Below are 116,523 nucleotides of genomic sequence, written 5' to 3'. Positions count from 1 at the left end.
TTGCAGGCACCGCCTCATGCTACCACTAGTGACATGGACACTAAGAATCAGTGATAAGGAGAGAGCAACGTCTGTCTGTGGCCACCACATGCAAAACCATTCCATTTTAAGGGTTGTTGAGTTTGCCTCTCCATTGCACCAGAAGCAGGTGAAATTGTGCTTCCTGAATGGAGGGATTGATATCCCTAAAGTTTAACTAACTTCAGTGTTATACTCTGACGATTAAGTGTTCATTTTTTTGAGCAGTGTACATTCACATTATCAAAAGTGAAGCCAGTTATAAGTATTTTCATGGAGAATGTAGATCTCATAAGTCATTTAGGATAAATACTTTAACCTGGAGGGTCCAGCTACTAGTCATAAAAGACAAACAGACAAGATTATTAGAAAAATATATAAGCATATCAATTCCAAGGCTCTGAATGGCTCTTGGAGTAAAGTAGTTGTAGTTGACAAACCTTAAACACAGATTGTTTGTTTAACAAACATACTAACATATTGGTTTAAATTGATGCCAAAGGTGCATCTAAGAAATTATTTTACTTTGATTTGAGTGACAAGAGTCGAGAATAATACGTGGCTAAATACTTTTATACACACTATAACTGTATGAAACACTTTCCTTGTCACATTCCTTTTAAGTGTTTTGCTCCACAGCACACCAATATGGAAACATATCCTTTATTACCATATATATATTCATATGACATATATAGATATTTTGTGTAATGAAAACTGTTACAGGAGTTGTTTTTTTTTTAAATGTACTCAGTATACCCAGTACCTGACTTTTACCAAATTAATTATACTGTGACTGGTATAATACTGTGTTGGAACATGAAACAAACTTGAACTATGAATAAATGAGCTTGAAAGCGAAACACATTTATGCTTTTTTTGCAGTATTTTACTCAGTAAGTGTATCTTGTGTGCATGCAGAATAACTTGTTGAAAGGTTAATTCAAATTGATTTCAAACATTTTTATTAGAAAAAACACTACTGTGCAATGTTACAAAGAAATTCATCTTTTGGAAAGAGGCCTTGACGTGGGGAATGTTGTTTCCATGGTGGTGGGAGTCCCATCTCACCTGTGAGGGGGAAATGAAGACTTTAAGCATGTTCACAGGTATTAAACATTGGAAAGAAAAGACCTCTTTGTAGCTGAATGTGCTTTGACTTCATCAGCTGTGCAATTAAACCAATTCATGTAGCATGATGACTTTTATGTTTTACACCAAGAAAACACTCAACTCGCTACTTTCACACATGTATACCATTCCTTTCAAATAAAGAGAACTACTTAACAAATTAAATAATTCAGCACAGCGTTACAGTGATCCATGACTGACAGAAAAACAAAAATAAATAGCACTCACCTCTCCACTCATTTCAGCAGACTCTACTCCTGCTTCTTGGGGTTATTGACAGCAACATAGTGATACAGCACGACCAGCAGGAATAATGACACGCCGAGCATGTTGGCAAATATGGCCAGCTGCACGTCCGTCACCATTCTGCACAGGATAAACAGAGATATTAGTCAGAGAAAGCTGATAGAGACTCACAGAAGAGTCTGATATCCTCAACCTGAGGTGCTGTAGTAGAGAGCAGCTGAGGCTAAAGATATCAGTGATGTGTCTTTGCATATTTAAATCATCTCTGTCGATATCATACAGTAGTTTTGAATGAGACTGAGAGACAGTAATTTACAGTGCAGTTGTACACATGGCTGTCAATGACATGCACGTTTAAAATCTCTCTTACCTCATTTAGCAATTCTATTGTATTAAAAATAGGACAACGAAAGAAAGAGAGATGCCTTCATATCTTCTTTCCTCTGTTCAGTTTGTGCATATTCTGTACATATATCCGAACGCCATCTGATTAAATGTAACATTCGTTACATGTTGAATTATTTGGGTTAATCTGTTAAATCGTGACACATATCGATAATGGACCAGAAATCTGTGCTACGTTAACGTTAGCTAGCTAGCTAGCTCGTAGAACCAACACAGGCTAAATTAACGAATTAGGGCAAAGCTACGTAGCAAGTTTAATGAACATTACAAACTCGAAGCTAATGCATTGTAGTTATAGTTGTGTTATTACTTACATTATCCGTTAAAGTGGGCTTTTACAGTCGGTTCGAGAGATATTTCAGCCGCTCTACAGCGAACAAGCAGACCTGTCTCTCACTTCCGGTCGGAGGGGCAGAGCCACGTCACGTTAACGGCGCCATAGAAATACATTCAATAGATCGGACACCCGTGATCAATTAACACGAATAAAACCTCGTTGCGTCACCTCAGAAACCATTATCAAAGTTTATTTTCTCAAGTGGAAGCTTAATTTATTAAAATCACGTCAATTCGGTCCACTCGACCGAGCTACATGGTTGGTTTTCCTCATTCTTTTATGGCGGTCATCCAGGCCGGAGGGGGGCGCTAGTGAGCTTCACCCCCCCGGCTGGATGTACGCACTCCCCCCCCGTAGGAGTGGCCCGACCGTTTCGACATCGCCTCACCCGGCGTGAACGACAGCGGCGAAGCTAGATGGTACTTCGAATCGGCAGCTAACGTTTGGGGATTTGCATTTCCAAGAAGCGACACACATTTCTCTCACCGTGGAGCCGGACTTTTACCACCATGGCGCTCTACGAATATGTCACTCAGGAGCAGCTCGCGGGCTTCGACAAATACAAGGTATGATTTTAAAAGTGCAGGCTCCTGCTAGCAGCTAGCCATCGAGCCGACAGTGCGTGTGTGTGTGTATGTATGTATGTATGTGTGTGTGTGCTCAACATCGAGCTGTCACGATCCGCAGGGTGCTTCCCTGGCAGGATAGAGAAGTTTGTGAAGCTAGCTGAAACAACACCAGATAGTGGCCCTGTTTCCCGTAAGGAAATAAAAGCGTGGTATTTTATGTAGTTAGTTTAGTCCAGTAAAGACGGTTAAAGTTAATTTGGGCTCAGCAACGAAAACTCAGGATTATACTTGAAGTAAACACGAATTTCCAAGTAGGGAGTTGCTTAATAAGTACCTTAAAAGGTGTGTTTGTTTATTTAAAACTAAGAAAAGCGAATATTCTATATTTTACTTTGAAAGGGGTGGCCGGAAGTCTCCTTGTTGTCTTATGTTGTGATTGACACTGGCGCAAATGCTAACAGTTAGCTAGCAATTCTCCCTCCACACCAGTGTCTGCCTATGAAATAAGACCTTACAGAGGCTTTTAACACATTTCAGACATTGTCTCGCCCGCCTTCCCTTTATATGGACGGACTGTTCTCTAATGAGTGCTAATATTTGTACACCACAGAAGAGAAAGTCACCCAAGTAGCTAGCTGCTGTAATGAATAAGTGAAAGGAAAGCACTCAACTTGAACCAGTGTCTGATGGGGGAAACCTGGAACTCTCTTTTATATGAATTACAGTGAGCACAGAATTTTATTGTTCAGCTGTTTTAAAACAATAACACTCTTCATGCATGTCAAACAAAACCTTGCAGTGTCCAGCTTCTCCCCATAAAGATGAACAGTAGTGTGGCAGTACACACAACAAGGACTCTGTTGTGTTGTCAGTGCCTGTGGAGGGCTGCAGAAAACAGGAGTGGCAGCTGTTCATGGATCTAATGACACACGATAACCCACTTTTGATAAGGGGGATGTAATTTAACTTGGGCACTGTTCTTAATATATTACTTTACTATCAGTTTAGTAACACATTATATTCATGAAGGTTACAGGCAAGCATCATATAAAGCTTTGTGCTCTGTAACGAGAACTGGCATGTTAGTCGATTCATGCATCAAGTCGCAATTTGAAGACGTCTCTGGGAAATTGTGATGAGGATTTACAAACTTCTTTTGAGGTTTTACAGACTAGTTGTTAGGGGGTTACTCCTTTTAATGAAAGTAATCATCAGCTTGCAGCCCTACCTCATCCAATTAGACCTGTGTGTTTTGCAATAATGATTTCATTGTTTTGGATTTTCTGGCTCATGCTGTGCGTCCTTAAATTATAACAAGCCCAAGCAGAGGTTATTCAGGCTCTCTCTCTAATACCTCCTCCTTTGATTACCGCGTGAAACTGCTCCCCTGAGCTGTTTCGACACCAGAGACCTTTTTCCAATAATTGCTTTTTAAGTGGCTCGCTCCATGTGTTGACTGCGGAGCCTGGAGGAGAGCGAAGCATGACAGTTATGAACGAGCCGAAGGAGTGTGGCTCTCTCTGATGCTGAGTTTGTATTCTTGAAAGGTGCACGGACAAAAGCGTGCAGGTGGAAGGAATATTTCTCATCCGTGTTTAGACCTCTCACATCCTGTGTCACACTTAAACCACACTGTGAAAGTAGCTGGTGTCTCTATAAAGATGCCTGCATCTGCTTTCATTTGCACAGAGACTGTGCCCTTCACTGATTGTCGGTTTAAGGGCAACTCCACTAATTTTACACATTAAAGTTTGTTTTCAAGTTTTGGGAAATTCGTCTGCATGTGTGATTAAAGTAGTATAAAGCCTTCTGTGGCTCCAGAGGAAGCTGATGTCACTCAGCAGGCTAATTTGTTGTTCTTGTCAATTGCATTGTGTGTAATTGAGTCACTAGGTTTTGAAGACCCCCCCCATTAGTCACGCATTGACGTCCTATAGCACATATCATGGTTTAAAAACAAATACAGCATAGATATCCCTTTTTTATTACATGTATTCTTCTGCCTTGGTGCATACATCACCCACAATGCAAAAAAAAAATTTAAAAAAAAACATCCTGACTAATAAAACTGTGTCTCTTTTACAGTACAGCGCGGTGGACTCCAACCCCCTGTCCGTCTACGTCATGCACCCTTTCTGGAACTTTGTGGTTAAGGTGAGAAAAAACCTGGTTGACCGAAAGTGTGTGTCTCCATCTGTGTGTGTGTGTGTACATCATTAATGAGGTTTCCAAGCGTCTGCTGCGATAGAGTGACAGGACTGACTGCCTGAGTCAGAACACATCAGTCTCTGGTTCTAACCAGGTTCTGGTCTCTGCAGTCATGCAGCTGGTAATCAGACGGCTCAGTCCTTAGATTCATGAGTCTGGATTCTTTATAAACAGTATGTTCAGGCTGCTGACACATTCATCTACTTATCTACATCAAACCTTTGTTTTTCACGTCAGTCTCTGCTTGACTGCAGCCTGATCTTCATTTGACAAAATCCACATCCCTGTCTCTGGAACAGTTATGTAACCATCCATAAAGTGTGACAGCAGTAATCACTGTCGACTTATTTTAATCAATATCATGCTGAGAAGACAAGTGACATGTTCATTAACTGTGACTCACTGACTTCTCGTCTCTCTGTCTGTCAACAGTTTCTGCCCACATGGTTGGCTCCAAACCTCATTACATTTACAGGCTTTATGTTCCTTGTGTTGAATTTCGTCATGTTGGCCTTCTACGACTTTGACTTCACTGCCTCTGGTAGGTCCTCTGCACCACCTCTTTTCCCGGAGTTGTGTGTGTTTAGTGCATGGGGGATTCAGTTTACTTCCTCTTGCGACAGACTACAGCATGGTCGAATCCACGCCACCTTTTTAGAAGATGGGGAGTTGTTAGGTGGTGAGTTGGTTTACTAAAGGCAAAGTCCATCGCTCACTGTAACACGAGGGCCTGCGGTGGCTCGGGGAAATCGCTAACCCATGACATCACACACATAAACACACACCCAGCAACAACTGTTAACATTTGCAACTGAATGTTTGTATCATAAACAAAGGCAGAGTCTACTCTGTCAGGATACAGTGCTGTATCAGGTCTGTTTTCTTATATAACAGCTTTCTACACACACATCACTGTAAGACTGGTGAAAATGTTCTCACAAGAATAGCTAATCCAAATTATGCACACATGTTAATGGTTCACCTAGAAATATGCTTCTTAGCACCTCTTATTAACTTGTAGGGCTGCAACTAACGATCATTTTCACCATCGACTAATCTGCTCAGTGTTTTCACAAGTAATTGATTTCTTGGTTTCGCGTAAAAAATGTAAAAATGTGGAAAATGCTCAAAATTTCCAAAAATCTAAGCTTTACCAAACCAACTTTTCATGACCTAAAGACTCTTCATTTACTTTCATCAGTGAAAAAAGACATTTTGGAAGCTAGAAGCTGACAATGTTTGACATTATGCTTGAAAAAGTGATTCATTTCTTTTCAATCAACTAATCGTTGTATCTCTGGTTGCTTGTGCCTTCTCTTCATTTCAAGATGGTTTATCTTTAAACCAAACTCTGAGAAAAGTGAAGACTCATCCTGTAGATCCGTGGCTGTCTGTGTGGTATGCTGCATATTTACATTCTGTGTGTCTCAGCTGCAGGACACGAACACGTGCCTAGTTGGGTCTGGGTTGCTGCAGGGATCTTCAACTTCTTGGCCTATACACTCGGTGAGTCCGAAACCTCTGCGACCTCTGTGTGTTGTTGTTTCTCTGGCTTTTCAAGGGGCTCAGGGGAAGTTCTTCCTGATGGAATGTGACTCTGAGACTCTCTCCATAACTGCTTCTTTTTTTAAAGTTAAATACAATAAATAAAAAAGTGTTTGTTGCTTGTAGTAAGTAAAACAAAACAAAAAAAGTGGAACAAATCAAAATTGTGTGAAAGCAAGTTCCATTTATGTTAGTGAGATGCTACTTTCTAAATGATTTTGCCTTAAATCAGATGATCTATTTTTTACTAAAAATAAGACTTACATCCATCGTAAGATTTTGAGTTTTTGCGATGTATGCCTCCTAAAACTTACTGCGCCTGAGGTGGTGATATATTTACTTCTGTTTCATCATATTGTCACTGATATAAACAAGGTGCTGTGTTGTGTGTTGAAATGTGATTGCAGTGTCTGTGTAATCAATTAGTTCTTGCCTCTGGTAAATACAGATATAGATATCAACAGGATGTCTCCATTAGCAATCAAATAATCATTACAATATACTAGTTTGTTTGGAGATTTTACAGCAAGGGAACTGACACTGAAATGAAGAAGTGGATGGACAGTTTCCATGTGCACAGAAAACACACTGAGATGTAGAAATATACAATGTAGAGAATGTGATTTCACTTCAGAGTCTTCCAGTCTGTATCTAATGTTAAAGTAACAGGCTCTGATTTTGGCTGCATGCTATGTATGGACGACTTTAAGTGTGTGTCTGACAGGAACCAAGGTGGGAGGAGCAGGACATAAAATGTGGACGAGGAAGTTTACAGTGTCTTTCAGCAGCTGCTGTTTTAGTGCCCTCGAGAAAGATATTTCAAGCTGTTAACATGGAGGAAGATCACACGTTTAGCTGATTGTCAACATGGGTGACACACAAACAGTTGTGTAACCTGTGTGACTTTCGTTATTGAAAGTGGGAGTGATGAATGTGTATGACGTGGAAGTTGTTTGCTCGTATCTGATATTTTTTCTGGAGTTGTTAGAGAGCAAAACACAGCTATTAACCAGTACATGGAGGCAGAAGGCAACTCATCATGGAGGAAAACAGTCGGCTCAAATGTCTGTGAAAATGTAGAAAATGCAGTGTAGCAGCTGTGTACTCTCTCTTTGTTGCACTGTGTGATGAGTCAGAAACAATTAAGAATTTTTTGGCCCGAAATAGCCATTTATTGTGACCACAACGGATTCATCTGAAGTTGGCTGTGAGAGTAGAAATTGTACAGAGACAGAATACAGGACACTAGAAATGATACGCTCAAAATATAGGTAAAAAATATATAAGTATACATACACGAACAGGACTCATATTAGGTCATTCACAGCTGACGTTGTCGTGATAAGCTCCAGAAATAGCCACAACACAGAAAGGAATTATTCAGCGTGTTGAATTCAACAAATTACTCTAATGTAGTAGCATTTGATATTGAATTTGGACTCATATCGCCTCCCGGAAATTAGAGTTTTACCAGCAAAAACAAAGTATTTTAGCAGAGCATATTACAAATCTAAACAGTTTGCTGCACATGTACTCTCAGCACATTGAGGATCAGGTTCACACATATTTCACAATCTTCTGCTGATACCTTTTGCCAGAATCCAGCAGCTTCAAAAAGTTAGTTTTGTACAGTTTACCCTGCTGGTAGTTCGTCCTATTCACTGCACCTATTAGACATTTTTTCTGCTGTTTGCTATCAGATATAGATAACAAGGAAAGGGCACCTGTACTGTCTCTGTGCAGCACCTAGGTTTACTGCTAACACATGCATCATAACAGCTGCATAAGGTGTTAATGTGTCAGTATTGTGTTCTCAGCTTTTTGCACGGCCCCACGGTGTTCCTAACACTCAATTAATACAGTTGTAATTTAATGCTAGGTGAAGATGTTTTTTTTCTCTAAGAGTTAGGATCCACCCCGATTCCTTTAAGTGGGATTAGTCACTCCATCAGAGCACTAAATGCAAAGTGAGAAGTAACATGAATCATGATGCATGTTTGGACGTGTGTTCCAACTGTTTTTCAGACCAGGAGCACCTTAGTAATGCCTCCAATCTGAAAGCAGTTGTAGTTTATCGCATTGCTTCACAAATATTAGCTAAACCGTCTAAGCTCATTGGAATTCTGACAGAAGTGCCAGAGAGGGCAGGACAGTCTGATCTTTTATTCTTGTTTAAATCACTGAGAGTGCCAAAGTTACTGAGTAATGCAGATGCCCTTAATTTTTTTTCCCCAGGCAGTCAGTAAATCTGATTTATTTTATTGTCGAATTCCTTCTCTGTTTGTGTGTTTGTTCGTGTGTGGACGTGTACTCTGTGAACTGGACTGGAGTCAGTTTTAAAGGCTTGCTGACCATTTTCTCGTGATCCATTAAAATAAAGTCAGTTTCCATATGGTGTTTCATATGATGATGTGTTTGCAGAGCACTTCCATGTGTGGATGAAATGAGTGAAGTCCAGAAGTTCCGTCGCTGGGACAGTGAGTCCAGTGGTGGGAAGGAAGAATGTGGCTGTTTTTCAGAGACTGTGTCCAGTAATGTGTGTGTGTGTGTGTGGGCAGCAGCAGCTTTGGCTGAGTGTAAATTAAAGTCATGTTTATAAAAAAAAATTCTTTAGCACTTTGTATGTTATTGTGCTCCATTATAAATGTTCACATAAACATGTACTGGATGTAATGATCCGCGTCTTTTCTTTTCAGATGGTGTTGATGGTAAACAGGCTCGTCGCACCAACTCCTCCACGCCACTAGGGGAGCTGTTCGACCACGGCCTGGACAGTTGGGCCTGCATCTTTTTTGTGGCCACCGTCTACTCCATATTCGGCCGCTTGGAAAGCGGCGTAGGCGTGACCACGCTATATTACATCCTGTGGGTGGTGCTGTTCTCATTCATTCTGTCTCACTGGGAGAAATATAACACTGGCATCTTGTTCTTGCCCTGGGGGTACGACATCAGCCAAGTGGTGAGGACATGCACACAAGCACACACACATAGGAACAGAAGTAATAAAGATTAAATGCACAGCTAATTATTAAACGTCTGGTTCATATGCAGGTTACAATAAAAACTGTCATAATTACCATCAGGATTCCTAGAGATAAAAAAGGATCTTTATCAGCTATAACTAGCTTTCGTTAGCTTCATAGGTTGGTTAAAAAACGCAGTCTACAGCTCACTTTTTGATGTTTCCAACTGACTGGTTTCAAAATAATTAAACTGAGATCATAAATATACACTTGATAGCTACATACATGACATTATCGTAAAAGAATGAGGCTAAGGCTGCATGGCTCAGGCTAAAAGGTTAGCATCTTAAAAACAAAATAAAGATGGAGAACTGTGGTATGAAGTATAATACTTTAAATAATTGTACTTTTTATTAACTAACAAGCTAAAGCTACAGTTAGCAGCACTAAGCGGCCATGTTTGGAGTTGTTTGTACTTAGCAAAGTTAACTTTCAGCAGGCTTCTTGAATGAAACTTTAAAGTCTTTTTTTTTTTTTCGCATTTTTGCTCAGATGTTTTTTGGTTTCAGAGAGGCCAGAATAAAAACGCACCGCTAGCCCAACTCTTTTTATACAGGGTATCGCTTTTCTCATCTCCTTGCAGACCATCTCCCTTGTTTACTTAGTCACTGCCGTGGTCGGCGTGGAAACATGGTACCAGCCAATCCTGTGGCACTTCCTCTACAGAGACCTTTTCAGCTTTATGATCATCGGTGAGCTGTGATTGGTCACACTGTACACACTCATTCACTTCCTGAGGCGGCTGTAATAACTCGTGTCTCTTTTGATTCCCAGTCTGCTCCTTCACTGTCACCTTACCCATGAGCCTCTACAATGTCCTGAAGTAAGTCAACTTTTCATCAGAGCTTTACTGTAGTTTTATAATCTCACACGGTGCCCTGAACTCTTCACCCTCTGTGTTTTTGCAGAGCTCACCGCAGTAACACTCTGAAGCACAGCAGTCTGTACGAGGCCTTCCTGCCCTTCCTGTCTCCCATGCTCCTCTTTGTCCTGTCCACGATTTGGGTGGTCTGCTCTCCATCCAACATCATCGAGCTGCAGCCCAGGATCTACTACCTCATGGTGGGGACGGCCTTCGCTAACGTTACGGTGAGCGTCTGCTGATTTTCACGCGCAGTCTTCTTATAAAAAATATCTTTATTCAGGCGTTCATATGTGTTTATTTATATCTGCTTTTGTGTTTCAGTGTAAGCTCATTGTGTGTCAGATGAGTAACACGCGCTGCCAGCCGCTGAGCTGGCTGTTGCTGCCAATGGTGGCTGTGGTGTTGTTAGCGGTGACCGGAGTGTTCGCCAACGAGACCCTGCTGCTGTATCTGTGGACAGCTTTTGTCATACTAGCACACATACACTACGGCGTATCAGTGGTAAGCACACAAACACAGAGTAAATCCAATCTCTAACATCTAACTCCTCCAGAAAGCAAATAAGTGTATTTCCAAATTGTCAAACTTTTTTCCCTTTTGGCAAAATCTTTAGGCAAAATACAAAAACTGGGCGTAGCTTATTTTACAACAGCAGATAAAGATGTCTGAGTAAGAATCCGAGCAGTTTTCTTATGTCTTTTAGTTTTGATTTTAAGGCTCCATTCAGACAGAATCGAAAGCATCCAGACGCAGGGTTGTGTGTCGGTGTGGGAGTCATTTCACTATCCCTTTGTGTGGCATCATGTTCTGGAATTTAACCCCTGCCGGTCCAGAAGGTGGCAGTAATACACCTCTAACTGGTTTACCAACACTCTTTAAATAACAAAGGACAAGCTGCCATGTTGCTCTGCTACTAGCATACTGGTCCTACTAGTGCTTGTTTGTCCCGTATTTTTAAAACTGAATCCAAAGGTTATTTTTAATCAGGTGTTAACGAACGTTTTCTTGCGTTGCCAGGTACAACAGCTCAGCGGCCACTTCAACATCCTCGCCTTCTCTCTTAAAAAGCCCAACAGTGACTGACAGGAGGAGGAACGAATCGGCTTGAAAGAAGCGGAGGTTTAGGCTGCTCCCCTCCTCGGCTTATCGACACTTCACTCTCATCACCACGGAAACCGCATCCCCTCCTCCTCCATCCATGAGGACACTGCAAGTGGAATGGACCATGGCCCTTTTTTCCACTGCCCCCCCCCCAAAAAAAAACACACACTCACACACACAACACACTCACTCGCACACATATTCCCGACCAGTCAAACTCTGGTGTCTGCGATGGGAGGCGGGCCCAGGGGCTCTGGCTTCCGTCACTTGGTGATTGGCTGATTTGGTTGAGCCAATGAGGTGCAATTGTTTCCTACGGAAATGTGCTTCAGTCATGAGAACAGGAGCCTATGAAGACACACAGACACACACACACAAACATACATTATTCTGCTTTCATGCAGATCATTTATATCAGTGGCTGGTATCTCAAACTCACACACACACACACACACACACACACACACACACGGTCTCATAAAGTATTATGAATGTATGATATGCCTTGGGGAAACGCCATTTAAGTTTTATTATATTAACAGGAATGCCTCAAGTAGTGTCGTTTCAAACTGGACCCAAACTCTAGATTCTGGCCCGACGTGTCCGGAGTTTAAAGGTTCGGTCACTTTTTCTCACCATCGGGTGATTTTCAGTTGGAAATCCCTGTGATAAATGTTATATATATATATATATATATATATATATATATATATATATATATATATATATATATATATATATATATATATATATATATATATATAATTACTGTATGTGTGGAAGGTTTGGGGCATTTTATTTTCAAACTGAAAAAACTAAAAAAAACAAACAAACAAGAAAACCTGAAGTTTGCTCCTGTAAAACATTGTACAAACTTCCCTCTAATTAATTCCACACTCTGGTTTTGCGGTGACGGTTTTCACAAGTGAACAGAGTTGGATTTTTGGATTTGGACTAACCAGGGCATGAACTGACCAGGGCGACCTCCAACCTCCTGAACTCTACTAACCTCCCACTTCGACCTCTGTCTGAGCACTGGCCTCCTGGCTCTCCGTCTCCTCCGAGGTGTCGTGTCTTCATGCTGATTCGTTCACTTTTTTTATTTTTTACTTTTTTTTTTTTTCCTTCTCTTTTTTTTAATTTGTCTGTTGCCATGGCAGTGCTTTTGTGGTTAAGTTGCGCAGCGCTTGAATGAAGAGTGCGTTCAAAAACCGTCGCCGGAGCGGACTCACTCTGAGGGAACAAGCCGTCGCACAGGACACCACAAACGCCGCAACACCGCCCGCCGTCGCACACGCACAGACGTCGTCACACCTTTTATACTGTGTCTGTCAGATAACTTGTATGTTGTTGTTTTGTTTCTGTTTTTTTTTTTCTTTTTCAGTCTGTTAAACACTGTTCCTCTGTGTGATTCGAACAATGGCTGTGGACTGGACTTTGTTTCACATAAAACCTGGTTTTAGCGGCCAGGCCGTTAAGATTTGACAGGGCTAACTACTCGTGTCACCTCATTACATTAAAAAAAAAAAAATCCGTCATCGTCGTCATGTTACAACAAAGACAGTTTGTCGGTGTGGTTGTAGTTTGGAGTAAATTGATTCTTTTGGTGGTGGGCGATCTGGCCAAAAGAAAAATCACGATCCACAATCGACAGTTTGAATGTCTTGTAGACTTTAACCAGACATTTAATAACCTGCGACTTTCTCTGTTTCCACCATTATGGAACAAGATTACGTTTACAGCGTGTCACCGGAGGAACATTAAGCTACGAGGTTGTGTGAGTTTGAACACAGTAAAAACTGGGATTTCTTGGATTCACTGGGAAAATAGATTGCAGAAGCCTTCGAGATCAGTCACAGCCTACCAGGGTCAGATCGCCCACCTGTCTGGTGTCCAGTATCTGTTGACATATGGCAAAAAAAAAAAAAAATAGTTTCACAAAGTAGGACGATTGAAATGATCAACGTGGAGAGACGAGATTAAAGTCGTTATTTTAACTGCACCGGACTTTGTGGGCTAAACTTTTCATATCTTGCCTCACTTGTAGGTGGATCCAGTCAAGATTTAAACTAAACAAACATCTGGTTCTGAAGGAAAATAGTGAACATGAACCAAGATGAACTGCCTTGTCTTGAGAACAGCGAGCTCGAGTTGGCTGCGACCGAACCTTAAAGTCTGGATCATCTCACGTTCGGTAGAAGTGCGACGATAACGATGCGATTTAAAGCGACATAGGAAACATACTCTGATCTTTTGGATCGTTTTTACCACTTATTGACGAGTTTTGTACACAAACTGCTATCGAGCAACGCTGAACGTTTAGACCGCAGCCTTGTAGTAATGCCACGACCGGGACAAACAAACGGAAAATGTAAAATCTACTGCCATCATTAGTAAAGTAGCTCGGTTTGTTTTTTTTGTTTTTTGCGGTGCCGCTACACTGCACCTGGGGAACGCTTGTATGCAGTCATTAAGCACATTGTAATAGCTGACATTTTGATTGGACATATTGAAGCCCCGCATCTGTGACTTTGAGGACCGTAGATTGTAGAAACGTGAGAACAACTGTGACTGAGATTTTTTTTTTTTTTTTCCGCCACCAAAGCGGTTGATGTGGCGGGAACATGCACTGTCTGGGTATGTGCATATCCTTGTGTACAAGTCTGTTAACGTGTGGGTGTGTTCTCTGTATGTGGATATCTGTGTAAATACATACATTATTTCTTCATTTTTATTTTGTTTGTTTTTTTTGTTTTTTTTTTAAAACTACAAAACGGGATTGTTTTCTTAAAGCATTGTTGACTTTTCAGACGGGGGGAAAGACACCGTTTCTTCTTGTTAGCTTCAGCGCTACCAAAACCATCCCGTGGTAGCAGTTCGCACATCAGACTGGCTTTTTTCTTCTTTTTTTTTTCTTTTTTTAAAATTTTTTAACAATTCTCATCTCTTGCTGATGTGAGGATGAAGACCTCCACGCCTCCTCCCTCCCCCCTCCCCTCCGGGCTGCAGACACTACAAACAATGCTAAACATCCGCTGGCTGAGAAGAAATTGTGCCATTCAACGAAAAAATAAACGTGAGGCAGAAAAACATCAGAACGAAAACCACAAAGAAAACACACGAGATTCTCATCCGGCTGGAAATCGGTTTTATTTCGGATACTTTTTTTTTTTTTTAATCTCTCGAGCATTTTTTGTAGTGTGCTCCTCAGCGTTACTCACCACTTTCTAGGAAAACAGTCTGAATCCCCCCCTGGATCAATGAACCGAGCTGTCGAAGTTGTGACTAAGTTGTTGTATGATGCTGCCCTGGACAAACACGCCAGGACTTCATTGTGGCTACTTGTGATGTTGTATTTAACCAGTGAAAGGAAGGACTGTCCAGAAACAAAATAAAAAGCAAATTTTCTTTAACCACTCTGCTGTGTCGTAGCCAGACGACTTGAACCTTTACGAGCTGTTGTTCCTTGAACCTCCACCAGAGACCGGCAGCCTCGCGTCTCCAGAGACCGGCTTTTAATAAGGTACCAATGAGATTTCACTTTATCCAGGTTTTCACACACATTTATTGCAAAAGACTCACATTACCAAGTACAATAACATCAGAAGCAACCAGCTTTTCTTTTCACACAGAGCACATGTTGCAACGCGTGCTCTCAAAACGCCATCGAGTCAAAATTGGTATCTGGGAACATGTTTTTCTGTGAATACACAGTCAAAGTCGGCCGAATTTGTGTTTTTAATTAAAGAAAAAACCTACAACTCCTTATGATGAGGTGGAGTTCAGACAGCCAGAAACCAAAAATAAGTTCAACCTCAGCCCGGCAAAGAAATGACTGGATGTGAAAGTTTCAAGTAAAAATCATGCTTCAATAACATCAAACATAAAAACCCCCAAAATCAAAAAGATTGAGTGTTCTGTATGCTGCGATTCTGCAGCTAAACACATTTTTTTATATCTACTATAAATGTCTTTAAAAATATCTACTTATATCCATTTTGTTCAGTTCAGCTGTTTCCTGGCCAACAAGGAATCCAAACTGAAACTTAAAGCCACAATATTTGTAGATTATAAACATTTTTTTTTACTTTGGTGCCCCCCAGTGGTTACAATCATTAAAAAACAGATCCACACATAGAAGCTTTAAACCAAAGTATTAGCTCGGTTTTTGTTTTGTTTTTTTCTTTCTCTAAAGCGACATGCATGATAAAATGCAAAACACCACAAAGTTAAGATGTTTTTTTGTCCTGCGGGATGAAATCGACTGCTGAGCGTGACACCGCTGACATGCTGGGTGGATTCTAGCGTTTTTCAGGTGATGCCTAAGAGTTTTTTGCAAGTGAGAGCAGATGAAACAGCAGCACAGCCTGCAGTTCACAGATCCAGCAGCAGGTGGCGCTGCACAACAATACATGTCACACCATGTTCTGCTGCGTGTCGACGGTTGCAGCCGTTGGGAACTCGCAGTGTGGAGTCATGAAACCTCCTGCATTCATTTACCCCCCCGCCAAAAAAAAAATTTAGTTTCACGGGTCGAACAACAGTTGGCATTTCTTTTTTATAATCTTCTTCACAGGCGCTGAACTTTACACCTCTGGCTGATGTGGCTCTCTTCCAGACTTCATTAGTAATTGATTGTCTTCTTCGCCTGCGAGCTCTTTGTGTTGGTTTTAATCATCTCCGCACTTTCACAGCAACTCTCAACACCCTCCGGGGTCACGCGTTTCACTCTCAAAGCCCCGAGAGCAATCAGAGATCCTCCAGTTAATCCACCAGAGAACATCAAAAGGTGGAAACTCCATGGCGGGTTTTCCTTCAGTAACCGCTTGTATATCAGTGAGTCAGTCGTGTTTGAACGTGGAGGCCCAGCATGTCTGTCTCGAGTCGGCCCCCTTTTTATTTGTGAAAGCGTAGGTGCTGAGTTCTGCCTGTCAAAACAGCTGGCAGCCGCTCACGGCCGCCGCTTATCATGACGGGATCTTTTTCATCCAGAAATACGACTCTCATCGAGCTATGATTCATCCAAACAATGTGCTGCGAGCCGGCCAGAGGTTCGCTCGTCCAGTAAATATGCGATCCGGCCTCATTGTGTGCGAGCAGCCGAACGCACCAGAGTGTTTTCGTTGAGTCGAGATCACCGCGCAGTCCGCTGAAATAAACGTGGATGAGATTGTTTCAGCAGCTCTGACAAAAACATATTTCTGTCTGTTTAGTTTTCCTTTATTCCTCTTATTTCCAGATTCTTCTGTACTACGTGCAGAGCCGTATATAGAAACTGTCAAACAAAGTCTCAAGCTGAGCAAACGTCAGAGGAATTTGTTTTGTTTCAATCTTTAAAAAAGGAATACTCGACCAAAAAAACCTGCGATTTCTCTCAGTTTGATAGCTGTCGTCGACTCGGGCTCTCAGCAGCTACCAGTGAGTCTAACAGTGGTCTGAAAAAAGAGAAAAGACAAAAGGAAAGAAGTATAAAAACCACTCTGAGCTATCCTACAGCTAATCCACCATCCTGGTGCTGATCTGCAGATTCAGTCGAATTCTTCAAAGCTAGAACCACTATCTAATAAACCAGCTTTTATATAAGATTCATACGCTGTAACTGAAGACTTTAATGATGGTTATTGAATCAGTTACGGATCCTCTGACCGTATTTTAAGCTGCACGGCACACTGACAACAAGCCAGTTATCAATCATTTATTAATATTTAATTAACTGCAGACTTGTTGGATCATTTACTACAAAGATAAACTGAAATATCAGACGAGACGAGACAGGCTTCAAACTTAAAGATATATTATACAACATCTCTGCAATAGCAAAAAATCAACCAGAAATGAGTTATATACTGAGCTGAGTTGTGTTCTTACATCATCCCAAACGTTTCCAACAATGTTTAACCCCCAAATAAATCTCTCACAGTGGATCTACTGTCTGATGTGTGATGTGAAACGTGACGTCAGCTTCAGATAAAAACCACAGCCTTGATTACAGGAAGTGGAAATGAGGTCGATGCAAGATTTTTGACCCGTGTCTAAAAAAAAAAACCCATGACGGTCCCACTGACTTTGGTGGAAAAGCGACGCAAGTTTAACTGATGGATTATCAAAAAGAAGGAATCCTATTGTGTTAGATGTGTAACTGCAGATTGTATGAAATTACCATTAATAACTGACTAAATACCACAGGTGAGAAACTTAAAGTTGTTTTAATTCAATCATTAATTATTTAACTGATCTATAAGATATTAGAGAAGCATTTATGAACCCTTTATTTAATTTAATTTAAGTCTTTTTATCAGGTTTTTTAAAGGCAGACATTACAATGACGGCACCAGAGGAGGGAAGAGGAAGGTCCAAGTTAAAGTTCAAGAGGAGACACGAAGTCGTCCGATCAAAATGTTCTGCAAGACGTTACAATCACGTGTATTTTACACACAGCGGCTTTAAGTTTGTGTTTCTGACGACGTTTTCCTTAAATTTATCCTGAAACGACCCTTTATCCACGTTCACACTCAGAACACTTTGAGGCGCTCGACAGAAGAACAAGATTTCACTCCCCGATAATCGACCCCGTTTTCCCGACAATTTAGCGTCCGAGGTGGAGTTGAGCGTGCCGAGGTTAAAGTGACACGGTCGCTCTGCTCAGGGCGTCTTTTAGTGAATTAGCTGGTGTTGATCCCAAACTGACAGTTAATCAGAGGTGGCATCAATTAAACAGAGTCCGGGCTCGGGTTGCTGCTCTGCGGCGCTGGACGTTTTGTGCACCGGTGACCCCCGTGACTCGTGCACACACACACACACACACACACTGTCATGGCGTGGACTAGTTAACCACAGCGCCACCCTGGACCGCTCCACCCCGCCCCGCCCCCCCCCACCTGTGAGGTGAAACTCAATTATGGATGACCATCATTAGAAACCAGACACGCCGGAACACAGGCTTACCCAGACTGACACACACGCACGCACACACACACTGTGATGGGCACGGCGATTATTCTCAGGGACACCCAAGACTATTGAAGTGCTAATGGAGTAACACCATCCATTCCATTCCATAACCACTGCACCTGCTCACCTGTGTGGACTCCAGGTGACCACCAGCAGGCTCCTTCACATCAGAATCATTATTAACTAATTAAAATGATGACAAACTAATGATATTTTATGCCATTTTTGTTTGTATTTTTTCTCCGGTTCGTGTCGAGGTCAGCTGCGTATTGGTTCCCTCGTCTCGTCTCTTAATCCTCCATTTGTTCTATTAAACGGCGAACACAAGGGACTCGTCTGTCGTCGGTCATTAACAGGGATTAAGCTGCGATATATCAAATGATGGCAGCGGTGGTGACGCACCCGCAGTGTAAACACACACACACACACACACACACACACACACACATCCAGTGACCCTAACCCAAGTTTCAGCTCTCAGACTGGACCTCTGGTTCTGAACTTTCACAATCGTATCACATCAGAACTGTATCGTGCCAGAGAGTAACGTTAGCTAGAATGGGGTTGAATGCTAACGTTAGCTGTTGTCTAATAAAAGCTAATCAATCCTGTTGTTTTCCCCTGAAATAACGTCCGACGTCTGCCTGGATTAAATCTGTTGACTGCAGGAAAAAGGAAAGAAACTTGAGGGAAATAACTGCAAGAAGTGTAGTTCTCATCTGAGCTGAACACAAACACAAAGGTGGTGCCTTCAACCTAAAGTGGTAAACAGAACCTACACCTTCATTGAACTCAACTGGACTGAAGACCACGTGGATCCACGACCTCAGAGGCTCCTGTCAACGTAAAACAATCAGATGTTGGACTACAACAGGCTTCTCTAATCAGTAACTAGTTCAATAAGACACAAACCAAGCGGTACATGTCCAGGCATGTCTTCAATAATGCCAACAAACCTGATCAAACAGACATACGTACGCATGACTGGCCACCAACAGGTCGTCTCTATAGCGTCCGACCCACCAAACCATGACAGCGGCTGAAACTTTCATTCTGTTGTGTTGGTGAGTGAGAGGACGGGAAGTGTGTGACAGGGATGAGTAAAGATGCCTGGTTTCATATTTAAAGATAAATGTATGTTTGTCAGGGAAGTCACCTCATTACTTTCCTCACATTCCTTATCAGACAAGCCAGAGACAAGTTCAGGGTCTGGATCCTTCGGAGGACTCGGCCTTTGCGGTCTTTCAAAGGCGAGTCCTTCAGAAGACCATTGTTAAATGAGACGGTCTAACCTCTGGAGCATTTCCTGGTTGCACCACCACAAGTTTTTTGGGTATGCAAAGAATCTTGGGATATGTGAGGCCATGAAGGATCGTAGCGGTGCATCCTCCAAAAACAGGGGAAAGAAGGAGCATTTGTGGGGCTGCATTTGAAGGAGACACAGTAAAGGTGAACCCTACAGGAAGCTGGCGCTGATCTTCACGAGACAATACTGCGGGTTAGACTTTCTCTTTGCGTCGCGTTGTGATTTCGCGGTGGCTCTTCACCGGTCAGTGAGAGACCACAGAGGTGAACGTGTCAGCGATCACATGCAAACGTGTTCCAACTAACAGCTCGGTGTCACCGTCACAGCCACGTGGCTCTTCTGACGAAACAATGTTCACTGCAGCGTGCACGTAAACGCAACGTTCCCATCCAGTAGCCACGGATGCATACGTACGTGCGACATGCATTATTAATTGATTTTCCGTACCGTGTTTGTACAATTCTTACGCACATGCACCGTTCAGAGTCAGGCCCGACTGAGCTCAGTTCTCAGTGGACGGCCTGCTTTGACCCGTAAACATCTCCAGCATCTAAAACAAGCTTTCTTTCCGTTGCGTATGTAATTCAAAGACCTTATGTCACTGCAATACACAGAAAATTGCCTTAATTGGTTTCTGGAGCGAGATCCCTTAACATTTCTTTAGGCTGACTCAACCTGGCACGTCGACTGTAGCCGCTTCTTGTTTAGTGTAAAGGCATCGTGCAGCGTGAATGTGTGTGTGTGTGTGTGTGTGTGTGTGTGTGTGTGTGTGTTTGTCTGATACAGCATCAGAGCTTACTGGTTCATATCACTGTTAAGTAGCCAGAGAGGTAACTGGAGTGGGGGATGTATCCACCTCAGTGGGTTCAATCTGTCCTCATTGGGCACACGCAGAACAAGCGCTATACCCTTAACACACGCACACACATATTCACAAACACACGCACACACACACACACACACACACACACACACACACAGACTATCAGGTAACAGCCCCTCAATTATTCAGCAGCCACGAAGAGCGTTCCCGAAGCAGCAACCAGATTCCTCCACCTGTTTGTTTTTTGTTTTTTTTTTGCAGCACATCTGAATATTGATGATCCTCAGACTGACATGACGAAAGAAGAACGCAGCGTGCAGACAGACGGCGAACGGAGGGAGAAGAAGATACGTGTCAGAGATTTTGAGGGAGAGATTGTTTTGAACTGGGTGGGGGGGGGGCAGCGGTAGGAAAAAAATATATTTAGCAAGCAATTCTATCACAAAAAGTAAAATAAGCAACAACTAATAAGCAACAAATAAAAGATAAAAAGTCTAGAAAAGCTATCAAAAATATATGGTTATTGCCATGAACTGCCGGTCGCCATTTTGGCTCTTGAACATACATAAAAACAGTATAAATTATGATTTGACGAAGGAACAAACCAGAAGTATATTTCTAATTATTAATAAATAACTCTTAATATATTCTTAAATGATCAAAAAAGAAGTTGCCATTAAGACACAACAACAACAACAGAAGTGTTGGATGGAGACCTTGTTTTTACTTTGAGTTTCAACGTTGGTACAAAAATGTAATAAAGAACAGCGAATACAAATAGAACCATAAATAACGTGTGCGTTCTGCACTTCACATTGGATCAGGTGGAGATCAACGTGACCGTGGTCCAGCTACCAAACGCCGGTTTCAGTGTTTAGAGTGTAATGAGTTTTTTTGGCACTTCAGCATCCCGTATGTTGTTTGTTTGGTGATGAGCTGTCTGTGTATCAGTAGTCCATGGAGTGCAGCTGGTTCTTCCTGTCCGACTTCCCCTGCACTGCTGTGGGAAGCAGCGGCAGATTCAGGTCCGCCACTCGGCGCTGGAGAGACGAACGTAACTGAACTGAGTTTCTCTTTGCTGCGTTCATCCCTCCTCCTGCCGTCCCTCTATCTCCTCCTCCTCCTCCTCCTCCTCCACCTCCTCCTGTCGACAGATCTCGTCTCTTGCTCCTCTCCTGCCTGAGGCTCTTAATGACCAAAGTATGCTGTCTCTGCGAGGGGAAGGCGGGAGGTTTGGACCCGTTCACCAGGAGTCCTGGAGGTCCGGGCCGGGTCAACCCTACCCACGTCATCTTCCTGCCGCGTCCGTCTTTCAGCCCCACGTTGCGCAGCCGGGGCAGCGGGGCGGAGGGTGACGTCTGCGTCCTCTCGGCGGCGCCCAGGTGGTCTCTGTCTGAGGAGTGTGTGGTGTGCGTGTCGGCCTCCAGGAGCATCCTGGGAGAGATGCCGTTCTTCTCTGCCGAGTAAAACGTCTGCAGCTTCTCCAGGCGCTCGTTGATGCTCAGGTGATGAGCGTGGTCGTCCTGGTGGCGGCTGTCGCGGAAGCAGTCTGACCCCGGGTCTGCGGCGCCATCCGACTGAGTCGTCCTGAGCAGGTGTGTGTGTCGCATCGGCCTCGACGTGCTGCTGTCTCTGATTGGCTCCACGGGGACTTGGCAAGGTGCAGAGTCACAGAGTTGAGATGCAGAGGTTTTAGGTGGAGAGAGGTGGACGAGCTCCCGGTCTCCGAACACCGTCACTGGAACACACACACACACACAGATACGTGATAGTGTTGGGTTACGTTTGTTTCGGTCTATGCTATGAATCCTCACCTTCAGGGAACAGCGTCTCTCTGGTGTCCAAGGTGATGGCGATTTCCTCATCAGTGGCTGCATCCTCTGCAGACAGACGGACGGGGGAGGGGGAGGGGAGCAGGCGAGGCGGTATGGAGGGGGAGGCAGAGTGAGGAAGCTGCGGCAGAGACGGAGACGGGGGACGGTTCTCGGCGTCTTCCCTGTGGTCCTTTCTGTGCAGGTCCTCGGGCCGCTTCCTGTTGCTCTGACACTCGGTTGTCTGCTGGGCTCTCAGAGGCCGGCTGGACTGCTTGGAGCTTTTCTCACTGGTTGGTTCATTCTGACGACAAGTAGTGATTATTTGTCAGGAGCCACAACAACATTTACCTGCTGTCAGTCTCTGGGGTAGTAAAAACTGTTGTTCCTTCAGGTTTTAAATCTTTAACCTCTTTGCATAAGATCAGTGTAGTAAGTACCTCGACGGAGGGGTAACACAAAATCAGGACACTGAAAATTAGAGAGTTGTTTTTTGTATATTATTTTAACTACAAAATCCACACTGTTGCACTGGATGGCATCTTACTGCATTGCCAGGAACAAGGACACTGTAGGTTATTTTAAATCCTACATACATCTTCTGGCTCCTGTAAAAAAAAAAAAAAAAACTGACTCGTGTATTAATCCACGTCTGAAAATAGTGCCAAGAAACGCTCCATACTTCTGTCTGAAACCACAGAAAGAAAACTATATATTTTTGATAAACATTTGGTGGAAGAAATGTGAGAGACGAACTAAATCATTGTTGGTGTGAGTCTATTACGGGATTAGTTGACAATAAAAAGTAGAATACTGTTATTCGAACATCTCTAAATGACTCCTGTATTTGTGTTCATGATGTCACTGACGTAATCACCTGTTGTTGCTGCGTCTTTGATTCAGTGTTGTTCCGCTCTCTCCATGTATTCTTGCTGGGAAGACTCCAGTCGTTGCTCTCTATCTTCTGCCAAATCAACAAGGTTTAGCTGTTACAACTTTACAGCAGAAGATGAGAACGATGGTACAATGATCCAGAAGTTTGTTTCTGGCATCAGAAAACGCCAGTGTCTACGAGTGGGTGCTCGAAAATGAGGTGTGAACCTTGCTGGCCTTGGCTCCTTTCTGGCTCCTGCTGAGCTTGTTGAGCAGCAGGTGGTAGGAGGCCATGATGGCGGAGGGTCGGTTGGTGGTGAGTGTGTGTATGATCTCTGACAGCGAGTAGCCCAGCGTCTCCGTCATGTACGCCAGCACGGACGAGTTGAGATCCTCCGGACACAGCCTGGGAAACAACGTGAGGGAGAAAGAGAGAGAGAGAGGATGGAAAAAACTGGAATGAATTATTTGGGGGGTCACTGAGGAGTTGTTGGTGAGGAACGACGAGGAAACTGTACAGCTTTGGTTTGACGATTTCTTTAACCGGGAGAAGAACAGAGCTGGAACAGTTTGTGCTTCATTCATGTGGATTTCCAGCAAAGGCATTATTGCCAGGAGGAGCCATACATGATTGCATTTCCACGCTGCGTAAAGTGATAAAAGCCTTTTAGTCATGCTATATTATACAAAGCTGTTACCCTACTGGCCACAAAAATTTTCATTTTGTTAGAAAACTCGCAGTGATTTGCTTCTCGGTTCTGTTGCCCACATTATAATGTTTGCTGCAGAACTTTTCCCCGAGGAGAGCCTCACTGTGCTCTCATGGCACAAACAGACAAATGACAAACAGTGCAATACAATATATGTGGAGATATATCTAGAAATATGATTTTTTTTATTCTTTTTACAGTATAAAAATGGGTAAATTCAGCACCATAAATTAATAAAACTGTGTAAATTCATTGCATTTGAAGTTGCTCTCGGGTTTGTTTGTAGGCGATGTGTCAAACGTTAGTCAGACGGTATATATCAGTTTACCTGTTTTTATGAGAGAGTGCGTGCAGCGGTTTCTTGGCGTATCCCTCGTTGATCCATCTCTCCTCCATCGCAGCTCTGACGCTGGGTCTCTTGGCCGGGTCGGGCTCCAGGAGAGACAACACAAACGCTGCTGCGCCTGAATCAGGAGATGGAATGAAGCAATGTTTCTTAACTTTCAGAGTTTGAATTCAGTGATTTCTGCCCTTTGGTTTCAGTCTCTTTCAGCCCATTGTTTTGGTTTTATGGCTCGCAACTTTACCGTTTTGTTTCTCGCCGCTCTCAAAACTCAAAAACCCGACTGATTGCCTCACTGTTTGCCCAGAACCAAACAGTAGATGGATGTGTCGGTGAACACAGAGGAGTGTTTTGAAGCGAAGGAGCCAAATATTTCTCTCAAGAGCTAAAAGAAGATTTGCCAGGGTCAGAGAGGCCTGAAAATCAATTTTTGCAGGTTTAAAAAGCTTTAATCACAAATCAAACATTACCTGCGTGACACCGCACAGTCTATATTCTGAGCTCGAGCAACAACTGTTGTGTTTTATGAATTAAACTCAAGCACGCTTGGAAGAATTACGCCAAATGACGCGTCACAATACCTCATATTCACCCGAACACTGATGGCCATACGAGGCCTCGGCCTGATGGTCTGGGGCAGTTTTGTGTTAGTCTCGTGTGGTTTAAGGGCCCTTAGGCGAGCGGACTGGTTTTAAGATCAGACCACCAACCAGGCTGATTCTCTGCCTGGCCAGAATGGACCAAACTAAAAAAAGCCATTGTTACACAACTGCTGCAGGACTGCCAGGCTGATGTCACTCACTGTGACTCCACTGAAACTGTATCGGAGCCGACAGCACGGAGAGAGGCGGGGTTTCCCTGCAGGACAACCGATTCAGCCTGTGACATGTAGATGTCCCGTGACAGCCAAGAGAGGTTGATAGTTTGACTCCAGATGGGCATTCCTGATAAGCTCCACGGTCTGGAGGAGTCGATGGGTTCGAACAAGGCTGCTGAACAAGACTTTTCCATTCTGCTGGCTGCTATCAGTTGCCTTCACTTTTCGATGAAAGAGCCAAAGCAGCTCGTCTCGGTCAAGGTCGACTCAGTTTGTTTCCTACTGATAACAAACAACTGCACCATCTGTTGATTTCATCTATAATGTCAGGAACAATCGTCTCTTGACGCTCAGTTAGTTTGCAGTGATAAAAGTCGAAGATAACATCAAAAAATAATTTGTGGATTTGAAGACGACAAGCTCACAAAAACACCAAACAAACGAAGGAGCGAACTTAATTATGAGTGTGTTCGGTGTGACAAGAGTTACTGCGGCAGTAAAAGAAAGAAGGTTTGAAAAACAACCTCGTTTAGAGGCGGGATACAGCCCGGGAGTTAATGTCGATGTCTCAGATGCCGCCTGGGCAGCGATACAGCCACTAATCTGATCTTGTCACAGTTTCAGAGCATCAGAGCTGTGCTGGCTTCGGCCTCAGTAACAGGAGCTATGTTTGTTTGTGGTGACATGGCGCCATGACAGAGTGTAATAGGGTGACTATGTGTTTGAGAGAGAGAGACCGAAATAGAGAAAAAAAAACCCGAGACACTAAGGCAACTGTGTAAGTAAGAAATAAGTGAAACATTTCTTTCCTTCAGCTTTTCTTTCTCATGACTCAGACGGCTGGAGTTTGTGTTTACAAGGAGTCATTTACAAAAAGCTGGACGCTAATTTCTCACAATTAAACATGAACGCAAGTTTAGAATAGCACAAGCAATCTTTTCCAAATGGAAACCCAGTCACTGTTCACAGTCCATTTTATCCCTCAGGTTCTCAAAATGTTTTTCCTCATTCAACCAATTTCTGCAGCACGTCTGTGTTCACGAGGAGGGAGGAGTGGATGAAAAGTTGCAATCAAACTCCTGCACAACGTCTAACCTGCCAAAATGCCAAAATACATGTTTTTACAAGGTTTGACTGCTAAACCAAGTTTGTGTGATGAAGGTCGAGCACTGAAACTTCGCAAATAAAAGCATTTTTGCGTGTTAGACGGGGTGTTTTAATTGCCACTCCATCGTTTCTCTCGTGTGACTTCTTGCACACTGACTGCACTCGTGGATTTACCTTTGCTGACGTCACTCGGGATGCTGCTGATCTCTCCGTTCACCATCTTCTGGTGCAGCTGCTTGATGTTGAACGGCTCGACCGTGAAGGGCAGAGTCCCTGTGAGCATTGCAAACATACTCACACCTCTGCACAACACAAGCAGAACGTGAAGAAACACAAACAACATTTACAGGATGCACACGGAGAAAACACAATCTGTAATTTGCACAATCCCCTCTCTGCTGTGATGGAGGCGACAGGAACAGCAGGCCTCCTCCACACACACACACACACACACACACACACACACACACACACACACACACTGAGACTTCATCACTTACACGGACCAGACGTCAACTTTGGGTCCGTACTTCCTGTGAGCGAGCAGCTCGGGGGCAGCGTAGGCAGGACTTCCACACTGGGTGTTGAGGAGCTCCAGGGACAGAGATTCAGCCTTCAGAGTGTTGCTCAGGCCAAAGTCTGCGTGAAACATCATCGTTTTAACAGCCGAGCGCAGGCACAGATGGACTAGATGGCTAAGACAGGTTCTGCCACACTGATCTGTCCAATCTTGTTTTTTTTTTTACAGCGGTGCAGATGTCTAACAGGGTCAGATGTCATCGGAGGAAACAAGAACTTTAACATACCCACAATCTTTATGTTGTTGTGTTCGTCCAGCAGGAAGTTCTCGATCTTTAAATCTCTGCAAGAGACGAGCAGAGAGAGAGAGAGAGAGAGAGAGAGAGAGAGAGGGCTGTTAGGAAAGAAAAGCAGATTGTGGTATTTTCACGAGCTCTGTCCTTAATCCTACAAGAATTTCTAAAGTGATTTTTTCCTCTCAGACGAAGGTTTTGGAGCCGTTCGCTTGACAGACAATACGATGGTTGGTCAATTTAAGAAGTCCTCAATGTGTGTTGGCCTTACAAAGCTTTTTCTGTATATTTATGGACAACCAGATGAGATGGGACCAGACTGGACCCACAGAAGCAAAGCAAAACCAAAAAGCTAAATCTGGGTTTGGGTAGAGCTCAAGCTTTTAAAAACACTGGTAAAAAATAGTTTTATTTGCAAGTTTTCTGGATGAACATTTAATGGTAATTTGGGGGATTCGTTTCTTTTGGACTGATCGTGATTTTCAAATCAAGCCACACTGAAATTTTCATTGAGGCGAAGCTCCTCTTGACTTACTTACTCTCTCTACAGCGAAGTAATATCTCTGTTTTCACCTGGAAAAGTTGCTCGATTTCCCCCCCCCGAAAGTACCCCAGCCTCACCACCAACCACACGGGCTGCTCTGAAACTACTGAGCTAAATGAAAATCTGCGGTCGGGACAGAGAGAGAGAGAGAGATCCCCCTATAAACTACAGCCTGGGAATCAGCCATGTTCCTTTCATCTGCCTTCATCTAACCAACAGACACTCCGGGTCTCAAAAATCCAGAAAACACGGCTCACACAACCCCAAGAAAAGTTCAAAGACAGATGAGGGGGGGGTGAAGCAAAGAGAGGAAAAAGAGTAAGAAGAGAGAGCGAGAGCAGACATTGTCATAAAGGAGAAAATGTATGTGGTAAACCTACTGGATGTGGGTGGCATGAGGTGCATTTAAGTGCAAATTTTCCATTTATTTCCAGTTTAATCATCTCTGTGTGGGACTGTGGCGCGAAGTGTGTGTGTGAGCACGTGGGTGTGTGTCAGTGTGTGTGTGTGTGTGTGTGTGTGTGACAGAGCGAGGTGCTATTGAAGGGCTGGGAGCGATGTCGTTGAGGGACTTCATTAGAGAGGAAGTCCATGATGTTGTGATGATGTGTGAATCATGGCGCCGGCGCAGGATGATGAGGTCATTGCCTGGTAATCACATTCCCACCTTCAGAGGAGCCAAGGTCTTAAACCAAAGCCCAGCACTGTGCATATTGTGTGTGCATGTGTGTGTGTGTGTGTGTGTGTGTGTGGGTATTGGGTCTCTAACACCTACACATACTAAAATGCCACTAAAATAACACTCTCAACTCCCACGCTGCACTGCGCCATACATTGCCTTCTCCTGCAGCGTTTCCTCTCCTGTAGGCTGTTAATGCCCCGAAAACTACCTCGCGTATGTGAAACTACAATATCTGACCTTAACATCCAACGTGCAACAAACAGCTACTGTGTGCAGGTAAATCTGGCCTCCTCACTGTGGACGGGACACTGACATTTTGAGACAATAGCATCTGAGTGTGTTTAGTGTCTTTCTGCATCACATGCTTTTGATTGGATGAGTGTTACACTAACCCAGTCAGCATAGTTTTGCTACAAAATTTACAAATATCTGGGTGAAAACTGTGAGATTTATTAGAAAAGTCTTTTTTTTTTCTACCGTTGTTTCAACAGTTTAAAGATTTGATCCACAGCCATTTAATATTGGAACAATGGTTATGTGGACGTAAAACTTCTGTGACCTACAAATTATTAAAGTTAAATATTTATGAATACATATTTAGGGCCAGCAGAGAGTTATCTTAGCTTAGAATGAAGCCTGGAAACACTGAAACTAAATCCACTCAGTCCAAAGGAAACAAAAGTCAGACTAGCAGCACCTCTAAAGCTGATAAGCTGACAGGTTAGATCATGTTTGTGGTTTTATGAGGGGGGTTATGTGCCAGATTATTTCTTGGAGACAGATCTACTTTGCCTTCCGTTTTACCCCACAATGGATTATTACCATTATAAGCTAACCTGCTGTGTGTGTGTGTAGTCTCACCTGTGCACGATGCCGTGTTTGTGCAGGTGCTCCACTGCAGACAGGATCTGACGAGTGTAGCGCCGCACCTCCCTCTCCTCCAGCCGCTTCCTCTCACAGATCCGGTCCATCAGGTCTCCGCCGGCACACAGCTCCATGGCCATGTAGTAGCTGTTCTCTGTCTCCAGAGTCTGACACACACACACACACACACATTAGATGCAGATGTATGATAATCTGTGGATGGACCTAAATCTGAGCGGGTGCAGCATAACATTTATATTTTAGTTTTCTACCTCCAGCAGGACGACGATGTGAGGGTGTCGGATCATCTGGTGAATTCGAGGTTCTCGCTTCATGTTCTTCAACACGTACGAGTCCTGCCGCGCCTTCTTCTTGTCGATCACTTTGATGGCCACCTAAACACACAAGTGCACACATGCAAACGGATGTTTTATTGCCCCAAGGGAAAGATGAATTTCCACTAAGGATTCATTATTTTAACTCAACTGCGTTAAAGAAACCAAGTTCTGGGTACTTCAGGCGGAGTGATCTTACGACCAGTTATCCCACAAGATAACTCTGATGGCATAAAAGCACCAAAATGCAGAAGAATGATATTGCTGACATTGAAACGATCCAGCTCCTTCAGGCGACTACAGTTTGTCTCAGATAACCAATCAGGTGAAAACCTCCTCGGTGTGAATGACAGTAAACAGTTGGTGAGATCTAGTTTGGCGTTTTGTTATTTGGTTTGAAATTAATCCTAAAAGTCAACAACAGCCTGTGTTTAAATATTTGCAGACTTGACCTCCTCAGGTTCGGCACCTGCAGAGGGTAACAGGGGTCAAGAGGTGCAAACACCCCCGGAGATGAGTTTGGTCATTGCCATGGCGACCAGGTCAGGGACTCAGTGACCGGTGAAAGAAAGTCTCACACACATACACACCATCCCCCCCCCGCTTCACAATAAGAGCACATCCCTATTGTCCCAGTTTGGAGCCACATCAAAGATAGACGAAGTATGAAACAATAAAAACATTTAACATGTAATCAGAATACAAATCAGATCTGCACTCCATGTATTATTTATGTTTTCACTCGTATCATAAAAGGACTACAACGACATTTTGTTAAACTTGTGATGTAAAATGATGATAAATTAATCTTGTATGTTTAAAATCATGTTTACATGTCGTTTAAAATTACTGCCATTTTGTTTTTACAGAACTCCCCAAACGCTGAACATAAAACAGAAAGTTTTTCTTTTTTAAAATAACTTTAAGAATCTTGATTGAGTCCGTCTGAGTTTTCTTTCTACACGTCGCAAGAATAATAACAGGCCACTGCCTTCTTAAACGCGGTATAATGATCGGTTACAAGTTCACAAGTTGTAAACGTGTAATCATGATCTTGTATGTGTGTGATCTTTCTCACAGCCGATGTGCCGCCCTCACAGTCTGAGGCGTCTCTTCCTCATTTATGCCTCCCTCACACTGTGAATCAGAGAGAAAGCACCGACCTTTTCCCCCGTGCCGATGTGCAGCCCCTCCATCACTTTGGCAAACGAGCCCTTGTTGATCATCTTCCCCACCAGATAGGACCCCACCCGTTTGGAGTGGGGGAAGCTTCGCAGCAGCTCCCTGGGGACCTTCAGGGAGGGCAGAGGCGGCCGCTCTCGGCCCGGCCCCGTGGCTTCCCACTGGGACACGCCGCGCTCTCCTTCGCCCCTTCCCTCCGCCACCATGTCCTCCGGAGCGGGCTTCACTGCTGCAGCTGGCATCCCGGACAGGGCCCGGGCCCCATGTGGCCACACACGAAAGCCCGGAACAGGACGGTCTACGTACAGCTCACATACTTACACACACACATGCCCATAAACACACACACACACACACACACACACACACACACTGGTTGATTGGAGATTGGAAAAAAAAAAAGATCCGTCTTCAGGAGCAGGTGCGCGTCCTCGACTGCTGTCCTTCCTCCCTAAGGACAGTAAATCCTTTTCTCCAGTCCGCTGAAAGATTCCTCTTTTCTTCTTTGTTTTTTTTTTTTTTTCACCAAAGTCAAGTGCCTCAAAGTGTCTCAGTCCAACCGTGCAGCATGCAACACATTAGCTCCTCTCTTCCTTCTCTCGCTCCGTCTCTCTCTGCCGGTTAGTGGATGATTAACTGTTGTGCTCTCAGGTCAGCTCCAGTGATGAGGAGGACATTCTACACCGTAATTACCCCCCCGCTGCACACACAGACCGAAGGTACACGCAGACACTCGCAGCCACACAGTGACCGTTCAAACTCCTCTTTAAATTCAAATGCGTATATCTAATGTGCATTTTAGTTCCCTAGTAACAGAATCACGTCATTCTCTAATCAGGGTTGTTATGATGCACTCATGAGGACTGGGAAAGAATCAGACGGATAACTGAACATCAGCTAGAGATTTAGAAAAGCCTGAAATTTGGACCCAGGAGTCTTTTTTTTTTTTTTTAAGCAAATCAAGTGTCTCAATCTGTTTAACATGTTGATTTGTGAACTTTAGAGAACTCTACTAGCTGTTTCCCCTTACTTATCCTCTACATGCTAATCTCAAAAGGTGCAATTCACACTAAAAAAAGGGGGGCAGCATATCACCGGAACAACCGCTAACTGCTGCTCCAGGTGAGCGTTGAGGTTTACGCTGTTAGCACAGCGGCTTTGGACCAAGACAGGCTAAAGCTAGCTGGCTAGAATGCTAATTTCTATGGACGTCATGATGTCTAAACTTTTACTTCTCACATTCTTGTTGATCATTTTTTACATATTTCACCTTTGTGCCAACTGTCTGCTTGTTATAACGCCATATTTACCGTGCAGACATGATGGTGGTATCAATCTTCTCAACTGACCTTCAGTGAGATCAATAAATAAAAGTAAGATGTACTTACTAACTAAATCTACATAATATTTACCAGGTACATAACCATACGAATGGCTTTCATCGGTTAATAAAGGAGCAATTGATTTCATAATACAAACATCTTCCCACCTTAATTACTGACCACTGCAAGGTGATTATCTGTTGTTTGTCCCCGGAAAGGTCAAAGGTCAAAGATAGAGATTCAGTGTCCTTTCTTGACCACCACTCAGCGAGGCCGACATCACCGTGAAACCATCACCAACCTACGACGATGACCGGCACAATAACGCTCATCATTTCTGTCAAAAACAAAAAGTGGAGTTGTAAGATTTAGAGGTGATATTAATGATATAACATTTAAAAAAAAGGGGGAGATCAGGGCCCACCGAGTGTGTTATGACAGTGGTGATCAATGGAAAGCAGTGGTGAGGTTTTGTGCCGATGACTGACGGCCAGCGTTGAAGTATGGCGGCTTTTTGTTTTTTTTCTGCTACCGTTTGTATTAAAAAAGTGTGTGTGTGTCTGTGTGTGTGCACGTCGGGGGTCAGATTGCAGTGTGTTGCCGCTCGATTCTTCCTCACTCAGCTGATGAAAGGAGGGATAGAGCCTTATATCCGCCGTGTAACCCTATACGCTCACACACTCTCGAACTCACACACACACAAACACACACAAAACCTCACACAACCTTTAACTGAGCGACTGTAGTAGCCAAGTGAAGCTTCTAGAGTTACGTTGTTTTGTTTTAAACATGTTGATACTGTATAATTTGATTTGGCTTTCAGAGCGCACACACAGTTGCTGCAGCCGTGATGCTTTTCCTCCTTTCTGTGCGCGATCGAGCGCCGTTAAAGTCGACGAAATCACAGTCAAAACACTTTGTCGACGGCTTCTCTCTCTTTCGGTGGCCGTACACCAACGCTTAAGAACTCTTTATGAGAAGCAATCAGCAACATTGACCAATAAAATGGTCTAAACCATAATTAAAAAAGACACATAATATAAAAAAAAAAAAAAAAAAATTACCCACACTGTACTTTGGTGTCAACAGCTTTTTCCAGAATATTCTGCAATGAGCCGCAAAACACAGCGCGGTCCACCATTAATGCTGTGAAAACATTCAACCAAACTCCCGTCAAGATAATCGCTAATTTTCCAAAACACACTAAATCTCACATCTCTCTCCTCTTCTTCTTCTACTTCCTCATGAACGCCAGGAGCCCAGCACTTCATAAACGGGTCTTAAGGCCCTGGCGTGTGTTGTGGGAGGAGGTGTTAACACACCCTCCCCCCCATGATGGTGAGGAAGGGTGTCAAGCTGTATCTGGCTCTGCGCTGGACGGAAAAAAAGAAAAGAAAAGAAAAAGGAAAGAAAGTGCGACAGAGAGAAGAAGAAACGGCGTGCCGCGTCCATCTCCCCCCGACAAGAAAGTGATGGATGAGGGACGGGAAGCGAGTGAAAAACCAACAACTGCAGGGAGAGACGGGATGAGTGAGAAGGAGAGAAACCGAGCTTCACGACTGAAAAACAAATGTGAATTAATAAGACCTCAGGAGGCTTTTTATATAACCTCGGCACTGCCGTGCTTAAATGTTTTTTAGAGGCTTCTCTGTGTGTGTGTGTCTGTGTGTCTGCGTTAATGTGTGTTTCCATGGTTCAGAAAAGGTCATTCTCACTGCCAGAGACCACAGTCTATTTGTGTGTATGTGTGTGTGTGTTTGTACGCCGTTTCTAAAAAGCACAGCGTTGTGTGTGTTTTTCAGATTACGAGTCTTTGCATCTACACATGTGCATCCATAAGCTCCATTTACATGCCTTACAGTATAATTATGCGAGTATACAAAGTCGAGTGTGTGTGTGTGAGTGTGTAAGTGTGTGTGTGTGTGTGTGTGTGTGTGTGTGTGTTGCGTTGGCGCACAGGAATGCTGGCTTGCCTGTAGGACTTGGCGACCTTCTCGGCGGTCACATTAAATGAGAAGAGAAACCCCCTTCTGCTTCCTGCCTGTAATAAATGGATCCCCAGCAACCATTAAGGCATATTTTAACACCAAATAACTCCCCCAAACCACACTAGAACAGACGCCGTCGACCCCCACCCCTCCCACCATCTTTCTCACTCTCTCTGTCTTCTACTCTGTTTTCTTTCATTTCTCCATCGACCCTACTGCGTCGACACAAAAAGAGCAAAGAGGCCAAAACGTTGGGATGAGATGTTTGTGATGCCGCAGCAGGATGTGAGATATAACTCTCTTTACGTACCCTGTCTTTGAATGTTTGACATCGGAGATTTGTTGTTGCAAATACAGATAATAGGAAATCAAATGTCTTTCATCGACTTTATGGATAATACCACCAACATGAACACCGAGTCATGATCTGCCCCCATGTGGATTCAATTTCATAAAACGTTTCTGGAGTCGCAACAACAGAACGGCGACTTGCTGGATACCATGTCTCCATACAGCTCGTCCTGTGTCGTCCAAGTCTTTCAAACTGATTGAAGACTTTATTTTCTTCAGCCTTAGTCTTCGGCTGCTGAGATAAAAGTGTTAGTGCACACCCTGGACATTTGGATTTTGCTGTATGGAGCCACTTTATGTGTTTTTCTCCAGTGGTTTTCTTACATTTTAAAACAAATCTCCGTCTATTTAAGTTCTTTAGGAACGCTGTTTTTGCTGCGATGCTCCGGGAATGTTTGGTGGACTACAAAACCCGAAGAGGGTGAATACAGAATGACTGCAATACAGTAGGCGGCAGAAGAACGAGAGGGAGAGGAGGAAGAAGAGGAAAAGGAAGAAGAAGAAGACAAAGAAAAGGAAGAAGAAGAAAAGGAAAAAGAAGAAGACAAAGACAAGGAAGAAGAAAAAGGAAGATGAAGAAGACGACAGAAAAAGAAGAAGAAGATTTTGTGGTTTTCCTTGACTTATGTTTTATTTATTTAGTATATATTCATACTTTGTTGTCAAATTCCAGTTCCAATGTCTGAATATCTCTCGGATTTAAAAGTGAATCACTCTTTCAAAGGGACCTACTTACATTATTATCCTGTCATCATTATATCAGTGTCATTAAACTGAAAATGTCTGAAAATATCAATAATATCACTGATCGCAACTGTTTCTGGGACAATATACTGTGGCATGACTTGATATAATAACGTCGAGTCCTGGCAGATCATCAGTATCAGCTCTCTGTCCACCTCAGTGAGGGAACAGGAGCTGCTGTCCCTGTCTGCCCTCCAGTGGACACAGCAGACCGATGCAAGGACACATGAACGGCCAACAGAAAGAATAATCCAAAAGTCTCTCTTTCTGTGAGACATTTCTCCAGTTATACAGCAAAAACTAACATTAACTCAGAGATGAAAGGTCAGAGAAGGTGTGGTAATCAGTCCCACATCATGAGGACTTCTTTCTACAGAAATACACACACCACACACACGTTCGGCCTGTAGACCAGAGCAGCAGGTCTTTCTCTCTTTGCTTCACACGGCCTCGCTCTCACCACCTGCACACTTCGCCCACAGCAGAGCAGCAACAAGTGCGTAACGCGTTAACACTCATTGTGTAAAGGGGGGGGCCGCTGTTGTTCAGAAGGGATTTGGGGATAATGTAGGGAAATAATTAACTGAGGCCAGCGATTGCAGCTCGAGGGAAAGTGAGTCACCTCATCGCAACATAACTGCTGCAGCGGAGTAAACAGCACAGAGCGGATACTTGGATGGACCAGCAGGAGAATTTTGCAAATTGGGGGGAAAAAAAAAAACGGTTGACGAAGACGAAGAACACGGACAAATGTTGGAGTAGAGAGCGAGAGTGCTAGTGCTTCTAATTAGCTGACATTGAGGGGATGGGGACTAGTTTCTTTTCTGTATGGCTGCGCAGAAGAAAATATGCATGCAGTCATGGACGAGAGGCTAGCAAACTGAGCTAAATAAGTTAGCTAATGTTACAGCTGAGCTGTTAATGTTTACACCATCCACAAGCAGGTCAAACTCAACAACCCACACCAAACAATCACACCTGTTTTTGATTTTGGGGTGAACTGTCCCTTTAAAAAGACAACATTGGCCCTCCTACATGATCACTCATGTAGTCCTGTGGTTAAGGGGGGGGGGTGGGTAGACGGCTGTCAATCACTGACGACTGCATCTGTGACCGCAGCCCTCCTGATGTGTCATCGTCCGTCAGTGACAACCGCCGTCACTTCACCGCGTCATCGTCAGTCAGCGCAGCCTCGCGTGTCATCAGTCAGCGCCTGCATGTTGCCTGCGGTCGAGCCCCTCTCATGTTCTGTGGTCTCTGCGCCAGTGATGCTGATTGGAAACGTTCTCCATGGTTTCTAAACAGACAAACAACGCGCTGCACTCTTTAAGACTTTAAGCTCCGCGTCCTCCACATCATATACCGCGAGAGCAGCACACGGACCAAACCGCCGCTGCCCGCAGAAACGTTTTCAATGAGATCGAGTTGCTTCGGCACCAAAATGGTGCTGAATTACCTCTCCGAACAGTTAGGGGAAGTGTGTTTTATGAAAACACCATGTGCCAAAGAAAACTGAAATAAAGAGAAGGGGAAAAAAAAATAATTAAATAACACTAGTAGCATGTTTGATTTAAGGCTTTCTTGAATTCTTAACTCACGTCTAGACTCAGTGTGGAGATATTTAAGCGTTGATGTATCAGATGAACTGAGCAGCATCACTTTTTGAACATTTCAAATGTAAAATAGTTGTGGTCGAAACAGCTTCGCTCGTTAGAATACAGTAGACCTATTTTAAATGTTTTGAGCATTGAAATTTTTAATTAGCGCCGTAATACGTGAGATATTAATCACACCTGCTTGTAATGACCAGATGCTGAAAGATCATGAGATATTTTGTTTGTTTCAGTGACATTTGTTTCAGTGAATGGTTCAGTTATAGTGTCTGTACATTTTGTCTCCCAACACAATCATGTTAACACATTTATCCACACTGTGTGGACTGACTGAGGACATAATATGTCATATTTCTGTGTTAAATTGTCTAAATGTGACTGATTTTTGCTGCATATTTTGTTGAGTTGTGTACTGACATTTTACCAAATGTTTCCAATAATGTTCAAAACAAGAGAAATCTGTAATGTTCTTCTGTTTTTTTTTTCTTCACCTGTCACTATAACCTGCAGTAGAGATTCAGAGAATGAGGGAGGAAGCTGGTAAATGTGATTAAAAATGATGTGAATAAAACTTTAATTACGTCGTCCATCAATATTTCTGCAGAAGTCAAAACCACATAGATCAGTGATGGTTTTACAATGAAGGCAACAACTCCCACACGTTGGCTCTTGTCAGAAGTTACACACTTTGTGTTCAAGATATTGTCTGTAAAAAAAACAACATCAGAACAGGCCAAAAAGAAATGAGTGAAATGTATAATTTATCTCTTATCGGACAACTTAAACTTCTTTTCCATTTTATCTAATTCAGCCTGTCGGTGTTGAGTTCTTGACAACAAATTGATTCACTGTGTTACTTTTCACCGGCTCTAAAGTCAATTTGTGCTGTCTTAAAGTCCACTGTGTGCAGAGTGTTGTAGCTCACACACACACACACACACACACACACACACACACACACACACACACACCACAATACACATCCATAAAAAAATGTCTTTCCCAGAGCTTCAGTCCATCACACTCTGCTAATCCCACACAATCCTGACCAAGCCTGAAATGGGAGTTTGTGTCACGGGTGGTTTAGAGGTTTTCTACTGTCAACAAAACACTGACGAGAGAGAGAGAGAGAGAGAGAGAGAGAGAGAGAGAGAGGTGGAATAAAAATACAGAAAGAAAGGGATGAAAAAGAGCCCACCCCTTTGAGCTGACAGGCTGAAAACAGAGCGGTGCAACACCAAAAAAAGTGCAACTCCCACTGTCACTAATGCGGACCGTGTGTGTCTGTGCCTGAGCGCATGTGTGGCAGTGTGTTCTGGTGCACGTGCACGAGTGTGTGTACGTGCAGATGTGCATTTGTGTCTGTGTGTGTGTGTGTGTGTGCATGTGTGTGTGTGTGTGTGTGTGTGTGTGTGTGTGTGTGTGCTGGAGTGGCCCGCTGTGCCGTTCCCAAATTGAAATGTGAAAGAAACGTGTTGGAAGGTGATGACAAGAGTGAAGTGAACCAGTCGTTTCCTGAAGGCCCAGGCCAGATGTGTCGCACACAGAGCCTCAGAAATCTGCTGCACATTTCTCTTTAATAACCAGGATATTTAACCAGGGGAGGCGGTAGGAACTGCGGCTGTGTGTGTGTGTGTTTCATTTTTTTTTTTTTTTTTTGTACCTGAGTGCGCAAATGTGTGTGTTACGTGTTTGTGTTTGCTGGAGGAAGCCAGTGTGTGTGTGTGTTTTGGGGCTGGATGGGATGTGTGGTTTATTACTTTAATTGGACTTTTTTTTTTTTTTTTCAGACTGCAGCCCTGCAGAAAGTGAAGGGCGGAGAGGAGGAGGAGCGGGACGACAGGGAAAGAAGTCTGACAGACTGACGGCCACACCTCCGATCACCACTCAGGACACACACACACACACACACACACACACACACACACACACACACACACTGGGGCTATTCCATACTGTACTCAGCTACTGACCACAATGCCCGCCACTTCCTCCAGGAGCAAAGCCCTGGCGCCTAGAATAACAAAGAAAATATTCAGCTCCATACTGTCTGATGTCTTAATATTTCCAACCCTTCTGTTCTCATATACGCATGATTCATGGACTATAACTTAGAAATACAATCAGATCCTTTTCCACTGATCCTTCTGCTAGTTAAATAAAGCTTTCAGAGGAAATACTGCAGGGGTGTTGCAGATTCTGCGAAGGCCAGTTTCTGTGGGGGACGGTTTACGACACCAAATCTACTGACCGTAAAATAATTCACCGTATAGGCCCAGTTTAAGTGGGATTAAAGTGTGTTGAAAACAGATTTTCAAGTCTTAAAAGCACAATGAAACAATTACTCTCTAAGAAAGATGAAAAGCGCATACGCACCTAATTATTTGTTGCAGTTATTGTTTTATTTTCATTCCACCCTTTTTATAACGGCACATACAGCCAGACAACTGACAGCTGGTATTTTCTTTTTTCGGAAAGTTAACAACCTTCCGCAGAAAGCAGGGATTAATCAAACAACATATGTTGTTACAAGATCAGCTTCATCTTTTATGCAATATACATGTGAGCAAATATAATCTTAATGACTGTTTTCTCAAAGCAGCTTATAAATGAATGTTTAGTTTAAAGGAGCAGTTCAATCATTGCAGAAATACGCGATTCAGCCTGGAGCCAGGAAGTGATTAGCCTAGCTTAGCAACAGCTAGCTTTGCTTTGTCAGTATCTCAGTCAGAATTTGCTGCTTGACTAATTCAAATAGGGAGCAGCATCTTTACCAGAGTAACCCATAACTGCCATTAGCTCATTAGCTTAGTTAGCCATGCAGACTTTAGCTAGGCTGGGATCTTGCAGCACCAAGTAGCTGGTTAGCATGCTAACACTTGAAGATGTCTCTGCAACACAAAGACTTCTTGGGCGTACGGCAATAATTCAATGTTTCAAACTAGAATTTTTACATATTGCACCTTTAACAGACCATATCATCAACCCCAATCCATTTGGAGTGATAGATTCATGTATTTAAAAGCTTATCAGAAGCCAAAACACTGCAGAACTCTTTCAAATACTCACAGACGGGATTTTACAACATTGGAAAGTTGTCGTTTTTTCCTCACAACGATCATGAGATAATCGGGAGAAATGGATTACGAAGTAATCCGACAGGAATGTGCGCTTGCATCTTGTTTTAAATCATCTGAAATTTTAATCAATAACCAGATGAAATGTACTCTGCTGAAGCTGCTTAAATGTCTTGGCCAAAACGGCCTAAATCTGGATAAGGGATAAAGTCTCGCTGGTCCACTTCCAGGTGCTGATACCGACCCAAAGCTCGTTTTAGTGCTGCTAACTAAGGCTAAACTCTCAGCCCAAAACCTAGCTGATTCTAGCATGCATAAATGGGCCACAACCAGCTCGCATTTGTTCCCGTCGGTGCCAGAACACAGCCGAATGTGCTGACGCTCAGCCACAACAGGACCAACACGGCTTGGGTTGGTTTTCTTGTCGTTAGCTGCTGCATGCGAGCGTCATATTTTCAAAACCCAGACGCGGTCCCACAATCGGCTGCAGCGGGGACGGCCGTGAATGGCGGCATTGTGCGTGCCGCAGAAGAAGAGGTGCAGTTTGTTTGGGCAGGAGGAAGCTGCTGTTTACACAAAAGGTGTTGGACCAGCACACATTTAATCGCTTTGGCTTGTGCGTGTCTGTGTGAGTGTGTAATGAGAGAGTGTTTAGCTGTGTAAGCCCGCGTGTGTGAACATAATCGCCCATGATATACAACATTATGGCCGTTTCTTAATAGCAGTGTTTTAAGAACAGCCATTAATGCAGCTTGTAAAATATTCCCAACACCACGCCAAACACTCCCTTCAACTTCACCTCCCTCTCTCCTCCCTCGCTCTCTACCTCTCTCCACCTCGCTCTGCCCCCTCTCGCTTTCCCTCACCTCATTTGTGGGAGAATTTATTTAACTCGTTAAAAACAATTCTCTGAATATTCCCAGCTGAGTGACCAGGCTTCCGTTTTTTTTGTTTTTTTTTTCCACCATCGTTCTCTCTCTCTCTTTCTCTCTCTCAGCTTTGTTTTTTTTCCTCTCTTCTCTTAAACTAACCTGTATAATGTTGTCAGAACTGCTTGAGAATGAAGTGCTAAGTGTTGCTTTTTATGGGGAGGAAACAGACTGGAACAGCGGGTGTGTGTTTTCTGATGCCTACTAGACACACACACACACACATACACACACACACATATAGATATACATACATATACACACAACACGCACACACACACGCTCAGAAAACCTCAGAGTGAATATGTTATGAATTACAACCTGTTCATTGATGAGATAGCCCCGAAGCTTTAAGCTAGTAGATCATTAGCGTTTGTGAGTATGCAGTTGCGCTCCGGTTGTGTGTGTGTTTGTGTGTGTTTAGGGTTGACAATGTCATTAAGGCACCTGGTGAAAATCTGTTCTCAATTGTTGTGGTGATTTCTGCTGTTTTAATTTGGACAGTAAAGGCGCTGCCAGCTCTACCCGCCGTGATGCCGTGACCACTTAGCAATGTTAACTCCATTCCCATGCACACCAGCCCTGTAGGCTCCACACACACACACACACACACACACACACACACACACACACACACACACACACACACACGCTTTGTTTTATGTATTGTGTCCATAAAAGCTCAGCTCATAATTTGTTTTCCAAAATCGTGATGTGTCATGAGTGAGGAGTCTTTGTTTAAAAGGGTGTGAATAATGTGCAGAAAATTACTAAATAAAACTGTCATTCACAGGATTGTAAAGCAAAACCCGATGCCCTTCCCTTCTTTCTCTGTTCTGTGCAGTGAGGCTTCAGTAAAAAAAATAATAATAAAAAAATAAATATACAGATACCAGGAGTGGATGTACTGAAGAACGAAACAACAAAATGGAGGCACGGCCCACAAATTTTTTTAAAAAGTGCAGCCGTCTGAAGAAAACCTCTGAATACTTTCTCTTAAATACCACATAATAATACAGTTAAAACCTTTATTTGTATGGACAGTATCTGATCTGAATATGACCCAAATCACCCAGAAAGACATAAAAACATTGCTTAAGTTCATAAAGAACTGGTTTTAGTAGAGGTATAAAAGAAAAGGTCACTGAGGGAACAAAACAAGGTTTAAAGTTTCAATCGAGGAACTGCCAGTTTGTGCTGTGTGCTACTTTATTAACGTGAGACTGAGATTAAATTTATCAGCTCTAATATGAATTTCTGCTGAGTTTTCAAGCTGTAAATTAGTCGAAACTTTGGTGCTTTTACTAAACTTTGGTGTGTTTTATTTCTGCATCATCTGCACATATTTATTTTGGTCATTAGAGTCATAAGTTCATGTGACCTCTGTTCCGTGAGGGCTTGAATTTGATCAGTACTCTTTTTTTTTGCTTCCCTGGCTCATCTCCATCCCTCCCTCCATCCCTCCATCCCTCCCTCCCTCCCTCCAGGCCCTCTGCTGTCCCAGCTGACAGCTGGCTACGAGCACCTCTGACTCTGCCTGAGGATGAGATAAGCTCAAACACGATTGGATGGAACTAAAACAATTCCTGAAGGGTGAAACTGTGCAGTTGCATCAGAAAAAAAATAAAAGAAATGAATACCCGCTGAGCAAATATCACATTAAAAAACTGCACCAACAACACTATTGTTTGCCAGGCCCGGATTAAGGATGTTTTTCTTTTCCCTTTTGTTTTCACTTTTAAATGGATTTCCATGCTCTAAAAAAGAAAAAAAAAAGCTGCCTATACATCATGTTGAAACATCAGCGGGGGTTTTAATGGTGGTAATGGTGGTGCTGCTGGTGCTGCCGAACAGTGAGGGGTCCCGGGAATCAAACGGAAACCAGATGGATGCTTGGATGGCACCGAGTTCCTTCACCTCAACCAAACAGGAAATGGAATTATGGGCGATTATTCACGCTGCTCGCAGCTTCGAATCTCAGCTTACATGTGTATGATAGCCTTGTTTTTCGACTTGCTTAGAGAAATGTGCATGCGTTTCTGTTTGTGTGTGTTTGTGTGTGTGTGTGTGTGTGTGTGTGTGTGTACGTGATTAGGTATGTGGGGTGTTGGCCGTTAAAGACAGCTAATAAACTCTGTTCCCTTTCATTAGCGTGTGTTAGAAAAATGGCCCCGGCGAAATGAGTTTGCGTACATGTGTGTTTCGGCGTAGGTGAGTTTGACTGTGTCTGCGTTAACTAGGTAATATCACGCGTGTTGAGACGGCGTGCACTCGAGCGCCTGTGTGTGTGTGTGTGAGTGTGTGTGAGTGTGTATTCAATAAGCATGTGTTATGTTGTTAATAGCACACCTCGTTGGCCGGGCAAAAATGAGGTCGTTAAAACCGGTGCACAACTATGCTTGTGTACTCTGACTTAACAAAGACAGGTCTATATTTGTGAACGTAAGATTAGTGTGTGTGTGTGTGTGTGTGTGTGTGTTTCTCCAGTATTACTTCCCCTTCACACAGCTGTGTTGTAGCTAGCATGATACTCCCTGTTTTCCAAACCAGCAAATCGATTATACTCGGTTACGAATTCTGCTCATTAAGTCTCGGTTGGGCCACAAATAAGGTCGTGGGCCAGTTTTCCGAAGGTAAAGGTAGCAGTTCCAGGAGGGTTTTCATGAATAGTGATATCACATGATAGGATTGGATCAAGTATCTGGAACAAACACTGTACTTTTTAATGTACTAGTATTGTCAAAAATGACCTTAAGTCAAAAATGAAAACAACCCATATTTACTTTTCTTGTTTGGCGGCGACCTGAAGCAACTGTAGTTATTATTAAAGATGAACAGGAGGAAGTGAAGCGAGGAAGTCCGCATGAGGAGAAGGTCGGGGAAGGACGGTCAAGTTAAACAAGGACTTTCACTCGGGAGACGGCTGATCGTGTCCAGAGAGACACCAAAACTCAGCGGTAATTTGCTGAAACTTATCAACGTAAAGACGTAACGGTTACTCAGGTAATACTTTGTAACTTGTAAGATAAAGAAGTAATGGAGTGATTTAAACCCAAATCATGATGTTTTCCTAAACCTAACCCAGTAAGTTTTCTTGTCTAACTGTATTCATGGGTCATATTTTTAATAGTCACTCTTCTTTCAGCTCAGTTTTCATCTCAATCAACTCCTTTTTAATCTCTAAATGTTCCTTTATGTTCACTAGCTTGGTCTGTTTGTCGCTTGGTGCCGGGCAGGTTGTGTTCAGTGAGGAGACTGAAGGTTTCTCTGAAAACAGCTGCCTGCTGAGATTAAAGGAACAGGCCGTAAAATACATAACAAAGAGCTGAAAGAGGTTAAAATGCACTTGAGAGCTGAGAGGAGCTACAGAAACAGGTGATCATTTTCAGTGGATTCATCACTGCGAGCAGCCTCTTTCATACTACACCTACTCAAACTAAACATTTTGATGAAAGCAGGTTTAACTGTGTCTGACGTGAACCGAACGTGGACTCTGTGGTAGCAGGTATTCGGAGGGCGAGACGAGTTTCTTCCGATCCTGCCAGTCACCAGGAGCACAGATGATGATATGTTCACACAGCTGCGATCTCAGATGTGGCTGTTTTAGCAGCTCCTAACTCTACACCTCGCAACGGGATACACTTTATGACAACACACACACACGAATGTGCACACAGCACCCCTCCCAGTCATGCCTGGCAACTTAGTAGTTTCTCACAGCTCGGTTCCCTGGAATCATTAAAAGCGAGGCCAAAAAAGCCGAACCTTGATACCTGTGACATGCTTCAATCATTTTCCAGCCTTTAAACAGGGAGGGAGGTGGAAAAAGAGAAAGTTTTACATTAAGTTTAACCGACTCTAATCGGCGTGCTCTTTAGCAGCTCGTCGTGTGGGCTAATTACGGCAACAACAACAAAAAAAAAAGTTTGGGAAAAAGGGAAGAAAAAAAAACTGTGGATGGAGACGAAGCTGCAAGAAACAAACAACACGATGAGAACGAACACACACGACCAGGAGAGCGACTCAGTCCTCTGATCGTCATGTGTATCCATGTGAGCAGGTGGCATGGTTTTCAGTGTGCTTTCTACACCACTGTAAAATACAGGAAGTCGTAAACATAAAAGACCAAGTCTGAACCTGGACTGTGGATTTCTCTGTGCAGGACTCGGGTCGGATTTTCCCCGACAGCCGAGCGCCTCGTCTCTGTGCCGCTCCGTCCTGAACGGTAGCTAACGACCGGCTTCTCCAACACATCAACAACCACCAATAACCTCTTAGCCAACTTCAGATAAGAACTGAATTATCTCCTGATATGCATCCAAGCATGTGTGTGGAATTACACCAGTTAATTCACGTATCAGTCCGCACTGTTGCACGTAGCTCGGACTGCCTGCTCTCGGTGCTCTGCCGCTCTGAGAGTTGATGTTTATTCCAAAAGTATCTCTAATATAATTATGCATACATCAGACCAAATGCAGTACTGCAGAAGTCTCACGGGTGGATATCTCAAAACTTTGCTGGAACTATCTGCACGACCACGTTAACAAACGTTTCCTCCGGTTTTGTTTTGCCCGGCGCACGAAAAATATAGAAGCTCGTAAAATGATCCGAGCGGGCGAAGCTCTTCCTGCTTCATCAAAACGAGGTCAACCTGCCCCTTTATGATTGTGTGCAAAGTCTAAAAGCTGCAATCATGACTCAAACTTTTACCATCTGTTAATGAAGGCGGATGGAGTTTGCCTTTAATTTAGTGCAACTTTTATGTCTGCCTGTAATGAGTCGTACACCATGTGTGCCAATGTCATCTGTTAGCCGGGGCCTTTCCCGTGGTGCCTGCCTGCTCGTCCTCCAGTGCTAATGTGCTAATCTGCTGTTTAGTCCAACCAGATGGGCCTCTCTCTCTCTCTCTCTCTCTCTCTCCCTCCCTTCGCACTGGGGGAAAAGATGTGGGAGAGTTGGGAGGAGGGAGGAGAGGAAGTTACCTGCAGAGATCTACACTCATTAAAATCCCTCTGCCGAAATTACACACCCCTCCCTTCCCTGTCTCCCCTCCTTCCATCCCCCCATTTTTTTTTTTCCCCGGGATAACCGAGCAAACTTTTTACAAGGCAATGACAGGCTCCGACACCCAAAACTCTCCCTCGCTTTTCTTCCTCCATCTCTCTTTTCTCCCATGCAGATACTTCCCCTCCAATTATTCCTTTCGGATCCATCTCGAAAGCTAACGGTCTGACAGTTCGCCTGAAGAGATTCGTCATACTTTGGCATCCACATCACAGGCCTGTTGGCATATGCGCTGACTTCACATAAAACTAACACATTCCTCGCTGTAGATGAGAATAAAATGAGAGCGAGAGATGAAAGCGGGTGAGATCTGAGCGCTAGATTGATATATACGTGTAGAAACGCAATATGTTAAAGAAAGAGGGAGATGAAAAAACACGTATGAAATCCAATCAGGGAGACCACACGTGCTCTATCCGTCATTCACGCACATGCGTACGTGCACATGCTGACTGCCCTCTGCAGATGCCCTCTGAACATCTATCAAGTTCAGACCATCATGCATGAGTGCGTTCAACAAGCAAAGGGAGGTGCAGGGCCGAGGGCAGCAGGAAAGAGGGATGGAGGAGGGGGTAGAAAAACCTTCCTTGGAGGGCAAATAAGAGAACCGCGTTTAAAAGCCTGATCCAAATTCTTACGCTTTATTACTCTAAAAAAAAGACAAAAGGGAGCAAAGAAAAAGAGGAAGAAGGCGAGAGGAGCAGCGCTGCGAGGCAGGGCCGATTCTGAGAAAAGACCTTTTTTAACAACGGAAACTCCGCTCCGACAAATCCCCTCACATCACGGACGAAAAAAAAAAAAAAAGAGAGACGGAGGGAGAGAGGAGCCGCTGAAACCTTCATATCAAATCACGAACTCATGGATAAACATGTGACCGACGTTAACGGCGGCGTTTCGTGCATGCACACGCACTCACACAGGCTCCATCTATCATCACAAGACAATGATCTCTTTTCCTGGACTGTCTACACACTCGCACACTCAAAACCAAAACCGCCGGACTAAAAATGGGTCCATGTCATAGTCTATTAGGAGTAAATTTGCTGTGTCCACAGAGTTGTTTCTCTTCTTTCCCATTGCTGCTCCTTTCACCGTGTTTTGATTGCTCACTGGATTTGGTCCTCTCACCGCCTCGTAGTATTAAGGAAGATTCATCTGCTTCCTTCAGCCGCCCGGCAGCCTGATCAACGGACAACACGAGACCAGAGCTACGTCTCCGAAAATGAGGTTTCGAAGACGTAGCGGCAGCAAAGAAGCTTTGAGGCCGACGTAAAGCAGACAGAGCGATGTTTTCTATCAACGAACTGAGGAAATGTTTGTTAGATAATGTAACTGAGAATTCATACGTTGTTTTTCTGCCAAAAATAAGCCAGTCCTCATCAGGAAAAATGAAAATATTGCATGAAAATGGAGCTTGTAAAGTAGTTTTGGCGCATGATGAAGATCTGGTAGGTGTGTTGCTGTTGCGCTGCAGCGGTCGTGTTGTTTTGGGAGATGATGACAACCTATAATTAGTCAGTTTGGTATGCAGATGTATTGGCACTCAATCAATACGTTATCCATTAGTGACGACAGCATTATTCCACAGTTTCATGGTTATGTTTAGGCGCTGGCAGCACTTCTGAGGTTAAATATCGTCTATTTTAATAATTTTTGTAAAATGTACCTTAACCAGGTGTTTCTTTGGCCTAAACTGAACCACAGGCAGGAGTCTGGACCTGAACCCTGGTCACTGGTGACACGGTCCTGCGCTCTGAACGTCCGCCATCAACCATAAATACAGTGTTTCATTCACTGAAAGAAAAATGTCTCTGAACACAGTCCAGGCAGTGAACATGTCGGTCACCGCAACGTAATTATGAATTTAGTGATATACAAATGTCATTTTTATTGGAGACGTCGGACATGTTTTCCAAAAGGAGCCAGTGAGTGAACTCCAACAATCCATTTCCTCCACATCTGTCAAGAAATATGATGACAACTTTTTTAAAAACTTCTTTGTTTCTTGTTTCTTTCCACAACTGTAAAATGCTGCTAACAACATGGCACAGAAAGCAACTTACAAAATGAAATAACTCGGTCAGCGGCACTGTAAACAGTTTGTCTTTGTCTCCTTCAGATTAAAATTCAACTGTTATTATATTCTTTCAGTATTTTGAATTTTCAGTGTTTTCCCCATCATTAAGATTTTAAACAGGCAACCCCAGGCAATACAATTTAGTTTCCTTGTTATTTTGGTCTTAACAATAAACACAGTAATTATTAGATATATTGTTTAAAAGTGGTGGAAAGCAAGAGGTGAGAGAAAAACTGACAATAACAAAGACGTCATCAAAAAGGACATTGAAGAATCAAAGAGTTGTCTGTTTGCTACCGACAGTTCTGCACGTTAACGTCGGCATCACATCACACTTGCTAGGCAGTTACGGAAGTTACGCTGAAATCGCGTTAGCCATGTTCCTGCAGGCGGGAACAGCTGAGAAAGTCACATGTTTCAAGCCTTTGTGTGAAGCTAAGCTAACCAGCTGCTGGCTGTGGCTGCTTCATGCTGTATTTACAGATGTGAGAGGAATCAATCTTCTTATCTAACTGCAAAAACAAAAACAAAAACTGTCAGACTATTCTTTAAAAAGATATTTATTTCAGCACTGCAGTCACGCTTAAGTTTGCATCTGCTGCTCGACTGACGGGACTTTGATGCCTTTTAATAATCACAGAACAACACATTCCTTTCTGCTCCTCTTGCTCAATCATCCGATGTGAGTTATAGATAAAGCCAACAAAACAACAACACAACGACGTTTTCTCTCACTCATCATCAGCTCGTAGATCAACACAAGGACAAAAACACGCCCGACTGCTCTCTGCTGCTGAGTTTCTGCAGCTCAAGTGCTTCATAAAGTCAAGGTTTCCAAAATATTTTCAAATCAGGACCCAAATAAAAAAATTTTTTAAAAAAAGCTAAAAATCATGCTGCTGTGCCAAAACACATTAAAACCCAACAGAAAAAAAAAGAAGCATGACCCATTTAAGGTTGTTAACTACAGTTTTGACTCTAAGCTGTAACTCAGAGGTCCGACTGCAGCTTCAAACAGAAAAGGTCATTATGTGTTACATCAACTTAACGAGGCAACGTATTAACCCGTTAATCAGTCCGAATATCTGCCGGTTGCACGTCTACTCCTCCTCAACAGCCGACAGTATCTGTTTTCCCCTCTTTCCCTTCTGTCCACGCAGCATGAAACACAGACTTTACACTGGAAAAGAAAGAGAAGAGAAGAATAAAGTGAAGCCTGGAGAACGAGAGAGGACGAGATACTTCAGGATGTCCAGTAAGAAGCGTCGAGATGATGATGATGATGATGATGATGAGGGGTGTTTGGCTGCGTTGCTTGCTGTATCTGTCAGTAACAACCCTTCATACTTTGAGGGCTCCAACACTCACATTGTACTTCAGCCCAGGCAACAGTCATCCTCCTCCTCCTCCCCGTGCAGCCCGACAGACTGCCTGTTATAATTACCTGCTCCGCTCAGAGCCCATTATGAAAGGGAAACAAACTGTCACATACACCATTAACTGTTCCTACGACCCTCAGTAACACGGGGGTGTTTCTAATAAACCCATAATTGTTGTTTACACAGGCGCGGAGTCAAAGGACGCGGACACTGATGCTCCCTGACACTAATGCCTGCTGTTAATCTGCGTACGTCCAACCCAAAGACTTTTTCTTGGCTCGGGCAGCGTGAGGAACTTCTGAAACTGGGCTTTCGTTGCACCACGCAGTCAGGATGGATTTGGGTAAAGAGAACGTCTCATTTTCGAGCCGTGACGCTGCGGCTTCGAGTAAATGATTTATTTGTAAAAAAAAAAAAAGATGCAGTATGTGTGTAGATGTACGAAGCGGTGGCTGATGAATCAAAGAATACATGAGGACAGGAGGGAAAAAAAGTGAGTTTACATTTATTTCAGAATAAAGATTTGTTTGGTGTTGATTTATTTTAACCGCTCGGCCTCTCCTGATTTGATTCCTCCTCCATCACAAGCTTCATTTTTGATCCATGTGGACGGGAATGAACACAGCTGGGCTTCATCGCTCAGACGACAAGATTAATTAATTTGTGAATAACATACAGATGGAACAAAACACTAAAGAGATCAATCTTGAGTACAGTTTTTGGCCTCTCTACCCACTTCTGTTTTATTGTTTATCCGTTTGAATCCCCGTTAGCTTGTGTCAACTTCTCTTGGTCCACAAAACATCACTAACAAACATACAGACAAACAAACACGGACGACACCCGTCAGCCGAGCAAGAAAATACAGAATTAGAGGTTGAACCAGTTAGTTGATATCCTACACAAAACATCAGAACATGTGGCATTTCTCCTGCGTGTGGTGCATCTTATTAGTTTCTGTTTGAGTGATTTTTCATCTACTTTTGTATTTTTTGGCAATAGCTATCACACAGCTATCACTGTGTCATGCTGATGTTGTAACCATGTAGGTGCTTTCATGTGTACTGTGGATCAACTGCTGATGTAAAATGGGCTTTTGGGCACAAAAAATATCAGTAAACTAACTTATTTCAAACATTCTTCTTTTGAAATATGACTAACCTTTTTGTTGAGCTGTTTGGTGTAAATCAGCCTTTTGAGGTGAAGCAGATCTTAGAGCTGATTGATGATTAATCTTTTTTTAATCTTTTGGACACTTGGGGGCAGCAGAACAAGTTGTAAACACAACAGTGACCATGTAAAGCTGTTGTGAGAAACATGATAGCAAACAGTCTCTTGTTCACACAGCCGGCAGACACGTCTCAACTCTAACATTCAGGTAAAGTTGGATTTCTGGTCACCTGAGATCCAAAACGTCAGTCTCTTTGGCTCTTTAACGTGGCTTGGTGTTCAGCATGTGGCATGAAAAGGTGAGTGAAAAGTAAGATTTGTCTACTTTCCAGTCAAAATATCTCATTACACTGAATGAAAGACACAATCGCCTGCAAAGAAACATTTCTGTGAGATGAAGGGACTTTAAAAAAAAGGGTTTTGTGTTTTTCTTCGTCTTTATTTGAAGCTGCATTTTTCCAGTGTTCATCAGAGCATTTTAAAAATATTCTGATATCCTGATCCACTGTCCACTGATCATACTGTGCAGTATTTTTATTTTGATCACCCCTCGTCACAGGGAGGTCAAACATCAGCATCAGGTGCAGAACCTGAACTTAAAACTGCTCCAGGAACACAGACAGGTTTCCGGACTGAAGCTGATCTGCGTCCACATCTCTCAGAAATGTTGTCACGTCTTAACAACAGGCAAACAAAGCAGGCATCACCTTGGCCGGGGGGGGTGTTAGCGTGATGTCAGCAGGTGTGACCCGGTACCAGACCAGCTGCATCGTCACTGCCTCATAAACAAATCATAAAATCTTCACATGGGTATTTATGTTGTGTGTGTGTGTGTGTGTGTGTGTGAGACAATGTTCAGATGGTAAGTTCATGTGAAAAAGATGAAAGAGTGAAACACTCAGCCAGCTGATGATGAGTACAGTTACACACACACACACACACACACACACACACACACACACGCACACACACACACACACACACACACACACACACACACACATCGACGAGTGGACTGTGTCAAAATGTGAAGTTTTTTGGATTAATTAGAGGGTTTTGATTGAAGGACTGCCAGCGTCACAGCGGGTGTGTGGGATAAAATAAAGTCAACAACTCTTTAGTTTTTCTAAAGTGCGTGAATGATGAATGGGTGATGGATGCACAGATGGCTACGCTAAACACAGAACTGATGGGCGGTACCGAGCAGATAAAAAAAAAAAGAAAAAAAAGAAAAGAAAGGAGATGGGCCGGTTGGAGAAGCGAGGCTCAGCACAGCCTACACAAAGTCTTATTCTCTACACGGCTCGGCTGCAGAATAGGAATGTAATAATAATAATATTCCACTCTATAAACATCAGTCCAAACCAGAGTCCTAGTAAATTCTTCAGCTTTAATATCATTTTTCTGTCGGTACATGTGAACCATTTATTTGCCGCCTGCTCCGTCCACAATCTGTTCGAAGCAGTCAACATCTTTGGAGTTTATTTGGAGCCACAATGACACGTGGCAGTTTTGCAGGGATGAAAAAAAATATCCCTCGGCCTTGTTAATATACGGCGAAACCCTATAGTTGTGAATTTGCACAACTGTATAAAAACAAAAAACGGCAGATACACACACGCTTTTTTTTTTTTTTTTTTTTTCTCAACATGTGCGTGTGCGACTAGGCTATAATATGTTTTGGACGGAGCAGGATGCCAGGCAGTGCCCGTTAAAGGCTCTAATGTGGCGGTGGTTTCATGGTGGTTGGCACAGATCAGCAGGAAGAGGGCAAAGAGAGGGATATAAAAAAAAAAAAAGAAAAAGGAGGGAGTGATGGGGGGGAGAGGTGGTGGTGGTGGGGGTCTGGAGGGAGAGAGGGAAGGAAAGAGCGAGAGCAAGCTAAAGAAAGAGGGCTATAGTTACAGAGGCACACCACAGGCATCAAACAGTGGTGGATATATGAATTCTCTCTCTCCCTCTCTCTCTCTCTTTTTTGCTTTTCCTCTCTCTGTCCTCACTTCATCCCTCCCTCTCTCTCGGGGTGAACGGTCCATTCACAGTGTGGTCCTGGGGTGATCAGAGTGGACCCTGCCCTCTCTCCCTCCTTTCATCCCGTCTTCTCTTTTTCTTTTTGCCATACAGCGAAAAGAGTAAAAGGGAGGGGGAATCAAAACAGTCATACTCCACCACCACCACCACCATCACCTCCACCACCCACTCTTAAACTCATCTTTTATTAATCAGACCTCAGCAGTGTGTCAGGGGGAAGAGTGACGCACACACGGGTTTGTGAGTTTAAAGTGAACATGCACACACACACACACACGCACACGAGCTAAAGAGCAAGTACATGCAACTGACCGCTGACAAATGCCTCAGGGTGTTTCATATTTCCTCCGCTGCAAAACAGGCCATCGCGGAGGAAACAGCAGAGGGCTCGGTTTGTGTCTGAGTATGTGTCAAAGAGAGAGACAGAGAGCGAAGGAGAAAAAGAAATTAGCGAGACAGATGACTTGACTGCACCACACGACCTCCCTCTCCCTGTCATTCATAAAGCCTCTCGCGCTCTCTCGCTCTTCTTTTTCCTATCTGCCTCTAACACACACACACACACACACACACACACACACACACCGGCTCACAGGCGGAGCGGAGCGGATATTCTGGGTGGTGTTATTCCAGGTGTGGAGTCGTTGAGGTCTCCATGCTGTGACCCTGTTATCCTGGGAAGAGGGAGAGTATTAGAGGCATGCCGGGAGAGGAAGAGACTCTATATCAAAAACACATTTCGCCCCCGAGGCTGTGTCACCGCAGCTATATGGCTACAGATAAAGAGACGCTGCACATGTGTAGTACACGTAGGTATGCACGAATGTTTGTGTTTACATGCGGACGTACACATGTGCACAGATGTTGGTGCATTGAGTGCATGTGCAAAAAACCGTCTTGATGGGCTGCATCAATCATTCACAGGAAGATGGTTGACAAGGACACGAAACAGTCGGGCCAGACGTGAAAAAAGAGTCGTCTGTCACTACATCCTTTATTTCTACTCACAAACTCAAATATAAAACGATATTTATCATATTTTTTGGACTTGGGGATGCTCATGCATTTAAGAGAATACCAGAAGTCTCTGTAGCTGGGTAGACGTCGACATTACAGAAACAGAAAAAGCACACACACCTTCTGAGATAAAGCTGACGTAGATTGTCGTACATCGTTTGCATAAATAATCAGGATTTTTTTTTTTTTGGCAACTAGAACTCATTTAAAAAGTCATGCAGTGAGTAAATCAGCAGCGTTGTGTCTGATTGGCTATTTCTGCTCTGAGCTTCCACATCATAAACCATGTGATAATTTTAGAGTTCCCTTAAATTTACACATCACCTCATTTCATTGCTGGTACGGCCCAGATTCCCCCTCAGAACATTTTGTAAAACAAAAACAGGACGTGATAATTCGCTTTTGACGTACATTCAATTGAAAACAGCACAAGACAGAATATTTACCGTTTCACCTCATCAACTTCATTACTTGTAAACATCTGAATGCTGCAACACGTTTCAAAGAGCATTCTGTCAGGTAAACAGGTTCACTGGCAACAGGTGACGGTGTCGTGACGTGTGAGTATGAAAATCTCTTCACGAGCAAAAAATGGGGTGATGTTCAGCACTTCGTGAAACCGAGATTGGACCCCAGGAACCCTTCATAAAATCGTTTATCATATTTCTCTGTTTTATTCATGTTCTACACAGCCAAACTGCAGCCCAGCTATTTAAGAATCAGGGTTTTAGAAGTGAGCTGCTTGATGAATCTCTTGTTGCTCGCATACATGTTTTTTTCTCCTCAGTCGGCTCTTTACTGAGTAATTCTCAGATGTTTGATATTTACAGTCATCCAGACAACTCAGTCATTACTACTCTTTCCTAAATCATGTCAGGGTGTCTTTACACTTGAACATAAACGTACACACGACGTGCGTAACTGTGTGTATATTTGATGGAAACACGAATTCTCGGAAATAAACATTTGCTGACCGCTAAGAAATGGCCTGTGTTATTTCATACTGAGCATGCATAGATGTTGTGTGTGTGTGTGTGTGTGTGTGTGTGTGTGTGTGTGTGTGTGTGTGTTGTGTTATTCTGAACAGTGTGTGTATAAAGCTTTGATGTCCTCGGTCCCATTCAGAGTTTGTTCTTTCGCTCCATAATTAAAACTGTATCATTACGACCAATTAGATCCTCTGCGAAGTCGAAAAATAGTAACTGGCACCGACGAGAAAAAACACCCAAAAAAAAAAAAAAAAAAAGAAATGCCATTTTTGTAACAAGGTAGTAAAATTTGGCATATGCATATGCATGTTCTGTGCACGCTTTAACGCAGACATTCCTTAAATACAGTAATAAAATAAAACAGCAATCCGTAAATCTGCGCTAAATGCTAGTTAGCGCTGGGCTGGACGGCGAGCGCAGGCGGGAGAGGAGAGGCAGGCTTCACCGGACGCCTTCACCGCCAATCCTCGATTTTAACGACTTTGTTCTTTGATTAAAAAACGCCTAAACGGTTCCAGTTGAGCCAGAGAAAGAGAAAAGAAATAAAACTCCGACTTCTAAGAGATGAAAATAACCGTTGTTCTCCGGTTTTAAGAGGCACGTGTGTTGGGGTTGGCCTGAGACGTTAGTTACGAGCTGCAGATGTTTGTATGGTTTTTTATGATTGTTGTTATTTTCAAATTGCGGCGTTTCCGTGATGAGCTTTACACTCATTAGTGTGTGTGCTCGCAAAGGGCGTGTTCGCGTGTGTGCACGGGCGAATGAGAGAGCAACATCCGAGGGGGAAAAAAACTTAAAGTCTCAAGTACTTTGAGCTTAATTAACCATAGTCCTAATCTGTGTGCCTTTTTAGCAGCTCATTATGCAGCCTAATGACAGGAAACTATAGAGGTGATTACACACTGATACACTACCCACATGTGCACAGTCACACACACACACACCTCTGAATTCAAGCATTCCCTGGCAGTGAATAATAAGGGGTGATGAAAAAAAAAAAAACATCTTTGCATAAACAGTCTTTTTCGCTAATGACCTCGTGCACACAAACACACACACACACACACACACACACACACACACACACACACACACTCCGGTCGGATCGAATGTTCATGTGGTTTCACGGGTTATGAGAGGAGAAAATGTTTTCACCTCTTCTCCGCTCGATGGAGAAAAGCCGTAAAAACAGCACCTGCTCGCCCGTTCGCTCCCCTCTTCCTCCTCCTCCTCCTCCTCCTCCGTCCGTCTTTGAAGGCAGAAACAAAAGCAGTGAGGTAATGAGACGACTTGTTTTGTTGCCATGACACGGCATGAAACACATTTTACAACCGAGCCCGCTCTCGTCCAACGCATCTTAAAAAAAAGAAATAAATTCAAAATGATCGGGGCAGGTAAAGGTTTAGCACCTCGCTCACGGGGTCAAACCTGCCGAGCTCCAACCAGTAAGCCATCCTGCCTCTCATCTGCCCCTCAGGTATAAATCATCCAGGTGAAGGTTAGGACCTGATGAAAGCACTTCAGCGTCGAGAGCAGACCTGCCAGACACAATGGACCAGTTTTACGGTGCGTTCAGCGCCAGCAAATAGTTTACTTCCGCAAATTATAACCCAGCTTTGTAATTAATAGACCCAAGATCAGCCGGAGAAATGTGTCCGACTGGGTCTCCTGCTGACTCGGGTAAATACGACTGGAGCCGGTCCTGCAGAGCCGCTGACCTCTGCTGACCCGATTTAAGTTCAAAGTCTGTTACATAAAGCTACAAAAACCATCCCACAGATTATCAGGGGGAGCTGCTGGTATCATTCACATCCCTACTGTAACTACACTGCAACACTATCGGGGCTGTGATTATATTGTACACTGGCCGGGGACACATTGGAAAGTGATTATTTGTTAGCATTCAAATATGCTCAAAAGTCAGTCTGATGTGTTGGTGGAAGGTGCTATGGATTACGGCCCTGGACGCCTGAAGTTGTTTTCCATTTGTTTTCCCGACCTGGAAGTCGTTTTTGGCATCGCGTCCCACTTCCACGGCGAATGCTACAGAGATTAGCTTCCCCTTCCCTGGTATCCATAAAAATCTACTTAGTTTGGGCAAACTGCCCACAGAAGCATCTTTTATTGAGCCAATGTGTTTTTCAAAAAAACAGAATACCAAACTAATCTTCTAAATCTCTTTCAAAACTAATCTAAATTGATAACAGACTAACGACCTCTGGCTTCCTCTTAACAACTCTACAGACAATCTCCACGCTGCGGCTGAAAATGTAAAATGTAGAGACTTTAAACAAACTGCATGTGTGACGAGAAAACAAATAAGATCGTAGAGTTGGATCGTGTGATTAGTTCGTCCTGAGAAAATGCGGTCGACTTATCGCGGTCTTCCTCTTGTTTACTCGCGTCTCCTGCCTCCTCTGAAACTCTTTTTCTTTCTCAAACGCACAAAGAGTTTGTCTCCACGTACTGAACGCCATTAGAAAGATACCATCGATTAAAGTGTTTCAGTATCACACGGTGATCTACAACAGGAGGAGGAGAGAAGAAGAAGAAAAAGAAGAAGAAGAAGAAGAAGAAGAAGAAGAAGAAGGAGGAGGAGGAGGAGGAGGAGGAGATGAAGGAGAAGCAGAAAAAGAAGAAAAGAAGAAGAAAACGACAAAGAGGAACAAGAAGTAATAATATCCCTTTAAAAGGAAATAAAAATGTTTCCGTCTTTTTTATTTTTGTATTTTTTTATACACACAGAGAAAAGGGGAACCAGTCTGTAGTCAGGCAATCCAAGCAGCTGCCTTGCTCAAGGGCACCTCAGCAACTGGCACTTCCTCACCTAGTCCACACTCCACTGACAAACAGTATTGATAACAGTTAAAAACAAATCCAAGAGTTATTACCTAAAGTTGGTGGGCGGATCAGTAATGTTTCATACCCTGTAAAAGAGGTCACATTAACACTCACCTCTGAGTTTAAAAACGCCCCAACAAATGTCGATGTCAGTGACGTAAAAGCTGGCGGACTGATATCTGTCATTTCTCCCTCCCTTCACTTCCCACCACGGCTCCGTCTCTGACTCACGGCTTCCTTTCCAATCGACTGGTTCTGAACACTCTTCAGTTTTGGCAGCGATCGAACTTATTTATGGACAGCGAAGAGTCGTCCTAACTGTGTTTCGGTTTGATCTCATCAAAATAATGATGTGATAGGCTGCGTAGTGACAGACCTGGCTTAGCTCAGAGAAGCATTTTTGATCTATGAAGAGGAGAATCTGTGAATCTGACGCCCGTCCAGCTGTTGAGCTGGACAGAGCTTGAGTCATCTGTGTCTCCGTCTGTCTATCTGCATGTCTGTCTGTGTGTGTGTGTGTGTGTGTGTGTGTGTGTGTGTGTGTGTGTGTGTGTGCGTGCGTGCACGCGTTCAACAAGCCATCGCAGCCAGAGCAGGAGTTCAACTTGAATAACATCCGAGGTGCACGGAGGCCTGAATAAACGGCGTCGCGACCAGAACCGGCTCGTAAAAAGAATTCAATAAATGTCATACATCCATCAGTTTCTATCAAGCGCGTCAGTAAATACCACGTTTTCAATGGAAGGTTAACTTTATGAAAGAGAGCAGGGGTCGCTTCACTCGGATGACGAGTGACTCTGGGCCAGCATAAGCAGGATACGCTCGCAGGAGCCCCCCCACCATCCCCCTCCCCGGCCTCGGCCGCTTGCTTCAGCAGCGCTGGCACGACTGCGGATAGGCATGGAGGTTCCAGTTATGACTTTCCCAGTGGAGCCATACGGGGGGATCCGGCAGTTATTGTCTCTGCGAGTTGGCCCCCCCATGACGGGCTGCGAGGGTGGAGGTGGTGGGGACGACGCCTGCCTGGAAGCTGGAAGCTGCATCTCTCTCTGGATACATCACTGTCTCCGTCTAACTATACAGCTCTCTCTCTCTCTCTCTCTCTCTCTCCGGGTCAGCTGAAGCACTAAACCACACTGACCTCAGGAAAGATCAAACTGACACATAACAGCACTGTGGAAAGGTTTTCACTCCTGAAGCCTTTAAAAAGCCCAACATTACCCCTGTACTGTGTGTAGGTCTCTCTCACACACACACACACACACACACACACTGAAACCCACACACCTTCCCCACCGCTCATGCCACTTCCGCCATAAAAAGCCCTGGCAGTGATCCACGTGCCCATTAGCACGCGCTAAATAACTGTTAACAATGTATTACCCAGACTCCCCTGCTCCGACACCTCTGCCCTCCCACACCCCAGCGCCCCTTCAAAAGCTCGCAGGTAATTATGTCAAAAGGTTTTTTAATAAACAGCCTATTCAGCGCGCGGAGGGTTCACAGCGACAACACGCATATTTCTTTAAAAAATGACACTTTTGAAAATGTCAAAATGTCTGCGGTGATGAGAAGACGAGCAGGATGAAGCACAGGAGAAACACAATTCTTACGTAATTAATGGTTTAATTCCATTTAGTTGAGCTTGAGCTGGGACACACCTGTGCAGTTCCTGCATGGAGAGGCCCCTGGGCTCTGATTGGCTGTTAAACATCACCAGGTAAACACACACCTGGCACCTGAGAGCAGAATGTGGGCTCCATGTAAGAAGTGTCCTGTAGTGTATTATTACTATAAATAAATATTCAATATTTTTAAACTTACAGGAATAATACAGGAATAATAATAATAAATATATTTCCAATTCATGCAACTGAATATGTTTAATTGTATATAATTAATTGTTCAAACCACCAAATCGAATCTGAGACGCTTTGTGACGCAGCAGCACGTTCATATTTTTTTTTTATGAATGGAGCAGGAGGAGGCTGCGCGCGCATCCTGTGATTTACGCGTGTTTAACAAAAGCAGCATCTTAAATATCTCACACACAGGAAGGCTAATGCTTAGCTTAGCTTAGCTTACACCCTGCTTTCAAATTTGAATTAATTGAACCAATTAAGCTCAGGTGCTCAGTTTACCTCCCGCCTCAAATACACACATAAATAAATAAACAGGCCACACATAGAAATTAAGATGAATTATATTAAAAAAGAGTATTTTTACGCAGCTTTTACGCAGCTGCCAGATCCGTCACACAGCGGCCCGGCGACACGGAGACTCCAGTATTTTTAGAGCCCGATGCATCAGCAGAGTTACAGTGAGACTCATCGGCCGACCACAGAGAAATTAAATCAGCCTATAGCTTGTGTTTGTGTCTGCAGAGGCCCGGAGACGAGCGCAGCAGCTACAGTCCCGCCGCCTGAAAAAAGAAAAAGAAAACAAACAAAAAAAACAAACCAGAACAGGACAGAAAGCTTCACCATCTCGGTTTCTACATGACTTCATGTGGAGCCGAACAATACGCGTTTTATCTCGCTGTGTCCAAACATCTCTGCACGGTTTGACTGAATCTCTCAGTAAAAAAAAAAAAACCCAACAACAATATTTTACATTATTATTAAATCATGAAGGCGTTAAAGAGGCGGGTGGCTCAGTGATCTCTGGGGCGGAAGAGGCCTGCGCACCTGTTGACGCACGACAATAAATAATTAAAAAAAAATAAATAAATCACAAAATCACGTGTTTAGAAAGCTGCACCACACACCACTGCAACGAAAACCTTTTTTTATTTAAAACCAACAGATCACATCATCATCAAGCTGCGCCAAGTAACAATCATGTGATTACAGTCAGTGTCGGGCCTAATTATGGTCAGATACTCTGCTGAACGAACCATTTACCCACAAATATTAACCAACAAATCTGAATTAAACTAATATTAATATTATTTTATTGTTAATATTATTATTAACTCTCGTGGCCTTTTGTCTGTTTTCCAAGTTTTATGTGCTACAATAAAAGACGTGAACTTGTTTGTTTGTTTGTTTTACTTTGTTGGCTGTTTTTGAGCTCTTAACATTTAATGTGACGATATTAAATATTATCTTTTTGTCATGTCGATCACATTCTGAAGCTGTTCTGCTAAAAAAAAATACAATTAAAAATGGGAAGGTGAAGGTTTGTGTGTTTACGTGCAGAAACAAGAAACATTAATAATAATATAAAAAGAATAATTAAAATCTGTCTTTACGCGCAGGACGCGAGCAAACATCTCGGTTGTGTGTGTTTCCTCTGATGTTGAATCACGAAAAAGAAAAATTAAATAATCTAAACTCCACGTCAGACTGAGCCTCAACCTATTTAATTCTCACGGAGGTATTTAAGAAACAGCCCCGGGGAGCTGAAACACGAGGCGTTTGATCTGATAACCGACTGCGGACGCGGGCACGGAGCTTCTCCCTCCGACGTCCCATCATTTACACTGAATTTGTGCCAATAAACGATGAAGACGTGTTGTTTATTTAACCGACAGGAACCGCCAGAGGCCCCGAGAGCTCTGCAGAGAAACACCGCCGAACCGGAGAGCAGAACTTACAAAATAATAATCCAACCCTGATGCCAGCAGCTCCGGTGCTGTAACACAACGAGGCTCATCAAACTGTAAATGATCACGTTGTAACGCAGAAGAAGAAACGCGGCATTAATTTGCTCCATTTAATAAATTAAACGCTCGATGGTGCGTATTGAACTTCTCTGCGGTCACTTGGGTGTTACATGGAATTTGTGGGGTTTTTAAGTCTGAAAACACACACACACACACACACACACACACACACACACGCCTTGTTTATTTATAGCCAGGTCCTCCACCTCCATATGTTACAGCCTCCACACACACACACACACACACACACACACGCATTCCCCGCGTGACCACACGCTCATTTACGCGGGGCCTTGAACGTCTCAATCTGTGATCCTGTAAACTATCAACTCTTAATCATGCAGACGGATAAAAGTGCTTTTTACTTTATTTATTCCCTCAAGTAGACATTTAAATATTTTTATTTTGCAGCACTTGCAGGTTGTTGATTATAATACAGCCACAGTTTAAAATCTTTAAATATACATTTTTATTGTTTTTGTTTCTTCCATGTGCACCGAGCCAGGGTTCGTTTGGATATTTGACATTTGACAAATAAAACTGTACATCTTGTCAGGCGAGGGTACTTTTCTGTTTCCAGTGAAACATTTGTGCTACATAATTGGGGAATTGACTGCACGCTGAACTCAAAGATGCTGCTACTAATATTTCACGCTTACATCGAGCTGTTCTCTCTTTCTTTCTTTCTTTCATTTTTTTTTTTTTTTTGTGTTGGCTTGTTGAAATGTAAGAAGCTTTTGTCACTCCAGGCCAGTCCTCCACTGGAGATCCTACATTTTTTTTTTTTTATATATTTTTTTAAGAGTTCTTTTGTTGGGCAGAAAAATAAACAGTAAATCCTGAATATATATGCTTTTTTTTTCGATATGTGCCAGTGAAAGTTCAGCAGAAACACATTTATGTTTGCAGCTCATGGTTGTGATGATTTCCTGACACACACGCGCAGCACCGACGCTCATTTCCAGGTTTGGGGAGGAGGAGGGGGGGGGCGGGGGGGCACAACCGGCCACCGTGCACGAGGTACTAATGGGCAGATATGCAAAGCATGTCGGGCCGGTGTGTGAAAATGCGCGCAATGCCCCAGAGAGACGCGCCTCGGGGCTCCTTCTCCTGCAGACGAGATTCAATCACCAGCTTTACTTTGACCACATAAGGCGGCACGAGCGGCCCCCATAGCGGGCGGTACCAGGGAGAAGTTCCGGGGGGCTGTGATTACTCCTGATTGGTTGCGCTGCGTTGTGATTGACAGGTCGCCCTTCTCCGGCTCTGCTCTAAGCTCTCCGGTTGTTGACACTCTCCAAAAAAGTCCGCACGGCTCTCACGGATAACGGAGACGTTATTCCAGCTCGTCCCCGGATCCTCTCCCGCTGCTCCTCGAGGACGGACTCAACCAGCCGGGACCGTCAGCGTGGATTTGCTTTTCTGTCTGTGTTTTTGAACTTTTTCTTGCCTCCTTCTGCTAAAGAAAAAAAAGAAAAAAAAAAGAAAAGAAAGGTTCGTGACGCCGTCCCGTTTCCTCTCCTTCCTCCGAGAGAAGCGAGAGAAATGGCAGAGAAGCGGCGGTCCCCGTGCGCAATGAGCGTCAAGGCGCACGCATTCTCGGTGGAGGCGCTGATCGGCGCGGAGAAGAGACGCAGGACGTCCGGAGAGGATGCGGCGTCCCCCGGCTACGAGGACGGAACTGATGTGTCTGATCTCACCGGGAGCCCGGGGCCGCGGGCCGACAGAGCGTGCACCAGCGACCGGGGCAGCGAGGCGGAGTGTGCAAGCGACGGATCCCGTGAGTAAATATAACAATAACAAATATAAGAATTATAATAATGATGACTTAATTTAAATAACTGCATAAAATAAGCATGCTGCTTCAGTCCTCCAGGTGAACAAGACTTTATTACAGGCTGTCATTGTTATTTTTTTAATACAGCAAATTATACAATCTGTCAACAACAAGACCTTCAATATCACATCACCATTAATAAGAGCAGAAATATTAAAGCTGACATTTCTTTATTTTTTCAGTTAGAAGTATTTATTTTCATCTTCTGCTTTACTGCCGAGAGAAACTCAGCAACAAGACGCAAATGAATTTAAAAAAAAAAAAAAAAAAAGCAGAACAATCGTGAGCTCCGGTCAGAGAATCGCACAGTGCGGGGAAACGTGATATCATATCACGGCCCTGGTCTAGTAAATATGAGCGGCGTGAGTGTGACTAATGTGAGACGCTTTATGGGGTTGTGTTGCAATCATAAACACGCCAATTAGCAGCGCGTAAAGGCAAAAGGGGGAAACGGGAGGCTGCCACGGAGAGGATGCAGAGAAAAAGGCACAAAAACCCTCCTGACAAATTACGATTTAAATCTGGATGCGAGAAGGAGAAAAGAAAGAGAGAAAAAAAAACGCACTTGGCTGAGGATTTGTCTTTGTGTTAGTTTGCCTTGTTAGGCCCACGTCTAGTGTCCATAAATTTCCCCAGCACCTGGCGAGGCCCTGTGCTGAGCAGCGCAAATAACAACAGCGGTGAGACACATAAACACCGCTGTCAGGGGTGTCCTCCACGGTAAAACACGGATTTAAACTCAAAGTGCTCCATCGTGAAAATCATTACGCGCGTCCTGGTTGGAGTGCTGCGGTTGAACGTCCCATTTATGGACCTATACAGCAGAATAATGACTGCAAAGAGTTTGAGGAGATGTATGTCACTTATAATACTCTTATAAACCCGAGTTTTCACTGCAGCAGTATTAAAGAACGAGGAGGCGTTTTATGTCGTTGAAATAATCAGATAACAAACAGTTGTGAGCTTTTTCCTCGGCTGCTGGAGGTTTATTTCATTATTAGTCACTGCAGTGGTGTTATTCTTAATAATAACTCGTGTCCATACAGGATAATTAACGTGCAAACCCTGTTTTAGAACATTTACAACCTTCCTGATCTGATCTTATCCTCCAACAGGGAGTTCTTCCTGCTGTTCGTTTGCTTTTAAAATCTAATCTAGTCTGAATTTTAGTGAAAAACGCCTCCAAGTTTAACACCTTTCAGTGAGTAACGCTCGGCCTGGATTGGTTTGTGCCACTGTTAATAAAACGTTGTTTATCTCGCCTCTTTTCCCCCCCGGTGCAGCAGAGAGCGAGGACGCGCTGCTGGAGAGCCCGCAGCCCGCAGCTGTGTGCGCGGCGCCGGTGACCGGCACCGGGGAGGAGACCCGCGTGGACCTGCAGGGATCAGACCTGTGGAAACGGTTCCACGAGATTGGCACGGAGATGATTATTACAAAGGCTGGACGGTAAGACGGGAGATCAAATAAACAGAATAAATGATAACGAAGAAGAGTTAATAATGTGGTTCGCTTCTAATATCATGCGTAAAAATATCAAATAAGAATTCAGGCAGATAATCCGTGAAAAAGAAAGCTTGGAAAAACAGATTCATGCGTAATCAGATGACGCAGCCTTTTTCTAATGTCGGGCTTAATTTTATTAAGACATTATTAATGTTGTTATCATTATTATTATCCAGTAATAACGTCTGCGTCTTCATGTAGTTGTGCAGTTGAGCTGAAATCTCCAACGCAGGTGATTTATCTGGTTTTCCCGTCAGGCGGATGTTTCCCGCCATGCGCGTCAAGATTACGGGTTTGGACCCACATCAGCAGTATTACATCGCCATGGATATAATCCCCGTGGACAACAAACGATACAGGTGAGACGCATGCGCACACACACACACACACACTGATACACGAGGCTATTAAACCTTGTGATCCTTTCATGGATTTCAAAATGACTCCTGATAGAAATTAAAGCTTCGTGACGTGGCTGTAACCTCACAACACGCACGTCCTATAGAAATTGGAATATTACAGTGATTTTCCTCGGCACGGAGTCTGTATTTAGACTCCAAACACTGTTCCTGGGACAACATTGATTTTTCAATTGTGCAACCCCAGCCCTGTCTCCACAAATGGCGCTTGGCACCGGTGTTTTGTCACGGCGGTTTTGCCGTCCCTTTTGGATAAAGGCCTTTTGGACGCGTAACCTCTCCAACCCCTGGAAGGTCAAACCGACACATGTCGTTTTTTTAAATGCGGCACAAAACAGCGCGTTGCTGCACCGGCGGAGACGCAAAGAAAGAAGAAGAAGAAGGAAAAAAAGCCAAGTCTTTGCACGCCACACGCTGCAGGTCTGTCATTTCAAACTATCACGACCCCGTTTATATGCGAACACATTTTTAGCGGCGCGCAGGAGTGATGACTGACATGTTACTGACACACACACACACACACACACACACACACACACACGGTCCAGAGCTGCGGCAGGTTTTGGTGCAGCTTTTTTAAAAACCAAACGCTTCACAGCAGGTGATGAACGCACCTTCCACCAGATGAGGAACTAATTATCAGAGTGTGTAGCTGAAGAGCCATCACACCCAGCGCTCACTCACTTAATCTGTTTCACTGCAAACAGCCTCAAATATTAATATCAATATTAATACATCAAAATCTTTCGGCCTGCCTTAAAATGAAAGCTGACATTTGACTTCAGCTCGTTAATATGAACTGCAGCATCCAAAAAATACATATATTTTTTTTATATTTCTTTCCTTAAAGATAAATATGCGGAATGCAGCCTTAATAATTATTATTTTTTTTAATTTTCTTTAAATCCTCTTCTCGATTAAAAAAAAAGAAGAAGAAAATATTTCCCGTGCATGCGTAATGACGTGCACAGCAGGACGAATTAAACAATTAAATAAAATAAAAATAAATCTTGAGTCTTTGTCTCCGTCCGTGTGTGTGAAGGTACGTGTACCACAGCTCCAAGTGGATGGTCGCGGGGAACGCGGACTCTCCTGTGCCGCCCAGAGTGTACATCCACCCGGACTCCCCGGCCTCAGGTGAGACGTGGATGCGTCAGGTGGTCAGCTTCGACAAACTGAAGCTGACCAACAACGAGCTGGACGACCAGGGACATGTAAGTGCCGAGAACAACACACCGTGGAAAATATTTATATGATGTTATTATCTGTGATTTTCATACTTTAGCCTCGTTGTTCCCACTTAAATGGTATTTTATCACATAGTTAAATATTTTGGTTATTAGGAAATTTGTACATTTGTTGTTTTTTTTTAAGGTAATAAAATCCAAAAGTAACAAAACCTTCCAGTTTTCATCCAACTGCATATTAAAAACCATATTATGGGTGTTTGTGTGTGCAGGTGCATGTGCACTCATTACCCAACAATCATGTTTTATAGCTGTGAATAACATACAAATTGCTGTTATGCAATTTAAAGCCTTAAAGCAACATTTTTCTTTTCTTCCTCTTCCCTGCTCAGATCATTCTGCACTCCATGCACAAATACCAGCCGCGTGTCCATGTGATCCGTAAGGAGTGCGGAGAGGAGTTATCCCCGGTGAAAGCAGTCCCGGCTGGGGAAGGCACCCGCACCTTCTCCTTCCCGGAGACCGTGTTCACCACCGTCACCGCCTATCAGAACCAACAGGTAGACACGGCTGACCTCCTCACACACACACACACACACACACACACAAACCACAATCCCCTCCAAAAACCAAAACACCACTGGATGATCCAAACATAATGAAATAGCCACCCTGGCCAACAAACCCACATGTTTCCAGCATGGCGGACCCTGTTGTTAACAGACACTCTGGGTTGTTTTGCAGTTAGATAAAGATTTTAGCTGTGAGTGTCAGACAGAACAGGACTGTACGATGAAATAAGAAACTATTTGTATTTATGTATAACGTGAATTAACGTGAAACAGAGGCTTATTATAGCAATTATCAAGAATTATTCAAATAAGATGTTTTTTTTTAAGTACTTACTCATATTTTTTGTTTTTTTTCACCCACCAAATTTCAAAGCCACTGTTTTTTTTTTTGTTTTGTTTTGTTTTTTACCCACTGGTTTCTCTGGAGTTCTGCACTGGACCGGTCCATGTGGGCTGGCTGAAGTTAGAACATGGTGGCGGCTGCCTATAAAAGTTCCCTTTTGGATGCGGGTCACAGAGCCGGGCCTTAAACACCACCCACAGCCTGGGCAGCCCCACAGACATTAACGAACATGAAAACTACTCGAGTACTTAAGACGCGTTCCCACACACACATTCAACGAATACGAGCAACATAATTAGCAGCTAACGATGCACATGGATGTCTTTATTTGTAGATGCGATTGAAAGATTACAGAGAGAAGGGAATTATTTTTGAATGAAGAAATCTTCCATTATACACTGTACGGTATCGTGGACTTTGTAATCACAACATTTTGGGGAAATAATTAGAGTCTTATTTCAACTTTGCAGATTACAAGGCTGAAAATTGACAGAAATCCATTTGCCAAAGGCTTCAGAGACTCTGGCAGAAACCGGTGAGTTCATTTCAACCACAGAGATTTTCACATTATCTAGTGCATTAGGGGTAATGTGGGATGCATGACTGCTTTATATTCTGGCGTGGTTGTGGTTTTTGTCACGGCTATTTCTGTTCCGATTTTTATGGGGAGCAAAGCTATGTATTTATTTATTTTTTTTATTTTTTTCTAATGGAAAATGTGCAACAGGCTCCCCCATTAAATCTGCCCGCCGAACGGCAGGAAAAAGTTGGAGTTGACTAAACTGAAACCGACGTGGCACTTATTATCGTGATTTCACCGTATTAATCAGCGATGCATTTTCATTTAAATGTGCTAACTTTAAAAGGCACATTAATTCCCCCCGCAATTGCACAGTTACAGGCGCGAGCTTCGAGGGGGGAGGGGGAGGAAAAAAAAAAATCTAACCCTCGGATACAAACCTAAATGGAGCGTCAGATTCCAGCCGGCCTCGGGAACATAAACATCAACAGCAAAATAATAAAAGTCAAGAGACTCCTGGAGAAAATCTGTATAAACACTTTTTCTAAACATATATAAACACTGCATTAAAACAACACGGCAGTAAAACTCCCAACAGTCTCCAAACAGCCACTCCCCTGAGGCCTCACAGAAATCATTAGAGAGGAGGGGAGAGAAAGGGGGGAGAGCAGGAGAACGTGTGAGACAAAAAAAAAAAAAGGAAGGTAGAGAACGGCAAACTGGATAACCCTGACAGCTGACCCTATAAAAGTTAAACTCAGGAAGGCTGAAAAAAAAAACGAAAAAAAAAACCCCTCCCCTTAAATATTACAGGAAGAGTTAAGCAGTTTGCTAAATAAACTTCAGCTCTGATAGGCTGCTTCGGAGCACACAGACCCGCTCCGGGCAGCTTGTCTAAATTATCACCGTGGCTACAACCCCGCGGGGGGGAGGACTTTTATCCTCACGCTAACGAGGGGTAACAGAGCACTCGCATTACCCCGCCACAGCAACCCTCTGCCCCACCTAGAGGAGGAGGGAGACGCAGATTTTTGGGGGGGGGGGAAGGGGAGTCCCACCTCATAAATCCTTGCTGCGGCTTCCTGCTCCTTCGTCCTGATTCGCCCGTAAAAGCCGTGTGAAAGCAATTACCTCCGAGCACCCGGCTGGCAGCAGCCAATCGCGACGTGGCGTTTATGCCCCTCATTACCTGCAGTCTCCATGGAGACGGCGAGAGAGGCCCCACGGGTGACTAAGATGGCCGCCAGGTGGTTGGCGTAATGTACAAAAACCCGGAGGAGGAGGAGAGGCGCGCTGGGAGAGCGGCTGCAGCTGCGTCGATGACCGCCGCGGAAAGTGCGAGACGTGGAGTGATTCTGCGATGATTTATAAGTAACGCTGATGTACGTGTGCTAACGCCTGCATTCACGTGTGTGTTTTCACAGGATGGGCCTGGAGGCTTTGGTGGAGTCCTACGCATTCTGGCGTCCATCTCTGCGAACGCTCACATTTGAGGACATCCCCGGCATGGCCAAGCAAGGTAGAGATAACCAACAGGATCCTGAGAATGAGTCAGTTGTTTGTCATGGATATTGTTTAGGCACAAAGAGTTCCTGGGTTCTTGTGACCATGACCACGATCTTTTCAAAACATACTACCAAAAACAAGTGTTATGCAAAAGGTGATGCCCCTGTCAAAGTCTTTATACCTCCGCTCCAACCGTCCAAAGAGTTTTTTTTTTTTCCCCAAAACAATACTTCAGAGCGAGAGACAGTTATTATTTGCGCAGCCACAAGAGGAAGATAATCGTAGGGTCATTTTACTTAATTTTTTTCAGGAGGACCCGATCCAACATTTTTACCTCCGGACACCAATCATGATACCACAAGTATCTGTTGATACCAAGAGATTAACCAGAGATTGAATTAATGTAACTGATGAATTTCATGGCTTTGAAAAAGAACGAGTATAAAGATCGTTCCAGTCAGGGATGGTACTCAATCTGTGTAAGCCGATTCAAAACGAAGGATTTAAGTTTAAACTGTGAGTATTTAGAGGACAGACTAATATCTCACTCTCTACAGCTTCAGTCTGACCACTCTGTCCTTTAATGTCCTCTAATGTGACCCCCCTTTTAAGTGTATTTAAGTTTGACGTTTCTGTTTTTCTGGTTCTGTTTCTGTAGGGGTCCCAGGAGCACATGGAGGGGTCGGAGCCTCGCCTCATCTTCTCTCCACGTCTCCGTGCTCCTCACCTTTCCAGGTTTGCACTCTCAGCCCGCCTGATTACACCTGCAGCCGACCGACGCACCCTCTCCACCGTTACGGCAACCCGCCGGAGCCGTTCCCCCCTCCCAGAGGTCCGTCCATGTACGAGAGCGAAGGACTCTGTTCCCTGCCTCTCCCTGGTTCTCAGCTCGGCTATCTATCCAACCCCACTCCGCAGGGTTACGCCGGGCTTCGCCTCCACACGCCACCCTACAGCCTGTACGGTTACACATTCCCTCCCTCGCCACGCCTCGCTGCCAGCCCCGATAAAATGGCCGCCGCTGCCACTGCCAATCACCCGAGTCCCTTCCTTGGCTCCTCTCCCAGTGGGACTCTAACGGACAGTCTGGGTGTGCTCAGCGGAGGACAGCAGGGCTTCTTGTTTGACTCTCGGACTTTAGGACTGGCAGGTAGCCAGACGGGAGGCGGTGCCTCGCAGGTCACTGCCCACATGGGCTGAAATTCACTCCAGACATCTAGGGCTGTCACGAAGACAAAATGACACCCTGGAATGGGTGTAAGTTGCTTTTGGTTCAGAAGGCTCTGCAAGTTAATCCTCCATGTGCTGAACAAGCGACAGGCTGAACTGTGGACAAACAGAGAGGAGTGACTGATCCAGACATTGTCTCAGAGCTGTCGAAGCTTCTTTAACTGAAGGGAATATTTTACCAAGTTCTTATCTTTCAAGTATGTTCTCTCGGACATGCATGCGCAGCTGCAGCGGTCATATAAGGGGAAAAACGTCCCGCGGCTTTTGGATACGAAGTCCAAACGATGTTACCCAGTGACAGAACTGGAACTGAATACGGATTGGGCAGAAACTGGGCTGGCCCAGGCACTCAAAGCAAGCACTTCAATCCCTGGCAGGAGGCCCCGAAACAGAAACTAATTAGCGTTACACATCATCCTACATTGCCTACTTTGGATGGAGTTACTCAATACTACTTTTAAATTTGTTCTTATGGGATATATCGACTAAATTCTATCAATTAAATACTTTGTCTTTAGATGCCTGGCGGTGTTCTCCATCGAGTCTTTGGAGTAACAGACATGTAGCTGAAGTCCATGTAGTAAAATGCACTACAGACGGGGCCTTTTCACCACTAAGACTTTAAAAAAAAGAAACTCTCACACACGACACCAGGAGCCTGTCACGTATTCACACGATGACATCGCGGCCATGATGAGGGACGTGTCCCAGTGACAGTTATGGACTGGCGAGGTTGGAAGCTGCGGGAGGATGACGGATGACGGACTGATACTACGTCTGGTTTGACAGACGTCGGGCTGAAGAACATCTTGTGTGACACAGACATGACTGCACATGATGACTCTGTATATAGCAGAGGGGAAGGGATGCGGGATGTGTATATAAAGGGCTGAGTGACCCTTCGCACTTACAAAAAGAAAAAAAAAAAAAAAACCTAATGCACCTGCTTCTGCTCTTTAGACTGGGTCAGGTACGCAACGGCCGACCCTGAACTTGACCGAAAAAAGCTTTGCAACACGCGCTATATCAGCAGCAGCACGCCCTGTTTGGCCCGAGGACATTTAACATGTTCTGTGACCTTTTTTGTTGAGCCAAATAAAATATATATATATATATATATATATATATATATATATATATATAGATATATATATATATATATATAGATATTCATGTCACAATGTTAATATGTAATCGATACCTTACTAATTTAACTGATTTCATATTGTTTATTAAGGCAATTGTGAACATATGTGTGTGTGTCAGCGTTTTATTTACACATTTTTGCTAACTGAAGCAATCACGAATGCTTACAATATAATATTTCCTTGTGAAAACAAACAGACGACTGTATGCTTATGTATTCTTACTCATGTGTGTGAGAGCGTGTGTGTGTGTGTGTGTGTGTGTGTGTGTGATGAAAAAGTGAAAAAAAAACAAAAAAAACGGAGTTGTTCCACAGGCCTCGGATGCCAGAGAAATGAAAAATACCACAGGAGACAGGGAGAAAGAATAACCCTTCAGGCGCAAACACACACACACACACACACACACACACACACACACACACACACACACACACTTTCTGTATTGTGTAATGGCCGTGCAAACTAATACCAACAACACGAGGCAGGCTGCTGTTGCACTGAATGTGGGTGTGAGGGTGCGGATATGTGTGTGTGCACATTTGCGTGTGTGGTAACAGGTGGTTGAGTTGTCAGCGAGTGTGTGTGACCTCACAGTCTCAAAGTTCATGTAGATCCTTGAGAATTGACCCCCCTCTCCTCCCCTCTCCTCCCCTCTCCTCCCCCTCCTCCCTCCCGTCCTCCAAAGTCATACTACTCAGCTGAAAGCGTGAGCCAAGATTTTATATTTTTTTTTGCAGAAAGCCATTTGCCGTCACCGAAGCTTTGTCATTTTAACCCATTTTTTAACACCTGAACAAGCAGTACTCCGACTAAAAGCTCCGAGTAACCGAGACAAAACACAGAGACATATTTCCTCTGTACCTCGTTCCCAAAATAAATCTTGAAAGGAAAACAGGACAAGTGCTGCACACTTCATCTCTCGTAACAGCCAGTGCTGAGGAGACGACGTTGGTAAGGACACAAAGAGAATCATTTAAAATAAAAGACAACATGGCAGCTACTCATAACTATACCGTAATTTATCTTCATGATGTTTACTGTATGTGTGAGCCAAGAAATCATATTATCTTTATTACAAATGAGCTCAAAACAGCTGAACAAGGTGTCCACATGTCTTTAAATCACTGGACTGTGATTGTGACAGCTGGCTCTCGTGACTCAGGGATGATTTTTCCCCTCCAGGTGCTGAGAAGTTGACCTGATTTGCCAAATCTACATTTTTTTTTTCCTCCCCCTATTCCCGAGCATTCATCCCCGAAAAAAGTTGCTGACTCTCTCCTGCCGTCACCCGTTTCCTGCCCCCGTCAGTTGTCTCCTGTCACTCTGAAGGTGAGAGGTGCTGACGAGAGGAGCACATGTGAGGGGGTGAGGAGGAGGAGGAGGAGGAGGAGAGCTTATTTTAGAACCCAGGAATGATTGGCTTGTTGTTTCTGAGTGACAGGGGACGGGACCCCTGCCTGGTGCATCCGTACCACACACACACACACACACACACACACACACACACACACACACACACCAAATGTAAGCCAAACTTTTATATATGGCGCTGTCTCTAAGTCTCCTTCACCTCCCTCGTCAATTTATTTAGAAAACTTAGCATTCTGATTTTGGGAGGAGAGATAAAAAGATATTAGTTCAAAGCTTCAGATGGTCACAGGCACACACACACACACACACACTTACACACACACACTTCTGCATGGTGTCAGTGGTCCGGTGATTCTCGGCCGAGGTGGGGACATTAACACTTGTGTATGACCAGGTGCCGACGTGACAGATCTGTCACGCTATGTGCCTGGAGGAGGAGAACAAGGAGGGGAAGAGGAACAGAGTGTGTGTGTGTGTGTTTGTGTTCAAGGTCTGTATGAAATCTATCGAGTCCATTCATCAGCAGCTCAGGACTGTTTTTTTTTTGGGGGGGGGGGGGAATCCCGACAGTGAGACATCCCGACTTGATTCAGACATTCAAGGGAATCTGTCTCGTAGATTATTAGTTTATGTACAGGCGTAAAATGTCAGGAGGTCTTTGTGGTTCATCCTCTGGAAACACCAGACCACAAAAACATCTTGTGAGGAGAGTTGTACTGTCACAGAAATCCAAGAATTAAAGATAGGAGAGCTGCAAACACAATTAGCAGGAATTATCCACTGGTGATCATGAATATCTGTACTAAATATTATGGACTTGCTCCCCAATGAAGTGTTAAACAAACACACAAAACTAACATTTTCCCAAGAATTAGGTAATGTTTTATGCAAGAAAAATACATGTTGTCGAAGAAGTAATGCCACACAATTATACTACTCATTTAAATATACAAGACAAAATATCTATATTAACAAAATCTGCAAAATGTTCGCCCTCATGTCGATGGGTGTCTGAGTAAGAGTTTCACAGTAAAATAGAGTTGCAGCATATTCCTGCGTGACTGATCGCAACACAGCGTGTCTGTTAACTTTCATTTGTAGCTACACAAAATATACAGATACGCGGCACAACGACTAGATATCGCTGATCAGGGCAACAAAACAATCTTTTCAAATCTTTCAAATCTCACGGCTTCCAGATTTGCCGCCAGAATCAACACAAAAATCTAAGTTCCTTGTAGCTGCTCTAACGTGTCATCACAACAAATTTCACAGCGATACAAATGACGATGTTCAGTGTATCATCTTTGCTTGTTACATCTATTATTATCTGACCATCAGACCACTTTGATTTACTGTTAACATCAGCTGTACATAAATACACACACTTTGCAGCGCTGCCAAAGCTTCTCATCGTGACACCGAATATCCCCCAAAGCTCCGAGGCATCGAGTCAAAGCCGAGAGACATCACTCTTCGTTTTAGAGTGTGTTTGCATGCGTGGGTATGTATTAACGCCAGCTCAGGCATACTAATATAGACATACTCCATAAAAGTGAAGCATGAATGAGAGCGAGTGAGCGAATGAGAGTATTCTGGACACACACACACACACACACACACACACACGTGAATTGCCTTCTTGCATTGCTAAAATATGAAGTCTTGCATTTTCCACTTGTCGCTTTGTGCCGAACGCTACGAGGAACTACGAGCACTTCTGACCTTTTCCAGTCGCAGTTGTTTCCACAAACAGCCGGAGTTAAGCTCATGAACTCCAACGCCAACTTACTGCACTCGGGAGACTTTTTAAGACCACTTTTGGGGGTAGAAAATAGTGTTTTTATCTTTACACAAACTGGTATTATAACTGGTGAAGGTTACGTCAAATATAAGCATTAAGCGCAGAAAGCATAAGAAAGATGTGGCTACATTGGGGAAAACTGTTCATTAGCATTGCCTTAAAATGTTTTCCCATGTACAGCGCGATGGTCTCTGGCCTCCTCGAACAGTGAGTCTTGGCTTGAGTGGAATAAACCTATTTAGCATATCTTTCCTCTACACCCGCTGCCTTTCTTCCCCTCGGGGAATTGGCTACCCCGAGCACTCAACACAGAAGTTAGCATTTGCATAGAGGCCAGTTATGTGGTTTAAGCGTCTCGTGTGATTGAAGCGCGCATTAACATACGGGCCGACGACGTGACCACGTGGTCGACCGTGCTCAGAGGGGAGTTGCGGCCTGCCGTACGTGACCAGGCATATGTGCCGGGGAAGTCCACAGGTGAGGTCATGTTGGGCAGTGACAAGAAAGTTCCCTCGAGCACAGAATAAGGTTTGGCACAGAGACTCGGAGGCGAGAAAGAGGTCTGTTTGTATCTGATGAGAAGCATATTTGAATTACAAATGGCGGTTTCGGCGAACTTATCGTCAAATAAAAAGTTTCTTGAAGACAAAGGGACTCACAAAAGGTTTCCCCAAACAGGTAGTTATCTTAAAATTGTGTGTCTGTTGAGACCTCGAGATTCATTTCAGGGGTCACCTCGGTGTTTCTCGATTTAAAGAGCCAAAGATTTATGGAGGCGAGGGGACGGGACAGAATAGTGGAGGTTCTTCTGCCCCTGCTGCCGTTCCAGGAAGTGCACCTGTGTGTTCTGGGGGGCCTTCAGCTGGTGACAAGAGGAGGGTGGGTGTGCTGATGATGTTGCAGGCTCAGCTCAGTTACTCCTGCGTGACCTGTTAATGGCCAAGCGGGTATTTGATGACAGTTGCAAGAATCTGAGGCTCAGGGTGTCCTTTACAGCCGCTAAATCTTTGTCATCAAATCTCCAACCGCTAAGCTGATTTATGGTCAGCTCCGCCGGGCGCGTTTCTCAGTACCCCCCCTCCCCCTATTAGACACCCCATGAACTCTGATCTATGAGGAAGGTGTTGAGAAATAATTATGACACAATATTTTCCTGTAATCTTTCTGTGTCAACAAAAAGGACACGAGCACCTCCGACGACTCGCGACCTCCCGTTCCGCATTGATGCAGAGACAAACGCGTGAAAACACACGTACGCTTCATCGAAACGTTGCGTGCTTGTGAGCGACACCGAGACGGTCTGATAGACTGAGTGTCGAGCCAAAATGTAAGGACAAGCCCTGCGATGTCTTGTAAATGTCTATCAGTTCTTTAGCCATGTGATATGTGTCCGCGTCCTTCATGAGCTCTCCAGCCAACACATAACCAAACGCATCACAGTTATTCACAGCTGCCTTAGGCAGACAGTTTTAAAGGCTGAGGACTTTTTTGGAACTTGAATTAACACTTGACCTGAGCACCTGCTAACACCGACACCAAAGCCAAAACCAGAGGAAAGACACCCGAATTAGAATGCGCAAATAATTTGTGATCACTACGTGATGCTATGAGGTTTGAAAGTGTGTTAAAGGAACAAACCCAGAGCTGCTCAGGAGCACCTGAATTATGAAATGTCTGCCTCACAGGAGCCAAAGTGAAACCGAGACTTCCAGGTTCTGTTCTTGCTACTAAGGGATCTCGAAATGACAGTGACTGGGTAATAAAGCAGAGTAACAGTAAGTTCAGTCAATTACTAGAGACAAGGACAGTACATTTACTGTAAACGAACCTAGTGTGATACTTTTCTATATTCAATATGTCAGTTTTTTGTGGACCTCAGCCCAGAATCCTTTGGATTTACATCTATACTGGACGACGACGCCCGATACTAACATTCAGCGACAGTACAGGAAGCAGTGAGTGTACATGCTGAGTACAGCAGAGCAGAAAGTGACAAAGAGTTTGTCTCTTTACAGTTACTGCTCATCTTCTAACTTACACACAAATATACACACTCCAATCCACAATATACTCCAATCACCAAACCTTGTTGTGAGCAGTTTCATGTCGGAACTACTTTGTTTTTACTGACAAGCACTACACCATTAATGTTTGCATCCCACATCCAAGCGAGATGGGAAGTTGAGACTGTGACTTCGTCTTCCTGTGAGCGCAGTATTTCAAACAAACAACCTATGAACCCCGAGATCCTCCATCACTAACTTAAAGGACCATCTGCACGTGTGTTGAAGTGTTACATGATGGTCATCCAATCAAAGTTGTTTGGTTTTTTTTTTAATGGATTATCCTAATTGCACCATTAATTCACTCTTATGTAATCGCTGGAGTTCAAACTTTGTGTTTTTTTGCAACAATTTAGCAACATTCAGAGATTTTCCGGCTTTAAATTTACAGCATGACATTTAAAAAAAAAAAAAACGTTCCAGTTTGCGCTGAAATGCAAAGATATAAAGTCAAAAGAACTACGGGTCAGCGGCGTGCCGGTTGCTGATCCACAGTCGACGCTGCTGGAGGTGACTGACAGGGTCATGCCAGCGTGGGTGTGTTTGTATGTGTATATCTTCCGTCTGTGTTTATATGCTTCCATGTAACGAAAATAGTGCCCTTTCCGGGGGCCCCAGCTCTGACATTCTGCTACTAATAGGGACGGTCCGTGTGAGCGTCCACATGTATATATATATGTGTGTGTGTGTGTGTGTGTGTGTGTGTGTGTGTTTCTGTGGATGTAGCCCTTGCCTGACCGTGGCCCTGTCCACGTCTTAGCATGCTCATTTATAGCCAAGCAGCCCATCAATCTTAATAGAGGAGAGAAGTGCAAAGAGCCGATGAAATGCCAGACATGATCACTATTCACTCAATGGGGGCGAGGAGAGAGAGAGAGAGAGAGAGAGAGAGAGAGAGAGAGAGAGAGAGAGAGAGAGAGAGAGAGAGAGAGAGATAGGGGAGGGAGTCGCAGGGAAAGATGAGAGGAGGGGAGATGGAGGAGGAAGGGTGAGGAGGCACGGAGGGAGTGAAAGTGAGGAGGGAGGGGAGGGAGAGCGGGGAAGAAGGATGGGGTGAGAAAGAGAGAGGTCGCAAGCTGTTTATCCTTGCGGGTGATAATAATGATTTGATCCTCTCGCTGCTCCGGCACGCCCGGCTGAGTGACACTGAAGGTCACATGGAAACTGCTGAACGGGAAGGTGAGCGTGACGTATACACGCTCGAATCTCTGGCTTGTTTCTCATAATCAAGCTCCTAAAAGTTTTGTTTAGCACAAACACAGTCCGACAAGCACCTCCAGTGTCGTCTGCGGCGCTGGATGGGTCACATGCCGGGCATTAGATCACTCTGTGCTCTGTGCACGTGGTGTGACCATACTGAGACCCGGCCTGGAATGGGCTGGTGTGTGTGTGTGTGTGTGTGTGTGTGTGTGTGTGTGCGGAGAGGTGGGGAATTGCGAGAGGATATTTGGCGATGTGCTGCGAGACTGCGCTGACACAGGACACTGCGTCTTCACGCAACAACGGAGCTGTCACTCTCCCAGCAGACACGAGGCGCAACGAGGGATTCAAGTATCCGGAATCGAAATTTACAGATTGACGCCGGCCATGTTTATTTGCTAACATCATAATGCGATTAAGGAAATAATGCATGTGAGGCAGAGCTCACACATAAAAATCTTCCACCACTCAACCAAAACAGCAAAAACAAGGGCTGAGTGATATGACCTAAAAAATTAAATAACATAGTATTTTTAGACCATAACGTGATATTTTTCAATTATCCTCAAAAATACGAGACAGAATCAAACATTACGATTATATACACAATATTTTTGACCAAATAACCTCTCTGATGTGACAATATTGTCTTTCACAAAATACCAAAACAAAGATATTTTTTTTTATAAATAATCACCAGTAATGTGGATATAATGACTTAGTGAGTAAAGGCAAGTCTTAAAACAAGTAAAATAGTTAGAAAATGAACCCCATTGCTGTTATTAAGCATTTAAAACCAGGAAAAAGCATCTTGTGTGTCGTATCACAATTATCGATATCTCGATAATGATATAATATCTTTATATTCCAAGTTTCAATCTTAAAGACTTATATCTTAAATCATTTCCCTTGGTGTAAGAAATGTAAGAATGTAAGCGATGGGAGAAAAATAACATTGTTTTGTGGAATAATGTGCTCTGAACTTTAGCCAAAGTTAACATCAGAATAAAGAGGTCAGACTGCGAATTCTTCCAAAGTTTTAAGTCCACATTCAAGATGGATATTTGCACTAAAATTACAGTGGCTTTGGAAGAGACCAACTTTACTTCTCTAACTCTTTCCACTGTCAGAACGGAGAGGAGGAGCAAAGGACAGCAAACTAAAACGCATCACATGTTGAAACAGACTTCCAGCATCTTTTAAACGTAGGAATGATGACATCGCCCTCTGAGGAAGGCGACACAAGATGCACATTTATATGTGTTAAGACATTAACCCCATAATTTAATGTTGACATTAAGTACTTTACATATGCAGACAGTGGCATCACTAATAAAACAATACAGGCAGATAAATAGATCAACAGTGTGTATGCGTGTATCATTATTCTGACAAATCTAGCTTTACAGTGCAATGTAAGCAATAACACTGTGATCAAGACGGATGAAGATGTCATTACACGTTAAGTTCGGAATTAAAAAATGCTTTTTAAATCCGGCAAACTCAGATGAATGTGTGCTCTGATAGCCTTTAAAAAGGGGAGCCGATTTATCTTATTATTGCACGAGATGTGTTCACTTGTTGGTCTGTTGGGCGACATAAATCAAACACACATCAAAGCAGTTCAAATATTTAAAACCCCGATTCATGTTTTGTATATTTTGCCTGCAGGTCTGAGCGCCAGGACCACAGAGGGCAGTGCGGTGAGATGAACCTGGGAAGGCCTGCGACAGCTGTGAGAAACCATCAGATCTGCCATTCCTCACACTTCAACAGCCAACAAGAGAGCGATTTACGACGACGGCAGGAGAAGGAGAGAGAAAGAGACGGAGAGAAGGAAGGGCGGAGAGAGAGAGAGAGAGAGAGAGAGGAAAAAATAAAAGGACGGACGGCGCAGAAGGAGACATAAACAGAGAGGAAGACGGAGAAAGAAATGAAATAAACAGAGAGGGGAGTAAAGACAGAGGAGCTGAAGGGGAGATGTGATAAAGAAAGCAAAAATTAAAGAAGAAAGAAAGATAAATAGACTCAGAGGAAGGCGAGAGAGTGAAAGAAAACGAGACAGGGAGGGAACAAGATGGCTGACAGAGTGAAGGACAGAGTGGTTTGAGCTACAGAGCAGCACTATGAAAATACATTATATATATTTATTTGTGTCATTTTTTTGTAGTAGTATCATCAACTAGAAAGTAGAATTTCAGTGAGAAAATATTTTGACTTATTACAAGGAAAATGTACCTCGTATTAGTTGTTTTTGTGTTTTACTTATTCTTAAAAGCGCCATTTTACCCATCGAGGAAAACAAACTCACAGATAACAAACATTTAAATATCAGATAAACATATAAACATACTGTACAATGTGTATTACACATGTGTAAGATCATGTTTTCTGATTCTCACAGAGGAACAGACAACTTAATCATTCATTGTCCAACTCTACAAAGACATCAACACAAGGACGAGGTCAGGCCTTTTACTCATGTAGACAAGCTGTGAAATAGCGACACAGTTCATCGGCCGTAAGGCATCGCAGGCAGCCTGATGACAGCCGCACACACTCCGCACAACAGCAGCATCGATCTTAGGCTTTCACTACAGATATTACTCTGGTGAACTACAGTGCCTACAGCCAGGTCAAAAGGTCAGGTAAACTACACAGTGATGCTGCTGCTGCCTTCAGAGGTGCAGGTGTTGACCTCATGTCCTTCAGGTAAAGACACACACACACACACACACACACACACACACACACACACACACACACACACCGATCCGGCAAATGAAAGATATTTCCTCCGTCAGCTTCCTCTGAAACCCCTCCACCTCCACACACACACACATTTTCTTCCTGTCGCGTTTTTTGATTTCTGTCTGCTTGTCTTGTCTGCGGTGGGTTTGTGGTGTAGAAAGCTTCGTTTATTTGGTCTTTTAATACAAGCTGACCCCCTGCCCCCCCCCCCGGTGTGTGTGTGTGTGTGTGTGTGTGTGTGTGTGTGCACAGGTCCAGAGGAGAGCACTCTCCCATGACAACTACGTCAACGACCCGGAGACTGTGTCGACAGACGACCACACCGCACGGGGAGAACACACACGTGAACTCAACGCACACATGCATACGCACATGCGCACAAATAAACTTTAACACACATACACTCATATATTCAACCGAAAAGTAGAGCACATGAAGAGTATGTGTGTGTGTGTCTGTGTGTGTTTATGTGTGTTCTGGTGCTGAGGAAATCTTCAGCATGTGTTAGATGAATCCCCGGGGCTCTCCCTCGTCTCCGATTGGCCGGCCGGCTCGCCGTGTTTGTTTCCACAGCGACAGGCCTGTCGCTGCCTCCTACCACCCAGGTAGAGCTGTCAATCACACTGGCTCCCAGCCAACCACACGCAGGCCTCGCTTTCAGCCAATCACAACACAGATGCTTGTCTGCAGTGGCTCCTCTAGCTAATGGTCTGATAATCATCATCAGTGACATTAGGACTGACTTTTCAAAATAAAAGTTAGAGAACATTCGCAGAGCTTCTGTTTTATGTTGGAATCGACTCTGGTTCCTAAATAGATTTAGAATTGGTTTATTAAACGGATGAAATGTTTCAGTGCTAAAATACAAAACAGACATTGTTTAATCACAGCTCGGCCTTTGCCTGGAGAAAAATTGGGCATATCCAGTTTCCTTAATCGTAACCTTCCACTGGGCGCAGTTCATTCTGCGCTTCATCGTACCTTAAATCACAAAGTCAGCTCTTTATTCTGCCTCTTATTTATGAGATGAATACTGCAGAGAGTGTCTTTCCAAACATTCATGATCAATCTTCGAAAAAATCTGACATCACTTTTTGCTCGTCTTAAAATTATGAACCTCAAAACAGAGAGCAGTCAGTTTACTGTGGCAGTAAATAGAAGAGTTGTTGATGTGTCAATATCAACCAGCTGGATGTAAAAATAAACATTTTCAACGTGAAGTATAAGGGCTGGGATGTGTGTTACTGTGTCAATTATAACTTAACTTAATAAAGAGATGGAAGCTGGTTAATTCAATGATACATCATATCTTTCTTCACTCTAACTCTGTACATAATTTACCATTTTAAAGTGTTCAAACTGGTGTCAGCAACATGTGTTCTGTTCGAACTAGAGCCCGACCAACAACCGAGTGTTTGGGGTCCATGCCAGTACTGACGGTGCATGATTAAGAGATCAATGCATCGGTAAATGTAGACCCACATTTTTGCAGTGACCCCTCAAAATGTCATTGTCATCAAACACAGGATATTATAGATTGCACCACTGCACTGGAATAACAAACTTTACAAGGACTTTAATGATTAGAAATCAAGCCAGAAATCTTTATCTGCATGATGATCCATGAAAGACTGAAACAATACAGATTCAAACACCGAAGAAATATTGAATAATGACAAATATGTTCATATTCCATTGTGATAAAACAGTTCATGGGCTCCTGTTGACTTAATTGCACATGTTTGCTCATCGGCATAGTTTACTGGGACGTCACAAGTCACATTTTTGTTTTAAATGCAGGATATACGTACAGGTGTGTGAGCAGTGTGGCAACTGCAGCATTTACGACCTGAGGTTGAATGTACGTTCCTGTGTCACCACAGAACCTTCAACTCCTGATGGCTGCAAACTTTCTGTTTTACTGGTCACTGATGATGTGTGTGTGTGTCTGTGCTCTCCGTCACTGCATCATTGTAAACAGTTTCTTCTTGTGTGTGTTAACGTGTGTACATGTGTTTTTGTGTTAATCCCCGTCCTTGCTCAGTGGTCACACACACTGCTGCACACACACACAGCAGTTTGTCTCCCTGTGGGCTACAGTAGCTCCCTCGGTGAGTTTGTTTCCCTGCCCGGCTGAATACAGTAAAGCCTTTTTCCACTGTAATCACCGATCAATAATAATGATCACAGGACGATCATCAATAGTTCTCATCTGGTACCATTTGGCCTGAGCAAACAGACACACACACACACACACTTAGGTTGTGACACATACACACACACATATCATGAATGAACAGCCTCTGAAACAGCAAACACTCGAAGCTCGCTCAGAGGATTTAACACAATTCTCCGAGATTACAAGAATTATTCTAAACATAAACAAAAGTCATGAAAACACACACTCGCATATACAAACACGTGACAAGAATAATCCCCTCCTTCCAACACACACACACACGCAGGTCTACAGTATGAAGCCATCATTAATGCGTTGAGCCGGATGTTGCTGTGACCTTTCTCATTTTGGGCCCGACCCCTGCAGATGACCCTGGAGAGGGATTAGTCTCTGATACGCCTAATTAACCCCACAGCACACGGCTCAGGCCGGAGCAGCCCCTCGCTACGCCACCCTGTCCCGGCTACATCTGCACTTTCTTTATCTATTTCTTTCATTCGGTTAAGTATCGGCCTCTCTCAGTTTTCACGTGTCCTTGTTTTTTTCTTAAAAGTTTCTGTCCAGCACCTGCAAAATCCATCTTTGAGCCCGCACCACCTAAAACTGAAATCTAAAATCAGCTTTCCAAACACCAAAAGTTTTCCAGACACCTCATCCACCTTGACCCGTCCACTAATACTCCTCTCGGCCTCAGCTAACCCCAGCGTAATCCCCACGAAGCCTAAACAAGTGAATTTAGACTGTAGGGGTTTCCAGAGAGGAAGCAGATTGGATTTCAGCAGGAGTTTAAAAAAAAAAAAAAAAAACCCGACAAAAACATCCACATCGAAAACCTGCATGTTAACATAACACACACACAGACTCACATTTAGGATGAAAAAAGAGGGGCGACGGATCGAATTTAAACAAATCCATCAATATTTAAACCCAAATTGAATGAGTCACTGTTTTTGTTATTCTGCACCAGTTGTGATCATTTCATACAGACGCTGATCTAATATTAATATGTTTCTGTATATATATATATATATATATATATATATATATATATATATATACATATACATATACATATATATATATATATATATATATGTATATGTATATGTATAAAAAAAAAGCTCCATAGCCAGAGGTAGGCATATATCAAATTAGTAAAGCGAAGTCAGTTTATATAGGCTCCTGTTTCCTGGAGGCCCAATAGTGACTTAGTGTTTTTAAATATCTGTGTAGGTGTAAATCTGTCGTAACAGCATAGCTTAGGTAGCGCTAGGACAGCTGCTATTACAGGATGAATTATTGAGTTTATTGAGTTATTATGAAATTGAGAGAAATTGGCTTTAAAGACTTGGTACGCCTTCAGTATTCTGGGGGACGATGAGTCGATGGAAAAGTTTCCATTTTTGTTTAAAAGCGTAGATCCTAACAGTCATAAGACCAAGAGAAGAGAAGATATTATGCCTCTTTTAAAGTCTTTATACTTGTTTCCTGTTAGTTTTCTTGTGATTTTAAAATATAAGTATTGTACTGTATATTCTTAACTTATAGTTTACAACATAGATTATTGGGTTTCTGAGTATACCTGCAAATTAAACCCTAACATACCACAGAATCCAGGTTAATGAATCACACAGGTTTGGGCACACCTGTGAAAAACGCTCTCAAGCGATTTCCGACATTCTTGCGTCAGATGTCTCCGTATTTGAAATCGCTGTCTGTCTTATTGAGGCGACGCTTCCCTTCAAGACAAACACGCACACGTACGTGAAGACACACACAGCTGTGTTCACCATCACACTTGCGTGCACACGGATACGGTACAGAATGTAAAGTATCCTCGGGCTGGGTTCAGACGACGCAACCCGACACCCGACTGCGAGACAGATGCCCGGAACCGGACACTCTGTTTGGAAGGTCACTAAGCAACGTCAGCTCCCAGCTTTGATTTTTTTTTTAATTGGCTGTAGTTAACAGCGCAAATACTCTGACTTTTTCATTCAGTTGGCTCGAGTTACTACGTTTATCTATAGATTTACGTGACATATGTCGACGCCCATCCTGTTCACACCTCCTTTGCCGCTCTTGCGTCTCATGTGGAGATGAGTATGCGTGCTGGAGTTGCACAAGCATTTGTAACTGTGTTATATATCAGTTACCATCAACAAAATGTATACACACACACACACACACACACACACACACAGACACAAACTTAAACAGCAACGCACAGGAAACCAACCATGTCCCTCCAACACCAGCTTCATTTGTGTGTATGTTCTTTATCTCTTCACAGGGTACCTCCCTACAGCTGCAACTTCTCCTGGCTGAGTCATTTCGATAACTCAGCAGTTGTGAATACATGTCTTTGTCTCCGGTGCTGTATAGAAAACATATGTATGTGTTGGTGTGTGTGTGTGTGTGTTTTTGTGTAAACCATCTCCGAAGGCCGCCGTCTGCCGCGCAGGTGTGAAGGTGTGAAGGAAATGAAATGAAACCGCCTCCAAACGTTCGAGCGTGTGTGACCCTGTTGTGCCTGTGAAAGTGGGTGTGTGTGAGAAATTGTACGCGCACACCGTCTGATATTGAAAATCTCACACTATCACGTTACATTATGATTCTAGTTCTATTGTTTTGTGCGTGGATGTTCAGCTTTTAAAAAAAAATAATAAATTATTCTAGTGCCATCTGTGGTTCACTGCTGCAGCATTTCACACTCATCGATCAAACATCACGACAAGCTTAAGTTTCTGGATTTCAACATCTTTTCTTTTTTTTTTTTTTTTTCCTGCGTTGTCACCCGTGAGAGGACGGGGGAGAGGGTCCGACGCTGGAGGGAGAGGGAGGGGGGTAACTGGTTATTACAGGCATCCAGAGAGCAGGACAGATGGTTAGACACTGGCCAGAGTTACACAGCAAAAGGTTGTAAAAGAGCTATGGGAAAACCATGTGTGTGTCACGAAGGAACGCATACACTCTCACACACAGATCCACACATATGTACACCCTTACAACCCCTGACGCAGTCGTGCGCACATTTGCCCTGGGTGATGAGAGCAAAGGGTTCGAAGCAAAAGGAGAAACAGACATCGCGAAAAGAAAATAGAACAACCCCGGATAGTTCACGCACCTCCGTGAAGAGACGACTTTTACGACGGACTCAACCGACTATTTTAATCAAAACACATTTGAGGCTGCCGCAAATCAGAAACTCAACCTCAACGCAACTAAAATCTACAGCTTATTACAACTTGAGGCTTATTTTTCAAAGCTCCGACTATTCAGTTGTGATTAAAAAAAAAAAATCCACTCAACAACTTGACTGCTGAGATCTCAGACCTCAGTGAAACTGATGAAAACAGATCTAAGGACGTAAAAAAAAAAAAAAAAAAAGAGAGAGAGGTAACAGATAACAAAATAGGATTGTAACTAGTCCAGCAGGTTTTCCTTTTTGGCGATGAAAATGAAGGCGAGCAGTAAATTTATTATCCCGACTGTCAGCTGGAAACATCCACCAGAGTTTACAGACTGGTCTGAGCAATACTTGTACTCATGGTGGGGTTGTTACTGACGCTTCTTCTTCTTCTCTTGTTGTGCTTCTTCTTCTTCTCCTTCTTTTTCTTGGTGTTGTCTGGAATCATCATCTTTGGTGAATATTTTCTGAACAAAACTTTAAATGCAAAAATGTTTTGCACGTGAAAAATCCACGTGTGACAGTCCAACATCATCACAGCCATCAGTGCTGGGAAAAAAAAAAAAATGTTTAAATGTTTAGATCTAATCGTGACCTTAAAACTGAAAAAAAAACAAAAAAACATCCCTATCTAAATCTACTTACACCAGAAGTTTTAAACAAAGTTCCACACCAAAAACTACCGACTTAAAGAAGCATGGCTGCACTTTTTCTCCTTCCTCTATCTGTTCCTGTAAGGACATAACAAGAACAAAGATTCCCACATCATTAAAAAAAAAAAAAAAAGAAAAAGCAAAACAACTCCAAGTAGCATCAACAAGCTTTTTCCTCCTGCTCTGCTGTCAGCACCCTCAGGATCCGGGTGACACATCAGTTCACTGGAACCAGAGACAGGCGCCAAGGACGAGTCTAATCTGCTCACACATCTCTCTCTCTCTCTGTTTCGTTGCTTTTGTCTGCCTCAGTCTTTCCCCCCCCCAACTCACACCAGAGCCTACACTTACACCTGCAGCTAGGCGAGACTATCCGCGCCGGGATCTTCACGGAGGCAGGAGTGTAGATGAGACGGGCTGGACGGAAAAGCCCCATCTGATTCATCTGTAACCAGTTGCTGTGCGATGGTCACTGTTGGTTTCTGGTTCTGCTCTGTTTAGACACGTAGGCGATCTGCGTTCGCGTGATTTGATTTCAAGCGCTGTCGTCTGTGCGATGCCAGTTGTGTTACCATCGGGGCATGTTAAACTGCACCGCTGACAGCAACTTACCTCTCTGATATTATATGGGTCATATCTGTAATCTGGGTAGCAGAGGTGACTCTTAGGTCAGGTCATAGTACTTTAAAACCTATTGTTCAGCGAATATTAGATTGATGATGAAGGGAAGAGCAAAAGCAGATAAAGGAAATGAAGTGTCTCTTTTAAGTCTCCCATCACCTACATGACCTCCGTGTCAGCGGCTTCATGCGAGCGCGCTCCGTTCCCACGACCAACCCGCTGCAGGAGACGCCGCTGAGAATGACACGCCATTCTGACGCCAATGTAGCATGAGCTCCTATCCCACTAAGACCACGCTGCTGACGGTCACACATGCGCGTGTGTGTGTGTGTGTGTGTACGTTTCATGACATCATCTCCCAGCGCTGCCATTACCCTACACCTTTCCATCCGGTTCAGGCCCATGACCAAATAAACACCATTCGCACTCCATCTCAGTCCACGCACACACGCAGAGATGCGAGGCCTCGTTTCTGTAATTGAAATAAAACGCCGTGTGAGCAGAAGGTCATGACCTGGTGGTTCTGGTGATGCGTTATTAACCCCGCTCGATCCCAGAGAGTTACGGTCTCTCTCTCTCTCTCTCACATTCCCACCGACTATCATCCATCTTTTCACTTCATTTCACATGCGACTTGTCATCGATGCATATTTAGCATCTAATGAAAATATCTCTGTCTGTGTGTGGGTGGATTGTTGCTGGACTTGTCATGAACCCTAAAATTCGCCCTTTTTCACTTGCAGCAATTTGTGTGTTTAACTGCCCCACGGTGCGGTTTGATATCAGCATGAACGGTTCAAAATAACAGAAGTACTAACAGAAAGGCCTTCGTTTCTCTCTGCCGGCTCTACAGTGATGTGTTATTGTTGTGGTTTTATTTGACAACTGGGCAACACTTGTGCAAAAAAAAAGAAAGCCTTGATTTCAGTAGAGTGAGGAGCTAAAATCTTGATTCAAGATTTCCTTCAACTTTTCTCCTGCGCAAACAGGAAAAGACGACACTGAAATGTAACACATCAGTAAGTGCAAGGCCAACGTATGCAAAAAAAAGTCGTCATTACAACAAAACAGAACATGCACATCACTGTCATGACATGAACTGAAAGGCGAGCGAACATCAGCTACCTGGCTTGTCTGGTGGAGCCTGTAGTGCTAAAATCCAGAGACCAAGTCGAGTTCTGGTCTCAAAGTCAACTGAAATAATGTCTGTGGTTATCACAGGCTGAAGATCTTTACAGGTTTTGTTCTATGAAATAAAACACATCATTAAATGTCTCACAATGTAATAAGAAAGTGGTTATGTGTCTTAAAATTGGCGGTTGCTAACAAGTCTCTAAATTAAACAATGATCACAGACATTAAACGTCATCACGCTGAACACGAAGACTCATCTACCATCTTTACAGACAGACTTTAGTTACAGACACTGAACAAATAATGGAAAACATGGACAGTAGTTGTGTAGTGAGACGCTTAGTTGTACTGTTTGTGGAGTTCTGGAGATTTGATTTACGCTTTCAAAATCACATCTTCTTTCTTGCTGCAGAGCTTCTTGTCAGCTATAATCCAAAATCCAATCGAAGTATCCCTTAGGCTTTTTGTCGAGGGAACCTGGCCGACGCGAACATCCGGGTTAGCCTACAAAAATAAATGATCCCGACACGACTCTATTCACAGCCAGAGACAACATCACATCATCAAACACAATCCGCTGCTCCCTTCCAGAAACTGAGGCCGGAGCGGTGCTTTCTGTTCCCAGGTCACCTTTCACTCCCTCCTCCCGCCTTTCCTCACTCTTTCTCCCCTCTCATTTGTTTTCTCTCAGTGCTAATCTAAATTCCTCGTGAACACCTTCCATCACACGCCTGATGATCCGTGCTCAGCGCCCTCCCTGACGAGCCCGTTTCATCAGTCCTCCGATACACACAGATACTCGCACCCAATACACACTGTGGTGTGTTCCTGGCCTCGACCTTTGACTTCATCTCCCATAATTCCAGTGTGTTTGGATCCCACACACACTAGCTTCTGAGCGCTAACAGATAAATCCAGTACCAACTCAAACAGCAGAGGCACACACACATACACAAACACAAACTGTTTGTAGATGTGTTACATCCTGCTGATTATGTGTTATTTCCTAAAGGTTTTCACATTAGTCTGATGATGGCTAGCGATGTTAGCATGCTGTCACTGTGTGTGTGTGTGTGTGGCCGTGCGCTCTCTCCCCTCTGAGAGTTGTATTTAATCTTGGAGCATGGCTACGACTCTCCTGACTGCTGTAGGCGTCACGCTCTGTAACACCACAGGGGCCCACAGAGGGTCCGAGGACAGGAGAGCGAGGAGAGGCTGGTGTTGCAACAGGCAAACGTAATGAATATATATAAAAAAAAAACTTCTTTAAGCGACGTGACCAAAGCCAAACCAGAACTCTTGGATTCTGGCTGGTCATCGAAGCCACTATCTATCTGGTCGACGTGTGGGTTTTTTGTTTTTTTTTTTCTTTCTGTTCAGCACGACAAGCGATGTGCTGAGTCCACTGTGAAACAATCTGCTGATCACGTACATTCAGTTTTAGTAGTAGGTTAATTTAATAGCTCTGTCGGGGTTTCAACGACCACAGGAAACGTTCCAGAAGAAGAGGATCTGTTTGTAATATAGCTCATGGGGTATTTTGCTGTTTTTTTTGTACCATAAGCTCTTTCGGATTTGATGAAGGCTTTTTTTTTTAGCTGCTCTGAATATAACGTTGTTTTGTTGCTTCTAACGTTCTCTGTGATCACTTATTCCAAGTGATCAATGAACACGGAAACAGAGAAATATGTGAATGAGAACGGGAGATTACAGGTCGGAGGTTTAACAAGGTACATTCCCGCCTTCCTCATTTTATCACTGACCACAAACACAAAATGCCAGTGTTGCTGTGAACAGAATACTCTCCTGCAGCCGTGACGAAGCCAGAAATCAATCATCATTGCCAATAAGCACTCCGACGTCTGTGCGTAGAATAAAAGTATCTTAAGCGAAAACAACGTAATAGTTCCGAGTTGTGCAAAAGTAAGGAGGCTACATCTTCCAAGCTACAGATTTCAAAATGAATATTAAAGTTTTTACTAAGTTATTAATAAAATTAGCTTCTTACAAATCCTGAAAAGGTTCAATAATTGATTCTGATTTGATAAAATGCTATGAAACCTCAGCTTGCTCCTCGTCTGCTTGTTCAAACGTCCTCTTGTCATCATCTCCTTATGTGACCTTGAGGGCTACAGAGGCCAAACAGAACAAACTTATGATACAGCATCTTTTAAAGATCCAATTATGCTCTTTGTACTGCAGCCACACACATTATCCAGGCTTGTGGAGAATGACGGCCTTTAAGCTACATAGACAGAAATCTAAAATTACTCTCCAATTTATTCCAAACAGTAGGCGCCCAGCCACAGATGTCTGTGTTAACCTCAGTGTGCAGTCTGAGGACATGCACTGTCTTACCTCAAATCCAATTAGAACAACAGAGAGGAGCGGCTGGTGTTTGTTGTGTGCATGTGGGCGCAGGGATGGATACATACACATCAAAAAGTGTGTACGTCAGGGCGTGTGTGTGTGTGTGTGTTTGCATCTGCTGTCTGTCTCCCTATATGAGCCGAGCATGTCTAAATGGGGCCGTGTTAAGCCTTGTAAACACTAAACATAGTGGGCTGTGACCAGCATGCTGCCATGTGATTAGCAGGTTACAGCAGAGTGATCAGAGAGAGCCAGGCGAGCGGAAACCAGGGAATGTATTTTATGTGAACCTTGTTTTAGCATATATTTCCCAGAATTAGCTTCGACCGTGGCAAGGACTAATTTCAGACGCAGGGATGTAAACGCTAAATATAACATCGCAAAACATCAGACGGACGCAAAGACAGAAGCTAATGAAATGCAAAGGCTTCTTCTTCTGCCAAGTCAGCAAATAAACATGCATCGCCGCGGTACAGCACATATATCCACCCAAAAACGGCACACGGAGCAGATGCTGAGCTGGCAACGCAGCTGCGCTATATATGCGATGCCTGTAAACGTTTCCTTGAAAAGAACGCTTTTAAGAAGATTAACATCATAAACACAAACGAGATTCCCCAAAAATGCAAGTATCGGTGGAACAAAAATGTGGATATTTCTATTTGTGTATGGGCACAACTTCAAAATCCATTTTGACCAAAGGTCTAAGGTGTCTCATTATCAAGTTCAGAGAGCAGATGTCTTGGTGCGCGACACTTCCTCGCATACAGAGGTGCTAACTGAGGTGGCATGGAGGGATCAAAAGAGGTCTAGTCCGAGCAGCCCATTACCGCCATAAACAACCACACACACACACACACACACACACACACACACACACTCTAAAGCCCCCTCTTACCCCTGGGTCAGCTCTCCTTGTTGCCCTGTTGTCCATGTCTGTCAGCAGCCTCCCCTACACACACACACACACACACACACACACACACACACCAGCACCACTGGCACAGGGGCACATAAGCAGTCAAAATAAAGTTATCTTGAGGTAAACATCCACATAGCATTATCGCAAAGTCAGAGAGCGAGGGAGCGAAGGGGGGGCGGGGGGGTGAAAGACGATAAAGAACGGAACGAGACGGAGGGAGGTGTTATCTGTGGTCATCAGCTAGAGAGAGAAGGTGTTGAAAGGTGAAAGCCCCAAATCCTAGACATCTGTATCTGAAAGAGCAGGAAACGCACATTGACACAAGTGAAAACTAACACCCCGTAACCAACGCGCCGCCATCGAGCATATTAGGGCCCAAAAAAACAACTCTCAAGGTAGTCACAAGTCCGGGCAGATGTGATATGTGTGTGTGTGTGTGTGTGTGTGTGTGTGTGTGTGTGTGTGTGTGTGTGTGTGTGTGTGTGTGTGTTGCAGCAGCAGAAGCCACTGAGGCGTAGAGGTGACGCTGTACAATCTGGATCACTGATCTAAACACACAAACACATAAGCGCACTCTCACACACACACTCTCACACACTCTCCAGACAATCAGATATTACAGAAACTTGTTATTATGGATTGTGTGCGCGAGCATGAGTCAAACCGGGCTGCGACTGTCTCGTTCAAGGCCAACATGAGGTTGTGGCAGGAACGGCCAAATCACTTACAAACTTTAAAGACAACCAGGGAAAGAGAAAAAAAAAAAAAAAAGAGGAAATGAGTGGAAGCGTCTAACAAGAGCTGTGTGTCGGACCGTGAGTGTGTCAGAAGGGCGACAGCATGTCGGCAACACCTCCAGAATTAACACCTTATTGTTCACACATACATCACTGTGTGTGTGTGTGCACGTGCACAGGCCTGTGTCTACTTTAGAGGCAGGATTATGAGAAAGACAGAGGAGGAAGTGTGAATGTATGCGAGGCCTGTTGGGCAAAACATGGGCCATTAGTCATTAAAACCAAAAGATTTAAAGGTGTTATCTTCATGCATCTGAACCTGGAGGTCTCATAAATGTTGTTAGAATTTTACCTGAGCGTAGTCTAATGTTGACAGTGTGTTTGTGTTCCTCAAATTACCTTCAACTGACGGCACCTGACTTGTGATTTCCTCTGTTCCCATCACAAATTTAAAGTTTAGTCACGAGTAGTTATGGATCGCAGAGAATACAAAATGTTTGGGGAGAGATCGTGCCGATGGTAGAGGAGACTGAAGCCGATGAAATAAAATAGTGGGTTGACAAACAGATCCGAACACGCAGGTTGGGGTACTCTCACTGCTGCAAATTGTTCATAAAGCTCATGCAGAGTTCAACACAGGCTGCAGTATCCCTACATCACCAGCAGGAGAACCACTCACATCCAGTCTAGACTTTATTTAAAAATAAGGTCATTTCCACAACAAAGTGAGGTTTTATAAATTAAGGCTAGGGCAGTTTTCTGTAGAAGTCAAACTTAACCTTGCAACGGACAACTGTTTTGCTTCAATTTATCTGTGGTAAATACTGATTGTACAGTGTGATGACTGCAGTAGAAATGTGTAGAAATGTGAATATATCGGTTGCTATAAACATCGCTTTCACGATGCGATTCGGTCTGCAATTCCGAAAATCCCGAAAAAATGAAGGTCAAATTACGGCACAAAGGAAGCGTGTCTGCTAGTGACAAAAGCAAGAAGGCCAAAGGATTTATCTGTTAACGCCACAGTAGAAAATCATGAATTATCTTCAGACGCTGAGGTGGTGTAACAATCACAAGACCTCACCAGCAGAGGTCAGATTTATCACTGGAACACTCCTCTGCTATCTGCTATCGAGCTCATCCTGAGGTTTATAATATACACTACATCTCATGATTGATGGGTGTTTTTGTTCCTGAAGGAAAAAAAAAATGCAATTGTCTCAGTATTTCAACAGCTATACACACACACACACACACAAGACATGTGCAGGGTTCGCCTGTCTGCAATGCTTTGTTTGCTCCACGTCATCCGTCTCAAACATGCACGACGTCCCACGACGTTTCACCATTTGCAGTCAGCTTTATGGTGCGAGATAACAAAAACACAGGAATCATACATAATTAAATAAAAACCTTTTCCCCATGCCATGTGGGAGGGAGGTGAGAGGGGCTAACGCATTCTTTATGGGGCACAGCGACTCTGCACGGTTACTGACCGGACCAGGAAACAGGAGATGGACCGTGGGCTATCCCTCCACCCCCCGAAAAAAAAAAAAAAAAAAAAGGCGTCCTCTCCAAGTCGACCTCATCGTCACCCCGCGGCCATTCTTTAGCTTTTGCGTGTTGTGTTCACTGTTAGCCAGCTAGCAGACACAACAGGAGAGTTTTGGTCTGGAAAACGTTGATTGCAAGATTGCTCATTTCATCAGAAGAACAGTTTAAAGTTTGGGATTATGACACTGACCTCCTGACACTTCCTCTCACCCTGAGAAGCCATTCATAACAGCAACTCAACAGTTCCCTCACTGACTCCTTTCCTACCCCCCCGCCTCCTTCCCTCCTTCCCATCTATCTCTCCCTCCCCTCCACCTCCCTACACCCCTCTCTGCCCCGACAAGAGTTGTGTGTATCACTTCAACCTTCACACACACAGAGAAGATAAGTGTGTGTCTGTGTCTGTGTGTGTGTGTGTGTAATTGATGAACTTGCGGGGGTGAGGACATTCCATCAGACGGCTGTCTCCATGCGCAATCAGTCGTTGCCTTAGAAACACGCGGAAAACAACCAGATTTTCATTAAAACACACGCACACACTAACTTGGACAGAGGCAGACAAGCAGCCACCCTCCTCATTTCAACATTTATCCTATCTCTGACCTTTTAATTACGCGCAATTACGGAGACAAATACACCCATTTATCTTCTTCGTGGCTTTACACTGTCTGATATCACAAAGTGTATCCTGAATCCTTCCTATCACAAAGTTACTAGCCCAACTTCTGGGATTGCTCTCTCTCTTTGTAGTCAGTTGGCTCTGTCCGGTGGCTGTCCGGTCGGTGAGGCCGCGGTTATTTATCACCCGACGGTGAAATGGAGGGGACTTGCTGGGCGCCCCAGCCCTTATTAGTGAGATTTACAGTGTGCAGGAAAAGGCTCTTAAGGGGGGAAACTCTCCTATAAGCACCATCAGCTGTTCATCAGATAACACCCACATGACTGGACCAGTACATGAGAACTCAAACACACATGCACACAAAAGGTAGAGCGGAAACATGCCAATTTCCCTCTGGGTTTGAAACATGGACCGGGGTGACCTTACACCGTCTGTAGTGGTATCTGGTGAGAGTGTGACTTGGATATTTCAATCCTTTCCCTCCCATTAACCCTCCCATAACACTGGCATGGACGCAAATACACTGAAATAACCAGCAAATCTTAGCTGACGTGCAAACATCTCAATTCTAAGAAAAGATCGGATCTTATTTCCCGGTGTGTCGGGAAACTTTCAGCACATGAAGTGGTATCACAGTTATGATTGCTTCCTTATTTCAAATCAAGTCAGTCGCTGACTGAGGCTCTCATGTAGCCTGGAGAAAAAAAACAGCATTCATCCTCTGAATTAGAGTTCTGGCTGCAATAGCTGACATTAGTGCTACTTGGCCGGCCCCCGTCATCAAACACAACTGGCAGTGGAGAGCCAGTGAGGGATCAATTATACTCTTGATGCTGCATTAGTGACTCAAGAGCGCCTGTGCAGATGGCGACTGGATACGTGTGCATGACTTCATACCGACTGTGTTGGGATGTCCGGGGATTTTGGTGTCCTAAAAACTGGACATTTCTTAGACATTACCAGTGGCGTTATAATAAAAAAGGAGAAAGTTTGTAAAGCCAGAGCTGGAGATATCCTGATCCTTCCCCAAAAAAGCCAGTCGTCTGCTTTATCACAACAGAACTGGGAAACATATCAGACTATTGTGTTACTGCTCTGACGTGAGCACACAGTTGAGATTCACCACAGCTTCAACCAATTTGGTACAGCAGAATAAGAGAGCTCTGGCAGGATGAGCGGACAGCGTCACGTCGCAGCACTCTGGATTTAGCTGTAGAAGAAGTTTGTGCTGTCAAACCGTGCACAGGCTTAGTAAACGTGTCAAAAAAAAATGCTTTAAGTCACCAATCTGTTGACAGTTGGCCAGGCTCAGTCAAAGACAGATGAATATCAGCATGATTATTTAAGTGAGATACTTCATCTTGAAATCTTTTAATAAAAGAATAAGACATTTTGTGCAGGTGCTTCTTCTGGGAGCAAGCAGACGTCTGCCCCAACATACTGAGAGAAACACAGTTAAACAGCGCTCAACATCGCTTAGTGTCAAAGTTTAAATCCTACTTCGGACACTTCTTGTCACAAGCCTGCATCTAACCTCGTCTCCAGACTCACAAATAGCCTCTGCAGTCCATGACCAAAGTGCTGGCGTTAGCGATACTCACCACTGTCAGAGCTGAGGAAGCTCCTCTAATCAACATCACACAATGTGAGTGTTAAAGTTAAATGTGTGCTTGTCATATCTCCTGTCGCTGAGCGGTAGGCCTGCACGCTCTTATCGGGTCTGCAAGTGCTGGAGAGGGTGAGAAAAGACAAACAGGGCCTCTGTCAAGTGTCTCTATCGCAGCCTTTGGGTTCAGGATCTGGTCTCATATCAGCCAACAGCATCATTTGTCACTTACTGCATGTGTAAGTGTTGTTTGACACCGATACTACAGATAGAGTCGAATATAAGCGGGTGTTTACTCGCACCGATAACAAGTCAGAGCCAGTGTTATTTCCTCCTCCATCACAGCAGCTCCAAAATATCACCCATTAATGTGTCGTTCCACTCCAACTATGAGCAGATAACAGCTTCTTAACACTAAAGAATTAAAGTATTCTGACTGCCTTATAATGTTACCCAACGGCTTGCGATTGCTTTGGAAACATGTATTTTCTTGGCAAAACGAAGTTCATTGAAATACTGAAAAGCTCTGCAGCAGCCGTTGTGGTTTCACTGGCATCAGAACAACAGGGCAAAAAAAAAAAAAAAAAAAAAAAACCCCTTCCTGGACCTCAAGTTTTGACTTTCATTCAAGCCTTTAACAGTGATGTTATATGTATGAGCCCACTAAGCAGATCTTGCGGAGCACTTTCGCTATCATCCATATGCAGGAGCTTCTTCCTTCCTCCCGGGGGCAGCGGCGGTTGTGGGCTGGACGCTGCAGACGGCGACGAACGCCCTTCCTCAGAAGCCAAAAGAGATTGGAGTGATTTCTTGAGTTGTTTTCTCGGCCTCTGCTGCGGGTACAACAAAAGTGTTTTCTTTTTAATGCTCACGTGTCTTCGTATTTTTGCGCGCGCGCGTGTGTGTGTGTGTGTGAATATGATAACGACGAGGGTGATCGTTTTAGATTCAGTTCCTCTGCTCGCTCCGCTGAGGCTGTCGAAGAGACAGAGAGGCGGGATGAAAGACGGCCGGAGAGAAAACCACAGAGGAAGAGAGTGTGTGTGTGTGTGTGTGTGTGTGTGTGTGTGTGTGTGTGTGTGTGTGTGTGTGTGTGTGAATACAAGCAGCCCATATTTACATGGCAAAAGTTCATTTCTACTCTTTGAAGTGGGGAGTATCAGTGTCTTAAGAAAACAGAATGATGAAGGGGCAGTAGACTTTGTGTGTGTGTGTGTGTGTGTGTGTGTGTGTGTGTGTGTGTGTGTGTGTGTGTGTGTGTGTAGAGAGAGAGAGAAAAAGAAACAGAGCAGGAGAAAAAGATGAGACCATTAATAACTTCTTTATCACAGAGTCCCTCGTCTCCTCCTCATCCTCCCTTCATCCCTCCTCCTGCCTCTCAGTCGGACTTTCTTTCACTACTTGTCTCATCGCAGCAGAATGATGAGCTCTGGTGACTCCAGCCCTCATAAATTTGATAATGAGTCTCTTCATTACTGCGAATATTAACTCCTCCCATCTCCCCTGTGCATGTGTTTGTGTACATACGTCCTCACCCTTATCTCCTACAGAGACAGAAAAAGGGGCAAGTCCCTCCAGAACGGGAAAAGTTCACATATACAGAAAACTGCTGGAGGAGAAAAAAAAGGGCAGAGGGTTAAATCAGAAAATGATAAAAACACAAGTAGATGATAGCTGGGGTAAGAGCGGGAAAATGTCATTTTGTGCAGAACTTTGCACTTTGTGTTGACTGATAATGTTCGTGCACTGAGCTAAGATGGTGAACATGACAAAAACAGCATGTTAGCATTATCATTGTGAGTATGTTAGCATTAGCAATTACTTTAAAGCAAGGTTGTAGCTGCACAGAGCTGCTAGCATGGTCTATCTTAGCCTGATTGTAAATGAAAGATTTTACACTAAATTAGCAATAATTAAAGGATTAATACACTGAGATGATATTAGCAGTTCGTCCAAAAATGACTCTTGAAAAGCTAGCATGATATAAAGTAGGTTTTATTAGAAGGAAAAACAAAGGAACCTATTTAAGCTTGATCACTTACTGTAATCAAGCCACTGTACCAGATTTTAATTACTGTTTTAACATACATACCAAGTTCAGCAAAAGCCTGCGTTGGTTTGTGAGAGCTTAACATAAATAAAAAAACAGGCCTTTCAATTTAACACCTCCCTTTTGTACTGCTGTAATCTTCAAAAGCTGATTCCTGTCACAGTCTCGCTTCTAACAAAATAGTCAACTGTCTGTCACAGCCCAAACCTTTTCACCCTTCGCCCCGTGACCTCCACGTCATCCACAAAGATTGCCCATAAAAACGCTGACAGGCAGCATGTGAGTCCTCAGATGATGATACCATAAGATCACATGTTCTTACCTTTGTTCATTAAACACACGTAAACTCTCGTACGACTACACACAACATGTGCGCGCGAGCTTCACTGACTTTAAGATGTCTCGTAATAATTTTAATAAGAGATGGGGGAGGGAGGAGGGGGGGTGTAGAGTCAGAGTGAGATAGAGTCGAAGGGGGGAGAGACAGACAGATGGAGACAGAGAAGTGGGGAGCTCGCTCCATCGCCACCATGTCCAAAGGAGCTGGTATCTCCAGATAAAATAATCTGGTTATTCTCAGCAACACCGGGAGGAGACATGCCTTTTACATGGCGTGAACCCTGCAAGCGTGCGATTGCATGCGTGTGAGTTAATTACATCCACAGGGAAAAGATACGGCACACTATGACACATTAAGATTACTGCTCTTATTGGAAACCTGGATGAGAGACAGCATGAGATGGAGCGAGAGAAGCCTCGAGACCCAAACACTTGATTAAGTCACGTTTGTGCCGTGTAATCATTTCCATAAAGTCTCAGACGGCTCACACCCCTCGTGTCCCCGAACAACACGACTAACGCAGACATCACATCTTTAGAAACATGCATGTAGCATCATCCTCGCTCAGTCTGACAGCCAGAAATCAGAGTCACAGATGGAGAAATCCCTGAATCTCTGGTACTGATCACAACATGTACCAAACCACGCTGGCTTTGAACGGATATTTGGTGCTTTGGAGTGTAAAAATGTTCAGGATCAAAATGATCATATCAACACAAAGACTACCCAATAACAGCCTATATTAATTATTTCTGTCCAAGCAGAAAGGACGATTTAAAACCTGGATTACGACTAGACGACCTGCAGCGTGTCACGCCGCTGGCTGATGTTACCGACAGTGAAGGAAAGCGTGGTGTCGATCTGGCCCGCACGACGCTCATGATGTGACATTCTCTTCAGTTCTCCTTATATTTCCTACCACTCACACATTTGCAGGGCTCGCTAACTGTACGTAATGACATTCAGATGACATAAAGACTGTATTTCAAGGTTTCTCTCTGCTTTGGACCCAAATGAGACTTTGGCTGCAATTGTTGCGTGGAGACCAACCAGCACAAAAAAAAAAAAAAAAAGGAAAAGGGGGCTGTGACCTATTTTGGGTGCTGAGCCATAGCTTAAGTAACCACTGTCATTGACAGCATTCAATAGGTCTACTTCCAACTGTTTTAGTGGCTCAATTTTCACTGCCCCATTGCAAACAGATTGTGGGGTTACAGCCAGGAAAATACTCATAGGTTGATGTTGCATCCAACTGTTTTAAAGCGCAGAACTTTTGATGAAAAGGGTCAAACTCTTTAATATTCTACTTCTGTTGACATAAATTATAAAAGTTGAGGGGCTCTGTTACCGTTTCAGTAAAAAAAAAAAAAAAAAAAAAAAACTGGCTGCATGAGCGCAGTGAAAATGGATGAGTGTTAGGACTCATTATAAACTGCTCTATGCTGTTACACAGGCTACTTATCTTCGAGTATCTTTTACCTGACAGGTCATGTTAGAGAACAAGAAGAAAACTGAGATAACTGTAACTAATGGGACATTATAAATGTTGTCATGTAACCTTAAAGCGAAACTCTTGCCAAAATGCAACTTAAGCTTTTTTTTGTGAATGTTTATACCTTCGTATAAAAGCATAATTACAACGAAAGAGGCACTTTTAAGATTTGCCGTATTTTTGTTTTCAGGTCAAACTCATTTTCAATGGGAGTGCAAGGGGCATTTGTATGATAGCATCAAAATCTCTACTTTTAAAACACAAAGAAGACTCGACACAACATGAAACTTTGCTCGTAGTATCACCAGAGTCTCTACACATGAACACAAGCATTGAGAACATTGTTTGTGCACACAGAGTTTACTAAAAAATAAAGTTCTTGAACAACTCAAGTTAGCAGTAGCTTGTTCTGCTCGTCGCCGTCCTGCCAGTGGAGAAGTGTTGATTTCCGAATGCGACGCAACATGGAGGACAGTTAAGGTGGACAGCTACTGTCTTCCGACGCGATATCTCACGTGACTTTTCCGGCCATTTATTTTAGTATTGTTTCTTATACGAGGCTCCTTTTTCAACTTCAAACAACAAATTATCCGTGCATTCATATGGAACTAAGCTTTAGGAGCGTTCCACTTTAAAGGGATATTCTGGATATTCTAACACAGTGAGAGTGGGGAAGGCCTTCATTGTGGGGAAGTCCCTGCGAGTCGATTACCGAGTGTGGTTAGAAATGCTCAATTCCGTTCTTTTCCCTGTCCGCTCTCGATAATAACTGTCATAAACTGCTAGACAAGACACATATGAACTTTGATTGCATTTCCATGGAGTAATAATCATACATTTTCATCCTTGAGCTGCGGAACTCTGTAATCGACTGCACGCTGCTGCAGGAGAGCGGTGAGCTGTGTTCTCTTTCTAGCAGAAATCCGGCAAAGCTAGCGGATGTTTGATGCCTCAAACTATGTGCTGGGACTCTTTGTACTGTTGATGAAGTTTGGTGCTGTTCTGAGCATTATTTGTGGCTTTTTGATGGCGGTTTCTTGGCGTACACTGCAGTGTATCGTTATCGTGCGGTCTTTTCTGAAGTTGCTAAAACTACATAAGCTAGCGGTCGGAAAACTTGCTCTCTCGGGGGGGTCTTACTCATTGTGTTAGACCATGGATTAAACTTACACCGGAATATCCCTTTAACCCTCCTCCATGTTAAGTCGCATTCGGAAATCAGTTTTAGTCTCTAAAAGGCCAGGACCCTCAGAGACTGTGGGAGGTATGTGGATTTTTTTCTTCTCCTTCTTCTCTTTACTCTGCAAATGTGTGCGGGTATATGTATGACTGGTTTTATCATCAGATTTATCACATCATGCTCCGCTCTGAACGTGCTGATGTCATAGCCTAACCTTCACCAACACATCTACATCCAGCCAATCACAACTCACCACTAGCTATCACCATCATCATCACAATAATCATCAAGACGTTCAGTATCGTCTCGGAACCCACATTCACTGATGTGCTGCTGAAGCCAAGTTTGAGGTTACGGCAGGGGGAACGGTACGTAGCAAATGAGTGAACGGCTGCTTCTGGTGCTGAAATATGCTTTTTTTTTTTTCTCTCCTTTTTCTTTTTAAAACTCTGGTGTTGCCGAGGTCAGGAGGGCGGTCAGTCAGTTGAAACACAGCAGAAGCATATTTTCAAGAAGCACGGCTGTTTTAGCAGCTTTGATAACAACGAATATCAACAAATACCTTCGAAAGCCACGTCATGACTCGGACTTGTGTAAACTGGTCCTATCAAACTGATAATGATGAACTGACCATAACAGGCAAAACTGCTTTCAACCGAGACCGTAACTCCCTGTGAGTCACCACTGATGAAATCCTGTGCTAAATGCTTAAATTCTAAATTTGACAAACACCAATAATTAGGAATAAACTATCAGTGCTGCATTAAATGTCGGGATGACGGACGAGAGGAAGGAATCTGCAGACACGGCGTTATATCTGCCGAGATGTATCAGTATGTGATGGTATACGGAGATCTCTTTTACATTCTTTCCATTAGAGACTGTGAAGGTATCTCATGAACCTTTAAACTATGTAAAGGTTAAGTGCTCTTGCATGGCTATTAAATGGTAACAAGTGCATCTGCCAAGAGTGTGTGTGTGTGTGTGTGTGTCACAGTGTCTGTCTAAGTGAAACACACAGGTATCTTACCAGCACTTAAACCAGAATCATGGCACATTGAATGCACATAAAACTGAAGGTGAATATTCGTTTTTTCCGAACCTCCCGAGTCTGTCCTGCTTTTTCCATCATGAAGCTGATCAGAAGTGGCACATGCAAATATGACACACACTTTCTCTCGTTTCCTCACGCACACACACACACACACACACACACAAACCGCAAGCCCTTACAGACCTATAAGTGCCTGTCCTTAAGCATTAAAACACACAGAGGCCTGTGGGATGGGCAGGGAGCGAGGCCGGCACATCGGCGGCTCAGATCCACGGCGACACAAGGCCCAAACATCTCTAACTCTGCCCGACAGAACTTTTCTTGCCGTCAAATGAGCATAACAACAATCACCAACACAAGATCTACTACCCCTGCCCATCAGCAGCTTTATTTTCAACATTCAACACTTCCTCACACACGGTTAACCTTCAAGTCTGGAAGTCACCTTCATGACCGGGCGAGCAAGCGTGTAGGGAGGGTCAAGATTACGTCTTTTGTCTCAGCTCTGTGCTGACGGGATCGTAGGAGCAGAAAAGTTCCCCTCCTGAGAATGATTTTACACTCGCCGATTCTGCATGTCATGTGCACACAACTGGTCTTCAGGTGCACCGATTTTGAGAGAGATTGAACACCACAGGCAGGGACCATTTCTCTGCATGTCCAGCACTTTTAATTTTTGACACTTGAAGTCTGAAGTGTCAAAACACTTAGGCCCTCTTACTTTAACTTAAAGTTTTCCGTGGGGTATTTTTACAGTGTTGTATTAGTGCTTTTACTCATGATGAAGATCTTAATACTTCTTCCAACACCGGTCGTTGGCCAAGAAACTGCTCCGACACGAAACGCCAATCATTTAAAGCCGGCTCACCAACTCGGCAACACAAACAACAGACTTGATGGGCCCCAAAAGCCACCAGATGAATGAATGTGTAGGTTTCACTATTGTATGAGGAGAACAGAGAATTTAGCTCTCAAATAGAGCTGGTGTCCCGGTGGTATTCCAGAAAAGGAGCGTGGTTGGCTGCTGTGACATCAATCTTGTCATCAAAGCAAAAGACTTCTAATTTTCCATTTCTCCATTCCTTCAACTCCAACGCATGACAGAATGATTTGTCCGTCTTTGTTCAAGGTGGCGATGCATGCGGAGGAATGCACACAGAGATATTGTTTAATTCCTGGGAAACAAAGTCTCCCTCCCCGACCCCCCCACCCCCAAAATAAACAGATTTGACGTTGACACAACTACAAAGTGGAAATCATCACATTGGCTGAACCACATCAAACAAACACTATTAAGTCATTCTCCTGCCCTCTTAAAATCCATAATATGTCGAGTCTGTTAATCGTTTCCTCACTGCGTAGGGACACGCTGAAATGTGCTGACAATCGAAATAGCGTTTGGTTTATTTTCTCTCCTTTTGGTTACCCTGTATACATGAACATAAAACATGAAATGCAACTCATGGCACTGGCCTCAGTATCCTGCCAAGCAATGACTCCGTCTGTGTGTGTGTGTGTGTGTGTGTGTGTGTGTGTGTGTGTGCGCGCCCTGTTGGGTTTCATATTTATCTTGATTGTTTCCTTCCACGTCTTCCTCTTCAAAAAGTTTTCATGTTTCTCGAGGGTGAAACTTTATGTCGACTGTGGTCTCGGGTTTTGGTTATTTTTGAAAGCAAATGCGGAGGAAATATCCCAAACATTTTAACGGCCTCTCTTCAAAGGAAGCTGCCTCTCTGTTGAATTTAATTAACAGACAGAATAGAGATTGGCCTTAAATAGCTTGGCTTTTTTTTTTTTTTTACTGCGCTTTTCAGAACTACGACATAAAACCACATTTAGCAGTCATCAAGTCTGCAGATCACCACCCCAGTTTATTTAAGCACAAAATTAGGCTAAAATGGGAGAAATCTTTATAAACATAGCGGGACATTTCTGGGACAAGCTTGACTTGAGCGCAGGCATTCACACCCAACAGACTGCATGTAGTTTTTTAACAGCTTACATTACAAAGATAAATCTGGAAATAAGATAATTACATACTGCGTTGTGATCTAACTCAATGTTCTTGTGTGCACAATATAAGCAACTTTTTTTTAAGTATCTTTGTGGACATTTGTCTATAATTAGGTAGCAGACAGGGAAAAGAGATGACAAAGGACACCTACATGCACAGTTGATTTATTCTGATGACAGTTAAATTTCAGTATTTTTAAACCTTTAGACCTCGTTAGAGGTCAGCTGTTGCAAGAAGGCGTCAGTGGAAAGAGTTGGAGAGGCGAGTTTGAAGTAAGTTTAGCGAGAAATTGTCTAAATTATTACGTGCATGACGGAGAGAAAATAATAAACGGGACATGGAGACATAATGTTAGTGCACTGAGCAACAAGCATTTCCTCTCCACAACAACAGCTCTTGCCCTACGGCAACACTGAGGGGACACACCACTTAATTGTGCTCTCTGGTGGGGAGCCTTTTGAATCATGATGTTACGATGTTCAGGGATTAGTGTCAGCTGTCGGCAGTGTTTTAAAAAAATAAAATAAAATTATAATCATTTGGACCTATTTTTGTTTTATTCTTACAAGCTGGTCCATGATTATGTTTTGTCCTGTTGTTATAAACCAATTTGTTTATAAAAGTATGTCCAATCCTCTGCAGCTGATTCGCCCCCACCACCTAGAGGACAGTCTCAGTACTGCACAGCTTTTCCCTCCCCAAGAGAAAAACCTCTGCTTATGGGGAAGGAAGGAGGTAAGGAAAGATGGAAGGAGTGGTCCAGATGTAGAGGAGCTGGGTGCCTCAGAGAGGAAGAGGCGAAGGGCAGGTAAAGTGACAGCGCTCGTACATGTGTGTGATGTCTTCATTGGTCCACTGCACCGAGAGCTTTGTGAGTGTGTGATGTCTTCATGTGGGTCCCGACGGGCTGCAGACTTTTAACAGAGCATGGATCACCATTACTGTTCCTCCGAGGGAGCGCAGCGACATGCACGCACACACACGCACGCATACATACATCTGCTTTGTTCCTTTAGTCCAGCAGCTGAAATTCCCATCAGAACTTTACATCGTAAAGCCCCGTCATCATCATCATCATCATCATCATCATCATCATGATCGCTGCCTCTCTTTGGTTTCCTTCTTTGTTCTTGCTCTCGATCCTTTCATCCACAGGTCGCACACTATTCTCTTACAATATTTATAAAACAGAGAAGAAGTGTGTTTACTCTTATTTTTAAAGCAAAATCAATGAGCCAACTTCCAGCTGCAGATATTCATGACAGCAGCAGATCCGTGTGTGTGTGTGTGTGTGTGTGTGTGTGTGTGTGTGTGTGTGTGTGTGTCAGCAGGCCTCAGCAGTGAAAACAACGAGTTTGAAGTTTTTTTGTCCCCTCAGGGTGCTATCCAAGAACAAAAGATGGTAAAAGTTTTATTCTTCAGAACACAAAGCTCGGTAAAACAGACGAGTGTGTGTAATCATGATGTGGCGACACACGCTCTCCGACACACACACACACACACACACTGCCTTTTTTTCAGAGTGTGAAAGCCTCAGTACAAGTTTTTGCACATGCCTGCTCAACGGGGTGCAACGGAGGTGACAGCAGTGATGACTAAAGCAGAAGCCACATCAGTTGGCGACACCAGGACACACACAGACACACACACACACACATGAATTAAGTGAGCCACCTTGGAGGCAACATCTTGCCAGCTCATTACTCTCACTTGGACGGCGGCCTTTAACACGTAGTACCACCTAGACAGCAGCACGGCCCCCCCACAGCTGAACGCAGAGCAGCGCCGTGTCCAACTCCAACAAACCGAATGAAGTGAGAAAAACACATCAGCTAATCGTATAACTGTGTTTTATCAATTTTATAGGCTGTAATGTGCGACTGCAAGCACGTTAAAGTTTGCAATGTGTGTGTTATGTATGTGTGTGTTCATGTGTGTGTGCACATTCCAACTCCTGAAGTGGCGTGAGGGTCAGAGGTGAGCTGTACGCAGCCCCTCATCAGCTCTCCTGGGGGGGCTGCTCTCACGGACACACACGGGTCGACACACACTTGTTGACCACTTACTCTATTTAAGTGACACGAGCGGGACGACACACAGAAATCTGTTCTCCTGTAGCTCGAAACAGAGCGGCCCGTGTCAGCAGCCGTCAGCGGTGAGCCTTCAGGATGACTGTCTCCACCACATGAAGAGCAGACTTGATAAACAAAATTTTAAATGATGATTATATTTTTCATTTTTCTACTCTCTGCCGTAAACATAGTTGGTGGCAATTAAGTCACCGTCTCAGTTGCAAAACTTGCAACGTAAAAAGGAATTTCAAATCTTTTGGACATTTATACAACTAATCACTAACTAAACAAAGAAAAACTTCTAATTCACAGTTTAAATAGTATCTTGTAATGAAACATGTAAACAATTTTCTATTTTTTTTTTGTTGTTGGAGAAAATCATACACATTTTTTCCTACATCTCCATACTTACTCAGGACAGAAAACACTTTTGGATTATATACTTTTTTAAAAAGAATTAAGTAAATGAAAGCATGTAAAGAACCGTGTTAAGCATGTTTACATATTTACATTTAAGTTTGTTGTTTGTTGTTATCCTCACTATTGCTGTAACTTTGTAACACTCAAACAATGTAAAATATAACATGACACCCTTAGTAAATTGTTACCCGACACTATTACTTAATTGTTATTACTATATTATTAACTAATGCCTATTAATGTACCCTTTCTGTGTGACCAGGTTGGGTGTGAGGTAAACAAACAAACAGGCACAGGTAAGTAAATAAAACACACCTGGTCTGGTATAAAGAGTAGGAAAGTAACTCGACCTGGAGCCCACACACTGACTTCATCACCATTTCTTCTCTATTTATCTCCGAGTGTTCGACTGTGTGACAGTGTGTGCTTTCACTAAAAACAGCATTTCCATATAGAAGCTGTGAAGTGAATTCCCACCTTTGCTTTTTTTTCATTCTCTACTCATTCATTCACTTTTCCTGCTTTCATTACACACACACACACACACACACACACACACACACACACACACACACACACACACACACACACAAGACACACCCACATATAGCTGGCTCCCCTCCGCTCTGCTTTAAAGCGTTGCCTATCCAAACAGGAAAGTGGCCTCTGCCCCGGCAGCCGTGGAGGGCACAGCAGTGGAGATTTCATTAGTCACAGCTAACAGGCTAATTATCCGCTTCAGCGCACCTGTAAAACTTAACTGTGTGTCAATCTCACACAATCGCAGACACTGCATATAGGTGTGTGGGTGGGTTTGTGGACATGTGGGTCTGTGGGTGGGTGTGAACCGGTGGGTGTGTAACAAACCCGTCTGTTTCTGTGTTAATATGTGAACTGTGTGTCAATCAGGCCTCTGTGGGCATGTGAGCGTTTTATGTGCAATAGCACGACTGCAAATCAAAGCCACAGGATGCTTACTTATTAAAAAAAAGGTGGGGGACATCCTGTTAATTGCTGCTACTGCCGTTAATTTTATCACCTTTGTTTTTTGTGGCATGAAACTTGGTTTGTTTTTGCAAAAGTCTGACAAGGTCTGCGTAGAGAGGAGGTTTGGTGGGACGGATGGCTCAACAAAACAGACTTTAACACAACAATGAGCTCTCATTTCCCTGTTGCCAACAGTTAGCCGTGTTTTGCATGACCAAGAGAGTGCCAAAGTCTTTATTTTACTTTATTTAGATGGCGACAGAGCGAGAGAAACAGGAAAGGCAGAGGGGAGAGAGAGAAGAGGCGACATGCAGCAGTGGGCCGAGGCTTGAACTGAATCCGAGTCGCTGCAGTAATAATGCTCTTAATACATCGAGCCATCAGCGTCACTATGACAATAACGCTCCCCTGACGATAGCAAAGTTAAAAAAAATGTACCCAAACCACCACTTTTTCCTAACCCAAGTCATTTTTTGGGTCTAAAACTAACCAAACCTTAACCTTGGAAGGCACAAACAAATTAAAATTGCTGTGTCGTTTTGGAGGACGTGAACAGTCGATTTATTTTGTCCTTGGTGTATATTGACAGAGCGGTCTCAGTCCGCACCAACTTTCAAATGAAATCAGTTTTATTTACACAGCCCCCCAAAATCCCAATCACATTACCTCAGTGGGTCCTAACACTCGATTCGAGTGAGGAAAAACTTGCTATGTTGAGAAAAATTCCCTCTTCCCTCTTCCAGGATGGATGGACATGCAATAGATGTCACATGTACAACAAAATCCCAATTTACAAACTGCACTACCTATATGAATATGAATATGAGGGTTGAACCAAGTGAGGACAGTTTGTAATAGTTTCAGTTCAGGTTATTAAAAAGCTCCTCTGGCTTTAAGTCTGTATGAAGGTAGAGAATGATGTGACATTTCTTTCACTGGCTTTTTGCCCTGTGATACTTTTTTTTTGAATGAAGGAAAGGAGAAGAAAAAAAGAGGAAGAAGAAGAAGAAGTTGGCTACAATCAGATGCCCTGTTTGAGGGGTTTAGGGTTTCTGTGTTTAAATTAGCCTAAAATAGAAAGATGAAGGAGAAGGGAGGGGAGGGGGGGGGCTACTAATGTGTTCAAGAGTCTTTGAGGTTGAGGGAATTTCTCACCATTTTACTGCAAGTGCCAAAAACCCGCATCCTGCCCCATGAATAGAGCGGGTAGACACACACACACACACACACACACACACACACACACACACACACACACACACACACACACACACACACACTCACTCAGACACCGGTACCCCCTGCCTGGCCGCCTCTTTGTAGCCATGTTGTGATTGTATCAGATGTGGAGCGATGGAGGTTAGGAGTGTGGGGGTGTCAGTTGGGGGATGTGTGAATTTGTAATGTGCTTATGCTGGGACCGCAAAAGACAGGAGATAGGGGCACCGAGGCTGCGTTACACTCCCACACACTCACTCAAACACACACACACACACACTAACACACTGTGGGGAGTGCAACTCTAGCTCCCTGAGCTCCTTTCATCCTTACTGAAGGTGGAAGTGAGTGCAGAGGTTTCCTGGAGTCACAGCGAGATTCAGCACTCTCTATATCCTCTGCAAAACTACCTGCTGACAGCGAGTGTGTGTGTGTGTGTGGTTCAAAAGGCTCCGAGCACACAATGTCGAGGTGAGCTATCAGTGTGCGATCTCCGAGGCTATGTGTGTAACACATCACAGTTTGAATTATTGCATTAGCCCATATAGCACCTTCATTAAGCTGGCCCCTGCAGAAGCGAGGGCGGAGAACAAGCAGGGGGGTTTTCAAAGATTACATTTTCCTCTTTTGTCTCTTTCTGGATACTTGTGTTTCTATGAAGTACAAGATTACAACTGCAGGGCCTTTCAAGATCGTATCGTCGTGAGGCCTCCATGTGTGGTTGAGGCCGAGGTCCCGGAAGGTCACCAGAAGCTAAAGAAGGAGCAGCAAATGGTGTCACTTCCCTTTAACGCCAGGTTAGAGGTCAAAGAGGAGCCACACTGGACTAAGATGACATACCTACAGCACACTGCAGCAGCACATGAAAGCCACGGTAGATTGCAACACTAATTTCCTTTAATACCAATCTTCTGATTTCTTTTTTCACAAATCTTTTCACCATTTCACTGCCAACTATCTTCAGCTATCTTTCAATGCTGGTTCCAGATTAATGTGAAAAAACGTTTTGGACAAAAGAAGCAATTTCGAGACATCACTGTGGACTTGATGGTTAATCACGAAAAGGAATTGGCAGAGCAGTCAACAACGAAAATACTCGTCAGCTGCAGCTTTAAAATCAGCCATCGCTATTTCACTTTTGAACCACCCACGGCTGATTTTCTGCGGCATCCTCCAAAATCAAATTCCCAATTCGTCTTTCAATCTTTAGGCTGATTAGGGAAGTGAATAAAGGGGAAAACATTCAAAAAGAGACCTCATGGCACATAACCTTCTTCCTCCTCTCCATCTTGCGAAAGGCTTTCTTTATATCCGGCTCCTAACTTTGACAGGCAGGCTTGCTGACTGTGGTGATTTTGTGAGTGCAGTGGACCGTGACACACCCACGGCCACATACATTACACACACTCAACATATGGGTGTGCCTCTCAGAACCCGGGGACACACCACACGACTGATCGCTAGACAAGATTTTAACATTTTAACAACATTTATTGCTGCTCTTTGCCGGAGATTTTTTCTCTTATTATGTGGCATGAACACGGTCACACATTACACAACTCTTCACTTACATTTTGACATGAAGGATCTTACTGTCTCAAAAGAAAAGTTGGCATTGAAAAAAAAAAAAAGTGGCGCTACCTACTGAATTTGAAGGCGCAAATGCTGTCATGGAGCATTAAATTGATCCGAGTTAGTTTAGTCAATGAGCACCACAAAGGAGCAAACTATATACTTTCTAAAGTTACCTTTAAAGTCTACACTTTTGATGCTGCTGCTACCAGAAGAACTCTACGTTCAATACATACAGCTTCAATTTTTCAGATTAAGCATCATATCTGATCGAACAGAGATGCTACAAATATTTAATTTCTACAAACTAACACACAGGCTTCACCGAGTCCTCAAGTCCTGAAATCCCTGCATGTCTGGACGTCGTTCATCTAGCTTCTGTTAGCACGTTTAATCATTCATCAAGAGTTTTTGTCACCAAAAAAGTGAAACATGCTGGGTTTTTTTTACTTCCTATACTATAAGACAAATTAGTTTCTACTGTACTAAAGCACCTGCTGTTAGAGAGTTGAAACTTTTGCGGTTTTATTAAAGTTTTATTAATCATCTGTTGGCATTCAAATAAATCTACTACAGCTCCGCTTATAGTTTTCATGACATCGTTCCCACTTTAACTTCCACTGTGTACCGTTAACATCCGACTCATCTCACTCTTGTTTTCTAATCATACCTGTTGTTTAATCACGGTTGAGTCAGATTTACGTTCTAGCGCTTGGTTCTTTGGTTTCCCTTCACCTCGCGGCCTTAACTTATCTTTGTACGGATGCCTCCCACTCCTGCAGTGATGCTCATTACGGTCGTATGTGATGTTGACGGGCACCACGCACACACCAAGATCAGAGGATTTCCTGCTGCTCGGTGTGGCTGTGGCGGTGTGAGGGTACCTCCTGGCACAGAGCCTCGGCTGGACAGAACGACGGGGGCAGAGGAGAGTGTTTACAGACTTTCACCGTGCACGCACGCACACACACACACACACACACACACACGCACACACACACACACACACACACGCACACACACACACACACACACACAGCCAAGTCTGGCTCCTGTCCCCCTCTGCTTCTCCATATAATATATCAAAGCATCTCTGGGTGTCTACGGATCTCAGAAAATCCGCCCTCACTTCCTCAACCAACCCACTCTCTTTATCTCCCTCACACACACACACACACACACACACACACACACACACACACACACACACACACACACACACACACACCACGCATGGTGATGAAGGATGGTACCTCTCCGGTCTCCAGCTGATGTACACACACCATTCCTAACAAAACACCTGGAATAACACCACAAACACATATACACACACTCACAGTGGCCAGAGTCACTGCGCCGCTGCCGGGCCAAGATAACCAGAAACTCACAACCCGACTGTTGTGTTAGACGTGACTGTGGTAACATTATGCTAATAAACGAAAAAGATACCTGTGCTCTGGTGTGTGTGTGTGTGTTAAATCTTTGTTCTCATCAGATTATCACCCAATAAACTCCCATCACTCCATAACTATGATTTTCAACCAAATACAACGTCAGCAACTATCCTGACACAGACAATCCTGCTGTAAATGTATTCATGATCTTCCATTATTAGTTTGACCTCACTGACTTGTTCCTAAACCTGACAGCTCTCTCTGCCAAAAGGCAGACACAAGGCTTTCGAGGGCGACACTGAGCTGGAGGACGCAGTGAAACAAATGGCCAGCAAAAAAAGAGAGAAATAAAGAGAACGTGTGTGTTTGTTTTAGCTGAGGAGGTACATCTGTGTCCAAATGTTGGCTCTCTGTGAGTGTTTGTGCACACTTAAGCAGGAGAGAGAGAAAAGACGTCTATCTATGATAATACGGTCTATCACTGTTCACTTCCTGGTCAGCAGCAGGAGGAGGAGGAGGAGGAGGAAGAGGAGCCGGTGGGAATTTAAAGATAAGAGAAAAACAGTAGAGCCATTCATAGAGCAAGCTCCGTAGGGAACGTGGTGCTTTGTACAGAGAGGAACAGTATGTTTGAGAAACAAAAACAAACGTTAGAATCAACTTAAAATCATATAAAAAGCGCAGGAATCAAAATCGAGAAAAAAAAAAAAAAAAAAAAAGAGGAAGCCAGTTTTGATCTTATGTGTAGATACAAATACAGCGTACAGTGTGCCATGCGTGTGGTCTCGTCCTCTCATCCTGTTTAGGAAGGAGAGAGAGACCCCTGTTTCCTTTGGCTCTGAACCCTCTGTTGTGACTACATTACAGCCCCCTCCATCACCACCCCCAACTCCATATGTCTCCCATAGAAAACCCTCTCCACAGGCCCAACACCAGAGTCCACATGAACAGGGTTCAAACCCTGAGCTTTCAACAGTCGCCTCTCCAGCTTTTAATTAAACTCTTCAAGGTTTAGGAAAACATGTGACAAACACTGTGTTTCCATCCATCCGACTGACAAGTGAATTTAAAATTAACTTTGATACAGAAATGTCCCAAAAAAAGACAACAAAACAAAAGAAAACTAAATGCGGATTTGGCGCCTTTCCCTCAACTGGTTTGGAGGGACACGGCTACGTTACGCATGGCTGTGGTAAACAGCGTAGAAAGTAGAGGTTCTGAGCAATAAACAAAACCAGTCGTTCGCCAACTGCCAACAAACCTCCAAGAAGAAGAAGAAGAAACAAATCCAGTCGCCTGGGCCATCAGTGAGACCAGAAATGTAGAGCTCGTCACTCACGTCTCAGAGCAGAAACAGCTCATCAGTCATGTCAGTAACTTTTATCAAAAGGGGCAAAAAAACACCTCAAACAAGCAGTGAATCTTTTTTTGCTAAATTTATTTTTATTTTCTTTGAATATTGCTTTCTTCATCAACCTTTTCTGAAGTGAAAATTCAAAATGTAACCCAGATTTTGCCAAAATCATGAACTGGTCTTGAGGAAACCAGGATTGCTTGAAATAAAAAGAATTAATTCCACGTTTTGGGAAACAATTTCTTGGTGACCGGCTGGGTGCAGTCGCCTCCTGGAGCCTTGTCATCACAGTCCAACTGAAGGCAACCAGCGCCATAGACTTTTTTTTAAAACATGAAACTTCCACTTAAATTATTAAATTCCCACAAGACAAAATACTACGTGGTTATTAGTGTTGGGTGCATTTGTGGACAGTCAAATAAAAAAAAGCCCTTTCCCCCTTCTTTCAGTCTTTATGCTAAACTAAAGCAATCGACTTTAGCTTCATATGTTTCACAGACATGAACGGGATCAATCTTCTCATCTAACTAACTAAATGCCCAATTACATCTTTGTCAACATGTCAGACCAGTAGGATATACATACAGGCAGTCAGAGAAAGACGAAACCTGGAGTGAATTTCTTCATGTTTACCCAAAATATACAGAGCGCAGTTCCCTCCATCCCAGCCGAGCGCTGACAAATCTGCAGACCGCTTATCAAATTAAACCCCCATTAGCAGCATAAACACACAGACTCACACACTCGCACAAACAGCACATTACCAGCACAAACACGCTAGCGTCTCACACATGTTTAGCCACCTTCCCTGCTCATGGAGGGGTCACAGACAAACAGTCCTGCACACCACAGCCAGACGTGACTCCACAGCCAGGTGAGCCTGGTCTGCACGTCACAAACCGCCCCATGCAGCGCGTGCTCCTGACCTCCGCCGTCAACTGTCAGCGCCTGTCATATGACCATGTGTCCGGAAGCACTGGCAGAGATTTAACCCCATAACGTCGCACCTGATGAGACACGGCACCCTGCGTGGAGTCCACGGTCTAATTCTTTCCATGCGCGCTTGTTAACGTGTAGGATTTTCTTTGCGGCCGCCATAAAGAAGAGTGTGCAGGTAACACAATCTCATGAAACTTCTCTCTGTCTGGCAGCTGCTAGAGGGATTTACCTCATAATGTAGTAATGTAAACCCCAAAAGTAAGACATTGCCGTAAAAAGGACAATTTCATCTGTCTTCCTTCCTATTCCTGTGTGGCCCTCAGGGGGGACGACCCGACTGGTAGTGGAGGGTGAGAGATTGGGGAAGTGGCGAGTAAATGGAACACTTAATATGCACTCCATCAGCATAAACCAATCATCAGATGATATTCAGGTAGAGAGCGGTGTTTGGATGAACATGGCGAGGTGCGTTTATGGGCCGTGTCCTAGAAACGGATAGAGGAGGAGTTTAGGAAAACCCTGGAGAGAGCGTAGACGTCCAAGAGTTGAAGGGCAGCCAAGAACCAAACTCAGGGCACGCAAAAGAGGAAGGGGCAAAAAAAAAAGAAAAAAACAACGCATCATTAAATAATGCTGCTGATGCTCGATCAACACATTTCACACAACCTGCGTGTGTCACTCAGCCATTAAGTTTAGCTCAATTAAATCACATCAGGAATATCCGTTTTCCACACTTCCGCTCTTATTAAAAATGATGCGAGCGAGATGGGCCGTGTCTCGGAGTCTTTGTAAATGTATTAAGAGTTTGCCAGGACTTCTTTCACACATCATCAGGAGTGTGAGTTATTCCGGAGGACCTGCAGGAATAGATGTAACTCATGAAACTGCTGCGCTGTTTTACTCAGCATTTAGCTGAAAAAGTTTATAGTCGTTTGCGGAAACATGCTGAAGAGCCGTTTTGCTGCTGCGCATAAAAAATAAAAAATAAATTTAAAAAAAGCGGATCAAGAAGCTATTTTCATGTGTTTGTGTGTTGCAGAGATGCAGTCTGTGGGCCTGAAATGAATCCAAACAGAAAATCTATAGTTCTGCTGCTTCCTCCTCCTTCTTCTTCTTCCTCCTCCTCTCTGGAATTCTACTCTCTCTGTATTCTAATAAATCTGAAGGGGCCTTTTTCCACTTTTTACAGGAACAGCAACTCATTAAATGGTTGATTTCAGATGGCAGAGTGTGAATGTTTTGAGTTAACTTTATTGATCTGTGAGCGGGTCTGCGGGCCAGAGAGAAACTGACGTCCCCTCCGGCACATGGGCAGTAGATTTACACCTCGGCCATTTAAAGACACCTCTAAACCCAGATGGCCGCTGGCCCAGCGCTCTCCTGTGCTGCACTGGCAGGGACACTGTGGCTGTCTCTCCGGCACACATATTCACATAAATAAAGCAAATATGCGTCTGAAAAGATTATTATATTCACTTACCTGCATGGCTACACATCCTCTCCTCCAAAAGGACTGTGATGGTGCGTAACAGCCCGTTAGTTCATGCCTGGTTTACTTCAGCCTCCTTGGAGCTTCAACTCTGGCTGTCTGTAGCACATAAAGAGGTTGTGTGGCAGTCATACAGAACAAACTCAAAGAAATAAATGACTTAATTTTTAAATGTCCAGGGTAGTTGGAGGACAAGGGGGGTGTTGATAAACTCCACGGGCCAAGTTTTAGCCCATAAATTAATTGACAGACAACCTAGCTCACTGGCTCAAAAACAATAAACCAAATTAAACCAAATGATTTTATTCTTTTATGACATGATTATGAAATATGGCAGAGACGTCTCTGAGCTCTGTGAGCACTAACTAACGGAGAGAACTCGGGGGAATATGAAGGGCCAGAAAGACATCGCAGCTCGCCTTAATTAAGGAGTCTTTGGTGTTTCAGATGCTGCAGCTCGTATTTGCCCTCCCTTCGGCGTATCAGCCAGGGAGAGCTTGGTCCGTCTCCTACATATGACATCACTCCGCGAGTATGAGCTATTTCCCATAAACCTCTATAGTCCCCAGGGTTTCCGACCCATGAGATCAGGAAACAGGCAGGATGATGATTATAAAAAAAAACGCAAGACCACTTTTCATCAGAAGCATGTTACATTTTATCTTGTCCATTTTTTTTTTTTTTTTTGCCCGACCATACAACGGGTCCCTTTGCGAGACAAACATGCAGTTTCTAAACTCATCTATCTGTTCAAACCTCATCCTCTGTGTATCCTATTAATCTGTTTAGATTCTGTCTTCCGTCTGTCTCTCTCTCTCTCTCTCTCTGTATTTGTCTCCCTCTTCCCCCTCAGGGCTGAAAGCTGTGAGGCTGTAAGGTCCCTCTCTTCCCACAACTGCTCTCAATCGCCCTTGTGACTGCTCGGCTGTCAATCACTTTAACATCAGACCCACACTGAGCAGATCAAGCCTGCTGGCATACACACACATACACACATACACACCGTCTCCGACATCCACACAAAAAAACAGGGTTTTGTAAG

The 116,523-nt window shown here is 43.7% G+C and overlaps 4 protein-coding genes across 10 annotated transcripts; 2 read left to right on the top strand and 2 right to left on the bottom strand.

Moving 5' to 3' along the window:
- Positions 1-960: 960 nt before the first annotated feature.
- On the bottom strand, positions 961-2,627 carry ost4 (oligosaccharyltransferase complex subunit 4 (non-catalytic)). 2 transcript variants are annotated; one of them, XM_037085924.1, is made up of 3 exons: positions 2,624-2,627; positions 1,378-1,515; positions 961-1,089 (listed from the first exon to the last, which is right to left on the bottom strand). In XM_037085924.1, the coding sequence occupies exon 2, from the start codon at positions 1,512-1,514 to the stop codon at positions 1,401-1,403; it is 114 nt and encodes a 37-aa protein (XP_036941819.1). In that variant the 5' UTR covers position 1,515; positions 2,624-2,627; the 3' UTR covers positions 961-1,089; positions 1,378-1,400. The 2 variants fall into 2 exon arrangements, with proteins under 2 accessions (XP_036941819.1, XP_036941818.1); XM_037085923.1 differs by lacking the exon at positions 2,624-2,627 and adding an exon at positions 2,115-2,120.
- On the top strand, positions 2,116-12,129 carry selenoi (selenoprotein I). Of its 2 annotated transcripts, none has more exons than XM_037085921.1 (10): positions 2,116-2,703; positions 4,792-4,860; positions 5,347-5,455; positions 6,346-6,420; positions 9,156-9,418; positions 10,066-10,174; positions 10,257-10,305; positions 10,391-10,571; positions 10,669-10,848; positions 11,365-12,129. In XM_037085921.1, the coding sequence occupies exons 1-10, from the start codon at positions 2,647-2,649 to the stop codon at positions 11,470-11,472; spliced, it is 1,200 nt and encodes a 399-aa protein (XP_036941816.1). In that variant the 5' UTR covers positions 2,116-2,646; the 3' UTR covers positions 11,473-12,129. The 2 variants fall into 2 exon arrangements, with proteins under 2 accessions (XP_036941816.1, XP_036941817.1); XM_037085922.1 differs by having other exon boundaries at positions 11,365-11,430.
- Positions 12,130-21,230: 9,101 nt separating this feature from the next.
- Positions 21,231-115,589, bottom strand: LOC119012320 (hormonally up-regulated neu tumor-associated kinase homolog). Of its 4 annotated transcripts, XM_037086027.1 has the most exons (13): positions 115,473-115,589; positions 32,098-32,267; positions 29,364-29,486; positions 29,089-29,258; positions 26,996-27,051; positions 26,690-26,828; positions 26,364-26,491; positions 24,251-24,386; positions 23,441-23,618; positions 23,217-23,303; positions 22,936-22,947; positions 22,343-22,643; positions 21,231-22,266 (listed from the first exon to the last, which is right to left on the bottom strand). In XM_037086027.1, exons 3-13 carry the CDS (start codon positions 29,424-29,426, stop codon positions 21,476-21,478), a joined length of 2,061 nt encoding a protein of 686 aa, XP_036941922.1. In that variant the 5' UTR covers positions 29,427-29,486; positions 32,098-32,267; positions 115,473-115,589; the 3' UTR covers positions 21,231-21,475. The 4 variants fall into 4 exon arrangements, with proteins under 4 accessions (XP_036941922.1, XP_036941921.1, XP_036941919.1 ...); XM_037086026.1 differs by lacking the exon at positions 32,098-32,267; XM_037086024.1 differs by lacking the exons at positions 32,098-32,267; positions 115,473-115,589 and adding an exon at positions 30,590-32,026.
- Positions 61,976-71,073, top strand: tbx18 (T-box transcription factor 18). Of its 2 annotated transcripts, none has more exons than XM_037086029.1 (8): positions 61,976-62,647; positions 63,991-64,150; positions 64,465-64,566; positions 65,669-65,840; positions 66,206-66,373; positions 67,199-67,263; positions 68,673-68,767; positions 69,413-71,073. In XM_037086029.1, the coding sequence occupies exons 1-8, from the start codon at positions 62,413-62,415 to the stop codon at positions 69,952-69,954; spliced, it is 1,539 nt and encodes a 512-aa protein (XP_036941924.1). In that variant the 5' UTR covers positions 61,976-62,412; the 3' UTR covers positions 69,955-71,073. The 2 variants fall into 2 exon arrangements, with proteins under 2 accessions (XP_036941924.1, XP_036941923.1); XM_037086028.1 differs by having other exon boundaries at positions 61,977-62,647; positions 63,988-64,150.
- Positions 115,590-116,523: the final 934 nt, after the last annotated feature.

The sequence above is a fragment of the Acanthopagrus latus genome, chromosome 22, assembly GCF_904848185.1.
Source record: "Acanthopagrus latus isolate v.2019 chromosome 22, fAcaLat1.1, whole genome shotgun sequence".
NCBI classification, from domain to species: Eukaryota; Metazoa; Chordata; class Actinopteri; order Spariformes; family Sparidae; genus Acanthopagrus; species Acanthopagrus latus.
The sequence above is the reverse complement of the archived record's forward strand: the minus strand, read 5'-3'. Positions and strand labels throughout refer to the sequence as shown.

Bases quoted from the DNA above. Each gene is read 5' to 3' on its own strand.
- ost4 (XM_037085924.1), bottom strand. From the start codon at position 1,514: ATGGTGACGGACGTGCAGCTGGCCATATTTGCCAACATGCTCGGCGTG.
- selenoi (XM_037085922.1), top strand. From the start codon at position 2,647: ATGGCGCTCTACGAATATGTCACTCAGGAGCAGCTCGCGGGCTTCGAC. The intron at 2,704-4,791 runs GTATGATTTTAA...TCTCTTTTACAG, and splicing joins CGGGCTTCGACAAATACAAG to TACAGCGCGGTGGACTCCAA. The intron at 10,306-10,390 runs GTAAGTCAACTT...GTGTTTTTGCAG, and splicing joins AGCCTCTACAATGTCCTGAA to AGCTCACCGCAGTAACACTC.
- LOC119012320 (XM_037086024.1), bottom strand. From the start codon at position 30,850: ATGCCAGCTGCAGCAGTGAAGCCCGCTCCGGAGGACATGGTGGCGGAG. The intron at 27,052-29,088 runs GTGAGACTACAC...CGTCTCTTGCAG, and splicing joins AAACACGGCATCGTGCACAG to AGATTTAAAGATCGAGAACT. The intron at 23,619-24,250 runs GTAAACTGATAT...GTTGTTTCCCAG, and splicing joins GCACTCTCTCATAAAAACAG to GCTGTGTCCGGAGGATCTCA.
- tbx18 (XM_037086028.1), top strand. From the start codon at position 62,413: ATGGCAGAGAAGCGGCGGTCCCCGTGCGCAATGAGCGTCAAGGCGCAC. The intron at 64,567-65,668 runs GTGAGACGCATG...GTGTGTGTGAAG, and splicing joins GTGGACAACAAACGATACAG to GTACGTGTACCACAGCTCCA. The intron at 65,841-66,205 runs GTAAGTGCCGAG...TTCCCTGCTCAG, and splicing joins AGCTGGACGACCAGGGACAT to ATCATTCTGCACTCCATGCA.